General features: G+C 39.6%; 1 protein-coding gene across 9 annotated transcripts; it reads right to left on the reverse strand.

Annotated features, from left to right (window-relative positions):
* Positions 1-633: 633 nt before the first annotated feature.
* On the reverse strand, positions 634-75152 carry NUP153 (nucleoporin 153). 9 transcript variants are annotated; one of them, XM_059688712.1, is made up of 22 exons: positions 74519-75151; positions 54573-54798; positions 47717-47965; positions 47446-47585; positions 47236-47364; positions 39460-39576; positions 39322-39366; positions 39158-39214; positions 36480-36626; positions 33351-33400; positions 32925-33027; positions 25924-26058; positions 25226-25324; positions 23635-23722; positions 20252-20374; positions 16669-17286; positions 13317-13511; positions 7607-8485; positions 4650-5009; positions 3498-3770; positions 2091-2259; positions 634-1754 (listed from the first exon to the last, which is right to left on the reverse strand). In XM_059688712.1, exons 1-22 carry the CDS (start codon positions 74627-74629, stop codon positions 1670-1672), a joined length of 4398 nt encoding a protein of 1465 aa, XP_059544695.1. In that variant the 5' UTR covers positions 74630-75151; the 3' UTR covers positions 634-1669. The 9 variants fall into 9 exon arrangements, with proteins under 9 accessions (XP_059544695.1, XP_059544703.1, XP_059544694.1 ...); XM_059688720.1 differs by having other exon boundaries at positions 8345-8485; positions 32925-33051; XM_059688711.1 differs by having other exon boundaries at positions 32925-33051; positions 74519-75150.
* Between the last annotated feature and the right edge of the window lie 26277 nt (positions 75153-101429).

The raw sequence follows: 101429 nt of genomic DNA on the forward strand, positions 1-101429 counted from the left end.
TAATACAAAATCTCTACCTCCAAACCAGCATTTGATGATGGCCTAATATATTTGACTATGAAAAATTACCTTTTCATTATAAATAACGGCAAAAACCTACAACATTTTAAAAAGTTCTGAGTTTACATTCCAACCACAAGTTCAGCAAAGTAAGTCAGCACAATATAATTGTGCTTTCAAATTGAAGAATAAAATTACCAAATGTTGTCTGCCACCATCACCACCTCCTCTCCACCCAGCTCTTTTATGGACCACAGAAAAAAAATCCAGTTAAAAAAAAAAATCACTAAAATAATTTTTAAAAAGTTACACAAAAGGACCACTCAAGTTTTTGTGGGCTGCTGGGGCCATGTATCTCCAAGAACTTCATCAAAAACCAGTGTCCAGTCACCTATCAAGGAAAATACCAGTACAAACAGAAATGACTGTGTGTTTATTTCCAACTTTTAAAAAGGTACGTCAATTTATATGCAAAGTAGGCATGATTCCTAGCACCAGACAAAAAAGCAGGTACCTTTCAATATGTTGTAAATTCAGACACTTTCCCATAGCATTCCCTGAAGTTTATCTTCTAACTGACCTTTAATTAACCTTTATAAAAAGGTTCCCTTCCAGAGTTAACACTAGAACAAAAAGGATTTCACAATTTTTTATTGATGGCATTTATCCCATGGTTTAACATGTTAATTATACTGTAATAAACATGGCTTTAATATTAAACTTTTCCTTATTATCCAAAGTCACCACAGTCCATTTCAGTAAATATATAAAAATATATGCTTAATACTTTGTACAATACTGGTTTTTGGTCCAAACAAAACTGGATCAGAAAAGCCAATAAATTTACTTTAAGAATCCCCAATTTTTTTTTTAAGATTTCCAAATGGATTTAGGCAACTTTGAATAATGGGATTTACATAATAAAATCTGAGACAAGACTAAACAACAAAAAATTCTAACACAAAATTAAAATTTCAAGTTCACAGATTTATGTTATGCCAAAAAGTACAGAAACAAAATTGTATTTACACAAGTTTCATAATAAAATAATGGAAAAGGCAAGACAGGTGATAGAAGAATGAAAATATAGAAATAGCATATAATTATTAAGTGGAGAAGGAACTAGATCTAACAAGTCCTTAATATAGACCATTCTTTAATCAGGTTTCCTCTATCAGAAAATTTTAGTACACAATATACCCAACTCACTCACTTCACACATACACCAGCACAAACTCAGCATAGAAACCATTCATTTCAACATCCTCTAAATCTATACAGAATTCCTCAGATATAATTACAATATCAATGCGTTCCATAAACGCATATCAACGCACATAATGGTGCAGACGAAGAGGTTTTATACAAAGCCATTCACTGAGCGGGCTCCATTCCTGAATTCAGTCAGCCTAAGCCAAATCAGTGAATAATTTGCTAGATCATAAAATATTTTCGCTGAAGAATCAGTCATCAGTCTATTATTTATTTTTAAAGGGCATGGCGAGAGGTGAGGGCAGGGCTTTTGTAAAGAAACAAAGAGGAAAATTCCAAAATCAAAGAAGTCCTTAAGCAGATTGACTTCAGGTAACTCCAGCATGTAGTACAATCCAGTATCTAAAAGCAGGACATCAGCTTTTGTTAAAACTTGTGTATACCACCACTGCAACATTTATTTCCTGCGTCTAACAGCAGTCTTTATCTTGCGCCCAGAAACTGAAGTTCCAGAAGAAGAGAACATATTTTTCCCATTTGACCTGTGAAAAATAAATACTTCAAAATGTGACATGATGCTCAAAATTTTAGAGTCATAATATAACTCTAAATGTGACAGTGACAAGGGGGGAAAAGAGACATTGTTCAAGTAAACAAATTTCCTGCCGCACAGGACACATACACACCCTGCTCTTTTTTTCAGGCTATGATCCTCTCACACTATAATATGGTAAATTGATATTAGAGAACATACTTGCCTTTACCTGAACTGCACTGCACATTGGTGCTTTTAAAAACAGAACACACACACACACATTCATGCACAAGCACACGTCCTTACCATGCTAAATTCTCCATTTCAACAAAAAGTCTCTTACCCCACTGTAAATGGCGCTGACGGCTGATTAAATGGAAAGCCCCCTGAGCCAGAAGGCTGGGCTGGGGCTGCAGGTGTGCTCGGATTTGCACCAAATTTGAATACTCCTGACGGACTGTTGTTTGTGAAATTGAAATTTGTAGTGCTGCTGCCAAACTGGAAAACTGAACCTATAATAGTTAAAGCAAAAAAACATTAAGATAAAAGTGACAGTTTTTCTAGAAATGACTCTGCCCTTTAATGCAAAATACAGTAAAGGGTTAAGCTCTCTTATGACCACTTAAAGAAAACCGAGTATTTTCTCCACTGTGGATCTTCAGAAAGTCCAAGTGGAGAAATGCCTTCAAGATTATCAAAAGGATTTCCAATCTAAACCTATATTCAACCAAAAATCTTACCAAACATGGGAGCAAAATAATGATCCTTCCAAAAATGTATGGTCTCAAATTTTCTTCCCTGAGTACTTAAAAAAAACCAAAAAACTGGAAGGTCTGTTCTATCAAAACATGGAAGTGGGAAAAAGATGACACCAAGGAAAGAGAGATGCTTTTTAAGAAAAAGCTACAGGGAATCTCCAAGATAATTGGTAAAAAGGATCCCCAAGACCTCAGTTAAATAGTAAGCCTCTATAGAAAGCCTGGTGGGAGGAGCAGTTTAGAAAATCCTGGGAAACTTCTTTCAGATCCTGAAAAACAGCCAATGCACTTGAAAATATTGAGAAGAGATCTATGCAAAGAGGGAATCATTAACAAAGAGGAAATCATTAATGCCAGAGAAAACAAAATTTTGTGTGGGAATAATCCCAGTAGACCACATGGTATTTGCATACTCAGAATATTAATCTAACTGTACAGTGTGACTGTGTATGTCATCATAGGGTGGGGCAAATGTTCCTATGGAAAATAACACAATTAATAAGTAACAATGCCCCACCCTGTATAATACATGTGATTAATTATATTAAAAGAACAAACACAGAAACATTTGTTTAAATACACAAGTGAAAAGGTTTGTGTCATCAAATAGGAAGTGTCATGAGACAATTCGGCTGGACTGTCCCAGGAAGAGTACTAGAGCTGAGGCATAAATTCCTGAAGTAAATTTGATCACAAAGAGGATTAAAAACACCACAGTTGAAATCTACGCTAGAATGCCCCAAAATCCAGAAGGGGAGAAATGGGATGGAATGAATACAATATCTAATTCAAAGAGTTAAAAGATGCTTAATGTGCCAAAGTTGGGAATGTGGTTTATAGGGAAGACTAAACATATACTTCTCTAGTCGACTGAGTATAACAGACAATTTAAAAAAGGCATGCATGTTTCAAAGTTCAAAGAAAAATATCATATGTAAGACATACTAAACCTAAGTACAGATACAAAGTACATAACTAGTACACACACTCACCGGAATTTGGAGCTGTTCCAGAGCCAAATGCAGACTGACTAGGCTGCTGTCCAAACACAGGAGGCTGGCTACTGCTTGACACTGTCCCAAAAGTAGGTGGTGCAGGCTGAGAACCAGCAGAAAATAAAGCTGCTGAAGATGATAGAGATCCAAAGCCTGGGGGATTTGGCTGGCTGGCACCTTGACTTTGTCCAAATGTTGGGGTCTGGTTAGCACCAAATGCTGGACTGGCAGATGGTGCTGAAGGTCCAGTGCCAAACACATAGGCGCATCCTACAGGCCCAAAGAATTATGTAAATTACCAGGATAGCGATACTTCTCAAGAAATCTCTAAGAAACCAAAAGCAAATTCAAAGCTTCCTTTCAGATTCTTACCTTGCTGGAAAAAATCCCACCAAGTTCTGAATAATGATTGTAAGAATTGTAAGAACGCAAATCTCTATCATTGTTTAGCAAAACTACACAGAATCCATATAAACAAAAACTCCACCCTAGCCGGTTTGGTTCAGTGGATAGAGCGTTGGCCCTTAGACTGAAGGGTGTCAGGTTCGATTCCCGTCAAAGGCACATACTTCAGTTGCAGGCTCAATCCGGTAGGGACTCATACAATAGGCAACCGATCGATGTGTCTCTCTCTGTCTCTCCCGCTCCTCCCTTCCACTCTCTTTAAAAATCAATGGAAAAAGTGTCTGGTGAGGATTAATAAAAAAAAACACCAACAAAAAACTATTAACAAAACTCCCCATCTTCGTAGTCAAAAAATTTTAGATGGAATATATCGAAGACAACAACTAACCTCATCAGAAATTTAACACATGCAGAAATCAGCTAATGTTGTATCATGTACACACTGCACAATGAGGACTAATGTCTCATAAAATAACCCATGTCTGGTTACTTACTTGCAAAAACTAAAATAACACTCTTGCTGAAATTAGAAAAATTGCTCTCAAGAGTTAATTATATTAAACTTAAACACAAGATGTACATTACACCTTAGCGTGAATAACTACAACATCCCTAGTATAGAATAGGTAAAGGCACCCATGCCATTTTGTAATAAGCTGCCATATTAATTCCTAAGAATTGATATACTCATAATTAAGGCCAATCCAAGTACACATATGGGTTTTTTGTTCTTTTTAAAAGTACCTGAAGAGCTAGTTGTGGTTGTAGCTCCAAAGTTAAAACCAGAGGTTGCAGTATTATTACTGCTGGCTCCTGGACCAAAGACAAATGGGGTAACAGCTGTACCCGAGCTGGATGTGGTTGCTGGTTTACTCTCTTGAGGAAACAGCAAAGACTGTTGAGATGTACTGGATTCAGCAGGGTTACCAAAGGCAGAGCTGCTCACAGGATTGTTGGCCTGTCCAAACACAAAGGCACTCGCTGGTGCACTGGATGAAGAGGTGGAACTACCAAATATGCTGCCACCAGCTGAAGTGGCTGGTGTGCTTGAATTAGAGGAATTGTTGTTCAAGAAACTAAAAACTGTCTTTGCTCCACCTTGATCTGTATGACAAAAATTAAGAAACAAACAAAAATTTGTAAGAACAAGTAATCACAAAAAGCATTTTTTCCTATCCTACAATCTAAGAAGTTATCAGAAAACAGACATTTTTAATATAGATTCATCTGTGCCCTAGCCTGTTTGGCTGAGTGGATAGGGCATTGGCCTACGGACTGAAGGGTCCTGGGCTCGATTCTGCTCAAGGGCACATGCCCAGGTTGCAGACTTGATCCCCATTGGGGGGTGTGCAGGAGGCAGCCGATCCATGATTCTCTCTCATCATTGATGTTTCTATCTCTCTCTCCCTCTCCCTTCCTCTCTGAAATTAATAAAAATATTTAAAATATATATACTACATATATGTATATATAAATTTATTCATCAAATGGGCATATCTGTTATATTAAATTTTGATGTAGTCAAATACATTCATCTTTTATAGATTTTGTCTTAATAGGAAAATCTTCATCATTCAGATTACTAAAAATATGCCTTATGTCCAAATTTAACTGTATAGATACTGTGTTTGGATAACAAATTCAGACAGTGGAAGATACATGAATTGTATTTACTTTTATAAATATGATTTGCAACTTATGTTAGCAGGATTAAAACTTCAATTTAACCAAATGATAGCTAATTTTTCTGCAGCATGTACTGACTAGCGCATCCTTTCCTCACCTTTATGACATATTAAATTCCAAATGTTTCTGATATAGTTATTGTTACTAAATTGATTTAATTATTATAGCTTGACAGTATGGTTTGATATTTAGTAAGGCAAACCTATCTGTGTGCCTGCCCTTCTCCCCAAAATTTTTTGTGCATTTTCCTTCTATATAAACTTCAAGATCCACAACAATTCCTGTAAGAACTTAAATTATATTGGGGGTTGGGACTGGGAGGGAGAGAAATATTCTCACTCAGGAACAAGTATTAAGTATGTTTTTATTATGTTAGCATGTAACAGGTTCTGTAGCTTTTATAAAATACAAATTTAAAATGTTGGAAAATACAAATGAAATATGTTGTCCAATACTTTACTGCTGATTTTGGAGGAAAGCTATTGACTTTTATATGATGATCCTGAATCCAGCCACCTTATTGAAGACTTCTTTGGGAAACTGTTCCAATAATGTCTCAGTTTCAATATGGTCTACTAGACATGGCTGGTCACTTTATTGTAAGGGCATTAGCATGGGTTAGGAAAATGGAGCTAAAATTTTAGCTCACTTTCAAGTCAGTATAGAGGAGGGTTAAGAGGTCTATTTCTTTTTTCTTCTTTTTTTCTTTTTTTAAGAGGTCTATTTCAATGGAAACAGTATAGAGCAGCAGTCGCCAACCAATGGTCCGCGAGGTCCGAAAGATTGGCAACCGCTGGTATAGAAAAAGCCCATGATTAAATTTGGTTAAACCCTATCTAATTTTTATTCCTTTCCAAATAATATATAATTTAGCTTTTATTTTCTTTAAAGGGTGTTTTTAAATTTCCAAGTAAAAATTCAATACACAAAAAACTCACATCTATTTGTTGTATTTATACTGTTTGTTAGGTTTAATTTTTATTTTGATTGTGTTTCCAATTTATTATTCCAAAATGGACATGGGTGTTCAACTTGATTCTCTGTTTATCTGAAAACATCTATATTTTGCCTTTATGTTTGATGAAATTTGGCTGGTTACAGAATTCTAGGTTCAAAGCCCATTTTCACTTTGAGAACACTGCCGTGTTTTTAGCATCTGATGTTACAAAATGGAAGTCTGATGCTAATATAACTTTATTCGTGGCAAACAGCTTTTTTCTCTCTCTCTCTCTGAAAGCATTCAGGATTTTGGCTTGGTGTCATGAAATTTTACTGGCTTTTGTCAATGAGTGGACTACTTCCATTTTTAAGACCAATGTCTCTCTCTACATCTAGGAAATTTTCTTCTATCACTTCTTTGACAGTTCCTTCATGCTCTCATCTTCTAAGCATTCTTATTCCAATGTCACTTGTGAATCTAGTTTGGAGCAATCTCTCTGTACTTTTGCACTGTGCCCTGAAAAATTCCAGTTCACTAATCTGATTACCAACTATGTTTTTTCTGTTCCTCAGTCCATAAAATGAATTTTGTTTCATTAACATTTAAAAATGCTATTGCATTTTTTTCTTCAAAATTTAAGTTTTCATAATTGCCTATTTCTCAGAGATTAATTATATTTGTCTATGTTCCCTTACATGGCTGATAATGACTGGTTATCTCTATTTGTAAATGAAAGCCTACATATAAAAATTTCATTAGTTAGAAAATATTCATGTGCATAAGAAAGAATGCCTATTTTCCTGAACAGTATATGCCAATTCTGATAAAGCTCACAGAAGGGGGAAAGACACAAACAAATGTGCAATATTGTGGGCTTTCTATTAGAACTGTTTTTCTCAAAATCAGATCAGTAAATCATTAAAATCATGAGGGACTGGAGAAATTAAAGCTGAAAATCCTAGATTACTTTCCTGAGAGTTCTGTTACTAGTCTCTCTCACGTGTTTAGTGTAAACCATTCCTTGACTTTCTGAGATATCAAAGACACCTTGTAAAAGAAAATGTTTAATACTTACCAGCTGTAGTACTGGTTTGAGCTCCAAAAGCAAAAGTGGCCTTTGCTGGCTGCTCAGATTCCTTCTCAGATGGTTTTACCACACTGAAACTAAAGGTCGACTTTGAAGAACTCTCATCTTTGGTTTGCTCTGAATTCCCAAAGGGAAACACTGGTTGACACTTTGGCTCTTCATTGTCAGCTTTCTTCCCAAACACAAGAGAAGTAGAAGTGACAGGCTCTTGCTTCTCTTCTGTCCTTCCCAAAGCAAACAATGAGGAAGATGGCAGAGGGGCAGGTTCCATATTGCCAAAAGGGAACCCTCCTTTGGTGGCAGACATTTCTTCCTTTTTCGCTTCTGATGTCTTACACGGGAAAGGAGCCACTGAGCTACTCTTGGTTTCGACAGTTCCAAAGCTGAAGCTACTCTTGTTCTCAGAGGTCACCACAGTGTCAGCAGCAGCGGGAGTGGGGTTAATAACACCCGTACCAAAACTAAAGCCTGTAGATGAAGCTTTAGGCAGTTCCTCTTTCTTTTCTTGCTGCCCAAGATTAGTCATCCCAAACTGAAATGGGGCTAAAGCTGGATTGCTTAAACCAGAAGAAAGTCCAAACTTAAAATTATTATCATTCTTACTGTCCTTTTTCACTTCTTCCGGTTTAGATTCAGATGAAACTCCAAATTTAAAATCTCCTACTGGTTTAGAAAATTTGAAGCCTTCACTCATGGGGTTTAAAGACCCAGAATCTGATGACATACCTATTTTAAAGCCTCCTTGGTCTCCAAATTTAAAATTTCCAGTGCTTGGTAAAGTCTGAGAAGGCTCAGAAGAGGATGACGGTATACCAAATTTGAAGGATGAGGATGCTGGGTTTGAAGATGAGGAAGATGTGCCAAAGCCTTCAAAAATACAAGACACCAAAAAGACACTGAGTTAATGTTATCCACTCAAACAAAATGCAAACCTTGAAAACCAAAGGGACATGCGAATAACTCGGAAAAGGCCTATTTTGAAGAGTATTATAAACTGTCAAAAATTCAGCATGAGAATTATATTCCCAATCCTCAGCAACTAGACATGCCCCCTTTCATCTGGCAGAGATTTGACAAGTTTGATAAAACAGTATTACTAGGAATAACAGACACTTTATACATTGCAGGTGGATGTGTAAATTAGCACAAAGTTATAAAAGGCATTTTGTCAATATGTACCAAAAAATTACAAATACATTTCCTCTTAGTAATCCTACAGCTGTGTCTTTTTTTCTTTTTTTAAAGACAAATTAAACTCAGAGACATAAAAAATGCCATATGCAATCTGGGCAGCTGTGAATGGAGAACAAATGTATGTCCAAGCTAATGTGATAAAATCAAGGAAGCACAGAGGCAGTAGGGCATTTAGTCAAACAAGGTAGAGAGATAAGGATGTGCAGAATCAGAATATATTTTCTTATGATGTGAATAAAGAAACTTTGAAAGAGTAATAAGACGAACCATAGCCTTTTGACTGGTAGGAGAGGAAAGATTAAAAATAAGCCAATGGGCCAGATGGATTCACAGGGAAGTTTTTTTGTTGTGTTTTTTTTGTGTATGTGTGGTTTTTTTGACATTTTAAATGTTTTATTAGAATCAAATAGCAAGGATGAACAAAGTTGAAAGTTAATCCTCTTAGTAGGTCACTACAGTTGGTAAGTCCTGGATTGATAACATAAAAAAAAAAAAAAAAAGAATACACTGTAATGTAGTGTCAGGAAAGAAGAACATCACTGCAGAACTAATTAACATTAAAAAGATGAGAATATGATTTAAAAAACATGCTAGTTCATTAGAAAGTGGAAATGTTTTGTGTATGTTATTATTAAATTTGAAACAATAGGATCATAACCTTGAAATGTTTTGGAAATGTTGAAATAAAGTATACTGTATTAGCAAACATTCAAGGAAGAACTAAAACCTATCCTCGGACTATTCCAAAAAATTCAAAAGGAAGGAACACTTCCAAGCTCATTCTATGAAGCCAGCATCACCCTAATACCAAAACCAGGTAAAGATAACACAATGTTAAGAGAATTACAGGCCCATATCCCTCATGAACATAGATGCCAAAATCCTCAACAAAATCTCAGCAAATCCGATCCAGCAGTACATCAGAAAGATCATACACTATGACCAAGTAGGATTTATCCTGGGGATGCAAGGATGGTACAATATCCACAAACCAATAAATGTGATACATCACGTAAACAAATTGAGAGAGAAAAAAACCACATAGTCATATCAATTGATGCAGAAAAAACATTTGACAAAATCCAACACCCATTTTTGATAAAAACTCTCAGCAATCTGGGAATAGAAGGATCATTCCTCAACATAATAAAAGCCATATATGACAAACCCACAGCCAACATCATACTCAATGGACAAAAACTAACACCATTTCCCCTAAGAACAGGAACAAGACAAGGATGCCCACTCTCACCACTCCTGTTCAACATAGTACTGGAAGTATTAGCCATTGCGATTAGACAAGAAGAAGAAATAAAAGGCATCCAAATTGGAAAAGAAGTATAACTGTCCTTATTCGTAGATGACATGATATTGTACATAAAAAACCATAAAGACTCCATCAAAAAACTATTAGACTTAATAAATGAATTCGGCAATGTAGCAGGATACAAAATTAATGCCAAGAAATATATGGCATTTCTATACACCAATGGTGAACTTACAGAAAGAGAGACTAAAAAAGCAATCCCATTTACCATCACACCAAAAAAATTAAGATACCTAGGAATAAACTTAACTAGAGGTAAAAGACCTCTACTCAGAAAACTACAGGACGTTGAAAAATGAGATAGAGGAAGACATAAACAGATGGAAGAACATACCATGTTCATGGATTGGTAGAATTAACATCATTAAAATGTCCATACTACCCAAAGCAATCTATAAATTCAACGCACTTCCCATTAGAATACCAGCAGCATATTTCACAGATCTAGGACGAACTCTCCAAAAATTCATCTGGAATAAAAAACGACCCCGAATAGCTGCAGCGATCCTGAGAAAGAACAAAGTAGGTGGGATCTCAATACCAGATATCAAGCTGTATTACAAAGCCACTGTTCTCAAAACTGCCTAGTATTGGCACAAGAACAGACATATAGATCAATGGAATAGAGAGCCCAGAAATCGACCCGAACCAATGTGCTCAATTAATATTTGACAAAGGAGGCAAGAACATACAATGGAGTCAAGACAGTCTCTTCAATAAACGGTGTTGGGAAAATTGGACAGATACATGCAGAAAAATGAAACTAGACCAACTTATACCATACACAAAAATAAACTCAAAATGGATAAAGGACTTAAATGTAAGACGGGAAACCATAAAAATACTAGAGGAATCCAAAGGCAACAAAATCTCAGACATATGCCGAAGCAATTTCTTCACTGATACAGCTCCTAGGGCATTGGGAAATAAAGAGAAAATAAACAAATGGGACTACATCAAAATAAAAAGCTTCTGCACAGCAAAAGAAACCATCAACAAAACAACAAGAAAGCCCACTGCATGGGAGAACATATTTGCCAATGTTATCACCAATAAGGGTTTAGTCTCCAACATTTATAGGGAACTCATACAACTTAACAAAAGGAAGATAAATAATCCAATCAAAAAATGGGCAAAGGACCTACATAGACACTTTTCGAAAGAGGACATAAGGAAGGCCAAGAGACATATGAAAACATGCTCCAAGTCACCAATCATCTGAGAGATGAAAATCAAAACAACAATGAAGTATCATCTCACACTTGTCAGAATGGCTATCATCAACAAATCAACAAACAACAAGTGCTGAAGAGGATGCGGAGAAAAGGGAACACTCTTGCACTGCTGGTGGGAATGCAGACTGGTGCAGCCACTATGGAAGACAGTATGGAGTTTCCTCAAAAAGTTAAAAATGGAACTCCCATTTAACCCAGTGATCCCACTTCTAGGAATATATCCCAAGAAACCAGAAACATCAATCAGAAAGGATATATGCATCTCTATGTTCATAGGAGCACAATTTACCATAGCTAAGATTTGGAAACAGCCTAAGTGCCCATCAGCAGATGAATGGATTAGAAAACTGTGGTACATCTACACAATGGAATACTATGCTGCTGTAAAAAAGGAATTCTTACCATTTGCAACAGCATGGATGGAACTGGACAGCATTATGCTAAGTGAAATAAGCCAGTCAGTCAATGAAAGAAAAATATCACATGATCTCACTCATTTATGGATAATAAAGACCATTATAAACTGATAAACAAAAACAGATACAGAGCAGCATTGAACAGACTGTCAAACTATAGCAGGAAGCCTGGGGAGGGTTGGGAGGGGAGGATGGGGGGTAAGAGATCAACTGAAGGACTTGTATGCATGCATATAAGCATTACCAATGGACACAAGACAATGGGGGGGGGGGGTAGTAGGGGAGGCCGGGGGAATGTCAAGCGGAAAAAAAAAAAGGAGACATATGTAATACTCTTTGTAATACTTTAAGCAATAAAACAAAATTTAAAAAAAATAAGCCAATGGGAAAGAGATAGACTTTTCACTGTCAATCTCGTCATAATTTGATTTTTGAGTCTTGTGAATGTGTTATTTACTCAAGCATTTAAAAAAAACTTAGCATCAAAGAATCAGAAATACATCAGTGAAAACAATATTTAAAAAGATAAACAATACTGTATTGATAAAATCAGTCTGATTTCATAATGCTTTCCTGCAACGAATAAACTAGAAATGGAATGCTTGACCAATTGCCTCAAAAGGAAATATTAAAGAGTCTAAGATATTTATCCATTACTCTGCTTACCCATATGTAAATAAAGACAAATGACAGCCACACTTTGCAAGCACTCATCTTCAGATTTCCACCTTTAATGATTACCTACCCTATTTTCTTTCCCTAAGAATCATAACTGAAAAACTGTATCAGAATCTCAAAAGCAAATAGCTATCCACATGGTCTCTAAGATATCTTAAGTGATATTACACAGAAAGTTAAAAACAAAGGTTCCAAAAACCATATTAGTTATCACCTCTGCCTCAAAAGGACATATTTAAAGGTATGGCAACGACTGTATTAGAAGTCGAGAATATGGAAAAGAAGCCATGAGGTATCAGCTACAGAAGGAGCTAAAATGGACTGAATAGCAGTGATCTGAAAGCATTTCTCAAAATTTTGACTAGGAAGTGTCTCGTATGAAATAATTCATACAGAAATATGAAGACCTGAAAAATCTGGCCTTCAGATTACTTTGAGAGGTTCTTCCTTAACATTTATATAACAAATATTAAGAGAGTTATTTTTCTGGGACAATCAAAGCCCAAGTCTGGATTGCTTCTAATAAGGTTCCAGGGGTATAAATTGCCAGTAAAATAAAAGACAGGAAATTTATTTAGATGCCAAAGGGTTGTTAACAGTTAAAAAGCTAAAACTCTCTCAGACTCAATAATAAAATATAGATCATTTACCCAGCTGCAGAAAAGATACCTCACTGCTGACCAGCAAATAATTCAACCTTACACTAATTCAGAGACAGATATGAACTAAAAGTCCAGGGCAATACCTCATTTACATTAAGTAGAGAATGAGTAAATTTAAAACTAAAGCTGTTTGCAAGCATTTCACTTTATAATGGCAATTCAAGAAGCTCTTTATCAACTCCTTACCTTTAAACTCAGATTTTGTGCCTGGCCTGGCGCTTTCACATGCTGCACATTTGGTGGAATCTGCTTTATTCTGCACTAGGCACACTTCACAATCCCAGCTTCCCTCGGGTTTCTTGAACTTGTCTAATCCTAGGCAGCCTCCAGAAGACACAGAGATAGGAACCGTGCTGCTACTTGAAGCAGGTACTGAACTTCCTAAAAACAATGCAGAAACACATGGAAATTCTCATTTATATTATGTCAATATCTTAATGACATCATTAAGTCTAAATGTTCAATTTTTATTAGTGTTTCCTATTAAGACAGAGAAAATGCCAGAAATATAAACATTACACATTGTTAAAAATTCGATCTTATAAATGAACAGCTCATACTCACCTTGCTTAGTAATAAGCACCCCTTAAACCCAAGTTTGAATAGCCATGATTTAAAAAAAAAAGATCATGATTATAAATCAAAGCCTAGGGCTAAATTTTCCTTAAAAATCTTTGTCCAATTTCTTCAAGCAGTACAGCATTAAGACATAAAATTGTAGACAATATCGTAATAGAAAAAATACATAGCCACACCATATTAAATTCAAGATTTCAAAGCACAGGTCTCTGCCTTTGAAATGATCATTTTTGCATAGAAGTATTCTATCATTCACTTTGTAATTCTACTTGACACCACCTATTATATGTTCATGGCATCTGTTATAAGCTAGCCTAACCAGACATTTATTAAACACCATAATTTACTTGGGCTCTGTGAACATAAAAGATGAATAAAATGTTACTTAACTTCTAAAGGTGTTCACAGTCTTAAAAGGGAAAAGTAAAAACAAATGCATAGTAGCATCGTCACCAAGAAGGAAAGTAATAAATAATTTAATGCAAGAGTATAGGGAAGGAGAAATTACTGAGGGGCAGGAGAAGGATCCTCAGAGGTGAGATTTAAGCAGAATTAGCAAGTTCTATGGGGAGAGGAGGCTGCATAGCAAGGATGGCTCAGCAAAGCACAGTGTATAAAGAAATACAAGGTGGGGCAAAAGTAGCTTGACAGCTGTTAATATAAAAAAGAATACAATAAATAATAATACAAGAATAAACTATTTCATGTACTCACAACTGTAATCCTACTTTTGCCCTACCCTGTATTGTGTTAAGAGTGAGACATCCATTCTGGTATCCCTACTTCTCTAAATGTTCTCCAATTGTCATCACTTCTCCCAGTTATCTGATGTCTTACTGGTATGTTCTCTTCCATCATGCCAATAAAACTGCTCCCTGAGTTTCCATCATTGGTCCATTGCACTGCTCACAAGTTCTCATCTACTCTGATAACTTTAATCACCAACAAGTTTCCTGATCTTTATCTACAATTTGTGCTTCATTCCTGTGGTCTCTTCCTTAGTTGGTAGTTCCACTATCCAACTAATTAACTTGGTTAGATGGCTTTTCCTCCCTTACATATTTCTCACATCTTTTTCATTCTCTTTTCTGAACCCTTCTACTGATATTCTCATTGTTCGCTTGAATAATAGCTTTAGTATTGAGACTTATTCCCTTAAATCTATCCTTCCAAGAAGCAACCAGTGCCATGTTTTTCCTCTGGTTATTCCTTTAAAAAATTAACTTCCAAAGTTTCATTCCTGCCACTTCCTTAAATTGGCAGAGCTCCCATTTTTAGACCATCTTCTTTATTCACTCCACTCACTTTCCATCACCTATATTCCCATGACTTATTAGAAAACTATGGGCTAATGACTCTAATTTGTATCTTTAGGCCAGAGGGTCCATTATCAGTATAATGGCCTCACATATATCTGAAAGTCAACTTCAACAGCTTGAAATCATCATGTCTTCAACTACACATTATTCTACATCCCTCCCATCCTTATTTGATTTCATTAGTACAAATCACCATTATCTTTGCCTGTATTATTGATGCAACCTCCCTAATCTGTCCTTTGGTCTCCAAATTTTGTCACCTTCAAGTCTATCCTTCAAAAAGCCACCAAGTGATTTATCAAAATACAAATCTGACTGCATCACTCCTCTGCTTAAAATAATGGCTCATTTATAGGATGAAGTCAGCATTCTTTAATACATGAATTTCCTTTGTTTATGTGCAACAATTCACTGCCTGACTCAAAATTTTATTCTCCCATCAACTCAGAATTTCAGTTCCCTGCCTGTAACAAATTGCTGGTTTAAATTTGTCTCCGCCCTAACCGGGTTGGCTCAGTGGATAGAGTGTCAGCCTGTGTACTGAAGGGTCCCAGGTTCAATTTCGGTCAAGGGCATGTACCTTGGTTGCGGGCACATCCCCAGTAGGGGGTGTGCAGGAGGCAGCTGATTTATGTTTCTCTCTCATCGATGTTTCTAACTCTCTATCCCTCTCCCTTCCTCTCTGTAAAAAATCAATAAAATATATTTTATAAATAAATAAATAATAAATAAGTAAATTTGTCTCCAATAGGGAAGGAGGGGTGTCAGGTGGGATGAGAAAGATAATTCAGAATGAAGATTTTGAAATCTTATTCTCGGAGACATCCAGTAGGAATTAGATATATGGCTCACCCCTTATGTTCAGACAGAGATTTAGGCTAATAACTCAAGACCTTTTCATTGCATACACAAAACTACACATATAATTCCCAAAATATCCATATGTTTTATTTAGTATTCATGTCACCATATATCTGTACCAAATAACTATATAACAATATTACAAAAACAGCAAAGAGTCATTTCCAGATGTGAATCTTTATTAACTTTTTAAAATCTGAACAGAAAAACAGAAAAAACTCAAACCTAACTTCATTTTTCTAGCTAAGTTAGAATTTTTCACGGATGATTCAGTAACTTACTACCATTGCAAACTCTGGCAGAGAGCATACAGGTACAGGTATCGCCATTAACATTCAGCGACAGCCTTTTCATAAAGCAATATTGCCCACCCATTAATAAAGTCTTCCCTGGAAATGACCACTAGCCATCCTCACTTTTACTTAGAGAAAAAGAGACTAAGTAATATTTTATTCTGTATAGAGGTTTGAGAAAGACTGCCCCCATAAGACCTTTTAGCATCTATAACAGTCAACTTTGAAATGATCCTAAAGAACAAAAATTTTATGATAAAAATGCATACAAAGATCAAAGTAGTCATTCACAGCCTATCCTAAGAAACCATACATATCAAGCAAGTCATTTTAATCTCAATATAGCTTTAAAAAGTTAAGACGTATGAGAAAATTCTCATCCTGAAACACTTAAAATATTCTAGATTGTTCTTAGTGGTTTCACAGAGAATTAAAATGTTCTACTAACATAATGAGCAAAATTATTCCAAACAGCCATTAACGTACCTGGTTTCTCAGACATACAGGACACACATTTATTGTCCTCTGGATTATTAGGAACACAGCATACTGGACACTCCCAAGACCTCTTGGGCTTTGTGAATTTATCTGCAAATCCTAAGGTACCAGTGGTCACAGTGCAGCTGGAAGATGAAGCAGCCACGGTGACAGCACTTTCTGAAGCCACTGGCAATGTAAGGACACGCTTAACACCAGTTCCAGGTTTCGGTGTTTCACAAGCTACACATTTTATCGCTTCAGGCTTATTTCGCACTAAACAGGTATCACAATCCCAAGTTCCTATTGCTGGTTTAAATTTGTCTCCAAAACCTGTCCCTGATGCAGAAAGAGTTGGTTTGACACTTTTACTTGGTGTCCCAATTCCAGTCTGTTTAGCAGTATCTCTTAGTGGCAATTTTGTCGCTTGACAGGCTATACACTTGCTGTCTGTAACTTTGTTCTGGAGTAGACAACTATCACACTGCCATGATGATCCAGCTTTTAAACTTTCCCCCAACCCGATTCCACTAGAAGAAAAGCTACTTATTGCTGGTCTTGTATAAACTACCGGGCTTGTGGTGGTAGAAATAGCAGCAAGAGAATCTGCCTTCGGTGATGTGAAACCTGTAAGATAGGGAGAATTGGGGGAAAAAAAGTTAGGGAATGTTTTCTAATGAAAACAGTAACTGAAATATTATTACTGGAAGAAAACACATTTACCTTATTGCTGAGTTATTATAATCCAAAATGGACTACTTAAGGTAATTTTCACCTAAGCACTATTAATTAATAACATCTATGATAATAAAAGCATAATATGCTAATTAGACCGGACATCCTTCCGATGACCTTCCGGATGAAGCTGGGGCTATGAGGGAAGCCCAAGTCCTGGGTGCCAGAGGGAAGCCGGAGCTGGCGCTGGGGGAAGGAAGGCCTACGCTTGCACGAATTTCGTGCGATCAAGCCTCTAGTAAATAATAAGGGACACTTAGACCTAGTTAAAATTCTACAACAGATGTTTTATTTATAATATATCACCTTCCTCTTCTAGGGAATTTCTATTTATTATAAGTCAACAAAAACCTAATTTAAGGCTTTAATTATAATAATTCATTGATCTATACTATTGTCATCAATGTCTTGTGGAGTGTCTTGCTACCCCTTACATTTCTGCAACACTGACCTACATTCGTAGCCTTCTTCCCCCACCTGTCTCTCCTTTTAAGTGTTCCCCTGGCTATACCCAATGGCTTTAAAATCTAATTTTCAAATTCTGTCCCATCATAATCCACTACTGTGGTATCCTTTACTTTCAGTAAAAACCAGCTGAGCTGTGTAGGTGTATGGTCACTGGGCAGATGTCCCTCCAAAGTACCACAGAGTGATAAAAATTATTTTATAATGATACTAAACTCATAGAGAGCTTTAAAAAAATAAACAATTCAATGACAAATGATAAAATTCCAACAGAGATGTACCAAACCATCTGGTAAGGCCTAGAAATACAAAACTTATTAAGATCCAGTCAATCCTAATGGAGTACAAGCCCATGCTACTCAAATACAGCCCATGCAAAGTTACCAAACACTGATTCAAACAAAATTGCTTCAAATATCTCTCCAATATAATCTCAGAGCCTATCACATTGTAAGTATACCTTTTTGTAACCTCTGAAGGTATATTCAGACAACTAAGGTATTCATGTAGAACCATGAAGGAATAATAGGAAGATTAAGTCTTTGTACTGCACTAAAACTGTGGTCATTAAATTGATTCACAGAAACTACACTTCACTTGTGGGAATGACGTTTCAATCCTTTCCTTTGAACCAATTAATTTTTACTTTATTCATACAAACAAACCCAGTGACGCTGTTTCTCCTGCCTTCAGCACCAATGGAAAAGAAAATTGGGAGGGGAAAAAGATATAGAAAGTTGTTAGAGATTTTCTATTGCTACCAATAAATAATCCAGTCTAGGGCTATTTTTAACATAATGGCAAAACAATCCCATATATTTCAGTTACCCCCAGTGGTCAACATTTTGTTCATGATTAACTAAGGTTGTCAAAATTTTAACAGGAACCACCTCAAAGTATTACAGATTTCTATTCCTCCCACTTTTTCCAATTTTCCTAATTTCTCCTTCAAAAGAACATATGATCTCCTCCAAATTCTTGCTATTTAAAAAAAAGTTAAAAGGGAGAAGGTGTGGCCCTAACCCAGCCGTGGGCAAACTACGGCCCGTGGGCCGGATCCAGCCCGTTTGAAATGAATAAAACTAAAAAAAAATAAGACTGTACCCTTTTATGTAATGATGTTTACTTTGAATTTATATTAGTTCACACAAACACTCCATCCATGCTTTTGTTCCGGCCCTCCGGTCCAGTTTAAGAACCCATTGTGGCCCTCGAGTCAAAAAGTTTGCCCACCCCTGCTAACCGGTTTGGCTCAGTGGATAGAGTGTCAGCCTGCGGACTGAAAGGTCCCGGGTTCGATTCCAGTCAAGGGCATATACCTTGGTTGCTGGCACATCCCCGGTTGGGGGTGTGCAGAAGGCAGCTGATCGATGTTTCTCTCTCATCGACGTTTCTAACTCTCTATCCCTCTCCCTTCCTCTCTGTAAAAAATCAATAAAAAATATTTTTAAAAAAAGGGGGGGAGAAAGTGTGGACATTATGAATACAAAGTATAACTTAAAGAAGATAAACTATAATAACTTAAAGAAGATAAACTATAAGAATTTGATGCTTACCTAACTATTTGGTTAACTCTAGTACAGGCATTTTGGAGTTCTACCATAACTGTGTAAAATCATCTAAATTATTAAGACTCCTGTATGCAGTATACTCAACTATAAAATGAGAGAACTAATTAAAAAAAACTAATCCTTCTAAATCTTGTTGTAGAAGCCAGCTTTATTTTGAAATTTCTACTCAATCATACATGAACATCTTTGCTGGGTTTAAATTCTTTTTGAGCTACTAGGTTATCTTATAAACACCTTTATACTATTACAGTACACATCACAATTGAACTTGTGACTTATACTCTTTGATTTTCAAACTAAAAACTTATTCCTATTTGAGGATTTCTAGTCATTGCCTTCAAATTATTATATACTAGCTTGCATATCTTGTTTCAAATGAGTACTGTCTTTTATATATGTTAGAATCAGTACCTTTGTTGGCTTTGAGATATATATGGTAATAATCTGAGAACAACATGGCAGTTTCAACACTCTGGTGAGAAAGAAATGTCCAAGTATATCATCATCAAGTTTGTTTATTTACTTTCATTCAATATTGGCCTATCTCTATTAATAGGCAATTCATTTTCTCCTTCTATACTTGCCTCTTACAAATTTCATTTTAGTACAAAGTCCTTGAATTCTAGAGAAATTAAGTAGAGTTTCTAAGATCTTTCCCCTAAAAGAGTAACATTTGATTACATCTATATTCAAAAGTCAATCTCCTATCAAATTAGCCATAATTCTCTTAAAGCCTAAAGTATACCACAAATGACATTAAAATAAGATCATGAGTTTGTAATTAAAAATTTAGACTATCTCAGGGGCAGCCATTATCTTACCAGGATTTTTCAGAACATCTAGGACACTTCCTTCTTTCAGGGTTTTTGCAGGTCTAAAAAGGCCCTCAGAATCTTCATCTGGCTTCTTACAGCTTCTACTGTTCATTGCAGTGATATCTTGAGCTGTAATATTTTTTTAATTATAAAAGATATTATACCTAGAAAAAACACTGGACTCAAGTTAAATGCATTAAAAAGATTTTGTAAAGACAATTTGAATCAACTTCTAAAATATCATTTTAAAAGTGTGAAATTCAAAGATAATGAAAAAATTACTTAATAACACAGGGTTAAACTGCCATTATAAGGAAGTAAAAATACTATTTCCCACACTGTACATCTCTCTCCTCCAAATGGGCAAAAAATATATATAATTAAAAAATAATTATATAATTAAAAAATTAATTATTACTGGTAATTCACTGGTAATCAAGAAAAACAAGTTGAAACATTGAAGAAGATATGGCGTTCGGCTGGTGTGGCTCAGTGGTTGAGCGTCAACCTATGAACCAGGAGGTCAGGGTTTGATTCAGGGAACATTCCCGGGTTGCAGGCTCTATTCCCAGTGTGAGGGTATGCAGGCAGCAGCCAATCAACAAATCTCTCTTTCCCTCTCCCTTCCTCTCTGAAATCAATAAAAATACTAAAAAAAACAATAAACAAACAAAAACAAAAAAACAACAACAAAAAAAGAAGGTATGGCAACTGGGGCAAGCAGCTACCCCTCATGAAATATGTAATCAATTACATAGCAATTTACACTATTGATTAAAAAATATTCAACTAAGGCAGTTATTTCATTTCTAGAAATTCACCCTATGATTGAAAATATCTTTCAGTTAACAATGAAAACCTGGATGGTAGATAAATGCTCAATTAGGGGCTGATTACATAAATTACAGAATGTTGACATGAAATGCTACACAGCCACAAAACAATCATTCTTGAAAGCATAGTTATGGGTAAAAACAGGTTAGAAAGTGCAAAAGATTTTGAATGTTTCCATCTAAAGAGTAATGGTGCTGATAATGATGAGTGTCTTTTATTTATTGCTTTTACTTTTTATATTTTCCAAAATGAACATATCCTTTACTTAAGAAATCTATATATGATAATAGTTTTGTGGTTATATTTTTAAGGGGGGCATTTCTGTTTATATATGAAATATGTGTGGAACTGTTTCCAAATAACCTGATAAGGTGTGTTTGTATGTCTAAGAGGGAAAGGTAGGAAAGAGGGAGGGGAGGAGGGACAGACAAGATTGGCCATAAAATCAAAAGGGTGAAGCTGGGTAAAGAGTATATGGGGAGCCCTAACCGGTTTGGCTCATTGGATAGAGCATCAGCCTGCGGAAAGGTTCCCGGTTCGATTCTGGTCAAGGGCATGTACCTTGATTGCGGGCACATACCCAGTAGGAGGTGTGCAGGAGGCAGCTGATCGATGTTTCTCTCTCATCGACGTTTCTGACTCTCTCTCTCCCTTCCTCTCTGTAAAAAATCAGTAAAATATATTTTTTTTAAAAGAGTATATGGGGAATCAGTCTACCATTCAACATTGGAGAATGTTTGAAATATTTTCTAACAAAATATAAATAACCAGGTTTTTCTTGAGTGTTGTTCAGTTAAAAAGTAGTTTCAAAACAAATCCTGCCTACCTATATATCTCACACGATAAATAAAACTTAATTCAAAATGGATCAATGATCTAAATATAAGAAAACCATAATACTCTTAGAAGAATGGATTCTTAAATGACACCAAAAGTACAAGCAGAAAAATAATTTTAACTTCACCAAAATTAAAAACCTCTGTGCATCTAAGGACATTATCAAAAAAATGTGAAAAGACAATCCATTGAATTGGAGAAATTACTCATAACTCATGTCTAATAAGGATACAGTATCCAGACTATACAAAAATGCTTACATCTCAGCAACAGGAACAAACCAATTTTAAAATGGTTAAGACTTGACTAGACATTTCTCCCAAGAACATATGTAAAGAGCCAACAAGCATCACAAAGAGGGTCAACACCATTAATCACTATGGGAATGCAAATGGATGGCTATAAAAAACCTTAAAAAGTAGTAAGTGTCATAAAAATGTAAAGAATTTGAACCCTCATACACTGCTAGTGGGAATGTAAAATGAGCTATCTGCTGAGAAAAACAACTTTGTGGTTTCCATTGGCACATCAATTCCATTCCTAGATATATATCCCAACCCCAAAACATTGAAAGCAGTGTTCAAACAAATACATATACATGCATATTCACAGCAGCACTGTCTACAATAGCCAAAAAGTGGAAACAACCCTAATGTCCATCAATGGATGAACAGAAAATCAAACAAACAAAACAGAAACAAACTGAGATACAGAGAACATTTTGATGGTTACCAAACTGGGCCGGGGGGAGGGAAGGTGGGTGAAAAAGGGAAGGGGATTATGTACAAATTGGTGGAAATAAAATAGTCACAGGGAGGTAAAGTATAGCAAAGGGATTATAGTCAGTAATATTGTAATAACAAAATATGAGATCATATAGGTACTAGATTTATCGGGGTGACCACTATATATTACTATTTGCAGAGGCCAGCATAACCCTGATACATAAAAATGCTGTGAACTGAACAGTAAACCTAAAGAAGTCATCTACTGAATTTCTTATATGACTTCATTAATATACTTAATTTGACTGAAAAGAGACAATAGATAAATTTGCTATTGTGACTATCCCCCTCACAATTAAACTGCTAAAATTTACATTTAGGGAGCTAAGTATCTCTGAAAATAATTACTAAAAAAATGTCAAAAGGCTGGTATTAACCCTGGCCAGTAGCTCAGTTGGTTGGAGCATTGTCCCATACACCAAAAGGTTTCAATCCCCAGCAGGGATACATATGGGAGGCAGCCGACCGATGTTTCTCTCCACATCAATGTTTCTCTCTCTCTCTCTTTCTCCCTTCCCTCTATTCCTCTCTAAAATCAATAAAAACATATCCTCCAGTGAGGATAATTTTGTTAATGGTTGATTGCTCGTTTGCTTTTCAGACCAAATTTCATTCAAATGAAAGCACTTATAACAGCAGTTCTCAACCTGGGGGTCGAACGACCCTTTCACAGGGGTCACCTAAGACCATCGGAAAACACATATATAATTACATATTGTTTTTGTGATTAATCACTATGCTTTAATTATGTTCAATTTGTAACAATGAAATTGGGGGTCACCACAACATGAGGAACTGAATTAAAGGGTCGCGGCATTAGGAAGGTTGAGAACCACTGACTTATAAGAACTGCCAAAGGGGAAAATTTTTGAAATATTAATCTAATGCATGCAACTATTTTTATGTAAAAATTTATGAAATGTTTTTACTTACCTGCACTACTTGTAATTGGTTCTAAAACAGTACTAGAGCCAGAAAGTTCTACTGTTTTTGCAACAGGCACACTAAATGTAAATCCAATCTGCAAATAAAAAAGTTATCCTTTCAAATATAGAGCTTCTATTTCACTTATTCTAAGATTCACAGTTTACCATATTTTATCATCTTTAAAATTTGAATGCTTCTTGTAATAAATTGTGGGTCACAGTTTAACAGCAGCATTTTTTTTTTTAATATATATTTTATTGATTTTTTACAGAGAGGAAGGGAGAGAGATAGAGAGTCAGAAACATCGATGAGAAAGAAACATCGATCAGCTGCCTCCTGCACATCCCCCACCGGGGATGTGCCCGCAACCCAGGTATATGCCCTTGACCGGAATCGAACCTGGGACCTTCCAGTCCGCAGGCTGACGCTCTATCCACTGAGCCAAACCGGTTTCGGCAAACAGCAGCATTTTTAATCTCTAAGGCAGTTTTTCTTTCAAAGCAGTATATAAATAATGTGTTCCTAATGCCCACATCTGGGTCTCTAAATGTCATTTTCTAATAAAAAGTTTGAAACTTTCTGGACAACAGACCGATTTCAGGCACGCAGCAGGGGAACTACAAATGATCTGGAACATCCAATTGACAGAAAACAAGGACAAAGTAAAAAACAGCATGCCGAAACCGATTTGGCTCAGTGGATAGAGCGTCGGCCTGCGGACTGAAGGGTCCCAGGTTCGATTCCGGTCAAGGGCACGTACCTGGATTGCAGGCACATCCCCAGTAGGAGATGTGCAGGAGGCAGCTGATCGATGTTTCTCTCTCATCGATGTTTCTGACTCTCTCTCTCTCTCTTCCTCTCTGTAAAAAATCAGTAAAATATATATATATATATATATATATATATATATATATATATATATATATATATATATATATATATATATATATAAAAACAGAGAGCAACAGGTCAAAATAACACACGTGCCAAATAAGAGTGGGGCAACTTAAACGTTGAACTTATTATTCTTACCCAAAATACTGATTTCTATTATAAAAAAATAAACAAATATATCTTATGAAACAAAAATCCAAAACTTATCTAGGTTAAAGACAATTCAAGAAACATTAACTAAATGCACTATGATTTAATTGATTAGTCCCTAATCTTAATTGTATCTAGGGCCAAGAGAAAACAAAGCAACAATTAGAGGACAATCTGGAGCCGATGGGGGAATCTGAAAATGAACTGTTATTATTATACGACGTTAAATTTTGTGGGTATAACTGTACTGTGAATATGCAAAGAAATGTTCTTTTACTTAGGGGATACATGTAAAGTATTAAGGTAATTAAGAAGTCTGCATCTTAACTTTCAAATGGTACATGAGAAAATGCACATGCTTGTGTGTGTGTATGTGTATATGCACACAGTGAAAAATACACGTGTTCACTCATTCAAGTTTTCTGTTGTAACTGTTTTTAACTTGGAAGAAAAATAATGGTTATTTCTTACCACTGATGGCATCTTAGATTTGATAAAAATACAGCATGCCTTTGAAATCAATAAATATGAAATATTCTTGGTTGCTACTTACAGATGATGGAGGTAGTACATCTGCCTCTGTAGATTTTACAATTGGAGATGAAAATCTAAACATAGGACTGTTTGTGTTGTTTGGAGAGGTCATTTGTACCTGGTTTTCCAAATCATTAAAAAAAACAAAAAGAGCTTTTTAGGAAAAGAAATTGACAATAAGACAGACCTTAAGCAAGTTACTTATTCCAAAGAAGCCAAATGCCCCCTTTAGATTAAAAACAAACACTTTTTAACTTCTGAAAAATACTTAAAAGTAACTGCTATAAAATTTGGCTCCCTGTTGGAAGAGGAGTATACACTATTTTAGACATGGATATTTGTCTAAAGAAAAATAACATTCATAATCTATGTTCAGAAAAATTAAAAGCCAAAACAAAAGCATAAAAATTTCAGGAACAGATTAAAGACATTAATCCTACTTGAAAAATAAAAAACATAAATCTGTTCTTATACACAAAGTATCTTAACTGCAAACATTGGGAACAATATCTCTTTAATGCATTGTATAAGAATTGAAGAACACTCCCATTATAACAAATCCCATTATAATGTACACTTTTTTAAAAAAGCAAGACACCATTTTCATCTTCTTACTCTGAGTTATTGATTTCTATAGTGAAAATTAATTACAGCTTTAAACTGATACTAGATTTTTTAAAATAAAAAATCATCTCTATTTGTACAATGGTTTTGTACCTTATTTGTTAATGACTGTGCAGGACTAATTGGTGATAGAGAAGTTGTAATCACCGAGGAACTAAAATTGAAGGTAGGCAATGAAGAACTGGTGATGGGTAGAGAGATATTCGGTAATACTGGTACTTCCATTTCCTAAAACACAGTATGTTTTAAAATTATATAGTTCATCTTTCATGTCATTCTTTTATCTGTTGTTTTCAGGTAGAATTTATATAATTACAGGCAACTTTAGAATAAAAAGAAGGTAGCACCACACAATGTTAACAATGTGAGCTCTTAAATAAACTAAACAAGACTTGAATCCCTGCCACAAGCCAGCCATGTGACTCTGTGAACCTAACTGCCCTCAATACCAATTTCCTAAATGGTCATAATTAGGAAAAAATAAAATACCATAGTTGTGATATTAACATGAAACACAAAGTTATACATTGTTCTGGCATGTAAAGCAAGCATTTAATAAATGTCAGTACTAATAACTTTGGTGAACTGCCTTGGTTTTTATCCCAACATAGCAAAGGCCACCCCAAGTCTCAAATGACTCTCACATTTACAACAGACAAAAAATAATTCCCCTTCTGCTAATGGTGGAGTAGTTCATATCTCACCAATGCTCTGACAGATAACAATTATAAACTTTGGACAAATGATTAAAAACAGCTATCTAAAAACACTGGAGAGCAACCACAAACAAGCAGAAACCGGAGGGGATAAGACACTTGGAAGAAGAGCACTGAGTGAGCTTCTTTTGTTTTCTTTATGAGTTGGTGCCAATGAATAGTTGAAATTCAGAAAGAAAACTGCAAAGGTGTTGGCTGAGAAATCAGAGGACAGAGAGGTGACCACAGCAGTTAGAAAATGAAGGGAGATACAGGATTGAAGAACCACAGAAGGGTTCCCCAAGTCGGCATATAAACTGTCCAATTCTCTGGCAGAACTGTAAACTAAATGTCTGTAAGGCAGACCAGACATCAAGTAGCCAACTAAGACTAAAGAGTTTCAGCTGTTGCCCAGCACAGAGGAGGGAGTTCACTGCCAACTAAAACAACCTGAATACTTCAAATAGATGAGGTTCAGTATACATAAACCACAACTCAGTAAAAAAAGTCAAGCCCTACCACCCAAAAAAAGAAAATAATGACACTTTTAGGGAAAAGAAAACCAAGAGAATCTGTTGCCATAAAATCTGCTCTACAGGTTCTTCAGGATGAATGGAAATGATACTAAATGGAAACACAGATTTCTGGAAGAAATGGAAAACAAGGGAGCAAACATTTTTTAAAAATCCGCATTTTTTTCTCTTAATTTCTTTAACTGTGTAAGGCAAAAATTATATATGATAGATTTCTAGACTATCTATCTAAATGTAATACAAATAACAATTACAGCAATAAAATGCCAAGGAAGAGAGGTGGTAAATCAAACTATAAAGTTGCAAGATTCTTAAATTTTCACAGAAAGTGGTACAAAATTAACACAAAGTAGAATGTAAGAAGAACATACACCATAATCCCAACAGGAACCACAAGTAACATAAAGAGACAGAGATAAAAAGCCAACAAGTAATTAAATTGGAATTCTAACAAACATTCAATTAACCCAAAAGAAGGCAGCTTTCAAAAAGAACAAGAAAGAAAACTAAGGCAAAAATAAACAAGTGGGAGTACATCAAAATAAACAGCTTCTGCACAGCAAAAGAAACCATCAACAAAATGAAAAGGAAGCCCACTGCATAGGAGAACATATTTGGCAATGATACATCTCATAAAGGGTCATTATCCAAAATATATAAAGAACTCATAAAACTTAACAAAAGGAAAACAAACAATCCAATTTAAAAATGGGTAAAGGACCTAAATAGACACTTCTCCAAAGGGGGCAGACATATAGATAGATGGCCAAGAGACACGAAAAAATGCTCAAAGTCACTAATCATCTGAGATGCAAATCTAAACAACAATGAGGTACCATCTCACACCCATCAGGATGGCTACCATCAACAAATCAACAAATGACAAGTGCTGGGGGGGATGTGGAGAAAAGGGAACCCTAGTACACTAGCTGATGGGAATGCAGAGTACTGCAGCCATTATGCAAAATAGTATGGCATTTCCTCAAAAAATTCATTATGGAACTGCCATTTGACCCAGTGAACCCATTTCTAGGAATATATCCTAAGAAACCAGAAACAGCAATCAGAAAAAAATGTATGTGCCCCTATGTTCATAGCAGTGCAATGTATAATAGCTAAGATCTGGAAATGGCCCAAGCCCCTATCAGTAGACGAGTGGATAAAAAACATTTGGTATATCTACACCATGGAATGCAGCAGTAAAATATAGGGATCTCTTACCCTTTGAGACAGCATGGAGAGACCTGGAGAGTATTATGCTAACCAAAATAAGCCAATCAGAGAAAGACAAGTATCACATGATTGCATTCATATGTGGAATCTAATGAACAAAACAAACTGTTGAACAAAATAGATCCAGAGACATAGAAATATTGAATAGACGGAAGGCGGGGGAGGGTGGATGGATGGGACAAGATCAACCAAAGAACTTGTATGCATATATGCATAACCCACTGGATACAGACAATAGGATGGTTAAGGTGGGGGTGGGCTAGAAGGGGTGAAGTGGGGGGGGGGGGGGGAGAGGAGGGGGCATATGTAATACTTTCAACAATAAAGATTTTTTTAAAAATAAATTTCAAAAAAATTCATAGAAGAACTATTAATATCTTCCAGGAGATAACATAGGAGAATTTCTTTGAAGCCTAAGGAGAAGCAAAGGTTCGTTGGGTACAAAGAACAGTATAAATAATGGGGGGAAATGTAATAAATTCAGAATTCTTGTAAGATATGTATCATTCAAAGTATTTGGTTTCAGAATTCATAAAGAGTTCCTGCAACTCAACAAGACAACCCAATTTTAAAAGGGCAAAAGATCTGAACCAAGACCTCAGAAAGGACAATAATACTAATGTCCAATAAGGGCATAAACAAGAATACAACATGAGTCATCAGGGAAATGCAAATTCAAATTACAATGATATACCACACCATACACAAAGCAGAATGGCTACAGTTTGAAAAATGACAATCAACTACTAGTAAGGACGCACAGTAACAGAAATGCCCACCCACTGTTGGTAGGAATATAAAATGTTACTCCCACCTCCACTTCTAAGTATCTACCCTAAGAAAAATAAACATGTCTACAAAAAAGGTATAAAAATGTTCACATCAGCTTATTCATAACAGTCAGACAAAAATAAACACACACTGAATAACTGTATTGATGTGACGTTTTAGAACAAGGAAAACCTACATATAGTGGGAAAAATGAGAATAGTGATTGCTCCAGGGGTAGGAGGCAGCGAGTATTATCTGGGAAGGAGCATGAGTAAACTTTCTGGAGACTTGGAAATGTTCAACACCTACTTCGACAGGGGTTTGTTTGGGTTACACAGATGTAAGCATTTGTCAAATTATTAAATGGTACACACCTAACAATTTTACATTTTACTACATAAATGTAAAAAGCAATTACATTTGCTAAATTAAAAAGCAATATTTTAGTTCCTGCAATGTATGCTGAAGTATTCAGAAGTATACTGATTTAAGTCTTAAACTTATTTTGAAATACATCCCAAAAATAAGATGAATATTTATTTGTTAAAGAAAATATTAGAACCTAAGTGCTAAGAATATGTATTCATTGCACAATTCTTTGAACATTCTTCTGTTTGAAATTTATAATCAACTGTGGAAGAGGGGGACAAAAGGAAACAAAAGACTCATTTACGGATTTCTGTAAGGATGTTTCTTCCCATCGCCAACCTTAGCCTTATTTTCTTTCCTTTCCAGCGGTTCTCAACCTGTGGGTCGCGACCCCTTTGGAGGTCAAACGACCTTTCACAGGGGTCACCTAAGACCATGGGAAAACACATATACAATTACATATTGTTTTTGTGATTAATCACTATGCTTTAATTATGTTCAATTTGTAACAATGAAATTGGGGGTCACCACAACATGAGGAACTGTATTAAAGGGTCGCGGCATTAGGAAGGTTGAGAACCACTGCTTTAGACCCTTTACAACACCTGGACACATCAACTGAATAACTTAAATCTCCTGTCAACTCATTAAACCACATACTTACTAGTTCTTTACATTACTGACCTGGAACCAATTTTACTTTATTTTGAAGATTTTTAAAACTGCTTTTTAGAGAGAGAGAGGGAGAAACATCAATGGGAGAGCAGAACATGAATCAGCTGCCTCCTGCAGAGGACTGAGCCCATAACCTGGCATGTGCCCTTGACTGGGAATCCAAGCAGCAACCTTTCAGTGCATGAGAGGATGCCCAACCAACTGAGCCATACCAGCCAGGGTGACTTTGAACCAATTTTAAATTTGATTTGTAGTCACCAAAATTTTGACTTGATTGATCAGAAGTAGTTTCCACAAATCTGGGAGAAAGTCAAAAATTATAACTGGATGAATAGAGATGCCTCAAGTTAAACACAACCATCATCAAATCTGACTTACTATCCTATATAATAAAAGGCTAATATGCGAATTGTCCCCTCGACTTGGAGTTCGACCAGGAGTTCAACCAGGGGGTGGGCTGGCCAGCCAACCTCCTGCATCCCCTCCCCTCAGCCGGCCGGACCCCACCCTTGCACAAATTTCGTGCATCGGGCCTCACAGTCTCAGCTGGCCCTCACAACCCCACTTTGTCTGGAAGGTCATCCAGACAGTCATCCAGAAGGTCATTCTGCTGTTTGGTATAATTAGCATATTAGCTCTTTATTATATAAGATTATATAGGAGATATCTATATCTATATCTATATCTATATCTATATCTATATCTACACACACACACACACATATATGTACGTATTATCTTTATAATACCTTTACATAGGTTACCTCATGTGAGGTAGAGGCCTATTATTGTAGATGAGGAAACTGAGGCACAGAGATATATGGCCTAATATACAGCTATGAAATGGCAGACATCCTATAGACACAAGCCAAATATATTTCTTCTTCTTATCCCTATTTTAAAGAGAAAGAAGCTGATGCACAAGAAGTTAATTTGATCAAAGTCATTCATACCAGTAAGGGGCACAACTGTATCTGACATGACAGTATCAAGCAATTAAATGTCTCCAAATGCAATCTTTACTTATCTATTAAAAACACACACATACACAGGATACGCAGAAAATTTGAGGAAGCCACCCATTAGTACCTCTCTCCTCAGAAATGTGGAGACTGTAACTCCAATGTGGAACAGAGCCCAGGGCAAGAGGAGTTGGGTGAGGCATCCTGGGATGTGAAATTGGCAGTTGGCAGTTGGCCGGAATGAAGAGAGGCAGCCCAGATCAGGGAGAAGGTGATAAAGAGGTCTGGGGAGTTAGATTTTCATAAAGTTTCTAACAGTTAATATACCAGGTAGTAAGGGCTAAAGTAAAGAAATTAATTTAAACTCCCCCAAAATGTCTCAATACAACAAAGTCACACTAAACATAAACCTACAACACAACTAAATTAAACTGCAAGTATCAACCTGAGATTTTGGCTGAATATCTTAAGAACGATATCTTCAGAAGTTCACACTAAAGGGAAATAAGCAAAATTCACAAATCTGTCATTTGGTAAACAACAAACCAAACTAATAATTGTTCTCATACAGGAAGAAACTTTAAAAAGCTAAGGCCACAAATTTTACTGAGAAATATAAAAACTTGTCTAAAAAACAAATTCATGCTATATTAATCAGATATTAATTTCCTTATGGATATAAGGTAAGACATCCCATTTCTTAAATGTAATTAAGTGCTTTAATGACAAAAGAAAACTGGTTTGCTAAGAAAATACTACATTTTATACACTATATAATTAATGGCATTTACAGCTTTTTCTTTCTTTTTTAAAAAAATGTATTTTATTTTTTACAGAGAGGAAGGGAGAGGGATAGAGAGTCAGAAACATCGATGAGAGAGAAACATCGATCAGCTGCCTCCTGCACACCCCCTACTGGGGCTGTGCCCGCAACAAAGGTACATGCCCTTGACCGGAATCAAACCCAGGACCCTTCAGTCCACAGGCCGATGCTCTATCCACTAAGCCAAACCGGTTAGGGCCATTTATATAAGTTTCAAAAACTGGCAAAACCTAACCTATAATAATAAAAGCATAATATGCTAATTAGACCGATGTCCTTCCAGACGACCTTCCAGATAAAGTTGGGGTTGCAAGGGCCGAGCCCCTTGCACAAAATTCGTGCTCAGGTAGGGTCCCTCGGCCTGGCTGGCGATCAGGGCTGATCAGTGCCTTCCAGCTGCCAGACGGGCCTCCCTTTGTTCCACGCTGCCCCCTGGTGGTCAGTGCACGTCATAGCGAGCAATCGAACTCCCGAGGGGACACTTTGCATATTAGCCTTTTATATATATAGAATATTCTAAAAGTAAATAACTTCAATTGTAATTCTTTTACTAAAAGAATTATGGCTTTTTGCCTGGCTGGTGTAGCTCAGTGGTTGAGTGTGGGCCTGTGAACCAAGAGGTCCCTGGTTGATTGCCAGTCAGGGTACATGCCCAGGTTGTCCACTCAATCCCCAATAGGGGGCGTGCAGGAGACAGCCGACTGATGTCTCTCTTTCTCGTTGATGTTTCTATCTATCCCCCTCCCTTCCTCTCTCTAAAAATCAATGAAAACATATTTTTTTAAAAAGAATTAAGGCTTTTTAATGACACATGAAATTTTTAGTACTATGTTAGGTTTTCTGTGTTGCCACAGTGAAGGTGGTTTAAAAAGTACTAGTATTAAACACACACACACACTTTGAAGGAACTGTTCCAATGACAGGTTATTTTTGTGTTGGGTTTCCTTAAACCCCACCCCTCCAGATCTCCTCTCACCACCACAATGCACAAAGCTTTCAATAAACATCAAGAATATTAAGTGTATAACCCTACCTCCCCCTCTGCAGGTTTAGTTGCCACAAAACGTGTTCTTTCTCGTCTCATCTTGCCTCCTCCACCACCTACTCCAGAAGATACACCATTGGCTGCAGACATACTGAAATTTGGGTAAGAAAAACCACTAAGCAAAAAAAAAAAAAAAAAAAAAAAAAAAGAAAGAAAGAAAGAAAAAAAAAGAAAATCAAAACAAATGATATATTACGCAGGTCCATAACTTGATAACTAATCGAATAACCCAAAAATTAGAGCTGCTAACAAATAATAAATGTACAGCTGAATTTTATTTTTAAAAGCTGACAAATACTTTGTGCATAAAGTTTCTATTTTTAACCTGTCTTAATTTTCCAAAAGGCACATAAAAATCACATACAGAACTTAAAATTTACATACAAAGAAGTTTTGCTATAAAGATGACATTACCTTTCTTGTTCTCTATTTTGTCCTGGTGTCATACTTTTTTCATATCCAGCCTAGAAAAAAGTGAAACCATATTTAAACGTTGGCATATTTAAATTTTTTTATTTTATTTTTTTTCCATCATGCTCTTTTATTTTATCTCTCCATACCCTCTTCAACCTCCACCACCCCTGCCACCCGCAATCACAACACTGTTGTCCCAGTCAATGTGTTCTCTTTTTTGTTCAATCCCTCCACCATCCCTAGCCTCACCCCTATCCCCATAATTTTCTTAATGCCATCCTATCTGTGAATTTTAGTATTTTGAATCAGGAATTTGAGGTTGTTTAGTTAATGAATCCTAAAATTTGCAACTTAGAGCCAGCCTTCTGAATTGTAACTAAGCATTAGTGTGATTATATTTGCACATAAAATGTCACTGAGTACAAATGTACTTTAAACAAAATGGTACTATACAAAGTTAATACACTCACCAACCACAAAATTACATTTACTTATCTCTTGTTATGACATATTAAATATGCAAATTCATAAGGATAGCCCTTTTGAAATGATTCTCAGAATCTTACCTCTTCCCAGAAGCACATAAAATTATAACTAAATTATAAAATAATAAATCTAGATAACCATCTGAAGACTAGACTAAGACAGGGATGTCCACTTTCACTACTCTTATTCAAATAGTACTGGAAGTCCCAGCCACAACAATCAGATAAGAAGAAATAAAAGGCATCCAAACTGGAAAGTAAAACTGTCATTATTTACAGGTGACATGATACTTCAGAGAACTCTAAAGATTCCACCAAAAAAATTACTAGAACTGATAAACTAAGAAATTATAATCCCATTTACAACTGCATCAAAAAAATAAAATATTTAGGAAATTTAACCAAAGAAATAAAAGACCTGTACTCAAAAAATTATTTCATTAAAGAAATCGAAGATACAAATAAATAGATGCATATGCCATGCTCATGGAGAGGAAGAATTAACATTGTAAGAATATCCATACTACCCAAAGCAATCTAAACTATCTATCAAAATACCAATGGCATTTTTTCACAAAACTAGAATAATAAAAGACTCCAAAGGCCACAGTAATATTGAGAAAAAAAGAACAAAGTTGGAGGTATCCTGCCTCCCGATATCGATATATTTACAAGGCTACTCTAATCAAAACAGCATGGTACCTATTGACATAAAAACAGATACATAGATCAATGGAATGAAATAGAGAAATCTATGCCTATATGGACAATTAATATATGATAAAGAAGGCAAGAACACAATGAGGTAAAGACAGTATTCATTCATTAAATGGTGTTGGGAAAGTTGGATAGATACATGCAAACAAAATAAATAAAACTAGATCAGCTTCTTAAACCATACATAAGAATAAACTCAAAATCGATTAAAAACTTAAATGTAAAAAAACAGAGAGTAACATCTTTGACATTTCTCTTAGCAATATTTTTTCTGACATAGTTCCTCAGGAAAGGGAAACAAAGAAAAAAAACCAAATGGAACTCTATCAAACTAAAAAGTTTTTGCACATAAGAGGAAACTATCAACAAAACAAAAAGACTACCTACTAAATGGAAAAAGATTAATATCCAAAATTAATAAAGAACTCATACATTCAACACCAAAAAAACCCCAAATAACCCAATTAAAAACTGGGCAGAAGACCTGAATAGACACTTCTCCAGAGAGGACATATAGACAGCCAATAGACATGAAAAGATGCTCACCATCACTAATCATCAGAAAAATGCAAATGGACATCTATCGTCATTAACTCAAGAAACAAGTGCTGGCCAGACAGTGGAGAAAAGGGAACCCTCGTGCCATTAGTGGAAATGCAGACTGGTAAAGCCACTATGGAAAACAGTATGGAGGGTCCTCGAAAAATTAAAAGTGGAACTGCCTTATGACCCAGTGATTCCACTTCTAAGTATATATCTGAAGAAACCCCAAATGCTAATTTGAAAGGATACATGTACTTCTTGGGTAATGCAGCATTACTTACAATACCCAAGATATGGAAGCAACCAAGTGCCCATCAATGGATAAGTAGATAAAATTGTGATACATATATACAATGGAATATTAATTGGGACATAAAAAAAGAATGTAATCTTACCACTTGCTACAGCATGGATGAACCTAGTGGGTATCATGCTAAGTGAAATATGTCAGAGAAAGACAAATACCATATAATTTTACTTATATGTGAAATCTAAAAAATAAACATAAAATAGAAACAGACTCATAGATACAGAGCATGCTGATGGCTGCCAGAGGAGAGGGTGGTTTGGGGGACTGGATCAAAAAGGTGAAGGGATTAAGAAGTATGAATTAGTAGTTACAAAACAGTTATGAGGATGTAAAGTACAGCATAGGGAATAGAGTCAATATTAAATAACTATGTATGGTGCCGGAAGGAGGGGGACCTGAAATATCAGGGGGATTACTTTGTAAAGTATATAATGGTCTAACCACTACACTGTACACCTGAAACTAAAACAAAATAACATGAATGTAAACTGTAATTAAAAAACTTGAAAGTACTTAGAAAATGCATGCCAAAGTACTCAGAGATAGACAGATGTGATGTCTAAAATTTATTTTCAGGTAGTCCAACAAACACAAAGCACACAATATAAAGCAAATCCGGCAAAATTATTTAATCTAAAGCATTAGTACATACTAGTATTTACTAATAAACACTAACTTGGGGTTTGATTATGGTGCCAGCCATTTTAAAGTGTCCCAATTCATAATCATCACTAATTCACAAACTGTAGGTATGATCTGCAATGATAGAGTACTTATATGTCATATTATTTATTCTTTTTTTCTTTAATATTTTTATTTATTTCAGAGGAAGGAAGAGGGAGGTAGAAAACATCAATGATAAGAGAAAATCATTGATCAGCTGCTTCCTGCACGCCCCCCACTGGGGATTCAGCCTGCAACTGGGGCACGTGCCCTTGACTGGAATCGAACCCGGGACCCTTCAGTCCGCAGGCCGATGCCCTATCCACTGAGCCAAACCAGCCAGAGCACATTATTTATTCTTATTCAATTTAACCAATATTCAAAGACTAGTGAAAATAAACACATACTCACACTGTATTTTTTATCTATTCTTTGATTAGTCTTCTTTAATTCACCAGATGGGGTCAGAGATGGTTTAAAATAAACAGTTCGATTTGCTGCTATGGATACTGGCTTTGGGGTCATGAGCCTCTGAACTGGGGGATACTGACAGACCACCTTATAGGTAAAAAGAAATCAAAGACAAACCTTCATTTTCATACATTATCAGTGATGCATAGCAAAAAAATTATTTGACAATAGCTATGTGACCTAGAGACTATGAGTACTTCTCAGAGAAATACCCAATAAATGCAAACAAATACTAAGAAAACTGATAGTAAGAGAATCAAAGGTGTGTGTATGTGTGTCTCTATTTATAAATATATATAAAATTCCAAAACAATTTCAGACTAATTTATTCCAGACTTAATGACTGTTCACACATGTACACACACACAAAACAGGAACTATATTCAAAACTGTTTTACAAATCTAAGGTTTTATAGGATGAATTTCAAATATATAAACTAAAGTTGATTTTGCCACATTTCCCCCCAAATTACTATCTAAATTTTCTTCAGCTACAGATATTTTTAAACCAGCAATGAAAATATTTTCATTGCTAAAAATGTGAGCAAATCTCTGTCCAAGTTAACTTTACTCTATTGTTTTTAAAAACCAAATGAAATTCTTACAGGTCTAATTAGTAAAGCATTCCAAATCTTAAAATGAACTGGCTTTATTGTCTAAGAACACGAGTATTTTTGTCAACAATCTTTTGCTACACTCAACACAGTAAAAATTATGTTGGTTTAAGATGACTATAAAGTCTACAGCAGCGGTTCTCAACCTGTGGGTCGCAACCTCTTTGGGGGTCGAACGACCCTTTCACAGGGGTTGCCTAAGACCATCGGAAAACACATACATAATTACATGTAGTTTTTGTGATTAATCACTATGCTTTAATTATGTTCAATTTGTAACAATGAAATTGGGGGTCACCACAACATGAGGAACTGTATTAAAGGGTCGCAGCATTAGGAAGGTTGAGAACCACTGGTCTAGAGCATTGACTCTGTCCAAAGATTGTAATACTATAAATACAGTCCTTTCACTCAACAGCAGCTGTGAACAGCACTGAATTCCTAGGCAAAGCTTCTGTATGGTTACTACTTCTTCCCTAAATCCTCATCACAAGTGTGATCCTGCAATTCTGATTACAACTGTGAAAGATGAACTACAATATTGTATCTGTCCATTATAATTCTTAACAGCCATTAATAAGATTTTATTGGCATTACACACAACCATTAATAAAAATGTTTATTAATTAAAACTTCTATTATGGCATAAGCTTTTAAACTTACTTCTTTTTATGCAATCTGACATAAAATAGGAATCTGAGAAAAGCAGCTAATGGATTAATCCCAACACACAGCAAATAATAATGGATTCCCTCTCTTGTCTGAGGAAAAAACTCAATTTTAGCTTTCTATTCTGCATTAGAATTTTAGTAAAAATAATTATATTTTACCAGTATCTCAAATACATTCCCCAAATTAATTCAGAAAATTATGACAATTTTAATCAATTACTTCTGAGGGAACATAGTGTTGTAGTAAATGTTTCTATAAGTAAGGATCTAGGAATCTGCTTCCCCTGAAGTTAACTAGTCACCAATATAACTAACAAAATTTACATCTTTTAAACACTCTCAAGCATTTTATTTTTTCCATAGTAATCTCCAAAACTAATTTTAACAAAGAAGAATATACTAAAAAGGGCTCTCAATATATAAGCTATATCATAATGTTTTACAGCGGTTCTCAACCTGAGGGGCGCGACCCCTTTGGCGGTCGAACGACCCTGTCACAGGGGTCGCCTAAGACCATCCTGCATATCAGATATTTACATTACGATTCATTACAGTTATGAAGTAGCAACGAAAACAATTTTATGGTTGAGTCACAACATGAGGAACTGTATTTAAAGGGCCAGAAGGTTGAGAACCACTGTTTTAATACCTTTGATATCTTGAAGAGTATTTTTGGCTAACTGATGAAAGATATGCCAATCTGAAATTCTATTACACACAATAGCCTTGACATAATGTCTGGTAATAAGGAAAGTTTGGAAAGATAACTATGTTCAGTGAGCACTTCAGTTCACTGAATTTATAATTACTAAACACTTCAAGGTCTGTTCACTCCTATTTTTATTTATCAAAATGTAAAAGTTACTCATAAAGACTGTCAAGATGCTGAAGATGGAAATGCCAAATAATCAAAATGTAATGACTGAGCACATACTACATAAAGGATTGTGCTAAGTCCCCCACAAAAGGCAAAAATGTGCAATTTCTTAAAATCTTATTTTTCAAACACGTTTCCTATGAATATCAACTAAATTCATCTATTTGATAACTAAAAAATACACAAAACAAAACTGCTGATACTGCCCGGCCTGCATGGTTCAGTGGTTGAGTGTCAACCTATGAACCAGGACATCATGGTTCGATTCCCAGTCAAGGGCACATGCCCAGGTTGTGGGCTCAATCCCCAGTGTGGGGTGTGCAGGAGGCAGCCAATCAATGATTCTCTCTCATCATTGATGTTTCTATCTCCTCTTCCTCTCTGAAATCAATAAAAAACACTTAAAAAAAAAAAGCTGCTGATACTTTACACAAATAAATGCTAAAAAAGCCTTACCTTTTCCCTTTTGGCCTGAAAATCTGTGGTGGTATCTATCCCTCTCCTATCAAGAGGCTGAAGAAATAAAATACTATTAGAATAGATGACAAACTTTGAAAAATGCAACTTTTATCAACAATATATAAAAATATATTTTTTAAGATGTTAAAAAGTCAACTTACAGAATTCACTGGAGAAGAAACAACAGATGGAATTCTTTTTGCATCCTGTTAATTTTTAAACAATAACAAAATTAAGACTTTTCATTGAACTCAAATTTTGTTACACTTCTGCTTTTAATTGTGATTTTAAACATTTACCGCTAAAGGGCTTGACATCTTCTCTAAAGATTGCAATATTCGTCGAGCTGTTGAACTAGTCACACCATAGTATTCTGCATTGACTTGTTTAGCTTTCATCTGTCTTCTGAATGGTACCTATAAAGTAAAACTTATATTATTTGCTGGAACTGTAAACTCTAAATCTTTTTCAGAAAATGAGTACATTTACAAAATCGAATGGAGTCTAAAGCAAAACAGGATTAATGTAACAAGTTATCTCTGAATAATGTCGTTAATTATATATTCAAATTTTTTCTTTATGTCTTTATTGAAAATCCGTTATCTCTGTCTGAGAAATTACTTTTACAATGAAAAAAAAAAATGGTACTATAGCATGCACCACTCTAAAGCTCTCCCAGCTATGTTAAATGGGAAAAATGAGATAGCTGGTAAAACATTCTAGCATTATCTTGATCTACTTATCCCTAATATTTTTTAAGATGTTTGTATTGATTTTAAAGAGAGAGGAAGGAAGAGGGATAGACAGAAACATCAATGAAAAACATCCACTGGCTGCCTCCTGCACATTCCCCACTGGGAGACCGAGCCTGCAATCTAGGCATGTGCCCTGACCAGGAATCGAACCAGAGATTTCATGGTTCATGGGTTGACATTCAACCACTGAGTAACACCAGCTGTGGCTGGGCTATCCCTAATATTTAAACCAAAGAACACTAAGTTAATGAAAACTGTTAAAATATTCGTTATTCTGAGTGTTAAATAATATTTAATTATAGTAAATTCCAAGATAATTAAACTCTATTACAAATTTTAAACGGAACTGTTTCTCAAATTTTAACACAATAAAAAGTTTAAATACACAAGCTATTTCTTAATAAATGATTTAACTTCCTTAAAATTGAACTTAAGGAAATAAGCTTATAAGAAGGTAAGTAACCTTTTTTAAATTTTATATGTTTTTATTGTTTTTTGGAGAGGGAGGGAGGGGGATAGAGGGATATTAACATCAATGAGAGAGAAATATCATTGGTGACTGCCTCCTGCACGCCCTACCCCCCCCCCCCCCCCACCACCACCACCGGGGATTGAGGCCACATCCACAACCCGGGCATGTGCCCTGACTGGGAATCGAACCACAACCTCCTGGTTCCTAAGACAACGCTCAACATCTGAGCCACACCAACTGGGCATAAGTAACCTTTAATACAAAAGCAATGTTTACAAATTCCAATAGAAACACTACCTTTTATGCAATACAACTTTCCAATAACCAAGTGACTACCACAAATCAAAGTAGTTTGGCAATGCTTAATATAAAAAAGATATTATTACTACAATCAAAATATAGCCCAGTTTAGCCTTAGCCGGTCTGACTCAGAGGATAAAGCGTTGGCCTGTGGACTGAAGGGTCCCAGGTTCGATTCTGGTCAAGGGCACATACCTAGGTTGCAGGCTCCATCCCTGGCCCTGGTTGGGATCCATGCAGGAGGCAACCAATCAATGTCTCTCTCTCATCACTGATGTTTTTATCTGTCTCCTCTTGCTTCCTCTCTGAAATCAATAAAAATATGTTTAAATATATATAACTGGGAGATATATATATATATATACTTATATATATCACAGTTTCTACAAATAGCTCATATCTGAAAAACTAAATCATCATAACTACTTTAAATAACATTTCTCTCTCAGATACCAAACATTCATGGTATTTTCAGAGTAGCTACAATAGTCTACATTAGTTTTATTAACAACTTGGTGCCCATTAGGACTGCTGTTCAGCCCAGAGGCTTTGGTGAATGTGAGGCAGCATTAAAATCCTCTAGGAAATTATGAGAATCTGTCCTGTCACTGGATTCTCCTGGCCACTGGCCCCTCAGTGCCTTGCATCACAAAGCAATAAAATGGAAATGAATTAGAGAACCTTTAATATACTTTCTAACTCAACCCTCTAGAAAAGGAATAGCAAGCAGATTCATCCCAAATGTCAAAATAAATATTTGGAAGCCTGTACTGAGAAGGATGGTATGTCAGAACTCAACATGAAAAAGTATAGGATTAAATATAAGAAATAGAGGAGAAAGTAGCAGGAATACACTCTTATTTGGACTACCCCATGAATCATGGGCTTGCATCATCATCTATCTTCTACTAACATGATAACCTATCTATTTTAAATGTAAAAATGTCTTTTAAAAATTAACATAATCCTTGCCTAGCCAGAATGTCTCAGTTGGTTGAGTGTCATCCTGTGCACCAAAAAGTTGCCAGTACAACTCCAGGTCAGGGCACAAACCTGGGTTGCAGGTTCAATCCCGTTTTGGGGCACATATAGAATGCAACCAATCAATGTTTCTTGCTCATATCAATGTTTCTCTCTCTCCCCTTTCCTCTCTTTAAGCATGTCCTCAGGTGATGATTAAAAAAATAAAAATCTACACTAATAAAAGAGAAACATGCATTAAACAATAAAACAAAAAAAGGAAAAACATGCAAATTGGTGTCATTCTGCTATGCCCAGACAATCAGAGTGGTTATGCAAATTAGCCCAACAAAGATGGTGGTTAATTTGCATACACAGGTGCGGAGTAAAGACTGAAGACTGAGGAGGCTTGGCTTCTCTGCTGCGGCCGGACCAAAGGCCTGGGTCCCGGGTGCCGGAGGAAAACCAGTGCCGGCGGCCAGGGGCAGGACGACCTATTGCGCGAATCTTCGCGCAACGGGCTTCTAGTAATAATATAATCCAGTTTAAGCTTGGGAAAACTCCTTGTGTAACTCCAAGATCCAGTTAGCACTTTCTTAAAAAACAAAATATTGCTGCTCATGTACACACTCAGAAATGACTCGTTAACTTTGCTATTTATGAAAACATTCTCTAATTAGAAAAACAAGGAACTATTCTAAAGACAGTATCTTCAAATATACTTTTTTGTGCAATTGTGTCTGTCACAGATTGCCTACATGCTTAAAAGTATTACTCCTCCATTTTTAAAATGTCCAAATCTATAAGTAGAATAACAACATATACATGAAACAATTTTTAAGAGCCTCAAGAAACTCCTACGACAAAACACAGAATGGTGCAATTTACCTTAAATTAACATATTTTTAACAGTTATCAATTTCCAAATGTTCTCTGCTAATGGGTATATGTAAATACAACTGATTTTGATTTTTTTTAGATTGACCTTGTATACTATAACTTTGCTAAGCCCACTTTTAAGTCTGATAACATCTTACTGTAGTTTCCTGGGATTTTTCTATGTAGATAATAAGCACATTGTCTAGGAATACAAATAACTTTATTATTTCATTTTTGATATGTATGCCTTGTATTTCTTTTTTCTTGTGTTAGCTAGGAATTGCAGCACATTTAACAGTACCAGTGACAGCAGATATCCTTCTTTTCTTTCTAATCTTAGGAGGCACATATTCTGTTTTTTACAATTAGTATGATGGTAGCTGAAGATTTTCTGTAAACACAATTTTTCAGGTTGAGAAGGTTCCCATCTATTTCTAGGTATCCTGAAGTGTTATCATAAATGTATGTTGGATTTTGTCAAAAGCATTTTATGCATCTGGAAATATTCATACAATTTTTATTCTTTACTTACATGGTAGATAACAATTTTCAAATGTTGAACCAACCTTGCATCATGATGAAATAGTCTTTATATATATTTGGGTTTAATTTTGCAAATATTTGTTCAGAAGGGGTGTGTGTGTCTCTAATTCATGAGAAATACTGGTCTGTAGCTTTCTTATAATGTCTTCAGCTTTAGTTATCAGGGTGACGTTGGCTTCATAAATGTGTTGAGAAGTGTACAGAAATGTTTGTGTTTGGTAGAATTCACCAGGGAATTTATCTTGGCCTGAAGTTTTTCTTTGCTGGGAGGTATTTTAACTATAAATTCAATTTATTGAATAGACTATTTAGGCAAGTTATTCTTGACTAACACCAAATAACATGAATTATTTTTATACTAGAGGCCCGGTGCACAAAAAATTGTGCACGCAGGGGGGGGTCCCTCAGCCCGGCCTATGCCCTCTTGCAGTCTGGGACCCCTCAGAGGATGTCCACCTGCTGGCTTAGGCCTGCTCCCTGGGGTATCGGGTCCAAGTTGGCAGTCAGACATCCCTCTGGCAGCCCGGCAGCCCTCGGGGGATGTCCACTTGCCAGAGGGGAGCAGGCCTAAGCTGCAGTCGGACATCCTTAGCGCTGCTGAGGAGGCAAGAGAGGCTCCCACTACCACTGGTGTGCTGGCAGCCGTCAGCCTGGCTTGTGGCTGAGCAGAGCTCCCCCTGTGGGAGTCCACTGACCACCAGGGGACAGCACCTGCATTGAGCGTCTGCCCCCTGGTGGTCAGTGTGTGTCATAATGACCAGTCATTCTGCTGTTAGGGTCAGTTTGCATATTACCCTTTTATTATATAGGATAGAGGCCTGGTGCACGAGTGGGGGCCGGCTGGTTTGCCCTGAAGGGTGTCCCAGATCAGGGTAGGGGTCCCGCTGGGGTGCCTGGCCAGCCTGGGTGAGGGGCTGATGGCTGTTTGCAGCTGGTCACACCCCCTTCAGGGTGGGGGTCCCCACTGGGGTGCCTGGCCAGCCTGGGTGAGGGGCTGATGGCTGTTTGCAGGCTGGCCACACCCCCTTTAGGGTGGGGGGTCCACTGGGGTGCCTGGCCAGTCTGGGTGAGGGGCTGAGGGCCGTTTTCAGGCTGGCCAAGCCCGCCGGCGACGGGAGCTCCCAGCCTCTCCTTTTTTTCTTTTATTTTTTATTCTGGGATTTATTTACCTTCTATAATTGAAACTTTGTAGCCTTGAGAGGAGCTTAGAGCCAGCCAGGGCGGGCGGGAGGAAAGCCTCCTGCTCGCTCCAGCAACGTGGCCACGGCCCGCTGAAAGCAGGTATCTGGGGTTTATTTACCTTCTATAATTGAAACTTTGTTGCTTTGAGTGGAGCTCAGAGCCGCCACAGCAGGCGGGGAAGCTTGGCTTCCTCCATCATTGGGGCAATCAAGCCTCTTGCTCGCTCCAGCTCTGTGGCTGCCGACCGCCATTTTGGTTGGGTTAATTTGCATATAGTCTCTCTGATTGGCTGGTGGGCGTGACTTAAGGCATAGCGAAGGTATAGTCAATTTGCATGTTTGTCTTGTATTAGTGTAGATAAATTTAGTAAAATATGTACAAGATTGGTGTGATGAATACTACAAAATACTGATGAAAGGAAATGTAAATGACCTAAACAGCCCTGGCCAGAGTTTCTCAGTGGTTAGAGCATTGGCCCTTTGCACGAAAGGGTCATGGGTTCGATTCCCGGTCAAGGGCACGTGCCTGGGTTGCGGATTCAATCCCTGGCCCTAGTCGGTTGGGAGCATGTACAGGAGACAGCTGATCGATGTGTCTTTCTCACATCAATATTTCTTTCTCCCTCCAATCCTCCCTCACTTCCACTCTCTCTAAAAGTCAATGGAAAAAATATCCTTGGATGAGGATTAACAAAACAAAAAAAGACCTAAGTAAATAAAGAGACATATTGTGCTCATGGACTGGAAGACTCAATTTTGTTTTAAGATGTATATTTTCCGGATCTGGGGTTACATTGATCTTTAGACTCAATGTAACCCCACACAAAATCCCTATAGACTGTTAAAACTGACATGGGGATTATAAAATTATAAAAAAACCAAAGGAATAAGGAAAGCCAAAACAAGCTTAATAAAAAAAAAAAAAAAAAGAAAAAGAAAAAGCTGGACGACTCATACATCTGATTTCAAGACTTACTATCTATACTAATAAAACAGTAATATGCTAATTAGACCAGGAGACCTTCCGGATGTCCTTCCAAACAAAGCTTTGGTGGCAGAGCCGACGCAGAGGCGGTTAGAGGTGATCAGGCCAGGAGTGGAGGGCAGTTGGGGGTGAGCAGGCTGGCAGAGGGGGGGCAGTTGGGGGCCATCAGGCCAGCAGGCCGGCGGGGGGGTGGGGGGGCAGTTGAGGGCAAGCAGGACAGCAGGGAGCCCGTTGGGGCAAGAAGGCTCGCAGGCAGAGTGGTTAGGAGCAATCAGGCAGGCAGACAGGTGAGCGGTTAGGAGCCAGCGGTCCCGGATTGTGAGAGGGATGTCCAAGATTGGAGAGGGTGTAGGCCGGGCTGAGGGACACACACATCCTTCCCCTCGCCATGCATGAATTTCGTGCACCGGGCCACTAGTAAAGCTATAATAATCAAGACAGTTTAGTGTTGGCAAAAGGATTGATACTTAGATCAATGAGAAAAAGAAAGTCTAGAAACAGAGCCACAATGTGGTCAAATGATTTTGACAAACGTGCAAAGGCAATTCAATGGAGAAAGTATAGTCTTTTCAACAAATGGTACACACTACAGAAATTGGACATTCATGTTAAAAATATGAATCTTAATCCATACCTCATGTCACATACAAAAATTAACTCAAATGATTTACAGGCCTAATCTGAAACCTAAATAAAGCTTCTATAAGAAAACATAAGAGAAAATCTCTGTGACCTTGGGTTACACAAGAATGATTACATCAAAACCATGAACCATAAAAGCAAAAAAACCCCCTCAATATGTCAAATCTCATCAAAAGAAAAATTCTCTTAAAAGACATTAAGACAAGTCAGAGAAAAGGATAAAAATATTTGCAGAATATATTTCTAATAAAGGACTTATACCCTGAATAAGGCACTCTTGAAATGCATTAATAAGCATGTTAAAAACAGGCAAAAGATCTGAAGAGATATTTCACTAAAGAAGATATACTGATGGCAAATAAGCACATGTCATTAGGGAAATACAAATAAAAACCACAGCAGTTGGAGTTCCACTATATGCCTATTAGAATGACTAAAATAAAAAACAGAAAATAAGCTGCTGACCAAAACAAGTGCTGGCCAGAAGCCTCTTACATTACTGGTGGGAATGCACAGTGGTACCAGCCACTTTGGAAAACAGTGACATATTATTATAAAGTTTAATGTGTTTTTTTTAATATGACCCAGCAGTAAAACTTCTAGGTATTTACCCAAGAGAAATGAAAATTAATGCTCACATCAGCTTTATTCACAATAACCAAAAATTATAAATAATCCAAGTGTTCTTACCCTGCCAAATGGATAAACAAACTGTATTACAACTCAGCAATAAAAAGGAACTAAACTATTGATATATGCAAAAATACAGATTGAATTCATGCATCATAATAGAATAAGCCAGATTCAAAAGATTACATATAATTACATATATAATTAAGTTTATATAACATTCTGGAAAAACCAAAACTATAGGGAAATAAAACAGATCAGTGGTTGCCAAAGGGTAGAAATAGGAAGAGTGGTTCATTAAAGATGCAGAATGTAATATTTTTGATAATAAAGATGCACAATGTAATATTTTGAGGTGATGAAAATGTTCAAATTTTGATTACAGAAGTGGTTACACAACTGTATGTGTTTTGTTAAAATTCAAATACTCTTAATAAAGGTAAATTTTACTATTGTAATTTACACCTCATTTTTTTTTTTTTTAAAAAAAGGAATCATCACACTTCCTACACACACACACACACACATACACACACACACACACACACGTAATGTACAAAAAGTATGCTTAGGTCTACAATAATGTTCATATAGTCCCTAAATTAAAAGAATTTTGTAATATACACATCTGTCATTTTACCAAAGAATAATTGAACCAAAATTCATTGAGTGCAAAGTTACTTATCAATTTTTTAAATAATATCAATCTTTCTTTTTTTCAAACCAACCTGATATGGTGTGTTTTGTAGTTTAGGCTGTCTTACAGCAGCTGCTGCCCCACCATATGTTGTTTTTCCAGGATAAAAAGGAGAATCTCCAAGCTGACTTGTTTTAAGGAATGAAGAACTCCCAAGTGACTGCACAGAAATACAATGATAAGTTATAAGCAATAAACACTCTAAATTAATGTGATTAAATCACTTCCAATTAGTACTCACAGGGGAAAGTGTTCCAAAGGCAGACAAGTTGAATGCTGGTTTCTTTGAGCTGGTGGCAGTGTGCTGTGAGAGTGAATGAGACCGTTCAGCCTCTGGGGACCACAAAGGGAGCACTGAAGTATTCTTTGAAACAGTTATATCTGAAACAAAAATATGTAATGCATAATAACAGCATTAATTGTAATTTTTATAAATAGAAAATGAAAATTAAGGCTAAGCTAGAAAAAATTATACTATGAAATTTAATTTTACTACCAAATGCCAAGAATACCTTTATCAGAAGCTCTTGAAGAAAACCCACTGGTAGTTGAGATGTTATCATCATCATGCTGAGAGGTAGAATCTTTAATTTCCTTTACAAGGGAAAATCCAGAACTGCCAATTGGGAATGCCGAGGATGTGGAGGGCTGACAGTGTAATGTAGGAGATTCCAACATGGAGAAATTCAGATGGCTCCGATGAAGAGAAGGCCTTGTTAATACATCTGGATAATTTGAAGCAGTACTAGTTGTTGAGGGTTCTTAAAAGAAAAGTATTAATATTGAATATATAACTTAAAAAAAGCAAAACAAACACAACAAAATGCTGTTTTTACTTTGAGAAAGCATACTATATACTAAATATAACTACAATTCAAATCATTGAGGCCTCCCATGATAAACCCAACTGAAACATTCTTTAGCCAAAAAAAGTTTCAAATAACAGAAATTAATTTACCTAAAATAGTGTCAAAATATATTTCACTATTCACATACCAACTTCCAAAAGTGATTTTCCTTGAATTAATCCTATATAATTAAAGGGTAATATGCAAACTGACCCTAACAGCAGAACGACTGGGAATGACTCAATGCAGGAGCTGCCCCCTGGTGGTCAGTGCACTCCCACAGGGGGAGCTCTGCTCAGCCACAAGCCAGGCTGATGGCTACCAGCACAGCGGTGGTGGCGGGAGCCTCTCTCGCCTCCTCAGCAGCGCTAAGGATGTCTGACTGCAGCTTAGGTCTGCTCCCCGCTGGCAAGTGGACATCCCCCGAGGGCTGCCGGGCTGCCAGAGGGATGTCTGACTGCCAGCTTAGGCCCACTCCCCGGGGGGATCGGGCCTAAGCCAGCAGGTGGACATCCCCTGAGGGGTCCCAGACTGGGAGAGGGCACAGGCCAGGCTGAGGGGACCCCCCCCCCCCCCAGTGCACAAATTTTCGTGCACCAAGCTTCTAGTATCAGTATAAAAACCATTCGTAAGAAAATCGAAGCTATATAAGACATTCACAAAACAAAAAGGATAGCTCTGGCCAATGTGGCTCAGTTGAATGGAACATTGTTCCATGCACTAAAAGGTTTCAGGTTTGATTCTTGGTCAGGGAACATACCCAGGTTGTGGGTTCAATCCCCAGTCGGGAAAGTCCAGGAAGCAATCAATCCATTTTTCTCTCTCAATCCATTTTTCTCATATCGGTTTCTCTCTCTCTCTCTCTCTCTCTCTCTCTCTCTCTCTCTCTCTCTCATCAATAAACATATCCTCGGTTTGATGATTTAAAAGAAAAAGGGGGGGGGAAGGTAAGTCTATTCCTCTAGAAACCACTATTAAATGTGTACATTCTCCCAGATAATTTACAATAGTCCCCCTTTCTCCATGGTGGTTATGTTCAAAGACCGCACTGTGGATACCTGAAACTGCAAACAGTACCAAACCCTATATATACTATGTTTTTTTTTCATACATACCATTAATAAGGTTTATTCTATAAATTAGGCACCGTAAGAGATTAGCAACTAATAAAATAGAATAATCATAACAATATGCTGTAATAAAAAAGTTATGTGAATGTGGTCATTCATTTCAGGGGACACTTTGCTCAAGTCTTTGTATAGGCTCAGAACATGTTTTCTGTTCGTATCTTCCACCCACAAATTTAATGCCTTTTCCATCTTAACTAAGCACTAATGCACTGAAGCTGTAACTTTTGAAGCTGCAAAAGTTGTAACAGCAAAAATAGCCCAATTTTTTTTTTACCTTCTTCACAATTTCAAAGATAGAAGATTCATTCTTAACCGTAGATTTTAGCAACCTCAGCATAGGATTTTCTTTCTTTCCCTATTAAGTTGAGAACTTTCTCCTTTCACTTACAGGAAGTACTTTCCAGTTTCTCTTGAGCACTTGGGGGCAGTTGAATAAGGGTTACTTGAAGAGCACCGCATTCAATCTGATAACTGGTAACTAACGCGCAGGGAGCATGTAGACGTTGGATAAAGGGATGATTCGTGTTTCAGCAGGATGACACAAAATTTCCTCACGCTACTCAGAACAGCATGCAATGTAAAACTTGCGAACTGTTTATTTCTGGAATTTTCCAATATTTTCATACCACAAATGACAACAGTTAACTAAAACCCCGGAAAGTAAAACAGTGGACAAGGAAAGGGGCACTACTCTGTGCGTACACAAATATATGTTTTCCGTAATCACATAATTATGCTTATGCATCCTGTTCTGTGACTTTTTTCATTTACCAATATAATTTTGTCTCTACATACAGAACATTCACTTTAAAGACAACATTGTATTGTATCATACTGATTTATTTTCATTATTTATGATTATTTCCCCAATACTCCATCAAACATGCATGCACTGATATCTGCATACTTTTAAGAGTATTCTTTTGGATAAAGCTATGATTCTTTAAGTATGTAAGAGGGACATGAGAAGAAATTATGAAAGAAATATTCCTAAGCCACTCACAAAAATATCTGATTCTGTAAGTCTAACGTTGGGCCCATAAAACAGTCTGTGTGGTTGGAGGTATCCTGGGAATCAATAGGATACACGATTACATGGGAAAGTGCTCTGTCATAGTGGATCAGAGTACATACTCATTTTTGCTTATAACATTGTGATCCAAAAATTTCCTGTCAAATTACTCTCCCACACATAGCAACTAACAATGTACATTTCCCCTGTACTGTCACTGGATATTAACTGTTTTTGATTTCTGTCACCATAACATGTTAAATGGCATCATTATTTATTTAAATAAGAGGGATATTGAGCATCCTTCCCTATACTCATTGGTAATTTATATTTCTTCTATTAATTGCTTATTGATTCACTCTCTTATTACTAAGATTAATAATATCAAATTTATTTTTAATCAGTAAGATCAGAGTAATATAATCTGAGATATTATAAACAATTTTTCATTGCTGGCTGAAACCATTCATTTTGGGGTGTTTTTTAAAATCACTTTCTATTTCTCAATTACAGTTGACATAGTATTCTGGTATCTCAGCTAGGGATTTAAGGAGGTGTTGTAGGATTTCTAAATTCTGGCAGCCCTGGAACTTCAGTGTTCTCAGCACTGCTTTTTTCCCAAGCACTGCTCATCTAGAATGTTTTCTCAACTCTCTAGCAGCTGTTATTTGGTAAGCCTTAGGTGGGCTCATCCTCTCTGGATACTCCCATGTGGACTTATGGAGGCCTGCACCGTTTTCTACTGTTCAATGCCCTTAATTCTCATTTCTGCCTGATGTGATTTTGCTTGGACTTCAGTGCTCTGCCAAGTTTGAAAATGTTCCCAGAGAGCTAGGTAGAGATAAGGTTGACTTTGTGAAGTTGTGTGTGTGTATGTGTGCGTGCGCGCGCGCGCACACACACACACGCACGCACTACTTTCTATTGTCTGGAAGTTGTTGTTTCTTGTATTTTATCCAACTTTATAGTTATTTGCTAGTCTGGGAAACCTGTTATTACAACCTAACTGGAAGAGTCTTTTGGAAACTTGACGAAGGATTCTAAAGTTTTTGAAAATACACTTGAAGATGAATATAGAAATTCTAAAAAAGAAAAGGGGAATGAATGTGGGGTAGGCTGAAATAACTTTTAGAGCCATTAAATGTGTTCTAAAGCTATCATATTTAAAACATTATAGCACTGGTACAAAAATATAGATATGTCATTGGGGGAAGTCTTTTGGAATTTAGTGCAGATGATCTCTGACTTAACTAAAAATCATTCAACTTAAGATTTTTTGATGTTATTATGGTGAGAAAGCAATATGTATTAAGTAGAAACTACTTTGAATTTTTATCTTTTTTTTTTTGAGATAGCAATGTGCGATAAGATCCTCTCCTGATGCGGCTCCCAGTCAGGCATTAGATCACAAGGGTAAACAACTGATACTGATACTCTACCGTATACTGTGTTGCCAGCTTTTTGGGGGGATATTGTGTTCTGAGCATCTTAAAGGAAGGCTAGGCTAAGCTATGATGTTTGGTAGATTAGGTGTATTAAAATGCATTTTTGCCCTGGCCAGGAGGCTCAGTTGGTAGGAGCATCATCCCGTACACCAAAAGGTCGTGGGTTAGATTCCCCATCAAGGCACATACCTAGGTTGCAGGTTTGGTCCCTGGTTGGGGTGTGTGCAACAGGCAGCCGATAGATGTTTCTCTTTCACATCAATGTTTTTCTCTCTCTCAAATCAATAAAAACATGTCCTCAGTTGAGGATAAAAAATACTATTCAGAGGAAGACCATAGAATCTGGAATTTCCACATATATTATTCAAAATGACAATATTTAGTAAAAAATCACTTGATATACACACAAAAGAAGAAAACTGTTATCCACAGTGGGAAGAAAAAATAGTCAAAAGAAATTGAACCCAAGTAGCCAGGGTTATATTTAACAGACAAAGGCTTTAAAATAGTTATTTCAATATGTCCAAAGTTCTTAACAGACCTGTTAAAATTATTTGCCTAGGAGAACATTCACTGGGGAGAGTTAATCAAGGGACACAAGCAATCATTCATCATTAGGAAATTGTTAATATAAATTAGCACTTTTATAGATTAAATGGAATACAGAGCCCAAAAATAAACCCTTGCATATATGGTCAAATGATCTTTGACTGGGGTACCAAGACCACCACTCAATGGAGGAAGAACAGTCTCTTCAACAAATGGTGTCGGGAAAACTGAATATCCACATGCAAAAGAATGAAATTGGACACTTATCTTAAACAATAAACAAAAATTAACTCAAAATGGATTAAAGACCTAAACATAACACCAAAAAACTTTTATAAAATTCCTAGAAGAAAACAGAATGGAAAAACTTCATGATGTTGGTGGTGACAATGATTTTTTAGACATGAGAGGCAACCAAAGAAAACCAGATATATGGAACTATATCAAACTCAAACACTTTTGTGCACTAAAAGACAATCCATAGAGTGAAAAGGCAACTCACAGAATGGTAGAAAGTATTTGCAAGTCATATATCTGATAAGGTGCCAATATCCAGATTATATAAAAAAACCACAAAACAAAAAAGTCAAATAATCTGATTAAAAATTGGGCAAAGATTTGAACAAGACATTTCTCCAAAGGTAATATACAAATGACCAACAAGCATATGAAAAGATGCTCAACATCACTCATCATTAGAGAAATACAAATCAAACACAAGAAGAGATACCACCTTATATCCATTAGGACAGCTACCATCAGCAAGGCAGAAAATACATTTGGGCAAGGATGTGGAGAAACCCTTGTGCACTATTGGTAGGAAATATGAAATGGTGCAGACTCTGTCCTCAAAATTTAAAATAGAATTATCATATGACCTAAGCAATTCCACTTCCGGGTATACAACCAAAAGAACTGAAAACAGGGTCTCAAAGAGATCTGTTGAACCATGTTCCTAACAACATTATTCAGAATAGCCAAAAGGTAGAAACAATCAAAGTGTCAGTGACAGATGAATAAATGTGGTACATATATGCAATGGAATATTAATTAGACCTTAAAAGGAAATAAATTCTGGTATACACTACAACATGAATGAACCTCAAAGACATTAAGCTAAGTGAAATAAGCCAGTCACAAAAGGACAAAGACTGTATGATTTCTCATCAACTCATTCCACTCACCTAGCAGAAAATAATCTAGACACCCAATGTTCTCAAACTGAGTAGAGTGATGGCTGAACAACTCTGTGAACATACAAAAACCACTAGACTGTACACTTTAAATGGGTTAGTTCTATGATACATAAATTATACCTCAATAAAGCTGTAAAAAATATCGAAAGTGAAATGACAGAGTATTATTTCCAAAGATGCCATATTCTTTTCATGGGTAATTTTAATATTCGTAAACCCCACCTTAATGCTATAAGTGGGTCCTAAAAAGTTCAAGCCTTTAAAATGTAGTCACTTAATTGTAAGATTAATGAGATGACCCCATTGAGCTTGCTGCAGAGAAGACAGAAGCCAACTGCAGTTATACCATACCTAAATTCATGTGCTGCGGGAGGCATTATTCGTTTCATTATAATAGTTAACATTTATACAGTTCTCCCTTAGTTCCAGGACCTATTCTAAGGGCTTCGCGTTTATTTTTAAAAGAATTTATGAGGTTACAGAGGAGAAATTACCTTGCCCAAAGCCACATGGCTAACAACTGATGGCATGAAAATTCAAAACCAAGGTCTAAATCAGAACTTGCACTCTTAGCTGATATGTCAGCCTTAGTCAATAAACAAAGCGGACAAAAAAAGATACCTAATTTGAACCTGATAATCACCCTCCTCCAACATTGATTATGTATTACCCAAATTTACCACAGCCAGATAATATAAAAATATTTATATTTAGGACATGTACTAGAAGCTCTCCATTATCTACACTATCATGAAAGTGCAAACAGGGAACCCAGAAGGCTGATGGACCTTGAGCTTTGGCAAGGGCTAAAAGCTATGCACCAATTGTTCTGTCAAGACAATGGTGGCTCAAGCAATTTCCTGACCTAACAGTCTCAAAGTAAATCTTTACTAATATTTACTGACCTTTAAGATAGTCTGATGCTACCAGAATTTTCTGCCTGCCTAAGGGCAAGATGTGTATTCTAAAACTGAATAAAAGCTAACAGGGTCTGGGCCCCAATGAAGCCTTTCCACTAGAGAGAGGGTCTCTGCCTGGCGCCCCGTGATTTCCAAATTCATATTTCTTGTCTAGTGTATTCATTTGTGTGTGGCCCTTTTCTAGATCCTGAAACCTAGCTGTGCAGGTTGCGGCTTTCACAGACATGAAAGCCTATCATTCATAAAAAAATATTCATGTTCTATTTACCTTCTGTATTACTGACTGTTGGCTCAGGAGTGATTCTCCCATCATGAATATTAGCACTCTCCTCATCAGCATATATCAGATGATCATCTTCTCTATTTTCTGGCCACTGTGGTACCTCTCTGGTGTCTGCTGAGCAGCTGCATACATCTTCATTCTTGTTGAAGTATCTCTGTAGCCATCCTGGCACAATATTCTTAACAGATTCTGTAACCCTGCTAAGAATGCCCTGTTGGGGGAAAAACACGTGAGACAGTTTTAGTAATTTATCTTTTTAGGTACCAATTTACAAAGAGCCATACCAAGAAAAACACAAGTATTCCCTTCCAACGAAGATTCCTAAAATTCAGTTACTTGGGCTAATGCTGAAATAATGGTATTTTACAAATTCTATAGACAAATTTCTACTTTTTCTTTCTCCCATATGCGTATAACCATGAGTCAATAATTATCCCTAATGGCCATACTAGAGTCTTCAAGAAACCCCAATAGGCCACTGAATAAGCAAAACGTTTTACACTTAGTAATAAGATATGCACTAAAATATTAAAATCTAAGAAAAGGCATCCATTTTGATCTCAGCATATTAAAGGAAGCAATATAAACAATACCATCAACAGCTTCTTCAAGCAATTACTTTATTGCACATTCTTTAAAAAAAGAACAAAAATGTAGACAAATAAAAACTAGACTTTTTTTAAAGACAGACAATAAGCAACTAATCTATCATAACAAACTCAAGAAACAATATAAGATACTTTTTGATGGTAAAATTTCATACCAAATATTGCCTGAAAATCTGAAGAATTAATTTTATTATGGCTAACTTTTTTTTTTAATATATTTTATTGATTTTTTACAGAGAGGAAGGGAGAGAGATAGAGAGTCAGAAACATCGATGAGAGAGAAACATCGATCAGCTGCCTCCTGCACATCCCCCACTGGGGATGTGCCCGCAACCCAGGTACATGCCCTTGACCGGAATCGAACCTGGGACCTTTCAGTCCGCAGGCCGACGCTCTATCCACTGAGCCAAACCGGTTTTGGCTATGGTAACTTTTAAAGGGAGAAAAAATGTTTATCAGTATTAATATTCTGTGTAGCTTTGCTATGTGCTAGGGACTATTCTAAGCAATCCTATCTAATAAAAGAGAAACATGGTAATTAGCCGTACGTCCGCTACCCTTCCCATTGGATAATCAGGGCGATATGCAAATTAACTGCCAGCCAAGATGGCGGCCGCCAGCCAGGCTACTGACACGAACAGGGAGGCTTGCTTGCTTCAGTGATGGAGGACTCCAACGTTCCCCACCTGCCGCTGCTGGGCTCTGAGCTGCTAAGAAACATTGTTACAAATATAGAAGCTAAACAAAACCCCAGAAACCTGTTTTCAGTCAGCCGGGATCTCAGAGCTGGAGTCGCAACAAAGTTTCAAATACAGAAAGTAAACAAAGCCAGAAACCTGCTTTCAGCAGCGAGGTCTCACAGCTAAAGCGGGCTCTCAGCTCCAGTGACAGCCATAAATCCAAGAATTAAAAAAAAAAAAAAAAAAAAAAAAGGAGCGGTTGGGAGCTTCAGTCACCCGCCAACCTGAAAACAGCCCTCAGCCCCTCACCCAGACTGGCCAGGCACCCCAGTGGGGACCCCCACCCTGAAGGGTGTGTGACCAGCTGCAAACAGCCATCATCCCCTCACCCAGGCTGGCCAGGCACCCCAGTGGGGATCCCCACCCTGATCCAGGACACCCTTCAGGGCAAACCAGTCAGCTCCCACCCATGCACCAGACCTCTATCTTATATAGTAAAAGGGTAATATGCCTCCCAGCACCAGGATCAGCTGAGCCGCAAGGCCTCCTGGCCCCTGGAGCAGCATGACAGGGGGCAGCGCCCAAACGCCCTGATCGCCCTGCGGCTCTGTGTGTGACAGGGGGTGGGGCCACAACCTCCCTATCTGCCCTGCTCTGTGACAGGGGAAGGCACCCCAACCCCCCTGATCGGCCCTGCTCTGTGCCTGATAGGGGGGAGATCCCCAACCCCCTGATCAGCCCTGCCCTGAGTGTGACAGTGGCGGCGCCCCAACCCCCTGATCGGCCCTGCTCTGTGGGTGATAGAGGGCAGCGCCCCAACCGCCGCCCACGGGCCTTGCTCTGTGTGTGACGGGGTAGAGCCATAACCTCCCCGTCGGCCCTGCCCTGAGTGTGACAGGGTGCAGCGCCCCAACCCCCTGATCCGCCCTGCTCTGTGTGTGACAGGGTACGGAGCCCCAACCCCCCAATCGGCCCTACCCTGAGCGTGACTGAGGGTGGCATCGCAACCTCCCGATTCACCCTGCTCTGTGCATGACAGGGGGCGGCGCCCCAACTCCCCAATCAGCCCTGCTCTGAGCCCGACCAGGGGCTGCACCTAGGGATTGGGCCTGCCCTTAGGAGCAGGCCTAAGCCAGCAGGTCGTTATCTCCCGAGGGGTCCCAGACTGCCAGAGGGCACAGGCCGGGCTGAGGGACCCCCCTCCCCCGAGTGCACAAATTTTTGTGCACCGGGCCTCTAGTTTATACATATTATTCAATGTAATCCTCACAATACTTTTTTAAGTTGGTATTAATAGTTCCACTTTATGGATGAAGGGACATTGAAGTTAAATAACTTGCCCCAGATACAAGCACAACTATTATGCTATATCTAGATTGAGTAAAAGCATAGGTGGAGATTGGCAGGACCTATAAAGTTTCAGTACTACCTTCCTGTACTTTTATTAACTCTAGGTAAAATAAGAGTAACACCCCCTCCTGCTATTACCTGATATGAATTATAATAAAAATCCAATGAAATTATGTGAAAGCACTTTGCAATTTACAAAATATAACAAACATATACTGATAATTTGATCACTAATGATGGGAAAAAACTATCAGAAACAAACTGGGGTGAGAAAACCAATTTTAGGCAACAATGACCTACATGAAGTAGCATTAGTAGAATTTCAGAGAAAAAGTCAAGCAAGGGGAAAAATGAGTTGGCAGGTACAAAAAACAATGAAGTCAAGGCAGAATACATAAATCAACCATGAAAGCAAACCCAAGACAAAGAGGCCTTGAAAAATCCTGTCAACAGAAAAGATGGAAGACATCTGATACAAGAATTTGGCTCGTATTTTCCTTATTGATTAAAAAAGGGTAGGGAACTGGGAAATATGTAATTATTTTTCAATGTATTCTACAAACAAAAATTTTAAACAGATCTACAATGTAAGTTCTCTAGTAACACAAGAAGCCAGCAGCCCTAGAATACTCACTACTACAAACACAACTGCACTGTTCCCTTTTTCTATGCTAATGTTACATAGTATTAATTACTTTGGAAACATATTATAAACCTACATCCAAATGTAGTATTTATAAAAAACATACATATATTATTGTTTTTACATATTACTTATACTTAATATTTAATTACCCCCTCATATTTCAAAAGACTTGAAAATGCTATCAAGCTACAACAATTCAAATAAGACCTGAAAATTGTAAGACACATATTTGATATGAAATGATAAATTAGCTAAAGCACTATAGCAAGAATTTAGTAAAATAAGCCTTTTGTGGACATCCTCTAAGGTGTTTAGCTACTAAAAGTATTAGAGATTTCTGTGATCCCTACTCACCTGAGGCAAGTACAGAACTTAAATTAATATCATACTTAACCAAAGATCACATCTGTGGCAGCATTAGATGTTGTGGAAAATAATCAGTAATCAAAACTAAACTGTCAAAATTGATATAATAAAGCTCATTAACTAAAGGTAAAGAACTTTGCTTGGAGACCTTCTCTTTTCTAAACTAAAATCTAACCAATTTATGTATCTCAGCCCACAATAACTTAGAACAAGAAAATTACAGTGAGTAAGAGCACAAAGAACTTGACAGTAAAAAGAAATAGATAATAAAACTGACCTGGAACCATTATAAGAAAAAAACATGACTGTACTTCAGTATATATTTGTATGATAAGTGACCTTAAGTAATCAAGAAAAGTTAAATTAAGCTCAGTATACTCTAGTACTAGCGGTCCCTTTACCAGTAATATCAACACCATCTCAGGCTCTATCCCAGCTCTACAAAAGTCAGGAGATAGGGCTCACCTGTTTTAGCAAACACTCCCAAATGTCTTTGATGTATGCTAAAATTTGAGAATCACCCTTCTAGTTAAAGAAAGCAGGAAATTAGATACATTTAACACAATTACAATACATTTTAGGGGAAAGTCCCTCTATTGGAGGTTAATAAAATTATGTATAGAAAACATAATGTGGAGCACTAGTCAGACAATTAAAATACAGGGTAGGGCCTGCCTGGTGTGGCTCAGGGGTTGAGGGTCAACCTATGAACCAAGAGTCACGGTTCAGATTCCAGGTCAGGGCACATGCCCTGGTTGTGGGGCTCCATTCCCAGTGTTGGGCATGCAGGAAGCAGCCAATCAATGATTCTCTCCCATTACTGATGTTTCTCTCTCTCTCTCTCTCCCTCTCCCTTCCTCTCTGAAATTAATAAAAATATTTTTAAAATAGTAAAATAAATAAAACACAGGGTGGGAGAAATGTAGGTTTATAGTTTTGAGTATGCAAAAGTTTATTCTTCCATTATTATTTATTAAGTACTAGGGGCCCGGTGCACGAAATTCATGCACTGGGTGTGTTGGGGGGGGGGGAGTGTCCCTCAGCCCAGCCTGCCCCCTCTCACATACTGGGAGCCCTCAGGCATTGACCCCCATCACCCTCCAATCGCAGGATCGGCCCCTTGCCCAGGCCTGATGCCTCTGGCCTAGGCGTCCGGCCCGGGCAGTGGGGACCTGCAGTGGCAGCGGGGGGCACCGCAATTGCGCGGCCTCCGCCCCTGCCCCTGCAGGAAGCCTCTGGCTGAGGCGTCCGGCCCGGGCAGCGGGGACCCGCAGCTGCAGCGGCCCCGCGATCGTGGGCTTCGCTTTAGGCCCAGGCAAGGGGCCCCTAGCTCCTGGGACTGCCAGCTTCGACCGTGCCCAGCTCCCATCGCTGGCTCCACCCCTACTTCCTGCTATCACTGGCCAGAGCGGAAAAGGCGCCTGATTCTCCGATCATGGCTGGGGGGCAGGGCAAAGGCGGCCCCAGGGCCGCCTTTGCCCTGCCCCCCAGCTCTTAGCTCCCCCCTGGGTTTCCAATCACTGTCAGTGGCAGGGGGCTTCTTCCTGCTTTCCCTTTCGCCTCCCTGCATTGTGCCTACATATGCAAATTAACCACCATCTTGTTGGCAGTTAACTGCCAATCTTAGTTGGCAGTTAATTTGCATATAGCCCTGATTAGCCAATGAAAAGGGTATCGTCATACGCCAATTACCATTTTTCTCTTTTATTAGTGTTGATTGTATTCTTTTCCATATGAACTGTAAGCCTACTTTTACCCCACCCTGTATATCATAATAAAATATCCTATCTAATAGTAGACAAACATGGTAATTGACCATACCTTCGCTACACCTCCCATTGGATAATCAGTGGGACAAAGATGGCGGCTAATTTGCATACTGCAGGCAGGGCGGGACAGTGCCATCCTGCCTGCCCCGCCTACATCTGGGCCTGCTATCTGCGACCTGGGGCGGTGGGGCGGGACAGCACCATCCCGCCTGCTCTGCCGCCATCCGGGCCTATCTGCAACCCGGGGCGGCAGGCATCCGTGTGAGACCCGACCCGGGGTGGCCGGGCAGTGCAGCAGCGATTGGCCAGCCTGCCCAGCCTCCATCCGGGCATCCTGTGTGCGGCCCAACCCGGGGTGGTCGGGTGGGGCAGCAACGGTCCACCGGCCCACCCGGGCATCCCATGTGCGACCCGACCCGGTGCCCCAACCCCCGGATTGACCCTGCCATGTGCGCAACCCAGGGAGGCGGGGCAGGCACCAAGGGATCGGGCCTGCCATCTGCCACCCAGGGAGCGGGCCTAAGCCAGCAGGTGGTTATCTCCCGAGGGGTCCCAGACTGTGAGAGAGCACAAGTGGGGCTGAGGGACACCCCTGCCACCCCCCTCCCCTGCCAGTGCACAAATTTTTGTGCACCGGGCCTCTAGTACTAAAATGAATGAGAAAAACAAACTGTATAGTGGACTGCAGAATACAATGCAGCTTATAGTACTATTTCCCCAGTGTTCCCCAGATTAGCCATGATTTTTTACCTGCACTAATGACTAGAGGCCCAGTGCACAGATTCGTACACTGGTGGGGGGAGGGGGGGAGGCCCTTGGCCTGGCCTGCGGGTATCGGGCTGAAACAAGCTCTCCAACATCTCCCGAGGGGTCCCGGATTGCGAGGGGGCACAGGCCAGGCCGAGGGACCCCCACCGGTGCACGATCAGGGCCAGGGAGGAACCACGGGAGGGCTCCAGGATGTGTCCAACCAGTCTCGCCCAGTCCCAATCGGCCAAACCCCAGCTTCAAGCTAACCTACCGGTTGGGAGCACCTGCCCCCTGGTGGTTAGTGCACATCATAGCGACCAGTCAAATGAATGGTCAGACACTTGGCATATTAGGCTTTTATTATATAGGATTTTCTACCTATTCATTTCTCTTAATAAATTTAGCTTTTCCTACACAATAAAATCAATTCACAGACTTGATGCTATGCTGGTCTTCACTTGCCCTTCCCTCACTCCATTTTGATAGGTTGTCCCACAAAACTGGCTTCTGGAAGAACTGGCCTACAAGAGATAGTAGAGGACACCAGATATTAGAGGAGGGGAGAAAAGAGAAGTCTTTCTTCCTGTGCTCCCTCTCTGCTTAAATGCTCCCTCTCCAAAACCACAGTTCCAGCAAGGTGGCTCCTTCTCCACTCATTACACCATTTCTTCCCTTTATCCTTCCAGTACTAGAGATGGTAGCAGCTTCTGCTACTGTTAATCCCTGTGACTCCTGCTATCCTATATTTATTCCTTTAAACCACCAGCATACCTCTAAGTAGACTCTCTTAAAGATCCTCCACTTGCACCATCCAGAGTGAACTGTTTCTTGGTGGGTTCCTATCCTACTTGATAAAATTTTTTTGGTCTAATTAACATGAAAACTAAAAAGTAATCCATGTTGTCAGATGCATCTTCTTTATCAGCAATGAACACATGTGCCACACTTGGAAAAGTACTATTATACCCAAAAGTTACATCCAACTTTTATCTCTGCAAAAATACACAAATAGGCAAGAAAAGAGTGAATTTTGGTGAATAGTTTAGAACAGTGGTTCTCAACCTTCCTAATGCCGCGACCCTTTAATACAGTTCCTTATGTTGTGGTGACCCCAAACCATAAAATTATTTTCGTTGCTACTTCATAACTGTAATTTTGCTACTGTAATGAATCATAATGTAAATATCTGATATGCAGGATGTATTTTCATGGTTACAAATTGAACATAATTAAAGCATAGTGATTAATCACAAAAACAATATGTAATTATATATGTGTTTTCCGATGGTCTTAGGCGACTCCTGTTAAAGGGTCATTCGACCCCCAAAGGGGTCGCGACCCACAGGTTGAGAACCGCTGGCTTAGAATCTTATCTAATTCACAGCTGTAAAGGCAGACACTGCTTTTCTTCATTCAATTCATTCAATCAATACTTACTGGTTGCATACTATGTCAGCCACAGAACACTGAGGCGACAGCAAGGAACAAATTCCTGACTTCTGAGAACTTATATTCTAAGTTAGGGAGACAAATGAACAACTAGTAAATAGATGTAACATAATATGATTTGGTGCTATGGACAAAAAAAAATAAGGCAGAGAAGCAAAATGGCATAGGTATTTTATTTAAGGAAAGACCGAAAAAAAGTGAGGAATGAGACATGCAAATTTCTAGTGGAGAAATATATAAACTGAGGGAACAAAAAGTGCAAAGACTCAAATATAGAAGTGTCCTTGGTACATGCTGACCAAGCTTTCAGTAACTTTTTTTAATTAATGCAAAATCTAATAAACTTTAAATAACTATTCTTCAAAATTCCCCTTTAATCATGTGTGTATATTAGAGAATTTATGTGGGACCTTTTTGTTCTGTAGCTTATATATCTAGTCACTATAAAAAGACTAACACAGTGGTCCTCAAATAGAAGTATTCAGGCCAGCAGCTTTGGTGTTACCCAAGCATGTTAGAAATGAAAACTTGTTTTTCTAAAGCTCCTGCGGCAAATCTTATGCCAATTAAAGTTTGAGAACCACTGTACTAAAATTCTCTAAAAGCTCAATGACTATTATCCCAATTAAGGCCATAGTAAACATAACCCTGAGTATAAGATTTATACAACAAAGTTTTACGTAAAAGACCATCCTATTTCCATGATTATCTCATTATCTATCAAATTACATTACACCAATTTTTATGAATATCTACTCTGAAAATCAAACCAAATGCAGACATAAAGGTCATACCTCTGAAACTATTGTTTTTCAGTGTTAAAGACTTTACCCTTAGAGTAAATAACCAACTACCAGATATTAGAATTTTAAAGCTGCTAAGAAAAAGAAATCTCGTTACACACAGAGCTGGGCAGGAGAGTATAAAGAGGTAAGAGACCCTGTCTATGAAGTAAATTTGGAGAACTACTTCCCTGACTGGCAATTTTTTAAAGAGTTTTGAAGTACTGAAGATAGACTTCAGCCACTAATGGAAAACTGAGCAAGAGTGAAGGGAATTAGAAAAGAAGAACAGTTTTCTTATTGAAGATAAGATTCCTTTGACGATATTACCAAAATGTCTCTCTTTTCAGGAGTTCTTGAGACAAGATTCATCAGGTCTTTAATAGGGCAAATCAGTTTCCTATGAGAACCTGAACAAAAAATGCTTTATGATATTTAAAACAAACAAACAAAAACTTGAAGGAAAAATAGAGTAAAAGTCTAGTAAGTCCTGAATACTCAATCCTGCTATACCAGATTAGCTTTCTCCCTATTTTCAGAGGCTTCATCGATAAGCACAGTTATAACTTATTGTACGTTTCTCCAAGTCTGGGACAGTCACTCCCTTGCATGTGCCAACAGTGCCCTGTACTTTCTACACCATGGCAATCTGTCAAGCAGGATGGCAATTACAGTCTGTCCATCACCTCCATTAGAGCATCAGTTCTGGGAGGGCAGGCACCAGGTATGTACAAGGCACAGATCAGTTGGTAGATGGTTTTAATTTATCTACAACTGCACTACTCAACCACCCTCGTTCCCACATATGAATATTCCATGACAAGTTTCTAAACAATGCATCTCTACTCTAAAAAGGACATCAGTAATTCTAGAATTTAAAAATAAATAATACATTTGCTTGTTGTAATAGTTTCACCTTAAGCAAATATTATTTTTATTGCTACACTAATAACCCTTCCTCAAAAAAAAAAAGTGGAGCTATCCAAGAACACAGGAAAACTGAACCATCCTCTGGAATGACAAATAACACAAAGCCAACTAAATAAAAGAAAAGCAGAAAAGTAACTAAAAAAAGCAAAATTGCCGAAACCGGTTTGGCTCAGTAGATAGAGCGTCGGCCTGCGGACTGAAAGGTCCCGGGTTCGATTCCGGTCAAGGGCATGTACCTGGGTTGCGGGCACATCCCCAGTAGGAGATGTGCAGGAGGCGGCTGATCGATGTTTCTCTCTCATCGATGTTTCTAACTCTCTATCTCTCTCCCTTCCTCTCTGTAAAAAATCAATAAAATATATTTTAAAAAAAAGCAAAATTAATGAAGGTCTTAGAAAAATCAACAAAATAAATGGTGTATTAAAATCTTAAAAATACTCCTTGTAATTCTAAAGCAAAGTCTTACACTAGATAATCATAACTAATAAAGTTGGATTCAAGGATAAAGGAGTGAATGTTTAAACTCGGGCTGGTTAAACCGACTGGGTGTTTTCTTTCCAGGAACTAAGGGTTCTGCATGTGGCACAACACATTAAAAATGCCACTGAGATTTATAATAAGCACTCAATTTGGGATCAGAAATAAATTCAATTCAAAACTACACACATATTAAACATATTCAATGTATAAGGACTGTGAATATATTAGTTTTTCAAATTATATTTAACCTGAGTTCAAGGATGAAAGAAGGGTGAGAAGGGCAAGGCTCTTCTACAATCCTAACTCAGAACTCATTTGTAATGAAAAAGGTATTTTTTTCAACTCTTTTCTTCACATGATCCTCTATTAAATAGTAGTATCCAGATTATAGACTATGCTATCTCTAACTGTAAATATCAAATACAATCCATCTTCAGTTTTCAGGTTCTAGAGCTCCATTCCATCAGAATACACAGCTGTTCTGATTTCTGTCTGCTCTTTCAGGTACCTTTATTTTGTTGAGGCCTGTAATTGACTTAGTTCTCTTTCAAGTTTCTGTGTACATTCTCCTTACCCACTAAACTCCCATGCCACCAGGCTCTCCTTTCCAAACTTTTTAAAAGTCCTATTTCATACTAGAGGCCCGGTGCACAGATTGGGGTCCCTCGGCCTGGCCTGCGGGGATTGGGCCCAAACTGGCTCTCTGACATCCCCTAAGGGTCCCGGATTGCGAAAGGACAGTTCTCGGGTGACGCACCCTGGAATCGGGCTCCCTCCTCTCTGGTTCCAGGTGCATCACCCGAGAACCACAGCTGCCAAGTCACCGCAGCTCAACAGCTCCTGTGTTGAGCGTCTGCCCCCTGGTGGTCAGGGCATGTCATAGCTACTGGTAGGACGGTCGCTTAGGCTTTTATATATATACTAGAGGCCCGGTGCACAAAAATTTGTGCACTCGGGGAGGGAGGGGGCGTCCCTCAGCCCGGCCTGTGCCCTCTCCCAGTCTGGGAACCCTCGGGAGATAACGACCTGCTGGCTTAGGCCTGCTCCCGGGTGGCAGAGGGCAGGCCCAATCCCTAGGTGCAGCCCCTGGTCAGATTCAGAGCAGGGCCATTTGGGGAGTTGGAGCACCGCCCCATGTCATGCACAGAGCAGGGAGGATCAGGAGGTTGCAATGCCACCCTCAGTCACACTCAGGGTGGGGCCGATTGGGGGATTGGGGCACCGCCCCCTGTCACACTCAAGGCAGGGTTGATGGGGAGGTTGCGGTGCAACCCCCTGTCACGCACAGAGCAGGGCCAATCAGGGGGTTGGGGCGCTGGCCCCTGTCACTCACAGAGCAGAGCCCATCAGAGGGGTTGGGGCGCCGCCACTCTCACACTCAGGGCAGGGCTGAAGGGGAGGTTATGGCTCTACCCCGTCACACACAGAGCAGGACCCGTTGGGGGGGGGGGGCACCGCACCCTGTCACACACAGAGCAGGGCCGATCAGGGGGTTGGGGCACCGCACCCTGTCACACACAGAGCAGGGCGGATAGGGAGGTTGTGGCCCCGCCCCCTGTCGCACACAGAGCCGCAGGGCGATCAGGGGGTTCAGGGGGTTTGGGCACTGCCCCCTGTCACACTGATGCCGGTGCCGGGAGGCCTCGCGGCTCCGCTGATCCCCGTGCACTGGGTGTGTGTGTGGGGGGAGTGTCCCTCAGCCCAGCCTGCCCCGTCTCACATACTGGGAGCCCTCAGGCGTTGACCCCCATCACCCTCCAATCGCAGGATCGGCCCCTTGCCCAGGCCTGATGCCTCTGGCCTAGGCGTTCGGCCCGGGCAGCGGGGACCCGCAGCTGCAGCGGCCCCACGATCGTGGGCTTCGCTTTAGGCCCAGGCAAGGGACCCCTAGCTCCTGGGACTGCCAGCTTCGACCGTGCCCAGCACCCATCGCTGGCTCCACCCCTACTTCCTGCTATGACTGGCCAGAGCGGAAAAGGCACCTGATTCTCTGATCATGGCTGGGGGGCAGGGCAAAGGCGGCCCCAGGGCCACCTTTGCCCTGCCCCCCAGCTCTTAGCTCCCCCCTGGGTTTCCGATCACTGTCAGTGGCAGGGGGCTTCTTCCTGCTTTCCCTTTCGCCTCCCTGCATTGTGCCTACATATGCAAATTAACCGCCATCTTGTTGACAGTTAACTGCCATCTCAGTTGGCAGTTAATTTTCATATAGCCCTGATTAGCCAATGAAAAGGGTAGCTCGTACGCCAATTACCATTTTTCTCTTTTATTAGTGTTGATACTCGAGGCCTGGTGCAGTCCCTCAGCCTGGCCTGCACCCTCTCATAATCCGGGACCCCTCGGGGGATGTCAGACTGCCAGTTTTGGCCCAATCTCCGCAGGTCAGCAGAGAGACCCCACCTGTGCACAAATCCATGCACCGGGCCTCTAGTATGCATATAAGATCTTTGGTTAATCTTTTCCCGCCCTCCCCCCAATCCCCCTCCCCTCTGAGATTCATCAGTCTGTTCTATGTTTCCATGCCTGTGCACTGAGCGTCTGCCCCCTGGTGGTCATTACGTGGCATAGCTACCGGTAGAACAGTCGGATGGTCCCTTAGGCTTTTATATATATAGAGAGAGATAAATATAGATAGATAATCTGTCTAATCGGTGTTCCCCCTTGCTCTGTCCAAGCCCAAGTGAAGAACAAGAGCTAACAACCCAAGACTTCACATGACACTAATTATAAAAACACTAAATAGCAAAAGCATATATGCCATTCTAAAGTAATCAAGTATTCAAATTCTAATGCAGTTATAATGATCTGAATTTAACCTACAAATCTAAACTATTAATTGTTAGAAACTAATCCAAATCTTTCTAGCCACTTGAAATCCAAACTTTTCATTTCTCTTCTAAACTTCAAGAGATCAAGTCAAAAAACATGAGCATAAAAATTATTCTGGCTAAAAAATTAAAAACTATAATTGGCTACACATTTCCAATTCCTTCAAAACTCTATCATTATTTCAGTAAGGAGAAATATGACCTGGCTTAGTCTTATTTTTAGTTATCCATATTATAGAGGTGGTATTGAAAATTAACAGTAATCAAACAAGGATAAGAAAAGGTGTCCCTAAAAGGACCTTCAAGCCAGCAATATAGGAGACCCAATAAAAAGCTAATGCAATTTAGCTTAATTCACTCACATGTGTCTATAAGACATTGCCACTTTTACACATCTATAAGATTTTATTTCTTAAATCACACAATGAAAAAGATAAGTGAAATCTAACAAACTGACAAACTAAAATATCTATAGACAGAAAAGGCATTGTACTATCCTGTTTCTGACAGTAAACAAAGTAAATTGTATCTGGTGGCAAAACATTGTGTATGTGCTTCCCAAAACAGAAGAATCTTTTAAAAATATATTACAACCATGACCATTACATCTTTCCAATATGCTGTACCTAATGAAAATGTTTTAATTAGTGATGCTCTATCCACTGAGCCAAACCAGATCAAAGTGTTCATTTTACTTCAAACTAATAGATAACTGCCTCCTCAGAAGACTTCCCAGGAAATGGAGACAACATGTGGGCTTTACGGTCATGAATCTTATTAGAAAAAGTAGTAAGTAAACTGATACAATATCACACATAAGAGCCTCTCATCACAACTGCTTGAAACAACTTAATACCTGAATTTATTTTCCTATACACTTAAACGACTGGCATTTCTATAAGGAAAACACTTTAAAAGTACTTAAGATAGTAGTAATAGTTTATGGTTTGGCCTCATCACTCAACAAACCAGTCCTTAAATCCAATATGAACCTATAAAAGATTGAGCTTGAGCACATAAAGGAAAAAAAACCTTTACAAAGAGGCAGCAACATTCAGAGACAATTATAACATTTAAATCAAAAAGTTCTGCCCTGGTTCCTGTACTCAGTGGTTAGAGCATCGGCCCTTGCCTGGAAAGGTCGAGGATTCCATTCCCAGTTAAGGGCAAGTACCTGGGTTCATTCCAGGCGCCGTCGGTCAGTTGAGGTGAGTTCGGGAGGCAACCAATCCATGTGTCTCTCTCACATGGATCTTTCTTTCTCTCTCCTCCCTCCCCATTTCCTCCCTTCCACTCTCTCTAAAAATCAATGGAAAATATATCCTTGGGTGAGGATTAACATAAAAATAAATAAAATAGCTCTAGCCAGTTTGGCTCAGTAGATAGAGCGCTGTCCTGCAGACTGAAGTGTCCTGAGTTTGATTCTGGTCAAGGGCATAGGCCTGGGTTGCGGGCTCAATCCCCAGTAAGGGGTGTGCAGGAGGCAGCCAATCAACGATTTTCTCTCCTCATTGATGTTTCTATCTCTCCCTCTCCCTTCCTCTCTGAAATCAATAAAGATATATTTTTTAAATAAAATAAAATAAACCAAAAGGTTCTATTTAATCACAACAATTTCAAATGAGTCCTTACTTTATATGCCAAGCTCTGGTCAAAGAGCTTTACTTACCTCATTTAACCCTCACAACAATTTCCACTTTACAGATGAGTAAATAGAGCACAAAGAACGTAAATAACTTGTGTTTATTTACAAGTTTATTCCAAGTCCTGACAGAACACAGACCCAACCCAAATACTCTGACTCCATTATAGCACTTTTCCCTGATCAACTATTTCCATTTCTATTATTTCCGTGAATAGAATTAAATATCTAAGATGAAGAAAATAAAGATAAAGTAAAAATCAAAATTACTTAGTGACTTCAGGAATGAGTTAGGTATTCAACCTCTAAATATCCCTCCTTTTCACCCTAGCCAGTTTGGCTCAGTGGATAAGCAGCGGTTTTCAACCTGTGGGTCGCGACCATCAGAAAACACATATAGCATATCAGATATTTACATTACGATTCATAACAGTAGCAAAATTACAGTTATGAAGTAGCAACGAAAATAATTTTATGGCTGGGGGTCACCACAACATGAGGAACTGTATTAAAGGGTCGCAGCATTAGGAAGGTTGAGAACCACTGGGATAGAGCGTCGGCCTGCAGACCAAAGGGTCCCAGGTTTGATTCCCCTCAAGGGCATGTACCTTGGTTGTAGGCTCCTCCTCAGCCAGGACCCTGGTCTGCATTCATAGAGGAGGCTACCGATCTATATATTTCTCTCACATCATTATTTCTCTGTCTCCCCTCTCTCTTCCACTCTCTCTAAAAATCAATGGCAAAATATCCTCAGGTGAGGATTAAAAAAAGTAATAAATAATAAATAAATATCCCTCCTTTTCAAAACTAAGAACATGCTTTGGCCTACAGATAACAAGCATAACATACTTATTTGGAACAAAGTATCATGTGGAAGGTACTAAAACAAACCAACAAACACATCCTATCTAATAATAGACAAACATGGTAATTAACCATACCTCCGCTACACTTCCCATTGGCTAATCAGCAGGATATGCAAATTAACTGCCAACCAAGATGGCAGCTGGCAGCCACGCAGCTGAGGCGAACATGAGGCTTGGTTGCCCCGACGATGGAGGAAGCCAAGGTTCCCCACCTGCCGCAGCACGACTCTGAGCTCCGGATGCAACAATATTGCAATTATAGAAGCTAAACAAACCCCAGATACCTGCTTTCAGCCAGCTAGCCTCGGAGCTGGAGCCGCAACAAAGATTCAATTACAGAAGGTAAATAAATCCCAGAATAAAAAAGAAAAAAAGGAGAGACTGGGAGCTTCAGTTGCAGGCTTGGCCTGCCTGAAAAGAGCCATCAGCCCCTCATCCAGGCTGGCCAGGCACCCCAATGGGGACCCCCACCCTGAAGGGGGTGTGACCAGCCTGCAAACAGCCATCAGCCCCTCGCCCAGGCTGGCCAGGCACCCAAGCAGGACCCCCACCCTGATCCGGGAAACCATTCAGGGCAAACCAGCCGGACCCTCCCTCCCCCCCATGCACCAGGCCTCTATCCCATATAGTAAAAGGGTAATATGAAAACTGACCCTAACAGCAGAAAGACTGAGAATGACTGGTCACTATGACACACACTGACCACCGGGGGGCAGACGCTCAATGCAGGAGTTGCCCTCTTTTGGTCAGTGAGCTCCCACATGGAGCTCAGCCACAAGCCAGGCTGATGGCTGCCAGTACAGCAGTGGTGGTGGGAGCCTCTCCTGCCTCCTCAGCAGCGCTAAGGATGTCCGACTGCAGCTTAGGTCTGCTCCCCGCTGGCAAGTGGACATCCCCTGAGGGCTGCCGGGCTGCCAGAGGAATGTCTGATTGCCAGCTTAGGCCCAATCCCCTGGGGAGCAGGCCTCAGACAGCAGATGGTCATCACCCGAGGGGTCCCAGACTGTGAGAGGGCACAGGCCGGGCTGAGGGACACCCCCCCACCGGTGCACAAATTTTTGTGCACCGGGCCTCTAGTCCTAATATATAAAAAGCCAGGGGGATGTCACGACCAAAACAACCAGACAGACGACCAAACAGCAGGCTGCGTGGGGCAACAAGGCCAGTAGGGGGGTTAATGAGGGACGATCAAACGACTGAACAGCAGGCTTCATGGGGCGACCAGGTCAGCAGGGGGGGCAGTGAGGGGCAACCAGGCCGGCAGAGGGGGGCAGTTGGGGCTGACCAGGCCGGCAGGCAAAGGCGGTTAGGGGTGATCAGGCGGGGGGGGGGGGGCAGTTAGAGGCAATCAGGCAGGCAGGCTGGCAGGTGAGCAGTTAGGAGCCAGCAGTCCCGGATTGTGAGAGGGATCCCAGATTGGAGAGGGTGCAGGCTGGGCTGAGGGCAGCCCCTGCCCCATGCACGAATTTCGTGCACCAGGCCTCTAGTTATATAAAGCCAGGTTAGGCAAACTATGGTCTATAGGCCAAATTCAGCTCTTGGTCCGTTTTTATACAGTCCCCAGGCTAAGAATGGTATTTACATTTTTAAAGAGTTATAAAAAAACAAAACAAAGAACTTGCAGCAACAAACCTAAAATACTATCTAGTTCTTTACAGAAAGTTTGCCCAGACTCCTGTTCAAAGCTACTTAATAAAGGGGTTTCCTCCCCCTATTTCTGAAATAGCTAAATGCACGAAGTGATCTGTTAGACAAACACTACATATCCTCCTATATAAAATGTAGTACACAAAATTGGAAGTTTGTCAGGGAGCTCGACCAGGGGGCGGGGCTGGCCAGGGGAAGGGGAGGGAGTACCCGGCCAACAGCCATCAGCCATTAAGATCCTACCAGTGCACAAATTTTGTGCACTGGTCCTCTAGTAGGAAGATAAAATAAATGGATTGATTCCCTTAGCTCCAAACCAGAAGACAAAACCTCTGAAGCATATCCCCCAAAAGGGCAAAAATAAGTAGTTCCCTCTCACCAGGAGGTGGCAATAGATTCTTCCAGAGGCAAGGTTCTGGTTTGCCAATGGGCTCAAGGGTTTTGTGGTGGTTATTAAGAAAAGCAGCTTGACCTTCCAGAGCTCACTTTCTGGACCTGATAATCTACATAAAAAGGAAATTGGAAAGGAGACTGAACAGGTGACAAGAACTAACCACATCCTCTTAAGTGACCTGTTCACTCCCAACTAGAAAAATGACACCATTTCCTAAATGCATATGGGCTAAGAATTAGGGAGTAGGCTGAGAAGGCGAGTGAGAATGATCAACTTACAATATTCAAGGGATGTTCTTCACTTATGATTCTACAATCTTACTACACTTCAGTTAGTTGAGTAAGACAATGGATTTCTGTCTCCACAACTTCAAGCAAGATGGCATTTTAAAGAGCAGAAGTTAAAAGTAAAAATGCAAACTTTAGATATATTTCAGCAGAGTTAACCCAGAAAAGTCAAAACAGGAAATTACAAGTCAGTTGAACACATGCAAAAGTCCCAGGTACTGCGTGACTGCACAAGCCAGTTGGCCTGACAGGCAATGGCAAACATCCATTAACTAGCAGTGCCAGAGCTCTCATTCTTATTCCAACCCTCTACTACGTAACCAAAAATGTCATTTTTGCTCAGAAACCCTTGGACACTTAATCAAGTAACATTAATATAAAACATGCCATGTCATGAAGTTGCTTGGTGCTCATGATGACTCAGCAGCTGCTGCAAAACAGAGGTGACAGCCTAGGATAGTAGACACCAAGTCCACAAAAGTTCCAGTAAGGAGTAAACAAACGCCTTATTTTATTATTTTGGATATTCCTGGATACTTTTCTTTGGTAATTTCGGACAATATTAAGTAACACCTACAATATTGATCAACAAATCCCCAAACATCTTTAATACCAATTCAAAAGCTAAAAATGTATTTTTTCAATTAAATGGCTGAGGCAAGAAGCTAAAAGTATTTTAGGTTGGGAAATAAGTAATCAAGCTCTCAAACAAACTACACAACCTAAAATTATATCAGCTCTAAGACAGATTGGATGATAGGTGTTATGCTGTTAAGGCATCATTTACCCAAATTTAGATTTTAATCTATGTACATTTAAAAATAAGCTATGATAACTTTTGCCACCTGGAATATATTAGCTCCTTTCTAAACACTGTGCAGACAATGACCTGTATTTAAAACGTTGTGTTTTTTTATGTATTAATTTTCTTTTAAGGAGATCTAAGAAAGTACTGAGACATTTATTCTTCAGGAGAAACAGAAAGCATGTGTCTAACTTCCATTCTACAAAAGGATTAGGTTAAATGGCCAGGCTTGTGACCTGAATTCTAATTTTAAATCTGCCTGCATATACCCCTGTTCTCACAAAGAAATCTGAATACTAAGCACTTGCTTTACATATCTGGGGAAAAAGTGGTGGGAATAATACTAATGCCTAGACTTCTAACCGTTAGTAAAGGGCTACCAAATATTATAAACCACAATTTTGCTATTAAAAATTTCCTTCAAGCCTTTACTTTTAAAACTGTTTAATGATACAACTTAACACCACCAGCAAACATTAAAGTGTCCAATATTCATCATCACCCAGCATAAAGCAATCTAGGAAGTCTACCTTTAAGAGCATGCAACAAGTTATCAGACTCTTCGATATATTTTTGCTTTTCAACAAGTTTAAAACACACACTTCCCACCTTAGTATCACCGAGTTTTATAAATGATTTTTATTAAAATAAGTTAGCATTTCCCTACTCAATCCCCATAACAAACAAGTAACATTTAAAAATGGAATTGCCTCAGAATCAATTATCTCATTTACAATTAGGAAAAATTCCTTTTCATAATTTCAAACACCCGAGAGCACACACGGTGGTTAAATAATATACCACCACCAACATTCCCGCGTGTCAAAAGTTGTGGAATACACCCCGTAATATTAAAATATTTTGTGCATGAGATCAGAAGTGGCATCCCGGTCAACGACGCATACTGGCCAATTCTAACCTCCAAAATAACAGGGGGTGGAGGGGAGATGGGGTCGGGGACAGATAAGGGAAGGGAAGACTCTCGCAGCGGATAAAAGACGTTAAGGGTAGAGAGGGACTTTCAAAATGCCCCAGTGCCAAGGTAACTGTAACCCGGTTAAGGGGGAAAAAAACCAAAACTAAACCAATGCTCTTAGACTGGGGAGGGTACACGGGCAGGGGAGAGGAGGAACTCACTGCTAGGTCGAGCCTAGGTGAGTCCACTTTCTGAGTAACGGGCCCCCGCCAATCCCCGGCGCCCCGGAGACAAATTTCCTCGGGGCAGCTCCCTCCCCAAGAGCATTGAAACGCAGGAGACTAGAAAACAACTCGCGCAGGGGCCTCCAGCCACATCTCCTTCCTTTCTCCCTCGAGAGGACGTGAGCAATACCCTCCAACTCCCATCCCCGCCAAAACCGAAAGAAGCGCGCCCCGTAGGCCTAGAACGTCTGTTCCCGCCATGCGCCGGCCGGGGAAGCCCCAGCCCGGGAGGGTTGGGAAGAGGCGGCCCTAACCACACGTGTGCGCGGCGAGGATCGGCCTGTCTCAGCCCACTTCCCGCCGCCAGCCCAGCGGCCCGGGCTGCCGCTGCCTCGCCCGGGCCTTTCCTCGGGCCCGCGGGTCCGCCCCACGTGGGGCGCCAGGGCCCCTGGCCGCCGGTTCCCTCCGGCCAAGTTCCCGACCCGCAGAACCACTAGGGGGTCGGGGTCCCGTACCTGCTGCTTTGGTCGCCCCTGCTGGTAAGGCTTAATTGGCCCCTGGTGGCAACGCCGCGTCCGGATCTTGCCGCCACCGCCCCCTCCTATTCCTCCGGCTTCCGAGGCCATGGCGGAGCCTCCGCTGCTTCCCGCTCCGGGGCGGGTAAGGGGGCGGGAGAGGCAGAGGCGGCCGCCTTAGAGCCTCCCCCCGCCCACCCCCAGCCCACAAGTCCGTCCCCGCGGCCCACACTGGAGGGTACAGGCACACCAGGAAACGCGAGGCGGCGAGCAGAGTGGAGAGAAAATGTGCGCGGGCAGCAGGGAAGGCGGCGGCGGCGACAGAGGCCGAGTCGCTGGCTCGGGTCCGGTAGACACTCGCAGGCCCCCTCCTCTGTATGTGTCACGGTCTCTATGGAGATCCCCCGCCGAGGACACGGCGGGCGGCTCTATGCGCCGCTTAGGCCTCACTCGACCGCCGGCTGATGGGGATCCTCCTTCCGCCGCCCTAGCCGTGGCTGCCGCAGTTGAAGCCTCCGGCGCCGCCCGCCTACCACTCCCCTTTGCGCACAGCGCCCGCCCCGGCGTCGCCGTCCCTGCAGTCGCCGCCGTTGTTGCGCCTATTTAGCTGCTGCTAACCACGCCGCTGCGGTCGCGAGCCAGGACACCGTCATCGTTAGCGCCCGACGCATTTGCATCATCACGCCGCGACTGGATGATTGGCGAGAAAGAAGGAAGGGCTGGTCAAGCCCGCGCTCGCTGGCGCGCGGCACGCCGGGAAACGTAGTTCAGCGGGACAACCGCTGAGCTGAGGGGGTGGGGAAGACGCGGAAGGAGACCTGCGGATCACTGCAGAGGCACAAAGCCAGGCGCTTCAGTCCTCCTACTACGCTTAGCTGCAAAGTTGGACTTTGAAAAAGGCATTTAACCTCTTTTCCACTCTACTTCTCCCCTTTGGTAAAGCGGGCAGAAAGAAGTAAGCACTTAGTAAAATCAGACAGCAACTAATAAAAACGTTGAAAAAACAATATTTATGATATTTAAGCTTAAACCAGAATTAGAAAATAAACACAGTTTCATTAATATTCCACTAAACATACAAGGGGGCCTGGACGGTGATGTTAGAGCGTCGTCCCGCGCACCGAAGGGTAGCGGGTTTGATTCCTAGTCTGGGGCACGTAACCGGTTTCAGGTTCTATCCACGACCGGTGGGGGTGTGGGTGTGGGAGAGGCAACCAATCTATGTTAATGTTCTCTCTCTCTCTCTCTCTCTCTCTCTCTCTCTCTCTCTCTCTCTCTCTCTGTTTTCCTCTCTCTCTCTCCTATTCCCTCCCTCCCTTCCTTCGTCCTAGTCTCTAAAAATCAATGGAAAAAAATATCCTTGGGTGAGGATTAACATAATAATAATAATAATATAATAATAATAATAATAATAATAATAATAATAATAATAATAATAATAATGGCTTTGCTGTCGAACATACAAGGGCTGGAATTCTGACTCTGCCACTCTATAGCTTGATCTTGGATAAGTCAAAACCTGAGCCTTAGCTTCCTCCTCCATGAAATGGGAACTTTAAAATACACCTTATGGAGCTGTTGTGATCATCTATGCAATGCACTTAATATATTTCCTGGTGTACAAGAAATGCAATAAATGGTTACAATTACTAGCTACACAGTCAACTCACATTAGAGGTAAGTGGTATATTACCATTAATAACAGTATACATATATTAACAACAAATACAAGGCATTATATTTAGGAAAGAGTAAGTGAGCTAGGCTCAAACACTGAATCTACAAAATATAGGGATTTTTAGGAGTTGAGGATTAGAAACATCTTGGTGACCATGTGGCCCAGCACTCCATTCATGGTCAAAACCAGTCTAAAGAATTCAGATAGCCCTACATGTGTGTCTTAGTGGTCATAGGTTCAACCTATGAGCCAGGAGGCCACCTTTGATGTGCAGGAGGCAGATAATCAATGCTTCTCTCTCATCATTGATGTTTCCATCTCTCTCTCTCTCCCTTACTCTCTGAAATCAATAAAAAAAATATTTAAAAAAGAAAAGAACTCAAATTGCATGTTTAACTGAATTGGGCAGTCAAAGCCAGGATATAACCCAACTATTCTATAAGATTTGCGATCAATAACAAACTAATTAGGGAGAAAAAAATCTGTGAAAAAAACATAGGCTTAATATTCCATTTGAGATAATTAACTTTAAAGCTTATAAATAGACTCAATTTCAAATCTATGTAGCCTTGGAAAAGTTATTGATCCTCTTCCTAAGCTTTAGTTTCTTCATCTGTAAATCAAAAGGGTGGTTCTAATGATAGGATTACTGTAAATATAGCTCGTAATAATTGATTAGATAAAAAAGCATCTAGTATCATCTAGATATCAGATACAAATAATTAACTCCAAGACTTTTATACATCTCTGCCACTGAACTGAACAATTTAAATCAGGATATAAATCATATGTCAAATTGTGAAACCAAACTTGTAGTACCTTAGTATTTATAATACCTTTCAGCTCCTAAGTAATTATGCTGTATGAGGCATAGGTTTGCAGAGCAGACACCTTTCAGTGGCACTTCTGACCAAAACTACCAAGACTAAAAAAAAGTTATCAAATGTGCTGGACAACAATAATCTACTTACTCTTCTTCTTGACCTAGCTTCAGGGCCACCTCCACCACTAACTCCCATCTTCCTCCAGAAGCACCTCATCCTTCTTAAATACAATTATTTATCTCTCACAATTCTTAGCTAGTTATTTGACAAGCCAAGTAAAGTAATTCCTATTTAGTTTACTCACAGGAAAGATCTGTTACCTGAATCTTTAACTAGTCTATATTTATATAAGAGACTGAACTGTAGCAAGTCCCATTTTCCCTCTCAGCGCCCTACCAAATGGACTGGGACTCAAAAATCATCTCTTTCTTGGAGGCTCTGAATTGATGTGTGGGACAGACTTCATCTCTAAGCTTTTAATGGAAGAGACATGGAAAAGAGCTGGGTAAAATAAGACAAAACTTCAGAATAGAAAATTAGTAGGATTTTTGGAAATATGGAAAAATCTACAACCCCCTTTAGCTTTGATTTCAACATTTTAACACACTGTGCGGTTCTTTGAAGTAAAATAATTGTTGAGGGAACAATAATATATTAGTCCCACATTAATGTGATTGAATTATTGAAAACTGTCAAGCTTGCCAGCAGAGAAGTAATGAGGCAAGAAGAAATCTGCATTCAAAACTTCCACTGCTTAACCCTACCCTTAAATACTAGTAGCATTTAGCCTCAGTAGGAGACGAGGTGACTTCTTGTGCATAGTTTGGGATTCTAAGATAACAGTGTTTCTATGCATTCAGTTTAGAGTTACAAATCATCAAACCTAGAGTTCCTCACACATTTTTTGGTACAAAACTCATTCTTCAGTTAGGAATTAGTAGTAATAGAATGGGTTATAATAAGTTATATATACCCCATATATAACCCTGCATTCAAACATACAAATAATTATTGAACATTTCTCTAAGAGATACTACGTATAGATTGGAAAAAATATCAAATGTCATGGAACAATAATAGGAATTCTTGAAATCCTTCCAGCCATATTAAGAGGTAATAGAGGTAGTGGTTTTTTGTTTGTTTGTTTGTTTAGGAAGGGAATATTCACTACTTATAAATAAGCAATTTCTATAAGTGATGAAATGTAATCCCTAGAAACCCTATGAGGTTCTGTAATTCACAGAATTGGAAGCTACCACTTGTAAATTTTCTATTATAAGCTAGTAATCTTCTTATTCATCCTTTCCTTTTTATTATTTTTCTCTGTTCCCATCAATGTTTAGGCCTAGACAAAATTGAAATGGCTCTGAGAAGTGATCTTATGTTTTGGGTTGCTTCATTTAGGGTATTTTAATAGAAACTCATTTATTCTCTACTAGTTTTTAAACTCGAAGAAGATAAGAAATTTTTTCACTGCAATATCTTGAACACATAGAACACTGTTGACAGAGTCGCTCTACACATACTATAGCTCATTTCTCTAATATCCAATTGCTATCAAGGTCAAGTGTTTTCATGTTATTAACCTATATAATAAAAGCCTAATATGCTAAGTGTCTGGTCATCCAGTCGGCCGTTCAACCAATCAAAGTGTATTATGCTAATGATATGTTAAGGCTGCTCTACCATTCGCTATGACGTGCACTGACCACCAGGGGGCAGATGCTCCAACCGGTAGGTTAGCTTACTGCTGGCATCTGGCTGATCAGGACTTAGTAAGATGGGCTGGAGACACCCTGGAGCCCTCCCGCAGTCCCTCCCCCGCTGTCCAACCTCCCGTGTCCCTCCCGGGCCCCAATCATGCACCAGTGGGGACCCTCAGCCTGGCTTGCACCCTCTCGCAATCCGGGACCTCTCAGGGGATGTCAGAAAGCCGGTTTTGGCCTGATCCTATAGGCCAGGCCGAGGGGCCCCACTGGTGCATGAATTCGTGCACCAGGCCTCTAGTAATAAATAATACAATGAGACTACAGCTAAACTTCTTTATATTACCTTTCCTAAGTTACATATATTTGTTTTCTACACTGCAGAACAAATTAATGTTTCTTTAATTCATTTATTCATAATTTGTTCATGAATGTATGAACAAATCCCTATAATAATGTTATATAGAGGTTGTCACACAGTCCTCACAGTTCTGAGGGGAATTATTATCCTCATTTTACAAATGAGGGAACCTTACATTTGAGGGACACTGAGAAAAATAAAAAATAATAATTTTAAAAAGAATGATAGACTAAGTAGTTGAAATGATTTCTCCTCCTCCTTACTCCAAAGCCCATGCCCTTGTTTTGCCATCACTCTGCTATTTTTATAGCCAATTTAGGAACTTGCCTACCACTCAAAACATTTTTTCTTTGAAAAGATCTTTTTTCTAGCTCAATGGAAAACTCCCTACTTTAGAAACCTCTCTCTCTCTCTAATTACCTCTACACTGACTAATATGTTTAGATTCTGATCTATCATCTATAATAATAAAAGGGTAATATGCTAATTAGCTCAGTCATCTTCCAGCTGTCATTCCAGACATCCTTCCTGACAAAGCCAGGGGCGGGGGGGGGGGGGGCGGGGGGGAGCCAACCTGGGTCCCAGGTGCCTGTGGGCGGCTGGAGGAGGAAAGCCCAGGTCCTGAGTGCCAGAGGAAAGCCAGTGGGGGATGGAAGGCCTACTCTTGCATGAATTTTCATGCATCAGGCCTCTAGTATTGCATAATGAAAATGGACATTGCCAACTCTATGATGTGCTAACTATTGGAAAGACTAGACTCAAATAGCTGGCTTTGGATCACTGGGAAGGCAAGGACCATGGCATGGGGAGATGAGGTTGTAGTGTAAGATGGGAGTGAAGAGTACATCTGCAGCGGTATTTGAGTATAAGGGGTATTGTACATTAGAACTCCAAGTCAGAAGCCACATTACTAATATCAATAGAATTCTACACATACCATAGAAACAAAAGAATATGGTGAAGGATGAAGAGAAAAAACAGCTTTCCATATTCAAAGTGCTAGCTCATGACACACAGCACAGAAGGACAGGAATTCTTTCTTATTAACCAAAACAAAGATTGGCCCAACTTCACTTTTCTTAAACCAGAGTCCAGTTTTTTCAGCCAAACAAATGGTGTACTGGGAGAGATCTCAACTTATGAAAAGCCTATTACTGCTAAGGAACAAAACCTTATTTCCCCCCATAAAATATAATAACCATTTGCTAATTATAAATTATAAATTAGCAAATAGAGAGGCTGCTGACCTTCCTCTAATTACAAATAAAATTTAGTCTAATCCCATCCTGGATTAAATAACAGTTTTTATGTATTCTTCAAAGATAAGACAATTCTTGCCAAAGCAGTATTTAGAGGTAACAATTGCAGTAAGTTAGAAAATTATGTATTTTACCCTACCAACATAAATGAGGAATTTGCTATGATGCTATTGAAGCAAATTATTATTTTATTGAGAGTAGTTTTATAAAGATTTCCATGTTCTTCCACACACCTTTTTCATATGACAGTTATTACCAAACATTTAATTAGATAGGAATGTAAGGTGAAATGAGTGGTATATTTTAAAAAATTCATTAAATTACACACTTCAATCTCAACTGGAAAAATGCAAATTGGGGTTGAGATTCTAGAAAGTTATTGTGTTTTTTTGTCTGTTTGTATTTTAGAGGAAGTGGGGCCATAGCATTGAGAAGATATTTAAAGATGTAATCATTATACTCTCCTTAACTTACTATGTTCTCTGTCTTTTGCAAATAAAGTAATACTTAAGACTAAATGAATTAACTAATATGATCACATTTTGATTATCTACATATATTACTTAATTTCAAGATGCCATATAAGAGTTTTCCTCTTCCCAACTACATACGTCAATGCATACTAACCTTTGTCTGATATATATGTTTATGTACATTCCATTATAGGTCTAGGCATATTTTAAACTCATCAATTCTAAATGGAAATTCAGTTTCATTGGATGAAATAATAACCAAATTCAAGAAGACCAGTCTCAGCCAAACATTAAGATAGTTAACGAAGCCCTGGTCAGTTCAGTTGGTTAGAGTGTTGTCCCTATACACCAAGGTTGCAGGTTCGATCCCCAGTTCAGGGCACATACAAGAAGCATCAACCAATGAATGCATAAATAAGTGGAACAACAAATTGATCTCTCTCTCTCTCTCTCTCTCTCTCTCTCTCTACCCCTCCCTCCCCCTCCCTCTCTCTTTAAAATCAATAAATAAAAATTTTTAATAAAAGATTGTTATTGAATCAACTAGGATTAAATATTTTGGGCTATAGGCCAAATATGAAGTAGAATAAACATGAACAATTGGGATCAAGGCTAAAGAAGGATGGGGATATTTTTAAACTATTTATAAACATAATCTTAACATTAAAAGAAATTATTGAGAATGTACTATGTATTGATTTCTAATCTGAGCATTTAGTATATGTCAGTGTAGCTATAATAAAAGGGTAATATGCTAATTAGAACAGATGTCTTTCCAGACGAAGCCAGGGTCAGAGCGAAGCCCAGGTCCCACATCGGCCACAGCAAAGCCTGGGTCCCAGGTGCCTGCCAGCAGCTGAAGGAGGGAAGCCTGGGTCCTGGGTGCCAGAGGGAAGCCGGTGCCAGCAGCCAGGGGAAGGAAGGCCTACTCTTGCATGAATTTTCGTGCATAGGGCCTCTAGTAACAATAAAACAATCTCTGCCCAATTGTACATAATATTTTACCATGTTACTGAATTCACTTAAAGTTTACTGTATTATGCTCTATTAACCACTTAACACTGACAATTCACCCCCAAAATTCTGCACATGCTATGAATTCATCCCATACAATAAATCTGTTGGCTGAGTTTATTTTTCTTAATACACCTCATCAGTTGCATTAGAAAATTGGACTCATCATTAAGGTCACAAGATATGTAAAACTATAATGTTTGCAAAATTCAATTTGCTTACACTGAATACCAAGCTTTTATTTTTTAAAAGCAATTGTAGAGAATGCTTGAATTTATCAGACCCTACCTTATTAAGACTTTTCAAGAGCATTCTACTAATTAACATGTTAACAACCCTAATGTATAGGTCACTCCACCACCAGGAAGGTACAACCAACCCAGCTTAAATACTTTAAAATTTTTTTAAGTTATTTATTTTAGAGAGAAAGGGAGAGATCACTTAAAAGTGTTGTTCCACTTAAAAATGCATTCATTGGTTGATTCTTGTATGTGCCCTGACCAGGGATGGAACCCAAAACCTTGACATGTTGGGGTAACACTCTAATCAACTGAGCTACTGGGCCAAAGCCACAACCAACTGACTTTAAATGGTGTCTTTTGGCCCCTTGCTACTTACAGACTAGCATTACAGTCCCTGGCCACTTATTAAAATAAAGGATCTCTTTCTGTGCCAGGCCTACTCAGTCAGAAAGTGTATTTTGACAAGATGGCCAGGTGACTCATATGCACATGACGTCTGAGAATCAGTATTTTAAAAATTAACCATGCCACCAGAATTTATAAAACTCATATAAACTGTTAATAGTCTGAAAGTAAATATTAGTTATGGAATATACTTTAGCACAGATATTTAAAGAATTCTTTATTAATTCCCAACTATCCTTATTTATTTGTACAAATTTTCTTTTCTTTTTATTTTTTTAAATATTTTTCTTGATTTCAGAGAGGAAGGAAGAGGGATAAAGATAGAAACATCAATGATGACTCTCTCATCATTGATTGGCTGCCTCCTGCTTGTTCCCCACTGGGAATCGAGCCCACAACCTGGGCATATGCCCTGACTAGGAATCGAACCGTGACCTCCTGATTCATAGGTCAACGCTCAATCACTGAGCCACACTGGTCAGGCACAAATTTTCTTTTAAAATTAACTCATGAGAAACAGAAAACATGGATGTAGCCGAAACCATTTTATAATCCAAATGTTATGAGCAGAGACAAATTGTGAAAAGAAGTATCAGACTACTGCCTTAGAATTGCTATAACTTTTCCTTCTCCAAAGTACTCACAGAAAAAAAAAAATATATATATATATATATATATATATATATATATATATATATATATATGGCTAATATGCTAAGTGTCCGACCATCTGACCAGTCGCTATGACACACACTGACCACCAGGGGGCAGACACTCAATGCAGAAGCTGCCGTGACACACACAGAGAAACGGCACTGTGGATCTTGTGCCCACAAAGCAGCACTCAGCTTCCCCCGAGTGGGACACAGTCCCTGCCACCACCCCGGAGCGACAGTCCACCAAATTGCAGCCTATGCTGCCCAGAGCCCATGGCACAAAATGTGGCCCACAGTCCAACCTGGAAACAGTTGCTGTGGGCGCTGGGTAATGGCATCACATAGCAACGCCCAGCTTCCTCCCCCTAGCGACTAGCCTCTTTGCAGTTTCTTCAGCCCAGGAACACAACTTGCTTTATAGCCAGGTGGGAACATTTTACACTGTAACCAAATGTCTGTGAAGCATTTTCCCAGGCCTCATCTCATTTGATCCTCACAGAAGTCCTGGAGTAGGTAGATAGGAGACTCAATGGAACCCTATTTTCTTTTCATTAGCCAAAAGATGGAGATTTAGAAAGCTTAGAAACTTGACCCGACTGAAAAGAAGAAAGAAATGGTGGACCTTGAAAATGACTTCAGGTTTTCTCACTGTGCAGAATATAGTCAAACACTGCTGCAGTTAAATATTTTACCCTTTGTTCTCCCTGCATGATCTACAATAGTAATCTGCTTCGTGTTGATATTTACTGGTGTGGCTGACAATTACCTGAAAGAGAAGTTGGGGTGCTTCACTGGGCTGGAAAAAGTTTAGCTAAATCAGAAAGCATGTCTAATTAAGCAACTTTATCTATATATATAAAGCTCTTGCCGGTGCCAATCACACGCATGTGTTTCCATCTGTCATTGTTGATCATGAATTTGGTTGACACTTATATTATAGAGAAAGGGCAAATAGCAATATTAAAATATTTCTTCTAATTAATTTCCTTTCAGTATGCATGAATTTGTGCACCGGGCCTCTAGTCATTTATAAGGTAGAAAAGCACGCAGGAACTCTAAGAAGGACTATTCTTAGTAGTGGGTTAGTATCTAATATCTAAATGCTAGTTGAGAAGTCAGGCAACTTGGCGTAATATCTGTAGACGTCACTTCCCTAAACTATCCTGTAAGGACAGGAATGAGAGCAGCTTTCTACTTGGCAAATCTTAAAAGCAATTAATAGATTACCTACTTCTAAAAGCTTGATTTCTTAAATAGGTGCTATGAAGTCAAGACAATATTCAGATACAGTATTTTTTATAAAAATCATTTCTGGGGGAAAATTAATAATAATGGATTATTTAGTCTAAAGATTCCCTGAAGTTTATCATCAAAGGTATTCTATACACATCACACTTGGAGTTAGTTTTTCTTGACTCTTACAGCAGGGAAGACCTAAAAAGTTGTGATATTGAAGGAGTGAAAAATCATTTCAGAAGGTTCACATAGCCCTGGCTGGTGTGGCTCAGTTGGTTGAGCATTGTCTGGTGCACTGAAAGGCCACTGGTTCAATTCCAGGTGAGGGAACAGACTCAGGTTTCAGGTTCAATCCCTGGTTGGGGTGCATACAGGAGTCAACCAATTGATGTTTCTCTCCCTTTCCCTTCCTTTCTCTCTAAAATCAATAAAAACATATATATTTTTAAAAAGCTCACATACACCTCCCTTCCAATGGGCCAAATATGTACACTTACAGATCAAGACATTGAGGTAATGAGTTAACCAGAGTTTATGTAAAGAGCAAGCTTAGGCCCTAGTCGGTTTGGCTCAGTAGATAGAGCATCAGCCTGCGGACTGAAGGGTCCCGGGTTTGATTCTGGTCAAGGGCACATGTCTGGGTTGCAGGCTTGATCCCCAGTGTGGGGCATGCAAGAGGCAGCTGATCAATGACTCTCTCTCATCATTGATGTTTCTATCTCTCCCTCTCTCTTTCTCTCTGAAATCAATAAAAATATCTTAAAAAAAAAAAAAGAGCAAGCTTAGGAATTCTTGTTTCTCATTTATCTACAACAACCAACAATTTAAGTGAGAGTTGATGAACCAACAGCTCATAAAATATGTAGTCCCCCCCCCTTATTTAACAGTTGGTACATTTCAACTTTACCAGAGACAAAGTGAGCAGAAATGAAATTTTTTTTCTCTTTTTATTTTCATTAGCTTCTTTTCTTAAAGGAAGTTAGACTATTACCTGAAGTGAAATTCTGGATTTTGTACATTCTTATTCTCTATTACCATGGGTAGCAAAGTTGATTTAATAGAGCAATTAATGAAACACAATGATTAGTTAACAAGATGTTTTAAGCCAGTACCTATAACCCATGGCCTATGTCCTCAGTATCGCTCACCTTGTTGGGGTCCATCGTAAGTACTGTAGGATACAATAAAAAATGTGGTTCTTCAAAACCAAAAAACAAAGAAGACTCTTCAAATATTCTCCAAAGCAAACACGAGTGAAGTTATACTTCTCAATATTAAACAGGCAGTATTGCCAAACCAACAAAAGGCAACACTGCAAATATTAAGCAAAGCCTACTGAAACATACCACCACCCTCAGTTAGGGAAAATCACCCTGACACAGGAAGGTTTACATATACCACGAATAGAATTAAAACACCAAAGCAAACCGTCCATCAGTCTTTACAGAGGCCCTAACCAAGCAACAATCAGCTTCTACCAGCCACAATTAAACCCAAGCCACTATTTAGATGCTTTAAATTAGTAATTGTTAAACCAGCTTTTCCCCCCCACATGATTGTCATAAAATCTTGTGCCCATTGTGAGTCACCTGTAAGTCATAAGCACTTCCTCCAAGAAGCACTTGCTTTTAGACCCATTCCTTTCAGCTGAAGTGCTAATATCATTGATGGATTTTAGCTTCGTGCTTGTTAACACTTGAGTATAATCCCTTGTGTCTCTCATAGTAGATAGTTCTATGCAGAACTGCGGTCACTCTGCAAATAGGTCGTGGTCTACTGCTGGGTGGGAGGAAATAAATACACAAAAGGGCACTGGGAGGAGACAGTTGGGAAGGAAAGGCCATTTTTCTGTTTTCACTGTTGGCCGTTGTGGGTATTTCTGCCCCTTAACCCCTCATCATATATGGGCCTCCCCTTTGCAGCTGCTTTTCCACAGAGAGCAGCATCTTCCTTCTCCAATGGTTTGGTTTCGGTTTACCAGCAAAAGGGAACTGACTTTTCCCTTTCATTTGCTTCATCACTAACTTTAGAACAGAATCCTTTGAAAAATATTAAAAACTGAGATGGAGGGGAAATAATACAATAGTTCTTGGGAGCTTTCTGTCCCAATTTCAAGCTAAGGAAAAAAAACAAACCAAACTACAGTGGCCAGTTGTACATCACATCTAAAGAAGACAGGTCAGGTCATTTGTTAGATTTTTCCCCCCCCACCAGGAACACCCACTGAACTTCCTAACTATGCAAGCAATATAGAAAAAGAAAAGGGAAATGTTTAAGGAGTGATATAAGAGAGACGAAGGGAGGGCTGAGATGAGACTGGGGAGAGAAAATTTTAAATTCTGACCAGTAGTCACGACTAGCCATTTCTGAAAACTCTCAAAACTTCTGCCAGGTTCATGGCCAATCTGAACTCACCTTTGGTGTATTCACCTTCAATAAGTCAGTCTTCTGAGTCCAGATTGGCTCCTCGTTGACCCAAATTCAAGAGCTGAAAAGTAGAGGAAGGGAAGATGAGTGATACTTTGCAGGAAGGGTGCTGCCGAAGTGCAGAGTATCACTTACTGACGTCATAAATAATGAAGGACTAATAAATAACACATTAGACAGAAACGACCCTCCTTAGTCCCTCTTCCTGGTTCCCTAACAATTTGTATCCAGAGCATGACACACACATTGGATAAATGTATATTGGATGGATGAATGCATACTCAAAGGAGGTTTTGCACTTGGTTATTTTATGTTATGGATTTTTTCCTGGGTATTTAAAAAATACCTTAAGATAAAATTTGTTAAAATAATCTTTTATTGTTAGAACACATTTACTCTCCCCTTTTCTTTTAAACACATTTATCTGAGACCATGTGCTAATTGTAGTGTCAGAGGTAAACGGAGGAAAATGTAATCAGAGGAAAATAGTGTTTTCCGTTGGGGATTGTAGGACCTGTGAACTGAAGGGCCTTGAAGGGTCCATACTTTAAAACCAGATCTTTGGAATATTAATCAAAAAGTATTTACTGTATTCTGGGCTGTATGTTCTGCAGTAAACATGATGACATAGATCCTGCCATTTAGGGACATATATAGAAGTGGTTTGTACTGTTACTTTATTTTTAAGTATTTTGAGTAAATACTCATGCAGATCAATTTCCTTTGGGAAATGTGTTGCATAAATGGCGTTAAGTTTACATTCTCCCACGTAAACAATTGATCAGGCAGACAGACTAGAAGCCACACAGAAACCAGTAGTGTCCCCATTCCCAGGCTCAGTGGAATTGTGATCAGAACACTCAAATAGGGAACATGAGTACAATTTCAGGATGTTATTCCTTTCTTTAAGTATAAATAAACTCTTCAGTATGAAAGACCAGGTTATAAGAAGCTACTATAAAACTCTATGCTTTAGACAGAGATGCATAGACCTAAGGTTACAATAGGACAAATTGTGTCCCTAAATAATTGCAATATCTAAATGGGATCTTCTAGAGCAGTGGTTCTCAACCTTCATAATACCGTGACCCTTTAATACAGTTCCTCATGTTGTGGTGACCCCAAACCATAAAATTATTTTTGTTGCTACTTCATAACTGTAATTTTGCTACTGTTATGAATCATAATGTAAATATCTGATATGCAGGATGTATTTTCATTATTACAAATTGAACATAATTAAAGCATAGTGATTAATCACAAAAACAATATGTAATTATATATGTGTTTTCTGGTGGTCTTAGGCGACCCCTGTGAAAGGGTCGTTCGACCCCCAAAGGGGTCGTGACCCATAGGTTGAGAACCACTGTTCTAGAGGCAAGGAAGAGACCAAGGAATATGATTTGAAGTATCCTATACTCTTACTTAGTAACCAAATGCATGACATGACAGCACCCTGGGGTGCCCACTGTGTGCCACACACACCACTGGGTGTTCACATGCATGCATTATCTTCCATCCTCAAAATGAGTCTCCTAAGGAATATTCTAAAACAGAAGGGTAAGTAGTTCATTCAAAGTCATATACCTGGTAGTTGATAGGGTGGGCTCTGAACACAGATCTGACTGATTTCAAAACCCCGTACTTCTTTTGTTACACCAGGAAGCATTCTAGAACTTCCCACAGCCAATGGGCAGAGAGAGTGGAGCCTGAGATGTTTACGGAAACTGCCGAGCCCATTGACATTCATGCCTCTTCTCGTGGAGGTATGCCCAGCTGCTTCTCCATAAGGGCCTTGCAGGATTTCTGGGTTAGAAGAGGAGCTCTGCTGACCATATCAGAGTACATCGAAGGATGTCTTATGGGACCCCAGATTCCTCTGAGTTCCCTTCTTTGCAACGTTGCCAGATAATATTTGATGCCAGTTAAATTTGAACTTCAGATAAACAATAATTTTTAGTATGTCTTCAACATTGTAAATATTGCATGGGAGAACTTATTTGCTAAATCTAGCAGCCCTATTTCAAAATATCTTTAGTGAGAATTTGAGAGATACATGCATACAGTGGCTGCTGACTGGAATTGTGAGAAACTCATCTGTAAGCACATCACCCTCCCACCTCCATGCTCTTAAAGGCTTATCATGGGATGCCATCATCATTCATTTTATGAGTTTCCAGTGCAGCGGACATAAATTTGTGTCCACAACCCAGGTATGTAAGAAATATAAATTTATATTTCTTTAACTCAACAGAATTTCTGTTTCAAAACCCCATTTTTTCAGAGCAAACAAGCAGAACATAAACTCAATCATGTCCGAATTGTTTCTAAGGGTTCGTTCACATAGTGCTGTGGGGCACCATTTGTTTGTTTCTTGTTTTTAATCTTCACCTGAGGATATTTTTCCCATTGATTTTAGAGAGAGTGGAAGGGAGAGGGAAAGCCAGAGAGAAACATCAATGTGAGAGAAACACATCGATTGGTTGCCTCCTGCACGTACCCTGACCAGGGCCCTGGGCCCTGGGCCAGAGAGGAGCCTGCAGCCAAGGTACATGCCCTTGACGGGAATTGAACTGGGGATCCTTTGGTCCACAGGCCGATGTCCTATCTACTGACCCCAAACCGGCTAGGGCGGACCATTTGTTTCTTGATGTCCTCTGTCTATACACATAGTTTTCAAGGCCCCTCTCATTCATTCCTGGCCTTGGCCCTTTCTATCCAGGGGTTTCTGTTCCTTCATTGTTCTCCTGAGGCACAGGCACTCTGCAGGTACTATGCATACCACGCTAAGGCTCAAACCCTTCTGAAGTCCTTTAAAGCTCTGCCTGCTTAGGTTCACAGTGCAGTGTAGTCAGTCATCCCCTGCCCAGGTTCGTATTGCCCTGCAGGGCTTCTGCCCTTGGGGAGTGAAGCATGATACTCTTTGTCATTAAACTGTCTCCCCCCAGGGAAGGACACATAGTTCCCGCAGAGGACACAGGGGCACCCGTGTCCTCTGGGCTTCCCCTCCTCCTCTCTAAATGCTCTCTGCCAAGGCAATCTTTCTCAATCTTTTTCTTCTTCATGTTTTTAATACCCCCCCCCCATTTTTTTCTAGGGATGGCCCACCCTCCTCAACACCCCCACCCACCAGCTCTCAAAAATTTTTCCTGTGTAATTCCCCTAAGAATCTTAGGTTTTTGGAAGACAATGGAAGGTTATTTCATTTTCACTGGCTCATCCTTTCCATGGGCAATTAACACAAAAGAGTTAGCACCTTGAAAGGGGGAGAGAGGATAAAGAGAGAACAGAGGGCCCTACTGGTTTGGCTCAGTGGATAGAGCCTCAGCTGAAGGGTCCCGGGTTCAATTCCAGTCAAGGGAACATACCTCCCTTGCAGGCTCAATCCCCAGCCCGGATAGGGGCCAGTGTGGGAGGCAACCAATCAACGTGTCTCTCTCACATCGATGTTTCTCTCTGTCTTTCCCCTTCTCTTCCACTCTCTCTGAAACTCAATGGAGAAAATATCCTCCGGTGAGGGTTAACTACAGCGAGGGGGGGGGGGAGGGAGAGAGAGAGAGAGAGAGAGAATGAGAACAGAGGAAAGTATTCTAATCAACTAACTTTAAATATCCTCAGGCCTTTTTTTTCAAAGCACCAGCTGTAGTCACCAAATCTTCCCTACCCATCAGATGGGAAACATTTAAAAGATGGATTGTCAGGCCTCACCCCAGACCGGTGGAATCTCTAGAGTTGAACGTAGAAATAAGTATTTTAACAAACTCCCAACATTTTTCTTACACTCAGTTGCACTGGTCCTCTGACCTGCTTTTGGGAATGGCTCCCTTTTCTTTCCACATCTTCTGTCTTCTTCCCTTTTCTTATTTACTCCTGGAGTGGCAACATCCAGTAAAGTTCCCTTGCACAGAACCACCATCTAGTGTGGAGTCCTGTATCCACCTTAAAGGGAAGACAACCTGGAGGGTGTTCGTAGGTCTTGTCTCCTCTTATTTATTTTTTCTCCCATTTTTCTCATCCTTTGGGGCCCCTGTCCAGTTTCCAAGAAGAAACTCGGAGTGTAACCTACCAAACAAGGCCATTCCAACCCACATGTCCATCTTACGTCAAACGCAAAACTACTTCCCAGAGGCCTAAACGCTGCTCAGATCTTATGGAGAATCATCAGCATATTGAAGCATCCCAGTTTTTTGAGGGTTAGGCATATTTCTGCAGGAAAAGCCTAAGCATTTAAGATGTATTCACAAAGTAGATAAATTAAAAAGATCTTTTATTTGCCTGCATTGATTTGTTGAAATGGTTGTTAAACACTCTCAATTTATTTGGAGAGAACAGTTCTTTTCTTTTCTTTTTTTTTTTTCCTAGTGAATATGGCTAGGTAGGACATGCCAGGCTGGCAATTGTAGTGGCCTATTTTATTCCAAAATGGGGTTAGGAGTGCTGAGCTAAATTGGAGCTCTTAAAGTAACATATCATAAGGAGTGACAATGGACAAGGTAACTAAAAATCATTCACAAGTAATGATTGGGAAGACTCACCCCTTGAGATGGTAGTTGGTATTTATAAAAGCCAGCTATGTTTATTGACTTGACTCAACAAAAAGTCCTGTTTGGTTATTATGACATCAGAATACTGCTCCATTTTAAATAACAGAGCAAAGGGTCTGAAAAATGAGGGAGGTGGGCATGCTGATTGGCAGGGATAGAAGTGAATATAGTCTAACCTGTTTTCAATAATTCCTTTAGTTTAGGAAAGTAAATGTATACTATCTTACTCCAGGTTTAAATTATTGAGAAATATATTTTTTCCTTAAAATTGATTAAGCAGCAATAGCTCTTCAAAGCTGATTGATCAGGAAGTATAACAGATGCCAACCGTCGGCAGAGCACTCTGCTAGATGCTGTAAGGAAACTCGTTTTTCTGCACAGAGTCCTTTTGTTTTTCTGCAAGGTGGACACAGAGATTGGATTAGGGTCCAGAGAAATCACACTTCCTGGGTTGAGAGGAGCTACCAAGTTTTGCTGGGCCAGCCCACAGCTAACGGGCAAGCGCTGTAAGTGCCCCTTCTGTGGGGCTTTATCATCTCCCCTGAAGGTCCCTGCTTCCTGCGGGTTGGAGTGTGGTTCTGGCTGGGGACAGCCTTTATGGTTATCTCTTCATCTCAGAGTGGGACTCTGGCGGAGCAGGGCGCACGCAGGGGGAGCAGTGTGCCTTTGGCCCTGGGCTGCTCTTGGTGAACTCTGGGACCTGCTCTAGGGACTGGGCCTGGACGAGCCTGATCAGCAGGTCCCTCCAATACGTGTTCTCTTGGCTAAAAATCTGATCTTCCCTCAATGATTGTGTTGTTTTAGGTATTTTTAGTTTAGATCCCAAGCTTTGCCCTTTGTGGTGGTTTGTCCAATTGGGAATCACTGTTTCCATTTTGTTATTAATTAATTCATTTGCTCAATAAGCTTTCATTGAGTCCTTATTGTGTTTCATTATAGGAAGCTGAGGCCCAGAGAGCTTAGGCTATATACTCAAAGTCACAATTTTGTGTCTTAGTGATAGGATGGCTATTGCCTGACTCAAAGTCCATAGGTCTTACACTGTCTGGGGTGTGTTTTTACTTTGTTTTCATTGAGTAGTTTGTTTTTTAAAATCTTATTATTTCTTCTTAATGTTCATAGCTTGTTTCTCTCTCATTAGTGGCAGCAAGGGGTTAGCAGCAACAGGACAACAGAGGCATAGAGAGGACAAAAGAGCACTAACACACATTGAAATTTTACAATAGGCCAGGGTCACCAACCTCACTAGTGGCACATCATGTCATTTTCACAACCACCCTATGAAGTATGTAGTATTGTTCCCATTTTACAGATAAGGAAGTTGAGGCTTAGAGATGTTAAATAATTTGCCTAACTTCACTTGGCAAAACATCAAGTATTAGAGCCAGGTTTTGAACCCAGTTCTTTAAAACCCTAATGCCATTAAATTATACTGCCTCGCATGCCCCAAGCAGAATAAATTTGATGTCTAAATGGCCACTTACATCCTAGCTGGTTTTGCTCAGTGGATAGAGCACCAGCCTATGGACTGAAGGGTCATGGGTTCAATTCCGGTCAAGGGCTTGATCCCCGGCCCTGGTCAGGGCGCACATGCAGGAGGCAACCAACTGATGTGTCTCTCACACCGATGTTTCTCTCTCTGTCTCTCTCACCCTCTTCCACTCTCTCTAAAAAAATAATAATAGTAAATAAGTAAAAAAATGGCCACTTAACTCCAATTAGCTCTGCCCAAATTTTAATGAACTTTAAGAGCCTTTGTTTTGGCCCTTGGTCCTGAGTTTAAATGACCAGAAGACACTCATACTCCCATGTAAAAAAGTTTCATTCAAGTAACTCAGCATATCTACATGTGTTATTACCTAGCTCCAAAGACAACTGAAGACAGTTATTTGAACAAAGGTGTTACGTTGTTTCCGGAATGAGTGATAGGGGAAGAGATACTAGAGTTCACTGACCACCTGGAATAGCCCTCCTGGGATTGTTTCAAAAGTTATGTTGTGAAAATTTAATTTTTTCCTGAGATCTTCCATCCATGATCTATACACTGAGAGTCACAGACCATTCAAATTCCTCTTCTATAACAATGCTTCAAGTGATTTGCCCTTGGCTTTCGAGTTTTCCTAGAGTTTGACATGAAGTATGGTATAGAAAGCCGAGTCAAGGGCTTCCAGTTAAACATAGCAGATTAATCAGACACCTTTGCATCTTCCTCTTCCCCACACCCAACATGTGTGACAGTAATGAATTAATAAAAGTATTAAACCACAAGGAAAAAGAAAGGAAAAGAAGACAACAGTAGACAAAAGGGTTTATCACAGCTTGGCGAGAGGGAAAGCAAAAGGGAAAATTAACTCCTTTTGCAAGGCAGAGAAAATTATAGCCAAAGGGCCAGGAGAGGGTATTTCTGACAAAATAGAAAGAGAGCCTCTTGGGAGTTCCCAGTACTGTTGGAAGCTGGAGAGTGGCCATGGCTGAAATGAGAGGTAGGTTCAGTCTAGACGCCTCCTCTCCCAACCTGGGCAGCCAGGGAGCTCTCTTTACCCCCAACCCCCCACCTTAATTAATCCAGGAAGAAGAGAGAACAGTGCATTTGAAACAATGTGTAGGGGCAGAAAGTATCTCTTTGAGAGAAAGAAGTCCACCTTTATTGAGCACCTGTCTAAAATAATCCATCAATCATCTTCTCACTCAAAGATGTTCTTTCCTTTGTATTCCTCATGTCAGCAGTAAGGGATTAATCATTAAATCCAACCCCTTAAGCTAGTATTCATCCCCCACATTCTAACAGTCATTTAAAAATATATCTCCTTCCATTCGTCCTTCAACTGAACCAGTTCATATCCTATCGTCTTCTTAGTTATTCTAAGAGGCTTAAAACTGGCCTCGCTATTTGGAGTCCAATCCCCCACTCCTCACCAGGCCAACACCTAATTATACTTCAGGTCTTAGCTTAAACATAAATGCCTTACAGAAAGCTTTGATAATCCCGTAGACTAGATTGGGTTCCTCCTCTTGTTCCTAGAGGTATATACCTCTCCTTTGTACCACTTGTAAATGGTATGTGTGTATGTATGTGTATATACAGGGTGCCCTAAAAAAAATTATACACACTTTAATAGCTGATAGCTCAAATTTGAAAATGAAGTGTATTTTAGTAAACACTGCCTTTATAATTATTCAAAATGTGTGTATACATTTTTTGGGACACCATACACACACATACACACACAAAGTAGGTTTACAGTCATGAGTATGCAAAACCAAGTTAAGAAAGCTATTGTAATAATCACAACCTACATGTGTACTCATGACTGTACTCATGGGTGGGTAAACCTACTTTTGCCCACCCATGTATTTTATATATATACTAATGGCCTGGAGCATGAATTTGTGCACATTGAAAGGAAATTAATTAGAAGAAATATTTTAATATCGCTATTCACCCTTTCTCTATAAAAGAAGTGTCAACTAAATTCATGATTGACAATGACAGATGAAAACACATGCATATGATTGGTGCCAGCGAGAGCTTTATATGTATCACACATGTGCGAGTCAACTTAGCCTTTTAAAGATATAGACTAAACTTGCTTAGTTAGATCTGCTTTCTGATTTAGCTAAACTTTTTCCAGCCCAGTGAAGCACCCCTTCTCTTTCAGGTAATTGTCAGCAACACAGCAGTAAATATCAACACAAAGCAGATTATTATTGTAGATCACACAGGGAGAACAAAGGGTAAAATATTTAACTGCAGCAGTGTTTGACTATATTCTGCGCAGTGAGAAAACCTGAAGTCATTCTCAAGGTCCACCATTCTTACTTCTTTTCAGTCAGGTCAAGTTTCTTAGCTTTCTAAATCTCCATTTTCTGGCTAATGAAAAGAAAATAGGATTCCTCCGACTCTCCTATCTACCTACTCCAGGACTTCTGTGAGGATCAAATGAGATGAGGCATGTGAAAATGCTTCACAGACATTTGGTTACAGTGTAAAATGTTCCCACCTGGCTATAAAGCAAGTTGTGTTCCTGGGCTGAAGGAACTGCAAGGAGGCTAGTCGCTAGGGAGAGGAAGCCAGGCATTGCTACGTGATGTCATTACCTGGACAGACACTTAGCATATTAGCGTTTTATATATATAGATGTCCTGTTGCTAGGGAGAAGAAGCCACGTATTGCTACATGATGTCACTACCCAGTGCCCACAGCTACCATTTCTGGGCTGGGCTGGGCTCTGGGCTGCATTTTGTGCCATGGCAGCACTGGCTGCGATTTGGTGGACTTTCGCTCCAGGTGGTGGCAGGGCCCGTGTCCCACTTGGGGGAAGCCGAGTGTTACTTTATTGGTGCCAGGTCTGTGCTGCTGTTTCTTTGTAAATGGCTAGTGTGCATCACGGCAGCTCCTGCATTGAGCATCTGCCCCCTGGTGGTCAATGCATGTCATAGCTACCGGTTGAATGGGCAGAGGGACACTTAGCATATTAGTCTTTTATATAGATAGATGTGTGTTCCTTCACTCACCAAACTGTCTACTGTGTGACAGCAGGCCAATGTCATATATATATATATATATATCTCCTATCTAATAATAGAGAAACATGGTAATTAGCCATACCTCCGCTACCCTTCCCATTGGCTAATCAGGGCGATATGCAAATTAACTGCCAACCAAGATGGCGGCCGGCAGCCAGGCAGCTTGAAGCGAACAGGCTTGCTTGCTTCAGTGAAGGAGGAAGCCAGTGATGTTCCCCACCTGCCTTGCCGGCCTCTGAACTTGCAGTTTAAGAAACATTGTTACAAATATAGAAGCTAAACAAAACCCCAGAAACCTGCTTTCAGCCAGCCAGGCTTCAGCCAGCAGGATCGCAACATTGTTTCAATTATAGAACAAACGCAGATCCCTGCTTTCAGCCAGCTGGGATCTCAGAGCTGGAGTAAGCAGGACCGCAACAGTGTTACAATTATAGAACCCAAACAAACCAGATACCTGCTTTCAGCAGCCAAGGCCTCAGAGCTGGAGCCAAGCCTCAGAGCTAAAGCTGGCCCAGAATAAAAAAAAAGAAAAGATGGACAGGTTGGGAGCTTCAGTCACCCGCCAGCCTGAAAACGGCCCTTAGCCCCTCATCCAGACTGGCCAGGCACCCCAGTGGGGACCCCCACCCTGAAGGGGGTGTGACCAGCTGTAAACAGCCATCATCCTCTCATCCAGGCTGGCCAGGCACCCCAGTGGGGACCCCCACCCTGAAGGGGGTGTGACCAGCTGCAAACAGCCATCATCTCCTCATCCAGGCTGGCCAGGCACCCAAGCGGGACCCCCACCCTGATCCAGGACACCCTTCAGGGCAAACCAGCTGGCCCCCACCCATGCACCAGGCCTCTATCCTATATAGTAAAAGGGTAATATGCCTCCCAGCACCGGGATCAGCGGAGCCACGAGACCTCCCGGCACCGGGATCAGCGTGACAGGGGGCAGTGACCAAACCCCCTGATCGCCCTGCGGCTCTGTGACAGGGGCCGGGGCCACAACCTCCCTATCCGCCCTGCTCTGTTTGTGACAGGGGAAGGCGCCCCAACCCCCTGATCGGCCCTGCTCTGTGTGTGACAGGGGGTGGCGCCGCAACCTCCCTATCGACCCTGTCTTGAGTGTGACAGGGGGCGGTGCCCCAACCCCCCAATCGGCCCTACCCTGAGCGTGACTAGGGGTGGCATCGCAACCTCCCGATCCGCCCTGCTCTGTGCATGACAAGGGGCGGCACCCCAACTCCCCAATCGGCCCTGCTCTGAGCCCGACCAGGGGCTGCACCTAGGGATTGGGCCTGCCCTCTGCCACCCAGGAACAGGCCTAAGCCAGCAGGTCGTTATCTCCTGAGGGGTCCCAGACTGCGAGAGGGCACAGGCCAGGCTGAGGTCCCCCCCCCCCCCGAGTGCACAAATTTTTGTGCACCGGGCCTCTAGTATGTGTGTGTGTGTGTATATATATATATTCATATATATGTTTATATATATATTCATATATATATTTTAAATATATTTTTATTGATTTTTTACAGAGAATAAGGGAGAGGGATAGAGAGTTAGAAACATCAATGAGAGAGAAACATCAACCAGCTGCCTCCTGCACACTCCCCACTGGGGATGTGCCCACAACCAAGGTACATGCCCTTGACAGGAATCGAACCTGGGACCTCTCAGTCCACAGGCCGACGCTCTATCCACTGAGCCAAACCGGTCAGGGTCAATGTTGTATTTTTCAACACTGTTCTCCCATGGCTTACTGCAGTGTCCAGTAGTAGGCTTTCAGAAGTTAGTTGTTAAATGGAATATATATAAAATGGAACATGTAGATGTCAAATGAAATGTGTGTGTGTGTGTGTGTGTGTGTGTGCATACTATATATAATTTTTTAACTTAATTTCCATTTCTGTTCCAGGATCACATCCAAGATATCACATTATGTTACATTTAGCTGTCATGTCTTTATAGGCTCCTCTTGGCTATGACAGTATCTTAATCTTTACTTGTTTTTGATGTCTGACCGTTTTGAGGAGTTATGGTGCCCCTTTACTGGAATTTGTCTGAAATTTTTATCATGATTAGACTGGGGTTTTGGGTTGATGGGAGGGAGACTAGAGGTGAAGTGCCATTTTCATCACATCATGTGAAGGGTACCTGCTCTCAACATGACATTGCTCTTGATGTTGACCTTGATCACTTGGATGTCAGGTTTCTCCTCTACAAAGTTTTTCTTTTCTCCTCCTTTCCATACTCTTTAAAAGGAAGTCACCACACAGCTCGCACGTAATGAGTGGAGACTCATGATACCCTATTCTTACTGCATTTTAACTAGAATAAGCATATTATTTCAAATTATTTTTTTTAAAAGAGTGACCTAACTTACCTCTTTACAGGATCTGTATCAGGGATTAAGAACTGCCTTTCATCTCCTTGAAGGCTAGAGATCACCAAATAATGGAGGTACAGAGAGCAAAGTAGCTGAACTAAGAGAAAGGAAGAATGCCTTTTCTCCTGGAAACCCAAGAAACGAAGAGTCAGTTATAATCAGTGGCAACCACTGTGCAGTTGTTCGAACAAGAGTTTGAGACTGACAGGATCTGATTAAGACAGTCTTATTGGATTTGAAGACTGTCTTAATCAGCTCGATCATTTTCTGGTTTTTGTAATCCTAACCAACCCATAACCTCTCTAAGATTCAGTTTCCCCAACTACACAATGGGTGTAATGTCAGCATCTACCTAACTAGGTTGTTGAAATTATTTCAGGAAACAAAGAAAATAAAGCTCTTTACACTTAACAACCAAATAATAAAGCAATGGAGGTATTTGCTGTAACTCAGAGTACCTTTCCTGCTTACAAATCATGCAACCTCTGGTTCTCCTCTTTGCATCACTGGCATGCCTTCCTTAGGTACTGCCTTGAGCACAGCTTAGCTTTCAGACCTCATCAAAGTGGTAAGTAAACTTAGCCATGTTTTGTTGAATGAGAACAGTTTCCTTAATTCAAAAAGCTCTTCTTTATATGTTCATAGCAAAGCTTGAAGATAATTTTGTTATAAGCCAAAATGTGGAGAGAATGGCTCTATGATATAAAGGTGGTTCCTGAGATAGGAAGGAAAGGAGAAGGGAGGAATCAGGGAAGGGGACAAGAGAAGAAACACTGAGATGCAGAGGGTTCAGGCTGTGATGAGGATGCTTCAATCCATAGAAAAGGCCATTCTCCATGTCCTGGTCTGGGGTGACAAGGAAGACATTCATTTAAAAGCTAAGACAGCTGGAGAGAGAATTTGAGGGTGCCTAGGCTGGTGCTTTGCTTCTCCCAGTTGGCACCCTATCAGCCTTGCTTTGGTAGAATGGAGGGAATAGAGAGATGGGCTCCAGAAAGCACTCAGCTGACCCTTCTTGGGGCACGGAGGAGGAAAACCTCATGAATGATGCAGAAGGGAGCTAAAAATTAAGAGTCACTGCCCAGGTTTGCCATGCATGAGCATGTTATAGGAGCGCCATGGCAGGGCTGCCTGGTGGTAGCCCAGAGCTGAGAGCCAGAGGCAGGCAGAGCTGAGCCTCACAGTTAGCAGTGCGAGGCCGGCAGGGGGGACTTGGTCAGTAGTGGGAGTTTGCTAAGCTTCCTGGGAGCCACTGTCCTGCCCAAAGCTTTCTCAGAGGACAGACCATTACTGACAGCAGTGGTGGGTGAAGCTGGGTCAAAAGTCTGCCCAAAAATGAAACAAGAAAAGCTGCTCCTCAACCAGGGGTCAGCAGGAGGCAGCAGAGGACACAAGATTACAGGCACGGACCTTGGCTGATAGGGCAACTAATGGTGCTTTCCAGACCCATCCTGGGAGGCCAGAGGGCCAGGTACAGACCAAAGGCGGGGTGGGGGGTGGGTGAGGGGGAAAGAGCTCCCATGCTGAGTTTGGATGAATATTTGCCTGAAAGAGTTGAATTTTAAACAGGAAGAAACTATCCAGGAATCCTTTTGTACGTACCTGCACCATTCTTGTTAGCCTATTTTTAATTTTTTGTTACCTGTTTTCTTTTTTAAACTATTTTTAAAAAAATCCTTTTATTTTAAATTTCTTTTTCCACTTATTCTGTTTTGGATTTCAAGTTTCATTTTACAAACTTCAAGAGTCTTGAGCCTCTTTTGCTTATTTCCAAACAATTGGATCTATATAATATTTTAATAATAAAACAATACTATCTTTGTCAATCTCTTTAGCAAAAAAACAAAATATCTTCATTCATAAACTCTTATTGGCAGTTTTATTTCTAAAGCCAATCATTACTATTGCTTGCCTTAATAAGCGAAGATGTGTTTGAATTTCCTAAGAGTTAATTCCTATTTTGAGCAAAGCCATCCAATATATTTATGTGCTTGTGCTTCCAATGAAGCAAATCTGAAAAGAATCAAATGTGAAAATATAACTGTTAAAGGCACCTCTCACCAACAACAGAGAGGTGTTACCGGACTGGACAGCCCCCTGAGCTAGTGGGGGAGGGCTGTCCTCTCATGTAAATGAATTTATGTGAGACCTTGACTGCGTTGTGAAAGCCAATTTATGAAAGCAATTAAAGCATGCACCTTTATTGAAAAAGCAAAGCAAGCAAACCTATACATCTGGCTTATGAAGCACAGATGGGCTCTCAGCTGATCTGAAGAGCAAGTTGGGTGGAGGTCTGAGGTGTTATATACTGCCCCCCCACCCCACCCCAAACTATAGGTCTCAAAATTCCTCTGCTGAACATTTTGGTACAGATTAATTCTCAAGGTCCCTAATTTTTTACTTTGTTGTGGCCTTCCCAGAAATCATGAGAAGCACCTGGTAACTGTATCTTGCCAAACCTTGAGACTGTTGGCTTCTCTGTTTAGGGAATAAAACTGCCTGTTTTTCCTTTCCCCTTTCCCTTCCCTTTCTGCATTCTCTCATCAGGGAGAGTTTTTTGTTTGAACTATGTGCTCTGTGTCCTTGGTTGCGGAAGATAATGGCTTGTTAGTTACAAACTGGCTGCAAATGGCCCACACTGTCTGGCCTTGTTTTAACTCTCCTGTCTCATTTTCCCTATTCCTTCTGCCCTGGAATCCGGTAACGTAACTATAACAAGAAGCAAACTTAGGTTTCTGATCATTTGCCTCTATCAGGAATATTAGTGGTATTTGATTACCAGCCCAAAACTCACACATTCAGATCACCCTAGTTCACTTTTTAATTAGTATCTCCTTTTTCTTCTATGGAAGTGTGGCTTTCCTTTTCACCCTACCGTTTATAAATAAGAGTTGGATTCCTTTATTCACTCAAAGGTTCCAGTGAACTTTGCTTTGGCCCATGGTCTTGACTATATAACTGTTAACTAGTTAGGATGGTTTTTAAATGTCTACAAACTCTTAGACTTTCCTCTTCTCAAAAGGAAGAGCTAATTCCCTTTCCTTGAGGGGGAGGAGGGAGCTGGACTAGTAACTCATTTCTAATGAATTGAATGTGGTGGAGGTGACCAAGTGTGACTTCTGAGACCAGGTCATAAAAGGCATTGTATTGTGGCTTCTGTTGGGTCTCTCCGGAACCCTCACTCAGGGAAA

Source organism: Myotis daubentonii, chromosome 3 (assembly GCF_963259705.1).
Source record: "Myotis daubentonii chromosome 3, mMyoDau2.1, whole genome shotgun sequence".
Taxonomy (NCBI): domain Eukaryota; kingdom Metazoa; phylum Chordata; class Mammalia; order Chiroptera; family Vespertilionidae; genus Myotis; species Myotis daubentonii.

Bases quoted from the DNA above. Each gene is read 5' to 3' on its own strand.
- NUP153 (XM_059688711.1), bottom strand. From the start codon at position 74,629: ATGGCCTCGGAAGCCGGAGGAATAGGAGGGGGCGGTGGCGGCAAGATC. The intron at 47,966-54,572 runs GTAAATAGAACA...TTTTCTTTTAAG, and splicing joins AACAGTCAGTAATACAGAAG to AACCCTCAACAACTAGTACT. The intron at 39,367-39,459 runs GTAAATGTTTAA...AAAAATTAACAG, and splicing joins AGATGTCAAGCCCTTTAGCG to GATGCAAAAAGAATTCCATC.